The sequence below is a fragment of the Phaenicophaeus curvirostris genome, chromosome 23 (assembly GCF_032191515.1).
Source record: "Phaenicophaeus curvirostris isolate KB17595 chromosome 23, BPBGC_Pcur_1.0, whole genome shotgun sequence".
NCBI lineage: Eukaryota > Metazoa > Chordata > Aves > Cuculiformes > Cuculidae > Phaenicophaeus > Phaenicophaeus curvirostris.
Window position 1 is genome coordinate 2,654,018 of NC_091414.1, and position 138,367 is coordinate 2,792,384.

The 138,367-nt window shown below is 52.3% G+C and overlaps 7 protein-coding genes across 13 annotated transcripts; 2 read left to right on the forward strand and 5 right to left on the reverse strand.

Annotated features, from left to right (window-relative positions):
• The first annotated feature begins 16,882 nt into the window (after positions 1–16,882).
• Positions 16,883–27,362, forward strand: ZC3H12A (zinc finger CCCH-type containing 12A). Of its 2 annotated transcripts, none has more exons than XM_069875359.1 (6): positions 16,883–16,993; positions 18,454–18,948; positions 22,297–22,436; positions 23,215–23,449; positions 24,139–24,245; positions 24,352–27,362. In XM_069875359.1, the coding sequence occupies exons 2-6, from the start codon at positions 18,491–18,493 to the stop codon at positions 25,374–25,376; spliced, it is 1,965 nt and encodes a 654-aa protein (XP_069731460.1). In that variant the 5' UTR covers positions 16,883–16,993; positions 18,454–18,490; the 3' UTR covers positions 25,377–27,362. The 2 variants fall into 2 exon arrangements, with proteins under 2 accessions (XP_069731460.1, XP_069731459.1); XM_069875358.1 differs by having other exon boundaries at positions 16,906–16,993; positions 18,448–18,948.
• Positions 27,363–33,751: 6,389 nt separating this feature from the next.
• On the reverse strand, positions 33,752–35,733 carry LOC138730210 (uncharacterized). Its single transcript, XM_069875156.1, has 7 exons — positions 35,560–35,733; positions 35,094–35,150; positions 34,818–34,911; positions 34,550–34,724; positions 34,387–34,489; positions 33,915–34,008; positions 33,752–33,770 (listed from the first exon to the last, which is right to left on the reverse strand). Exons 1-6 carry the CDS (start codon positions 35,683–35,685, stop codon positions 33,919–33,921), a joined length of 645 nt encoding a protein of 214 aa, XP_069731257.1. The 5' UTR covers positions 35,686–35,733; the 3' UTR covers positions 33,752–33,770; positions 33,915–33,918.
• Positions 35,734–37,919: 2,186 nt separating this feature from the next.
• On the reverse strand, positions 37,920–45,419 carry MEAF6 (MYST/Esa1 associated factor 6). 3 transcript variants are annotated; one of them, XR_011339005.1, is made up of 8 exons: positions 45,284–45,419; positions 45,078–45,193; positions 44,250–44,337; positions 43,747–43,792; positions 42,890–43,082; positions 39,863–39,920; positions 39,192–39,225; positions 37,920–38,734 (listed from the first exon to the last, which is right to left on the reverse strand). XR_011339005.1 is itself a non-coding variant. In XM_069875400.1 (8 exons), the coding sequence occupies exons 1-8, from the start codon at positions 45,377–45,379 to the stop codon at positions 38,726–38,728; spliced, it is 612 nt and encodes a 203-aa protein (XP_069731501.1). In that variant the 5' UTR covers positions 45,380–45,419; the 3' UTR covers positions 37,920–38,725. The 3 variants fall into 3 exon arrangements, 2 of the variants coding, with proteins under 2 accessions (XP_069731501.1, XP_069731502.1); XM_069875400.1 differs by lacking the exon at positions 39,863–39,920 and adding an exon at positions 40,025–40,054; XM_069875401.1 differs by lacking the exon at positions 39,863–39,920.
• Positions 45,420–46,565: 1,146 nt separating this feature from the next.
• On the reverse strand, positions 46,566–50,985 carry SNIP1 (Smad nuclear interacting protein 1). The gene is given in 6 exon segments (XM_069875183.1): positions 46,566–46,924; positions 47,272–48,058; positions 48,866–48,962; positions 48,965–49,454; positions 49,940–50,036; positions 50,812–50,985. Coding segments are annotated over 5 exon segments (1,104 nt in total). The 5' UTR covers positions 50,967–50,985; the 3' UTR covers positions 46,566–46,924; positions 47,272–47,793.
• Positions 50,986–51,158: 173 nt separating this feature from the next.
• Positions 51,159–55,149, forward strand: DNALI1 (dynein axonemal light intermediate chain 1). Its single transcript, XM_069875396.1, has 5 exons — positions 51,159–51,364; positions 51,450–51,619; positions 52,883–53,061; positions 53,292–53,456; positions 54,662–55,149. The coding sequence occupies exons 1-5, from the start codon at positions 51,204–51,206 to the stop codon at positions 54,695–54,697; spliced, it is 711 nt and encodes a 236-aa protein (XP_069731497.1). The 5' UTR covers positions 51,159–51,203; the 3' UTR covers positions 54,698–55,149.
• A 466-nt stretch (positions 55,150–55,615) lies between these two features.
• On the reverse strand, positions 55,616–67,259 carry GNL2 (G protein nucleolar 2). The gene is made up of 16 exons (XM_069875352.1): positions 67,116–67,259; positions 66,409–66,493; positions 65,390–65,484; positions 64,757–64,896; positions 63,589–63,773; positions 62,790–62,856; positions 61,340–61,498; positions 60,661–60,774; positions 59,914–60,042; positions 59,349–59,453; positions 59,080–59,238; positions 58,829–58,936; positions 57,872–58,305; positions 57,387–57,466; positions 56,616–56,707; positions 55,616–55,796 (listed from the first exon to the last, which is right to left on the reverse strand). The coding sequence occupies exons 1-16, from the start codon at positions 67,177–67,179 to the stop codon at positions 55,647–55,649; spliced, it is 2,166 nt and encodes a 721-aa protein (XP_069731453.1). The 5' UTR covers positions 67,180–67,259; the 3' UTR covers positions 55,616–55,646.
• Positions 67,260–73,384: 6,125 nt separating this feature from the next.
• Positions 73,385–101,077, reverse strand: RSPO1 (R-spondin 1). Of its 4 annotated transcripts, none has more exons than XM_069875415.1 (6): positions 100,982–101,077; positions 79,034–79,427; positions 77,196–77,387; positions 76,119–76,268; positions 75,153–75,341; positions 73,385–74,383 (listed from the first exon to the last, which is right to left on the reverse strand). In XM_069875415.1, exons 2-6 carry the CDS (start codon positions 79,125–79,127, stop codon positions 74,226–74,228), a joined length of 783 nt encoding a protein of 260 aa, XP_069731516.1. In that variant the 5' UTR covers positions 79,128–79,427; positions 100,982–101,077; the 3' UTR covers positions 73,385–74,225. The 4 variants fall into 4 exon arrangements, with proteins under 4 accessions (XP_069731516.1, XP_069731514.1, XP_069731515.1 ...); XM_069875413.1 differs by lacking the exon at positions 100,982–101,077 and adding an exon at positions 100,695–100,882; XM_069875414.1 differs by lacking the exon at positions 100,982–101,077 and adding an exon at positions 88,652–88,890.
• Positions 101,078–138,367: the final 37,290 nt, after the last annotated feature.

Here is a 138,367-nt window from a genome sequence, read left to right on the forward strand (position 1 = left end):
GTCAGGATGCTGGGATGGCAGGGTACCGAGGGACCAGGATGCTGGAGGGCAGGTGCTGTCTGGCTCCCCACCACCAGGTCTGCAGAAGGATGCTTTGAGTGCATCGAGCCACCCCTTGCTGCTCTTCCACTCCCTTAGAGCAAATCCCTGAGTGACACCGAGGTGGTGTAGGGGACACCAGGCTGGTAGAAAAGCTACAGTAAAGAGGCAGGAGAGTTGTAAGTAGTTTTAAAAGATATTTAAGGCTTTGCATAACTTTCTTATTACAGGTGGGAACTAATATTGAAAATGTTCTTCCTGGGCTATTCTCACGTGGAAGGAATTGCTGCAGGTAAGAAACCAAACAGCATATTAAAACCAAAATCCATTCTCATCATCCTCTCTCACATCCCATCTCCCTTCCCAGGGCACCTCCTCTCCTTCCTTCACCTGGCAACGAGCAGTTTGGCTCTGGTTACATAGGACAAACATTGAAGTCAGGAGCTGTGAGACCAGTGAGACGGACGGGTGGGATGTCCCCCCTCACCCCGACGCTCCATCCTGCTGCGCGGGGCGGGGATCAGTCTGGGCTGATTTACTTTAGATTTGAGCTGGCAGTAAATTGCAAAACATGAATCATCTTGACGCAGACGCTCCTGAGATGGATTACCTGGCTTGGCAGCTTGTTCCTCTCATTCCACAGGCTTGCTTTCTTCTTTCAGAGAAACATTTCATTTCCCAGACACAGGAGGGTTCTCACTCCATGCCCTGGCACGTCTGGGAGCCCCATGCTGCTTTCCAGCTGCTCCCACGGCCGAGCTGGACCACGGCTGCCAGAGCCCTTGGACAATTCCAGACTGGATGGCTGGGAGCTGGCTTTCTCCTCCAAACTCAAGCCTGGGGCTCCCCCCTTTCCTCTGGCACCTCCAGACTGTCAGTCCTAAAGAGCTTTGGGCTGAAATAGTGGGTTCACCAAACAGCTCCTCAGCACAGCTCTTTCCCATCTCTTCCTTGTAGAAATCACCTCTTGTTTCAACACAAGCTGCAAGCTCCTGCTTGGGACAGGACTGCTGCTGCCTCTCACTAACAAGGTTCCTCCTCCATCAGTCGTTCTGAGGAACTCAGAGCTGGAAGCGCAGTAACGCTCCATATTTTATTGACCAGGCAGAGGGTTTCTCTCTCACAGCAATCTCTGCTGCTCCAGCAAAGGGCAGCGCGCCCGACATCAATGCTGGATCGCTCACTTGTGTGATGCTCACAGCCCCTGCTCTGGCCCAACATGGCTAAATCACTGGTTAAATACATCCAGACACCTTTCCATCTTAAAGAATTCAGCACTTCACCCCATAAATTACGTGTGAAACAGGCAAATAAGCCCCAGCACCTTTTGCAGTGATTGCAGCAATCAAGAGTCCAGCTCAGACATGCTCCCAGGGACTGTAAATCTTCAACTCTGCAGGCACAGCCCCCAGCTTGATGACGAGTCATTAGCCTTAATTCCACCTCTTCCTCTCTTTTAAGACAGTTCATTTGAAGCCCCCCATAGTGATACCAGCCGAGCCAGCAATCAGCACAGGGTGCCAGCAGCATCACTGCCCTTCTGCTCCTGCTCAGCCGCCTTCTTCCTCTCTGTCTCCTTTTTGTCTCCAGCTTAAATTCTGCTGGAACTCATTTTTTTTGTTGGTGGGAGGGGATTTAGAAGCAGAGGGATATCTGGGGAAGAAAGCAGCACCCTCCCGAAGGGTCTCCAGGGGGTTGCAGGTACATGGGAACCAACCTCTCTCACTCCTCACAGCATCCAAGCTTTGACTTAGGACTTTCCCAGCTCTCCCTTGAAGCTGGCATTCCCAGGCATTATCTTTTCCCTAACGTTTCCCCCTCATCCATGGGTCTCAGAAGCCCCACGTGAGGGACATGGGGTAGGATGCAGGTTTATTTGCATTGATTTTTTTAAGACGTGGTGAATTTTTGAGAGCCACATTGCTTCCTCTCCTCCTCCCCATCCCTTTCTCCAGCTCCCTTTGAACAAATCGTTCCTTTTGCAGAGTCCCGTTGTTTAATTTTGCCGAGTGCTGAGTTTCAACCTCTTGTTAATTGGTTTTGCCCGTCTTTGTGCATTCCGTTAAATGAGAAAGTGCCACACATAAAATTTTAATTTTGAAAGCCGCCTTGTTTGTTTTATATTGAAATTACCCACGCCACGCCGGCCTGCAGAAAGAGACGCTTTCTCGTTTCATTAAAAACTCTTTGTGATGATAAAAAGCAGCAGAAATGAGATAAAGAGTGGTGTTTCCTTAAAGACACATGAAAGTGAGAGAGATAAATCCTGTGTATTGCAGGGGATCAAATCCAAGGCTGCAAAGCAGCGATACCAGGGAGGAGGTTGGGCTGTGACCAGCAGTGTTGTGCACCGATAGCTCCTCTCCCAGGATGATGCAGGCTTTGCTTGGCATGGTGTCCACCATCCATCCGCTGCTTCGACCCACTGCAAAGCACCAAGGAGACCGTTGTCTCCAGCCATGCCTCTGGAAGCAGAAGTGCTGGTGAAGAGAGACTGATGTGAGGGCACCCAGTGAAGCCTGTGGAGGGATGGTGCCGTGAAACCATCACCACAGCCTCAGGTCAGCCCCAAATTTGAGCTGGTATTGCACGGGTGAGGGGGAAAGTTTGCTCCTTGTGAAGTTAAGGCCAGGTTGGATGGGGCTTTGAGCAACTTGATCCAGTGGGAGGCGTCCCTGCCCGTGGCAGGAGGTGGAACTGGGTGGGCTTTAAGGTCCCTTCCAACTGTTCCATGATTCTCTATTTCTACAAAGTGGGACCAGCACTGTCTTCTCCAAGCCTGACTTTTCAGACCTGGTCTGTGAGCACCCACAGATTATTTAACCACCTTTTCAGGAAGATCCTTCAGGAGGAACTAAGCCATCACCACCCCAGCCTGGTTGCTCTCTACCAGTGGCTGGTCATGCCACACTCTCCGTCCTCACCCTCATTGCTGTCCCTTGCCCTGGAGCAGACGTTCTGAGATTTGGGTGCAAGGGAACCAGACAAGGTTCCTGAGCCCTGGGAATCATTCACTGAGCTGGTAGGGTTTTAGTGCTCCCACGTTTATTCTGCTGAACAGGATCTAGAAACCAGTGCAAACAAAGGACAAATTTCCAGCTTCACTCTTGATTGCTTCCCTTCTTTTTTTTGCCTCATCCCGTAACATCAAAGCGAGTGTTTTTCTTCTTGATTTTCAATATTCTGTAGCGGTTGCTGAATTGCTATTCAGCTTTGCTGAATTTTTCCACCCACTGCTATTTTAAAGGTCATTTAATTATTATTACAAAGAATTACAGAAAGATAGAGAATTGTCTAAATGCCTTAAGCTGCAACAGGTTATTAGCATGGATTTTTTTTTTTTTATAGTCGTGTTAAATGGATTAGCGTTTGCCGCTTTGCATTGAGAAGCTCAGAAATCTTCACATCCAATTGTGTTGTTTTGGTGATGGTTCCATGGCAGCAGGAGCTGAAGCGATGATGTTCAGCCCTTCAGAAGAGATTTCTTTATGGATTTCAAGCTGGATATAGTAGGGAAAGAACAACCCCCTGCACCACAACAGGTGAGGGGTTGACCTGCTGGACAGCAGCTCTGAAGAGGAGGATGTAGGGGTTGTGGTGGACAGCAAGACAACCATGAGCCAGCTCCTCCCGCTCTGCTCTGCCCTAGGAAGGTCCCAGCTGGAGTCCTGGTTCCAGTTCTGGGCTCCCCAGCTCCAGAAAGACAAGGAAGGACAGCAGGGAGCCCAGCTGGGGCCACAGAGTTGAGGAGGGCACTGGAGCATCTCTCTCAGGAGGAGAGGCTGGGAGTCCTGGGTCTGTCCAGCCTGGAGAGGAGCAAACAGAGAGAGGATCCCATCAATGCTGATCAATATCTGATGAGTGGGAGGCAGGAGGAGGGGGCCAGACTCTGCTCAGTGGTGCCCAGGGACAGGATGAGGGGAACTGGGCACAAACTGGAGCCTGGAAAGAACCTGAGGAAAAACTTTCCTGCGTGGGTGATGAAGCCCTGGAACCAGGAGAGAGCGGAGTCTCCTTTCTCCATAGAGACGGAACTGGACAGGCTTTAAGGTCCCTTCCAACGCCAACTATTCTATGATTCTAGGATTCTAGGGTTCCGAGATTTTAGGATTCTGGGATTCTAGGATTCTAGGATTTCGAGGTTCTAGGATTCTGGGATTCCAGGATTCTGGAATTCTGGGATCCATGCCCTGTAGAAGCCCCAAGGATGCCCCATTCCCCACCCCTCCCAGCCGGCTTTGGCGAGCTCCGGGAAGGCTGCGGGGACTGGCAGAGGCTGCCCAGGGAGGGCGTTGAGTCCCCTTCCCTGGAGGGGTTTAAGGGACGGGTGGATGAGGTGCTGAGGGATATGGTTTAGTGTTTGATGGGAACGGTTGGACTCGATGATCCGGTGGGTCTCTTCCAACCTGGTTATTCTGTGATTCTGTGATTCTGTGACTGCAGAGCCCGGCGCATCCTCTAGGTGGGAGCCTGGGAGCAGGAACGGGCACCGAGCCTCGAGCAGCCCCGGGCTGGGTCCGTACCGATCTTCTCGCCCTCCTCTCCGCACCCCGGGCTCTCCCGAGCCACCATCCTCAAAGGACAGGGCTGTCCAGGTTGGGGATGACGCTCCAGCTTTGAAATCCTTCTTCATTCCTAGGAAGTGTGGGTTGAGAAGGCAGCGAGGTGGATTGAAAACCAGCTGGATGGCTGAGCTCCAAGAGGTGGGATCAGGGGTGTAGAGTCTGGTCAGCAGCCCATGGCCAGTGATGCTCTCCAGGGCCAGTACTGGGCACAGCCTTGTTCAATCACTAGGTTGAAAAAGACCTTTGAGATCATCAAACCCCGCCACACCTGTCCGCTACTATATTGAGCAGTTCATCTACCATATTTTCACACCTCCAGGGATGGTGACTCAACAACCTACCTCCCTGGGCAGACTCTGCCAGTGCCTGAGAACTCCTTTGGTGAAGAAATTTTTCCTAATGTCCAATCTGAACCACCCCTGGTGCAACTTCAGCCCATTCCCTCTCATCCTGTCCCCTGTCCCTTGGGAGAAGAGCCCAGCTCCCTCCTCTCCACAACCTCCTTTCAGGGAGTTGGAGAGAGCAATGAGGTCTCCCCTCAGCCTCCTCTTCTCCAGGCTAAACAACCCCAGGTCCCTGAGCTGCTCCTTGTAAGACTTGTTCTCCAGCCCCTTCACCAGCTTTGTTGCTCTTATCATCATCGACATCTTCATCAACGACCTGGATGAGAGGATGAAGTGTATTCTTAGCACATTTGCTGATGACACAAAGCTGGGAGGAGTGATGATCCACCATCCAACAAGACCTGGACAGACTGGAGAGCTGAGTAGAGCTCATCAAGCTCAAGACAGACAAGTGCAGATTTGTCTTCTGCTCTAAACAATGGGAAGTTGTTGATATTTACCATACAGAGAACTCAAGAAAAGAAAATATTTGCATTTCTATACATAGGAGAGGAGAGACAAGCCCAGAAATACAGCATACATTTGCATTAACTTCACCCTAGCCTCTCAATAACTAGTTCCTTGTATCATATCACCCTTTTCATCCAAAATGTTCATTCCACAAAGCTAAGGACGAGCAATCAGAAAGTCTGGACTGAATTGTAAAGCCTTGTTCAGTCCTCTAGGTGGAAGGCTGAGAGAACAAACCTAATTATTAGAAAGAGAGAGTTTGTCCCAAAGAGCAGAACTGAAAGTGCAATGACTTCTTGAATTCAGATGTGAATCAGGCGTGTGGGTCTGGTGGACATTGTCAAAGGCTTGTGAGCTCTTAACTGAAATAGCTTGGCCACCAGCCCTCAGAACCCACATGCTGATCCTGAGCCTCCTGAGACTTCTGCTCCAAATGCTGTTTTGCAATAAATGCATCATTCCTTTTGTACAGGGTTGTGTAAAAGTGGAAAGACAGGCTGGGGCTCGGCTGTGCGCGCCCACTGCAGGACTGAACAGACCAGGATCAGCGGAAAGAGTCGCTGCCCATGGCAGGGGGGTCGGAACTAGATGGGCTTTAAGGTCCCTTCCAAGCCAACCTATTCTATGAGTCTGATTCTATACTGAGGGCTGCACAGTGCAGGAGGCAACAGGGTCCAAACCACCTGCTGCAGCATCCTGAGCGCGATGCTGTGCCAGGAGGAGCCTGGATGCTACAAAACCCCGCAGCCCCCAGGAGCAGCCCAAATCCAGCGCAGCCAGAAGTTGCTCGAGCTCCACATCATCAAATCCAGTGCAGCCAGAAGTTGCTCTAGCTCCCCATCATCAAATCCAGTGCAGCCAGAAGTTGCTCCAGCTCCACATCATCGCGGCACTCCTCGCACTGGGGAAATCCCCAGGCAAAGGTAGTGAAAGCTCGGTCTTGCCCCATGGAGCTCCAAGAAGTGGAGGGCGAGGCCACCCGTGTTTGCACTTCTGCCTTGTGTGCGTTGCACAACTGCTGCCAGGTGTGCAAAACACGGAGCTGCCCTCCCAGAGCAGCTCAGCCCTTGCCTGCGCTCGTGGCCACCTGCCAAACACCGGGAATGAGTTTCCCACTGATCCGCGGGCCGGTTAACACCTTCTCTCCATTTAACCTGAGCAGGTAGGAAACCACCTCTGGGCCCCTGCCCGCTGGCTGTGCCGGTGGCCACGCTGACACAGGCTGAGTCACATCAGATTGGCAAACGGCGCGGCTCACGCTGCCACTGACATCATGGGAGCCACGAGGGGAGAGCTGTGCAGTCTGTTTGTCTTTCTGCCCCGGTGACACACATCCGTCTCGTGGGAGGGCTCTGGGGCAGCCAACGCTGTCCCACATTGCGCAGGCAGGCAGCGGGGCAGCGACACAGCCCCGATGGCAAAACCCCAGCCCCCCAGATCTGGGGGCTGCTCTGACCTCGCCGTCCTGGCCAGGAGAAGGAGGAAATGAGAGTTTCCTGACCGGCAAAGTGTGCTCAGCTCAGCGCCTGGCAGAGCTGGAGATCCCTTTCCATGCACTAACTGGAGTGTGGAGAGAGGCAGCTCATGTCCCCAGAGGCTCACTTAGCACAAGAGGTCCCAGAGCTGTTGTTGAGGAGATAACCCTTTGGGTTTGACTTCAGGGAGATTCCTTCCCTGACCTCCTGGGTGCCCAGAGCAGACACTCCTGCCTGGGAATATTTTGGAAGTGATTCCTAGATAGAATCATAGAATCACCAGCTTGGAAAAAACCCATCAGATCATCGAGCCAAACCATTCCCATCAATCATTAAACCATGTCCCTCAGCACCTCATCCACCCGTCCCTCAAACCCCTCCAGGGAAGTTGACTCAACCCCCTCCCTGGGCAGCCTCTGCCACTGCCCAATGACCCTTTCTGTGAATTTTTTTTCCTAATGTTCAGCCTGAACCTCCCCTGGTGGAGCTTGAGGCCATTCCCTCTCGTCCTGTCCCCTGTCCCTTGGGAGAAGAGCCCAGCTCCCTCCTCTCCACAACCTCCTTTCAGGGAGTTGCAGAGAGCAATGAGGTCTCCCCTCAGCCTCCTCTTCTCCAGGCTAAACACCCCCAGCTCTCTCAGACGCTCCTCTTGTTCTCCAGCCCCTTCCCCAGCTTCATTGCTCTTCTCTGGACTCGCTCCAGAGCCTCAACATCCTTCTTGTGGACAGGGGCCCAGAACTGAACACAGGATTCGAGCAGTGGTCTCTCCAGTGCCGAGTACAGAGAGGGAGAAGAACCTCCCTGGCCCTGCTGGATGGACAGTCTTCTTCCCAGTAACACTCTTGCTCCATGGTGGCACCACCAGTGTGTGAAGCCACTTGGGAGCTGGCACTGGTGCTCTGATTTGGGGTAGAGGAGAGCCCAGGCTCGCGTAGCAGCTGCTCCTCTGTTTCTCCATCCTGCTGCAAGAAGCCAGAGCTGCCAGGTGAGAGCACATCCCCGTGACTCAGGGAGATGTTCGTGCTCTCAGGGCTGGAAACGCGACAACAAACCACAGAGCAGACAGCACGAGGATGTGTGTCCTGGTGCTCAGGAAGCGTTTGACACTTCTGGCTTTTACTACGTGTCTCCATTCATTTCAGAGACGTGCCTGGAGATGACTGGAAGCTCTGAGCCATGACACTGCGCTGTCGCAGGGCTTCGCTGTGAAATCAGCCTCGCTGGGTGGCTCGTTCCCAGCCTGCGTGCTGAGCTGGGAACCTGCATGACAGAAGCCCCTGATGGACACGCCGCAGCAGGCACCAGGGCTCTCCCTCAAGACCTTGCTGAGATCTCAGTCCTGGGTGGTTTGGAAAGCTTTGTCCTCTTGCCCCAACATGTGCAGGGCACAGGGAAAGAGCAAACACATCTCCCTTCTCCCCGCAGGGTGAGGGGCATCCCTGGCTCCTGGGGGCTGGGGCTCCAGAGATGTAGCTGTGCCATCTCCGCTCTGCGTGCCCAGAACGTAGGCATGGTAAGATCTGCATCTTATCTTGGGGTGGTGGGGAGGTGGTGGAGTCCCCATCCCTGGAGGTGTTTTTAAAGCCAGGCAGACAAGGTGCTCAGGGATGGTTTAGCAGTGGACAGGTACAGTTGGACTCAGTGATCTCAAAGGTCTTTTCCAACCAAATGATTCTATGGTTCTACGATCTTCTGCTCTGAAGTCCACTCCCTAGGTTCCTCTGCCATCCCTGGAGGGGAAAAGCAGGAGAACTCCCAGCACTGCTTCCCTCAGCTCACTTGCTTTTAGCTCCTTAGAACAAAACCTGTCTGCATCCCAGATGGATGTGACTTCTCAAGAGGTATTTGCTCAGCAATAGGCATAAATCCACTGCTCTTCACATCGCTCCGGGTGGGATAAAATATTCTGTGTCTGTCTATTTAAACATCTTATGTTAATACCATGAAATGTTTGTTCAACTTATATTATTCTTTCAGCTCCGAAGCAGTAAACGCTCCCAGGCATGTCAGGGTACAGCAAATCCACGGCTACAGATGCTGCATCTAAATAAAACTCAGGCGGAGTGGGCAGGGATATTCCTGAAGGAGGGGACAGATGATATTTTCCAGCAGTGGGGCCATGGCTGGGAAGGGCTTATCAAAACAGTAAATAGCTGCTGTCACAGACACTTGCGTAACTGCTTGGGTTTCCCCATCGTTATTAGTTTAGGCTGTTGCTTCTCTCTGCTTTGGTAAAGAGAAGGTAACCAGTAAGGAGTGCTGGTTGGAGAAGGAGAGGGTGCTACCTGATTGCCAGTGCTCTGGGGGCTCTGTTAAATACAAGGGGCTCACAGCAGGTGGAATCATCCCAAGATTGAGTCTCTGATGCATCCCAGGCAGGAGAAGTAGGACCGATCCTCATTGGTTTTGTGGGGGAATCTCTTTCCCAGGCCCAGAAAGCCCCTTCCCTGCTGCCAGGATGGTCAGCGAGAGGGTTTCTTGGGAGGTGTCTGATGCCAGCCGTGGTTTGTGCCTTGCTGGGGTGCAGTTTTACCTCTCATGGAAGACCACAGCACTAGGGTGAGACAGGATTCATTTCACATCCCTCTTTGCAGGGTACCCACCTCCCCATCTGGGCTGCACAGCCCTTGGGTGTAGTCTCTGCACCTTCAACCCTCAACAATAACAGATTTATAGTCAAAAAGACCTTGGAAGGATGGCTCTTTTCCTTGAAGGAAGCGCAAGAGAAAAATAAAGTAGCCAGGGTGTGCCTGATCCATCTGTCACTGAGGAAATAAGTCCATCCTCCTATAACTTAATGCCATTATTCACTGGGACCAAAGGCAGAGATCAAGGCTGCTTACGTGGAGTGGTACCTAAGGCTGTGTTTTGTCAGACACACAGGCAGGCGCAGTGACAGCCAAATAAATCACTCTGTCGCGATCCCTCGGGAGCATGTGCTGTCCTCCAAGAGCAAGGGATTGTCTCCGAAACGTGTCTGCTCTGCAAGGAGCCCTCCAGCTACGTGGGGAGTAAGTTACTGGCAGAGGGCGTACAAGGATCTCCTTAAAAGCCAGGAAATAAGTTCAAGAGAGAATATTTCAGAGAAAAATCAGCCAGTTTGCCTGTAGCTGCAAAGGAATCCCATACTTGTGGATTAAGGTGGCACTGGGAAGAGAGCTAGTGCTGTGACAAGTGCTGTGGGGGCACAGGCTCAAACCGTGACTCTGAGTTCTGCTAATCCTTGTTTAGCTTCCCCTCTAGTTCTCCTTGGCCACATTTAACCTTTTTTTTTTTTTTTGAGAACACTTGAGCTGCTTTTTCTCCCTCTGAATCACCCTTTGAGTACTTCAAGGGGGCTACAAGTAAGCTGGGAAGGGGTTCTTTATCAAGGAGGTCAGCAACAGGATGAGGGGGGACAGTTTTCAATGGAAAGAGGGGAGATTGGGATGAGATTTTAGGAAGAAATATTTCACTGTGAGGGTGGTGAGGCCCTGGCCCAGGTTGTTCCATCCCTGGATGTGTTGGATGGGGCTTGAAGCCAGGTTGGATGGGGCTTGGAGCCCCTGATCCAGTGGGAGGTGTCCCTGACCATGGCAGGGGTGGAACTCGGTGGTCTTTGAGGTCCCTTCCAACCCAAACTGTTCTACGATTCTATCATTCTAGGGCACGAGGCACCAGGGCCAGGAGGCCAGGAACGCTGATCTGACACGTGTACCAAGAAGCAGAACTAGCCTGCAAGCAGGAGGGACCTTCCCACTGATGCTTCAGCTGGGCACGCTTCCAAACCAGAGCGATGCATCAGCTGACGGGTTCTCACTCTGGCAACCAGCTATGATGCTGCCATCAGAGATGTCTTTATTGAAGCGAGCAAGAGAAGCAGATGGTCTCGCAGTCAGCATCTCCATAAATGTGAGTGGTTGCAGCTATAAAAGCAAACTGCTATAAAGGGATGTTGCTAAGCTTTCCTTCCAGCATTATTGCTCCACTTTTCCTCATGAGGCACGGTGACCCTCTTCCAAAGAACAGGCATAAATCATCACTTATTTTTTCCTTTAATTCCTGGATGTGCTGAGTATTGTGTAATAAATTATGCCGCTTGCTGTAGAAGATAAGTCAGACATTGCTCTGCCAGCCTTTTGAATCCCAATGGTGCAGGTGATGGGAGAATTCAGTTAATCTTCCTGGCATTGTTCGCATCACCCAGGAACATGTTGGTAAATGCAGTGAGATGAGCTACTAGGCTACTCTGCAGATGAGCAGGGGATTTTATGATGCCAAAGCCGTCAGGAACACACAGATCCCAGCCAGTCCCAGTCTCAGCCCTTGTCAGGCAGCCAGTCCCAGCCTCTCCCAGAGAGTTCAAGCTCTGAGCAGGCACAGGTACCTGCCCCTCATTACTCGGGGCTTGTCTACACACCATGCTTCTGAAAGCTAAACTGGAGTAACTAAATCTGAACTGGATTAAAAAGCCCTAAAATTCTGCATAAAACTCTCATTCAGAACTGAAGTGGCCTTAATTCAGTTTAATTTACTCCCAAACGCTACTAAATAAGGCCATTTAAATTGTCCTTAATTAGCAGAAGTGGTCCCGTATAGGCATTTCTAGATGAGGTTTAATTAGCCCATTTTTAAAGGCAAGTTAGCTGCCTTCAGCTTCGCTAGGTTGACAAGCCAGGTCCCAGCCCGTTTGCTGACGAAGCTTCTGATGGAGACCGGCTAGTGATGGTTTTGTAGCCCTGGCAGCTCTTCCCAAGGAACCAGCGTGAGGCCAGCTCCCTCCTCATCAGCAGATAATCAGATCCTCGAACAGCACCTATTCCGACTCTGCTAAATGTATGAGATGAAAGGCTTAGCCAGAGGATGAGCTCTTCCTTTCAAATCTGGGACATGAAAGTGGTAATCCCTGGAAAAATCCCTAGGAAAAGGTCATGCCAGGATTTCAAAGAACATGTTCATGAGCAAGGAACCAGGCTGGAGGGAACGCTTGCGTTGAGTCAGCAGGGAACTGGAAGGAGATGGAGGATGGGTAAGGACAGAGCCCATCTCTGCGACACGGATGTTGCCCCTGAAGGCTTTTATCCCTCATTTTGCTTACTAGAAGCCTCAATTTGGGAAGAGAGCCCCTTCAGCAGCATGAGGGGTGCTGCTGGCTGCCGTCGATGTCTAGCCCCGCACAGCTGGATTCGCCCTGCGCTCTAGCATCTGGCCTTGCCTGCCCGCTGCCTCCCCCTCGTTTGCACAAGTTCCTCCCTAGGAAAGACCCGGCACATGCGTGCGCTGCAGGGGGATTTCCAACCCTTTCCTGTGGGTGCAGCCGTCTTACAGATGGACGGAGGCACGAGCATCGCTCAGCAGCCCAGAAGTACTAGAGCAGAGAAGGGACAAGGCGGCCACCCCGCTGCTGTCTTAGCGTTGCCTCCTGCCCAACCCACCTCTCCCCAGTCCCAAAAAAGCCCCACAGGCATCAGGACTGCGGTTCCCCAACACCATCCAACCCCACCAGCCCTGCAGAACAAACATCTGATGGCTATGAGGTGAGATCTTGACCTCTGGTGCACAACACAACATCTCAGCGGTGCAAGACGCCTTTCCCAAAACCAAGTGGTGTTTGCTGGCACCTGGACATGGAAGCAGGGTGGGCAAGGCATAAAGTGCTTCTGCAAAAACCCATGGAGGTTCTGAGGACCCTTAGGAAATCCATTACATGGTTCTTGGCATGTTTCGGATAGATTTGGTGCTATTTAGGCTCCTCTGGATATGGGTCCCTCCCTCCTTTCAGCCAGATTCTCTGTTGTGCAGCTCTTCCAGCATTCCCCGCTTCAGGACAACTCACTGCTCCAAACCAAATGATAATGGGCTGCTGCGGTCACAGTTTTCTGCAGAACGTTGTTCCCCAGGCAGCAGCTTTACTGAAATCCTGCTGAATGTGAGAGCCCTGGGTGAGCTGAGAGGGGCCAAGACCTCCGGATGCATTGGGAAGGAGCAGGAGGGCAGCTAGCTGCTGGAAACCACCACACAGGAGGTGCAGCACGAGCTCCAGGGCAGAGATGTCACTGTCCCTGTGTCCCTGAAGACACTCCAGGTTCGTTTGCACAAAGAATTGAGCCATGGTCCCTCCATGTCTGTGATGCAGAGAGGGGCAGATCAATACACTTTCAAATCACACCAGTTAATCATAGAATCATGGAATGGTTTGGGTTGGAAGGGACCTCAAAGCCCATCCAGTTCCATCCCTGCCATGGGCAGGGACACCTCCCACTGGATCAGGGGCTCCCAGCCCCATCCAACCTGGCCTTGAACCCCTCCAGGGATGGGGCAGCCACCATTGCTCTGGGCAACCTGGGCCAGGGTCTCCGCATCCTCACAGGAAAACATTTCTCCCTAAGATCTCATCTCAATCTTAAATGAGAGTTTCTTGCCTTGGAAGCCACAAGGAGTCTTTCCCAGGCTGTTGGCATTGGCACTGTGGGACAGCTCTGCTCTTCCAGCCCCTCGCCCCCTGCAAGGGATCCTTCCCGAGCCCTGGGGAAGAAACAGACTCCCACCTTGTGCTTTTGCATCAGTGATCCTAGCAGAAGCTTTGTTCTGGAAATCTTCGTATCCTCAGAAGCTGCAACCTCTGCAACAGCCCTCGCGATACCAAAAAACTGAAGCAAACTTTCTCTTCAAAGCAATTTGCCAATGCACATACAAGAAAAAGGTAACCCTTGGGCGTTTCGAGGTGTGGCCAGCATAGGACCCCTTTGACTTTCAGGGTGGAGAAGCCAACAGACCCTCACCCTTATCCTGGTTTCTCATTTTAGCAGATCAAAACAGGCAGCATGCGGTTGCTGTCGCTGCTCTCACTTTACATCCAGCTTTGTGGCTCTTACTAGAGGTATTTCCTATAAAAAGCACATCTGTGGCCATGCTTTTTGGTGCAATAGGCTTCAGCCTGGAAGCAAAAGCACACAAACAATGCTAAATTCATGCTGACTGGAGTAGATTCCAAGGGAAAGAAGAGTTGGGAAAGCACCTACTTAAGTACTGACTAAGGATATTATCACTGATCTGAATCTAGCCTCTGTGTGTGTGTTGCTGTTGAGTACACAGTGCGGTTTCAGACATGGCCAGAGACAAGAAAAAATGATTGTTTCAGGGTAACCACAAGGAAGATGAATGCAAATGTATTCCTGTAACCGGGAGATTTCCCTTGCTCTTAAGTTGGGCTCTGCTACATGGCCTCGGGGAAGCAAATTTGCAACTACCTTCATTAAATTGTTTAGGAATGATAAATCAGAAGCCAGAGACGTAAGATTTTTGCACATTGTGCAATGTTAATCCGATTCCTGCAGCTGCGCACAGTCTGCAAGGGTGGCTTGAGCGAACAGTCAGGGTACTGGTGGCCGATACATCCTTCTCGTCAGCTCTTATCTCCAGAAGCCCACATTGATAAGCTTCCACCAGATGAATTGCAGCCACCTGCATCACACGGGGACCAGAGAGGTGCGAGCCATGTGTCCGACTCCAGCCTGGGTGGGCTCTGCTGGCATAGAAAGAGCCACAACAGCAGGAGACCACACTCTACCATGTCCATCCACCTCGGATGCTGTGTCCAAGGTATAAGTGCAGCTTGTACAGGGCTTAAAATACAGAAAGCACCTTTGCTGGTGTGCCTGGAGCTTGTGGTTGTGCATTCACATGTCCCTAAAGCTTGCCTACAGCTTCTGCTCGGCTGAGACAGCCGCGGTGTGTTCTCAGTGGCTCCTTGGTGACCACAAGGCTGCTCTGCCCATAGGACAAGACACCAGCCTCTTCCCTCTGTCCCATTCCCCTCCCTTTCCAGTTTTTCTTGCAGGCCTCCTCTGCTTTCCAACTGGGTGCTGAGTGTGCTGGGGATGGAGTGATGATCCCTGATAGCTCTAGGGCCAAAGCCTGGTCTTTAACATGATGAGGGGCAGCAGGATGGTACCACCTTACCCCTCAGACCGGCTAGGGGACACATTCTCTGTCTCAGGAAGCATACATTTCGGAGCTCAGCAACTCTGCTACCCTTTAAAATCTACCTTTGATGGTGAGGGAAGGAAAAAAGAACCAGGGCTGGAGGTTGAGTGGCTGATCCAGCTGAAGACCACACTACCATGCTCTCATGAGGTTTTGCCACATCCCCACTCTGCTCGTATCCTGCATTTGTCCCCTGCCTCCCAACAGGGAGCAAGGTCTGTCCCAGGAGGAGATCAGGAAGCAGAAGGGAGCGTTTTTCTAAGGAGCATGGCTTGTCGGGGCAGATCTGCCCTTGTTGCAACACGACTGGCATGAACCTCGGGAGCTCGTGGCAGGGTCTGCTCCAGTGGTGGGGCTGGAACTGAGACCAAGGGGCTGGGGAACAGTGGGGCTGGAACAGGACGAAGGGGACCAAGGTGGTGGGGAAGGAACAGGACTGGGGAGCTGGAGATGTTGCAGGGGATGGCCATGGGGCAGGTGGTGGGCAATGGGGATGGAGCAGTCCATATTGCTCTCTCCAACTACCTGAAAGGAGCTTTTGGAGAGGAGGGAGCTGGGCTCTTCTCCCAAGTGACAGGGGACAGGACGAGAGGGAATGGCCTCAAGCTCCACCAGGGGAGGTTCATACTATATATCAGAAAGAAATTTTTCACAGAAAGGGTCATTGGGCACTGGCAGAGGCTGCCTGGGGAGGTGGTGGAGTCCTCATCCCTGTAGGTGTTTAAAAGACAGGTAGACGAGGTGCTGAGGGATATGGTTTAGTGATGATAGGAATGGTTGGGCTCGATGATCCGATGGGTCTTTTCCAAGCTGGTGATTCTACGAAAGGGGGTGACCAGTGGTCTGAAGTGGAGCAGAGGGACACCACGGGGTGGGGATGGAGCAGGAGGAGACCAGGGGGCTGGGATGAAAAAGGGGGAGACTGGAGGGCTGAGATGGAGCAGGGGGAGACAAGGAGGCTGGGGAGAAGCAGGAGGAGACCGGGGGAGGCTGAGATGGAACAGGGAGAGATGAGGAGGCTGGGATGGAGCAGGGGAGACTGGGAGTGGGGTTAGAGCATGGGGAGACAGGAAGGTTGGGATGAAAAAGGGGTAGACCAGGGGGGCTGGGGAGGACTGGGGGGGACCGGGGGGACTGGGGAGGAGCAGGGGGAGACCAGAGGGTGGGGATGGAGCATGGAGAGACTGGGGGGGGGGGGCTGGGATGAAAAAGAGGGAGACGAAGGGGCTGGGATGCAGCAGGGGGAGACCAGGGGGCTGGGGAGAAGCAGGGGGAGACCAGGGAACTGGGATAAAAAAGAGGGAGACTGGAGGACTGGGATGGAGCAGGGGGAGACCAGGGGGCTGGGATGGAGCATGGGGAGACCGGGGGGACTGGGGAGGAGCAGGGGGAGACTGGGGGGACTGGAAAGGAGCGGGGGGGGGGGGACCGGGGAGGAGCAGGGAGAGACTGAGGGGACTGGGGAGGAGCAGGGGGAGACTGGGGGGACTGGGATGGAGCAGGGGGAGACGGGGAGGAGTGGGGGGAGACTGGGGGGACTGGGGAGGAGCAGGGGGAGACTGGGGAGGAGCGGGGGGAGACTGGGGGGACTGGAGAGGAGCAGGGGGAGACTGGAGGGGGCTGGGAGGAACAGGGGGAGACTGGAGGGGGCTGGGGAGGAGCAGGGGGAGACTGGGGAGGAGGAGGGGGAGACTGGGGGGACTGGGGAGGAGCAGGGGGAGACTGGGGGGACTGGAGAAGAGGAGGGGGAGACTGGGGGGCTGGGATGGAGCAGGGGGGTGCTGGGGAGGCTGGGATGGAGCAGGGGGAGACTGGGGGGACTGGGGAGGAGCAGGGGGAGACCGGGGGGGCTGGGATGGAGCAGGGGGAGACCGGGGGCGCTGGGATGGAGCAGGGGGAGACTGGGGGGCTGGGCTGGAGCAGGGGGCGGCTCGGGGCGGGGCCGGGGCGGGGCGGGAAGCGGTGGCGGCTCCTCCCCGGCCTCCTGCCCTTCCGCCCTGCGCGGCCGCCCCGGCCCCGTATAAAGCGGCGGCGCCGCCCGCCCCGCTCCGGCCCCATGGAGGAGCAGCGGCGGCCCCGGGGAGGCGGCACCGCGGTACGAGAAAGGGGGACGCGGATGGGGGTCCCGTCCTGGGTGGCTTCGGGGCCCCGGGGGTGGGTTGAGGGGGTGTAAGTCTGAGTGGCTTCGGGTTAGAGGCGGGGGGGGGGGGGGGGGGTTGGGGACACGGGATGGGTGGCTTCAGGGCCCCAGGGTTGGGTTGTGGGGTGTAATTCGAGGTGGTTTCGGATTGGAGAGGGGGCGCTGAACAAGTGGCTTTGGATCCCGGGGTGGGGGGTCCTGTCCCGGGTGGTTTTGGGGTCGTGGGAGAGAGCCCGGGTGGCTTTGGATGAGGGGGGACACGTCAAAGGTGGCCTCGGGGCCTGGCGTGGGAGAGATGGGCCCTAGTGGCTTCAGGGCCCCAGGGTTGGGTTGAGGGGTGTAATTCGAGGTGGTTTTGGATTGGAGAGGGGACACTGGACAAGTGGCTTTGGATCCTGGTGTGGGGGATCCTGTTCCGCGTGGTTTTGGGGTCATGGGAGTGAGCCCAGATGGCTTTGGATGAGGGGGGACATGGGAAGGGTGGTATCGAGGCCCTGGGGTGGGGGAGATGGGCCCTAGCGGCTTTGGGGCCCCGGGGTTGGGTTGCGGGGCTGGGGGGGGGGGGGGGGGTGTGCAAGTCCAAGTGGCTTTGGGTTAGATGGGGGGACACGGGATGGGTGGCTTCAGGGCCCCAAGGTTGGGTTGAGGGGTGTAATTCGAGGTGGTTTTGGATTGGAGAGGGGGTGCTGGACAAGTGGCTTTGGATCCTGGGGTGGGGGGTGTCCTGTTCCACGTGGTTTTGGGGTCATGGGAGTGAGCCCAGGTGGCTTTGGACTTGGGGGGGACGTGGGAAGGGTGGTACCGAGGCCCTGGGGTGGGGGAGATGGGCCCTAGTGGCTTTGGGGTTGGGGGTCCCGGGTGGCTCCAGGGTGGACAGGACAGGTGGCTTCAGGAGGAGGGGGTGTCCTGATCCAGATGGCTCCGGGACAGGGGGGCTGTTCTGAAGTGGGTGGCTTCAGGGAAAACGGGGGGTGGAGGGGATTGGGGGGTCCCAGGTTGGGTGGCTTTGGGCCAGAGGGGACAGGATGGGGAGGGAGTCATAGCCTGGGTGGCTTTAGGGTGAGGGAGTAGAGGTACTGGGAATGGGGACAATGAGAGTCCTGCCTTGGATGGCTTTGGACCTGGGAAGGGGGGTGTGGGGGTCCCAGCCAGCATGGTTTTGGGGATGGGGAGGTCCCACCCTGGGTGGCTTCAGGGCCAGAGGGTGGTGGGGGTCCTGACTCGAGTGGCTTTGGGGTAAGAGTTGTCCTAGACTAGGGATTTTTGGGCTGGAAGAGGGAGTCCCAAATGATTTCAGGGCTGGGAAGGGGATAAGAGACCCAAGCCAGGTGTCTCTGGGTCAGAGGAACAAAAGAGGCCCCAGTTTGGGGGCCCGAAGCCACTGTTTAACGCCCCTTCTTGTCCCACAGGTCCAGGGTTTGAGCAGAGGCCGAGAGTCCTCCATGAGGAGCCATGAGTGTGGGCAGCGTCTTCTCTGTCCCGGCCTGGCCTGAGGTGCTGCCGGCCGCCCCGCTGGGAGAGAGGATGAGCAGCAGAGAACCCTGCGAGAGCAGTGGGCTCGGCAACCTGGCCAAAGAAGCGGGGAGCCCTGGGAGGGAGCCCCGCGGCAGTGCCGAGCTCCAGCTGAAGGTGGATTTCTTCCGCAAGCTGGGATACTCCTCAGCAGAGATCCACGTTGTCCTGCAGAAGCTGGGCTTGGATGCCGACACCAACACAGTGCTGGGAGAGCTGGTGAAACATGGCTCCACTGAGCGAGAGGAGACCTCGGCCCCGCTGGAGGCTCCGGAGGCTCCCCTGGTTCCACGTGGAGGGGTAGCCAACAAGACCCCTGCACCCATGCCAGCCCCGGAGGAGACGGAGAGTGACAACCTGAAGCCTATTGTCATCGATGGCAGCAACGTGGCCATGAGGTGTGTTTGGGGGGGCTGGTGGGGCTTGGTGAGGTGCTGGCTGGGCATCACCTCCAGGTATGCCCCACGCTGTGAGCTCCACATTGAAAACCTTGGGGGTTTCTCACCCCAAACAGCCACCGCTGGGTGCCCTGGTAATATTTTCCAAGGTGCTTCAGCAGCACATCTAGCTGTCACGAGGACAAGCATCGCACTTGCAATGCAGCCTCTCCTTCCCGTAGTCTCTGCCAGCCCATAACCAGCGGCCACGGGACTCTGGCGACAGCAGGGGTGCTCCCTGGGAAACAGATGTTTCCTTCTCTTTTCTGGCTTAGGAGAAGGATAACTGAAGATACGTTGTCCTCTTACCTAATGGTTTTATGTAAGTTTCTGTAGCAGGAAGTTGCTCAAGAAATAATTACAGAGTTAATTAGAAGAAGGCTCTGTAATACAGAGCTGTCTCCTGCGTTGGAGACCAGTCTCCAAATTGGATTTTGGTGGAATTTCCTGTGGAGAGGATGGGATGCCAGAGGGCCGCTCTGGTTCACGGTGTCACCAGGCAGGGCTGTGACTTGCCCTCACCACCTCAGGTATTGTGGTGCTGCAGCCTGTGATGCTGCTGAGGGTGGAAGAGTAACTTGGCAGTGTAGGAGCCTTAACATCCACAGAGCTCCAAGAATCTCTGGGTTTGTTGTCTTGATATCCCTGTTTTCACCTGGATTTTTGTTCCCCTGCCCCTGGTGCCACACTCTGAGGTCTGGGCTCCATCGATTGAATGCACTGAGTTTCTAAATTAGCTTTTTTCATTGCAGTTTTTTATCTGTGTTTTAGCTTAGGAGATCTTGCAATGTGTTTGTGTACACAGACCTTCTCCTAAAAGCCCCAGCGCATGGAGCTGCTGCATGCGGCGCCGTAGGCTCTGTCTCTGGTGAAAGTGCTGAGTGGATGTGTTTGCAGGTGTGGTTTTCTCTAAGCCATGGTTGACAGTTCTGAGAATAGGACTGAGAAAAGGTGGGGTTCAGTCTGCTGTGCGACCGATGAACGAAGCCTGCGGGTCCCAGGGCAAATCAGGAATTCTGATGGCAGTGAAACAGGGTTAGAGAGTGAAGGATGTGACCTGGGTGCCTGTGGGGAGCACAGTCCTGTGCCCGCAGCTCTGCGAGGAGGAAAATAGCCCATTGTGAGACCAGAGCTGATAAGTAGAACTCTTGTGGTGAAGTTTACCTTAGATAAGTGCTCGGGCTTAAACAGAATTGGTTGTGTTCTCTGAGTGAGGAGCCTCTTACCCATGAAAGTGATCCCAGAAGGCACAGGAGAGCTCACAGGAGATGTGAGTCAGGGCAGGCCAGGCAGTAACAGCGCTGCTGCTAGTTCCGAGTTTGACATGAGCAGTCTGGCTTTTTTAAGCAATTTGCTAGAAGGGGAATTCCGTTCTGAAACTTCCTGTATTGACGGTGAGATGTTCCCTGCTGATTCATTTGCAGTGTGTACAGCTGCCTCCCTGAACAGCTCTTGACAAACATATGCAAATCATAGTGGAAATTAGCTTTTACTTCCTTCTAAGGGAATTTTTCCTTGGCTGCTGCCAAATCAGATCAGCCCAATTTGCTGCCTTCTGTAGATTTGAGATGGGTAGCAGAGACTCAATCTCTGCTTTTTGCATTTATCTCAAACTGCAGTGACCTGTGGCTCTGCAGCAGAGCCGATCTGACACTAGAAGCAGTGCTTGGAGCATCTTTCTTTTGATTGTTAATGTCGACCTTTCTGTAATTTGAGATTCTTAATGGAGATGCGTTTGGTGTCCTTTTAGGTGTTAATTTTCTTGCTAAATACTTCTAGAATAAGTGGGTTGGGTACAACTGTACCATTTTCAGGGAAGGGTGAGGATGGGAAGAGAAGTTGAGCTTCTTTCTGGCCATACAGTTGTGCTACAGTGCTAGTGCTTCTACTATAGCATATGAAGTAAGGCTGAGAGAACTGAGTTTGTTCAACCTTGAGAAGAGAAGACTTAGGTGAGATCTTATCACCATATACCAGTCCATAAAGGGTGTCTGCCAGGAGGATGGAGACTCCCATTTTATGAGGAGTCACATGGAGAAGACAAGGGGTAATGGAGATAAGTTGCTCCTAGGGAGATTCCGGTTGGATTCCAGAAGATTTCACCATGAGGACAGTTAAACATGGGAATAATCTCCCTGGGGAAGTGGTGGATTCCTCTACACTGGACACTTCTAAAGCTCAGATTAACAGGCCATCCCGTTTAAACTATGGATCACCTAAAAGGTTGGACCGGATGATCGCTGAGGTCCCTTCCAACCTGGTGTTCTGTGATTCTTGGCAAAGTCTCTGCTGGGATACGAGCTCTTCATGGAGGAGTTCACTGGAATACACAGTGGTGGTGGGAGTTGAAATCTCATTCAAATGTAGAGGGGAAGAGTGAGACTTGAGGCAGGGATAGTGCATGGGTGGGGAGAATCTTACGGAACTGAGACCAGTTACCTTCAGTAGAGTGTGTCCTACCAGAGTGTCATCCTGAAATGCAGACCATTGGATCCCCAGAATGACAAACCAGGCTGGAATACAGAAATGGTGAAAGCTTCGCAGAACTCTTACCAAGAGGAGAGCTGATTGCACTGTAGATGCTGGCACTTGTAAAACTGGAGTGGTGGTTTCCGCTTAGAAGTTCTGGAAACTTATTTGTATGACCTTATTGCAGGAATAATTGAGAAGCAGCTTCTTGTGTTGATAATAGTTTCTGACACTGTTGTCAAACTTTGCTCTCAAACTGCCAAGTGCTGTTAAGAGCTTTTACCAGAGACGTTGCTATTTTGTGCAAAGTGCATCTGTAACTGAGTTTTGGGGCCATGATATAATGAAGAAGCATCTTTCCTCGGTGCTGATGTCCTTGAGATAAGAATGCATAAAATGTCTTGTTTTCCTTCACTTATCAGAAGAACTTTACAAGCAAAACACCTGAGAGGGTGCAGATAATGCTGGCAGAGGTCAGTGACCGGCATTAGCTGCCAGAACAGGGCAAAGGGTGTTCAAGTTCATATTGCACTCGGGGCTAGCAATAAATATCTGGAATCCAGAGTTGAAGCAAAAGCTGTTTCAGAGCAGCTGGAACAGTTAGAGCTGCTTTCTCCCTCCCAGTGTGGACTTACTGGTACACTGAGGTGCTAAAAGCAGTAATTTTGTGAAGACCTCTGTGCTGCTATTTGCACAAGATGAACAGTGAGTGCTGATTGTGCTGCTCCTAATGCTGCTTCACTGAAGGTTGTCTGAATTCCTATATTGCTTTGCTTAACAATTGCCTGACTGGTCTGTACATAACCTGAGTATAGAAATCCTTCATTTTCTTCTTTGCAGCCATGGAAACAAAGAGGTCTTCTCCTGCCGAGGCATCCTTCTGGCTGTCCAGTGGTTTTGGGACAGAGGACACAAGGATATTACAGTCTTTGTGCCATCTTGGAGGAAGGAACAGCCACGACCAGATGTACTTATAACAGGTGTGGGAATATGAAAACCAAAAGTAGCTTTTCAGGCTTTCTGCTTTGTCACTTAATGAGCTTGCAAAGTTCTGGCTAGTTAGTAATTAACTTATGAATGGGAGATCTGAGTAGCAGGAGAATCCGGTAAGCTGAGCTGACCAGTGAGAATTAGTCATTAACTTCTACCCCAAGCAAGTTCTTGCCTGGATCAGCTGGAATAATTCAGTGAACAAAGAATGTAATAGTTCTCTGCTTCCTACCTCTCTTTTTTTTATTGTTTGAATTGTTCTCCTCTTTCAGGGACACATCTTTAAAGGTCCCTTCCAACCCAAACCACTCTTCACACTGTGTATTTGCCTCTAATGTATTTGATGCTGGACAGAATTTCTACATGCAAAAAGTTAGTTTGCAGGGGGGTTAGTCAGAGTTATTGAAATCGAGGGGAGTTTGCCCTGAACTTGCAAACAGCTGAGATTAGCTACTCAGAAATCTCTGCGTGTAGCATGGCACTGAAAAAGATATTGGCTTACCAATCTTAAATGAAAGTCACTTTTTGATGTATGCAAGGGACTTGGTGCAGCCTTTCTGGGTGCCTCGAGCCTTCTCGGGTGCCGTGCAGGCTCCATGGCTGGGAATCGGGCTCCTCAGGCAGCCTGACAGGTGGTATTGGAAAAGTGAGAATACAAGCTGAGTTGTGAAGTGAAATGATTTTATATGAATCTTGTTGCTTTATTTATGTTATCTGCACAAAGGCCCTTGTGTTGTGTGAGTGTGTTCACAGTTGTGTTTGTTCTAGACCAGTACATTCTCCGTGACCTTGAAAAGAAGAAAATTCTGGTCTTCACTCCTTCCAGGCGGGTTGGAGGCAAGCGTGTGGTCTGTTATGATGATCGATTCATTGTGAAACTTGCACATGAGTCTGATGGCATCGTGGTTTCTAATGATACCTATCGGGACCTGCAGAATGAGCGTCCTGAGTGGAAGAAATTCATTGAGGAGCGCCTGCTGATGTATTCCTTCGTTAACGACAAGTAGGTTCCCATTCTTTCTCTGATTTTAAAGATCTCTGAGCATGCTGTCTTGTTTTAATGAAGCAAGCAATGCATGAAAAGAGCAGAAGGCTGATATAGAATGGGGAAAAAAAAAAATCCCATGGAGATTCTCTTTGGTAGAAGGAAGTGTGGTGGGAATTGCTGCCCAGCTCTCCTGAGGTACAAAGGCATAAAGAATTGGAGTCATCTTAGCTCATCATGGTTTGGGTCCAGTCCCATCGCTCTACAAGAAAGCTGGAGAAGGACTGTTCACAAAGGGCTTGGAGCGATAGGATGAGAGACAATGGGGATAAACTGGAGAGGGGCAGATTTAGACTAGACATAAGAAGGAATTGCTTCACCATGGGAGTGGGGAGGCCCTGGAACAGGTTGTCCAGGGAAGTTGTGGCTGCCCCATCCCTGGGGGTGTTCAAGGCCAGGCTGGATGGGGCTTGGGCAGCCTGGTCTAGTGGGAGGTGTCCCTGCCCATGGCAGGGGGGTTGGAACTGGATGATCTTTAAGGTCCCTTCCAACCTAAACTATTTTATGCCAATCTTTACTGGAGAGTTGTTGCTGTAATTAAATGAGAAAGCTATTTAGGGCTCAATTAAATGGGAAACTTGTAGGAAAAAATGAAACCCTGACCCAAGGGAGTGAACTGCTCTTGACTGAGATGTAACTTTCTTTAGGTTTATGCCCCCAGATGATCCCTTGGGGCGGCATGGCCCCAGCCTGGATAACTTCCTCAGAAAGAAGCCTATTGTGCCAGAACACAAGCAGCAGCAGTGCCCTTATGGTAAGGCCTGCATTCTGAACATGAAAACTGAGGTGTCTGTGCAAGTGTAATTCATGCACTTGGTAAAAATTTAACTGCTCATTCCATGCTCTGCCTTTCCTTGCAGGAAAGAAATGCACTTACGGAATTAAGTGCAAATTCTACCACCCCGAAAGGATCAATCAGCCTCAGCGCTCGTTAGCTGATGAACTCCGAGCCAATGCAAGGTTGTCTCCTACCAGAAGTACCAGTGCCAAGGAAGAGAAAAAGGGCAGAAGAGGCTCCCAGGCAGAGCTCCTGTGCTCTGTGCCCCCAGAGAGTGATAAAAGCTCTTTGCAGAAGGTCTCTTCAGAGAGGAAATGCTTGGCCCACAAACCAAAGCCCAGTGACATTCCACTTCAGGTCAAAGGCTGTGTGGCAGGCAGTGTCCCTCCTAGCAGTGGGAGCTTCAGGTCCTCTGACAGGTACCAGCAGCCCCACATGGACTCTCTGTCTTATATCTCTCAGGAGCACCTCGACTCAGGCATTGGCTCTCTGGAGAACCAACTGTCTGACATGTGGCCTTACAGAGCTACCAGTCACTGTGATCATTCCCATGCGGATCAGGTGGCGGTCTGCACCTGCGGCAGGCAGAGGCCTGTCTACCCTCATTCTCCCAGCTTAGAGCAAAACAGCCTGGTCTCTTACAAGCACGGTTCCCATAAATCCTCTTCCTCTGGTGCTAGCTTCTTGCAGTATGGCCCTGAGATCTCTCACTCGGGAGCACCTCACTCTTTCTCAGGCTATGGAGTACCCGTACACCCAGCTAACGCTGGGCAATACAGCCTGCCCAGTGAGTATAACCCCCCTCCACCCCATTCTCGCGAATACTGGTCTGAGCCGTACCAGATGGCCCCACCTCAAGTGAGATCTCCCAGCATGCGTGATCCTCGCTCCGTACAGAGAGCCCCGGGGCCAGCGTACGGGGACTCCAGCCAGTGGGCTGTGTCCGACCACTTTGCAGAGGAACGAGCCAACGTGCATGTCAAGCTGTGTGGCATATTCCATCCCCATTTAGTTGATGCTGTGATGAGCCGCTTCCCTCAGCTTCTAGATCCCCAAAGACTCGCTGCAGAGATACTAACGTACAAGTCTCAGAACCCGGGTATTTGAAGCAGGTGCTGAGGGCAGCCAGGCATGTGAAGAGCTTGCGGTGCTGTGTTGTGCTCTGTAGCTGCCGTAGATGCGTTCTGAGGGCACCTTCTTATTCCTTAGCAGTACCAGGCTCCAGTTGGAGCCTGGATACTAGATAGGATATGCTCACAGCAAATTCTGGTCCAGACCTGATGGTGTGCTTGTCTTGGAGAGGCAGCCGAGGGTCCTGGCTGCCCTAGAGAATATTGGAGATCCTCTGGGTGAGGAGCAGAAGAGGCTGCAGCTTCTGAGCAGTATTTATCTTTTAAAGATGCATGGTGTCAGGCACACCCTAAATTCCTGCAGTTCAGAACAGAACGTGACCTTACCCCTCCCATGAGCTTCAGTTTTGAGATGATTTTGTGTATCGTCAGGTGGAGGGATGGAAGATCTTGGGTGGCTGGTGGAAGGTGAGGGGGTGCCAGCTGTGCAGTGGTGTCAGCCTTGTTTGTGAAGGCTGAAAGGCATTGCCAAGGCTGTTCTTAACTCATACCTAAGCCTCTTTTAAGTCCTGACACGCAGATATGTGGAAAAAGTTGGATTATAAATCTAGTATGAAGCTAGGTTTAGCTGACTAATTTGGCTTTATTGGTGCACTCTTTAGTGATGCTTTCCGTACCCCTCCCACTTGCACTTACTTTCCTGAGCTGAGGTAATTCTCCAATATGTAGCACAAGTGCTTAGCCAGCAGCTCAGCTCCCAAAAAGGAGCTAGGAGTGCAATCCTTTCTCAGGATGAGAGGCCTGACGCCGCTCCAAAGCTACAGGCGAGTCGTTGTGTTCGGCATTTGCTGAAAACTGCAGTTGTGGGAACATGTGGCTGACCACACTCGTGATGCTGCTGCAAAGTCTTGACCTTGGCTGGTAACCTGTCTCAGGCTCTTTCTGCACAGCACCCGTGAGGAGGATTTATGATGCTTGTGCCTTTTATCTTCAGACAGCAATAGCTTTGAGCATTCAGTAAACCAGCTGTAGTCATGTCTGGACTGCTGCCAGTCCCCTTCCTGAGGATGCTTTAATATTTTTCTCTAAAGCTCTCACTTTGTCTTCCTTCTTACTAATATTTTCCTGTCCCCTTCAGCTTTGTCAAACTATAGCATCCAAAAAAAGCAGAGTAAGACTTATTTGGTAAGACTGTTCCCTTTCCATCCCCTTTTACTCTGTAGGATGTTTTTTACTGTAGATATTGTAATGGATTCTAAATATGCAAACCCAGTTGCTGTAGTAATTGGTTCTGGTCCTGGGATTTCAGTGTGCTTAGAATGCAAAGATGTTTCTTGCACCTGTGGGCCAGAAGCAGTTGATTCGTTGATACACATTGTATCTGTGGTTTTTGTTACGGTTTGTTTTTTTGTTTTAAATAAGTCCATCTTGTGGTTAAACCAAGGTCCTTGAGTGGCTGATGATGAAGGGCAGAGTGGAACACGGCTGTTTGAGAGCCCTGCTCAGGAATGGCTTTGTCCAACTGCTCTTCCCTCCGAGTGTCCAAGGCGTTGACCTACCCAGACTGGCACCATGTGCCGTAAAACCCACAGGGACACAGGAACCTGTATACCTGGTTAATGAGGATACATTACAAATTAGTAATGTTTCATGTTAGTAAGCAAAATGCTTCTTAAAATTAAGTAACCTGATACTTTGCATATTTGTAAATTACAGGAAAAAATGGTTTTTAATGTTATTGTCCAGCAACTTGCTGCTTGCTGCTGGTTTTAATTAGTAGTGTTCTTGACTCAGCCATTGTGTTACTTGGCACGGTGTGGTTTGGTTTTCTGGTGAAATCCTGATATACGCTGCTTCTCTTGCAATCAGAAAATTAACATTTTATACTCTCGAGCTGCCGTTTTGCTGAACTTTCTGTATTGTTATGCAGTATATGGGCTGTGGACGGATGGAGGCAGCTGTGTGAAAGCCATGGCAAAGGAAGAACTTGTGTTCTATAAATAAAAACTGCTGAGTTGAATTATTTGGTTTCTCTATTGTGGCTTTTTGGAAGACCATTCAACACTTTGGCCGCCTTTCCAGGACAGTCACAAATTCTCTTTCCTCCTTGGGTTTCCCCTGACCATCTGGTATCTCCACAAGCAGTACGATGGCAGCAAGTCTGAGCGCTGCGTGTTGAAGGGTTTAACTGATGCAGTGCAACAGGTCAGGGAAATCAAATAGCTTTGAAGCGCTGTGGTGGTTAAGAGAATATCCAGTGTTGGTTTGGTGTTACTGAAGTGAGTTTATGATGCAGGGGAGGCAGCAGCATGCTGTGTGGCTCTAACAGCAGAACCAGAACCATAGCAGGGTTGGGTGTCTCGGGCGCCGGAGGAGATTCCACAGTTAACACGAATTATTCCAGTTCAAATGGCCCCTTCCAGTCTGGAAATAGAGACATATTTTATCCAGTTATGTAGCACATCTGCACCAGATGATGTGCATGAGAACATATGTCAACTGTGACATCAAGACTCTGCTGAAAGCTTTGTTCTGGGAAGGAAATGCAGTAGAAATATCAATGCTAGCCTTGCTGTAGAAGGACCTTCCCCTCCCACTTGCAGGACTGCGTGTCCTTATCTGCCTGGTTAAATAACATTATGGTTTTATTCAGATTTGTGCTCTTACTTTAATACAGAGCAGTGGTTGTTTTAGTTAATCAAAACCAAGGACAGCGAGTGCTCCCGGAGATAGAGTTGTGCTTCAAAGAACAAAGCTGACAGCTGAGCCTCACAGCCTGAAAGGTCATTGATTGCTGTGGGAGAGGAACCCTCCCTGAAGGGACAGGGAGCTCGTGTGGCATCCTATGTATAGGATGGCTCAGCTTTGGCTGGGGTGTCAACCCATTAATTGAAGTCACAGACTGGATCACACCTAACCTGACTTTTGCTGTTTGTAGTGGTGTCTGTAGCTGAAAACTGCTGCAGGATTTCCAGTAAAACACCCTAATAGATAAATTTAGTTTTGCAGGATGTGTAGATGTTGAGGGGGGATGTTTCTTTTTGTTTCTGTCAAACTGGCCTGATAAAACTAAAGGAATCGGCACAGATTCCTTACCATAATCATTAAGGGAAGAGCTGGTGGTGCCTTAGGTTGGCCATGATAAGTTTTCTCTTGCAGTGACAGTCCTGGTGACATGCAGAGCCAGGAGGACCAGTCCCTAACATAGACCTGGTCTAACTTATTCCCTCAAACTACTGCTGTGAATGCTGCCCTGCCACCCAGGAAACCCTGTGGAAATCCAGCCGCTGCTGCTCCAAATTCTCATTCTCCAATCTGTGTGTGTGAACCTGCTAAGCCTGGACCGTCTGCATTCAAATGTAAGCACTGCTGCTTTCTTGTGAGCTCAGAGATCATGGGGAATGGCAACTGGAACTGTCACCGTTGCATATTTCCCCTTGTGCTGCTGCACAATCGTCTGCACTGAGTCAGAGGAGCTGCCTCCTTGTGCTGGGGCCATGGAATTTTCAAGACGCGTCCTGTGGCTCACCGCTTCCTTGGGGTGCAGCGGCGGGGAGGACCTTTGTGTTTGCACGGTGTTTCTTACCCTTCTAAAACATGTCAGAGCTGCGTGCCCGCTTGCTGAACTAAAGGAGGTCACACGCAGGCAGCCTGCTGAAGTTTCCTGTGTTCAGCAGGGTTGCCTGCATCCTGTAAGCCTCGTGCAGTTGGTAGAGCATCGTGCTGAGCTTCATGGCAGGCTGGATCCTCTCTGAGCACCCAACAGGGTGAGGAATTGCTGTGTTCTCCTTGACAAGGGCAGTGGAGCTGCCAGGCTGAGCTGGAGAATGAGATGCAAGAGGCTCCTGAGAAGTGTCAGGGTACAACCTTGGGGGAGAGGAGAATTGCTGAGAGAATCCAGAGCTGGTTTTGTTGGACAGTGGGGGCCAAAAGGAGCTGGTTGAATCGTAGAATGGTTTGAGTTGGAAGGGACCTCAAAGCCCACCCAGTTCAACCCCCCTGCGATGGGCAGGGACACCTCCCACAGGGTCAGGTTGCTGCAAGCCCCATCCAACCATCATCCATCCTGATCATGGTGGATGCGTCCTTCTTGAAAGCACAAGGTGGTGTAAAGAAAACTGAGGAGAAGGGGTCAGGGTGGGGAAAACTCTTGTGATGTGAAAGTGAGGAGGCTGAGTTGGGGGTGTCTGCAAAGAGGAATCCATCAGCATGGTCTAGGGGGTTGAGAAGTCTCTACCTTCTGATTTGTGCTAAAATAGATGGAAAAGGCAATAAATATCATTCGTTGCACAACAAAAGGGTGAGCAAGTGGAGAAGAGCCGTCCTTCAGAATCAGCACTGTAGGAGAGCTCGATTTTTGTTATTTTAAGCATCGATACTCAAAAAAGGGAAGGAAGAAATGGGAAACTGTGCTGTGGCAGAGGTCAGGGTAGGGGAGTGCTGGATTCTGCTCTCTCCATCCCCTGTGCAAGGCGCCCTGGGCGATGGATACAGCCACCAGCCCAGCGGGGAGCGAGCACTGGGTCCCCTCCAGCTCTCCAGACTCTCCTGCTGCCTCCTGCCCTTCGCTGAACTTCCCCTTGAACCCATCTGGTCCCCTCCCCGTGGGGGTTTTCCAGGATGTGGTGAGCTCAGCTCTAACATTTAGAGGCATTTCCAGAGGCTGGAATCTGATCCAAGGCTCCTGCATGAACCGTGGGAAAGGGGCAGCGATGCTATGGAAGGGGTGTCAGTGGGGGCTGTGACGATGCCACCAGGGCAGGAGCCTCACCAGGTTCAGCATCAAAGCGCTGGTTTTACCCAGCTCTGAGGCTGCAGGGCTGCTTCTCTCCCTGCAGAAAGGAAGAGGAAGCGGAGTCCTGAGCCCAGCAGCAGCTCTGGGTGCAGAGGCCATGGGGGTGCAGTCACACCAGGAGAGAAACGCAGGAAGCAAGTAACTGTATGGGGTAAATGTCTCACCAAAGGGAACAGAAAGGTGCCAGGGCTGGAGAGGGTCTAGGTCATAGACTCATAGAAGGGTTGGGGTGGAAGGGACGTCAAAGCCCATCCAGTCCCACCCCTGCCATGGGCAGGGACACCTCCCACTGGATCAGGGGCTCCAAGCCCCATCCAGCCTGGCCTTGAACCCCTCCAGGGATGGGGCAGCCACCCCTGCTCTGGGCAACCTGGGCCAGGGCCTCCCCACCCTCACAGCAAAACATTTCTTCCTAAGATCTCATCTCCATCTCCCCTCTTTCAGCTCAAAACTGTTCCCCTTTGTCCCATCCCTGCCCTCCCTGATCAAGAGCCCCTTCCCAGCTTCCCTGGAGCCCCTTTCAGCACTGAAGCTGCTCTAAGGTCTCCGTGGAGCCTTCTCCAGGCTGTGTAAGCTCAACTCTCTCAGCCTGTCCTCAACCAGGAGGTTCTCCAGCCCTCAGACCATCTCCGTGGCCTCCTCTGGACTTGCTCCTACAGCTCCATGTCCTCCCTGTGCTGAGGGCTCCAGAGCTGAACGCAGGGCTCCAGGTGAGGTGTCACCAGAGCGGAGCAGAGGGGCAGAATCCCCTCCCTTGCCCTGCTGGTCCCACTGCTTCGGATGAAGTCCAGGACACAACCCAGGACGCAACCGGCTTTCTGGGCTGCAAGAGTGAATTGCAGCTCACGTTAGAGCCAGCTCCTGCTGGAGGGAAGGAAAGCCAAGAGGCTGGGGTTGGCACAGCAATTCTGGGCTGCCACCACGACACCATCGCCGCTCACCCTCTGGCTGTGTATTTTTCAGTTCCCTGGTCAGCAGCCTTCCCTGATGCCATGGGGTTTAGACCCTGAATGCCCCCTGAGGGCTGAGGTTTCTCCCATGGCAATTTTCCCCTTCAGGGGTTGCAGGAGGGCAGCAGAAACGCTTTCTTGCTGTCTGGGTTTCTCCTGGAGCAGCCTGCCCCGAGCAAAGCCAGCTCAGCCCTCCCAGCAGAGCCAGGAGGGAGAAGCAGCCCTGAGCTTCCCCGCGGCCCTCAAGGCCCACATTGCACAAATGTTTTGGAGTTCATACAGCGTCGGGTTGAGCAATAGGTCAGGATTTGCATGGCGTGTTGGCCTGGGGGAAAGGTTTCCACAGCCTGCGAGGCAGCTCTTGCCTCACTCGGCGAGGTGGGAGTGCTGCAGCGGGGCTGCCCACCCGCAAGTTGTGCTGGGGAATGCAGCAATGCGGCTCCATTTCACCTTCCACCTCCTGAACCCTGGCAGATTGGGGCTGGCGGGGGGTTTCCAGCTCTCTGAAGAGCTGAGCTGGGGCTGCAGCCGGGCCAGGAGGTTGTCGCATCGCTGCGGAGTTGCCGTCCCACATCACTGATGCTGCTGCGATTCCTGCAGGAGAAGGGATGAGCAGGTTGGGGCTGGGGTTTTGCCCTGGCAGGAGCGTCTCATTGGCAGGATCTGATTTATTTTGGTAGTTCTAAGCGGCACGGGGCTGTTCCACAGTGCAGGGGCCAGGTCGGCGCAGAATGAGTCAGGCTGCTGTTATTTGCATTGCATCATTTCCCTGCCCGTGCGGGGTGTTGCATGGGCACGTTGGGAGGAACATTCCCTGCTTCGCTGTAGGAGCTTGAGCTCAGCCCCTGCACCCCCTCAACTCCTCAGAGTGGGTGTAAAGACCACATTTGGTTCTATAGGGATGGTTTCCATGCGCTCTCCAGGGCCCAGGGGACAGCAACAGTGCTGGGAGCACAGCAGCTGCTCTGCAGCGTCGTGGGGTTAATTCCCAAGCAGCATCACCCAAGTCTGCCTGGTGCTGGCAATAAAACCAGGACAAAAGTATTCCCACAAAAGCCTTAGGGCTGGATGCCACTTCTCAGGGCTGTGGGCAACGAGGAGCAGGGTCACTGACCCTCAGCTGTGGGTCAGGGGGGATCTCTGTGCTCAGCCCAAGTGAAAACTGCAGCCCAGAGTGAGCACCAGCTGGAGAGAATCATGGAATGGTTTGGGTTGAAAGGGACCCCAAATCCCATCCAGTTCCACCGGGCAGGGACACCTCCCTCTGGATCAGGTTGCTCAAAGCCCCATCCGACCTGGCCTTGAGCACCTCCAGGGATGGGGAATTACGGTTTCCCCTGGTCTGTCCCCAAGGAAGGTGCCTGCACAGGGGACCAAGACATCTGCTCTGCCTGGGGAGCAAGGAGCCAGCGATCAGAGTTTGTGCAGCAGTTTGTTCCCTACGTGGAACGTGGTGTGTGTCCGTGGTGGCATCACCGTGCAGATCCCCTGGATGAGCAGCTGCCTCCTCTCAGGCTCTGCGAGAGCGAGCTGCTTCGCTCCCCTTCTACCTGGCTCTTGCTGGCAACCATGAAGCATCAGACGCTTGCGGGGTCCCCCTGCCAAGGGTGTCGGCAGCCGAGGGTGGCAGAGAGCGCGGTGCCAGGACCTGCGGGGAAGGGCTGTGCGCCCGGGGCCAGCGAGACGTGCTCTGAGCGGTGGGAACGGCGACGGAAAAAGAGTTTGCCCATCGCTTGGCAAGGAGCGGCTGGTTTGCATAGCCTTTTCGCAAGGCAGGATTAGCTCCCGAGTGGGAAGCGCTGCTGCCCCGCTCCCCTTGGCAGCAGGGAACACTTCCCTGACTGAGTCACTTCTGCGGCCAAGCCCTCAGCTGCCACAGGCTGGGGACCGGTGCCCTCTCTTGGCTTTGCACCCCTTTCCCCAGCTGCAGCAAGGTCAGTGCAGCGTGGTGGTGGCTCAGCCCGTGCATGGAAAGACCAAGCAACGCATCCAAGTGGGAAGTGGGTGCCTGTATTTTGCAGCAGAAGAGCTGGAAGAGAGGAAACCAGGGCAGGGTGGGCTGGGGCACAGGGCAGCCAAGCCCCTCTGCACCTTGTGCAGGAGCTGGAGGCTGGTCCTGCTGCCCTCCTGGGTTGGGGAAGGCGCCGTGCCCTCTTCCAGCCCCCCTGGCCGCTTCTTCTCCCTTTGCTGGGCTCGGGGATGGCAGACCCAACGTGGCACAGGAGAGGAAGAGGTGGTGTTTCCTCAGGTGGCTTCGTGTGGTCGCTGCAGCTTGGTCCCTGCTGGCACTCGCATGGCACAGCATCCCTGGCTGAGCCCTTCTCTGAGGACACTCCAGGAGAGCTGATCCCCCTCTAAGTGCTCGCAGGGAGCCAGCTGAGAGTTGCAACACCTGCAGAGCAGTGGATGGAGGAGACTTATCTGGCCAACGAGGAAATAAAACAGGCCAGCAGTTGGGTTTTGCAATCTAGCCCTGGCCCCCTTGCCTCGTGTGTGCAGGGGGACCGGCAGCGACCTTTCTCCTCACCCTTGAAGCTCCCACCACGTTGCAACGGATCAGGAAGATGCTCCTTGCTGGTCTCCAGTGGAGGGAACCATCCCAGGGTACAGTCAGCCCCGGAGGGGGCCCTGGGCAGCACTGGAGGCAGAGGCTCGTCCAGAGCTGCTTCCCTGCTGGTTCCTACTTCTGGGAAACAGGCAGGGCTGGACAGGATGGGGCAAGACCCAGATAGAGGCACAGACAGGGACACAACTGCGACCGCACCATCCTGTCATGCCAGGGCAGGGAGGGACATGCTGCTCCCTCCCCTCTCCCCAACACCCTGCTTACTCCATCACTTTTTTTGTCTGTCATGGAACCACTGGTCCCCAACGGCTGCCTGGGCACGGGGCTGGCTGCTGGGGGGGCTCCATCCACTCGCATCCTTTAAGAGAGCAAAAGGGCGACAGGGGGAAAGCGACGGCCAGAGCTCTGCCAGGTGCTCCCAGTGGTAACTGGTGGAGGACTGGGAGCTGCAACCCAGCTCAGTGGCAAAAGCAGAGCCTGGGCAGCAGCTCCATGTGAGCCTGGGGCCGGGAGCTGCTACGGCAGAACCCCTGCACTGCTGTCGCTTCTTGGAGGAGCAGTTGCGCTCGGCTCCTTGCCCAGCATCCCTCGCCTGCCCCAGCTCCCTCTCCTCCCGTTACCTCCCCGGGAGATGGTGGGTTCCCCGTGCACAGCTCAGCACGTTGCCCCATCCCAGGTTTGGGTGTAGGCACCAGGTTCCCCCCTCCCTGACCCTCTCTACGTCCCCAGCTCCTACCTGCAGGGCTCTCTCCTTCGCTCCCACTGGCACTTTCATCCTCCTCTTCCCTTGGCAGCTCGGGGCTGTCGATGCTGTCCCAGCGCCACGGCCGTTCCTGCAACTGGGATGGGGATGAGGATCTGGGTACCAGAGGGGACCAGGGACCCCATGGGGGACTCACCCGCTGGCGCAAACTTTGCTGCTCCTGCAGAATCTCCAGGAACCGGCTGCTCCACAGCAGCTTCTCGGCACCCAGCTCGGTGCAGAGGAAGCGAACATCAGCCTCCAGTGCCTCCAGTCTTCCCAGCACGGCCTCGATGGTGTCACCTCGCTGCTGCTGCTGCTCCACCGCTGCCCTGGCACCACAGCTCTGCTCTTGCCAATGCCCCATGACACCCATCCTGCCCCGCTTCTGCTCTGGGGACACCCCCATCGCGCTGGGGACCCACCTGCCTGCCCTGAGTCCAGCGCAGAACTGGAGTCTCCGTCCTCCTCACTCCCCTCGCTGCTGTTTTCCAGCCTCAGCCGCAGCGCCCTGCCAAGCTGAAAGCCAGCGTGGGCTGACACATCCAGGGACAACCAAGCCTGGGGGGTCCCCAGCACCGACTGTGACCAGCAGAGCTGCTGTGCTGGACCCTGGGGACCTACAGCCTGGCTCAGCCATGTCCTGGGGCATCGGAGCTCTCCAGAGCCCCCACGGCACGGGGACGCAGTGGGAGAGTTACCTCCTCGGTGGCCTGGAAGGCGCCGTCCCAGCAGCTCTTGTAGCAGATCAGTAGGAACTGAGGGCGAGGATGGTGGCCACGGGGTGAGAGCAGTGGGTGCAACGGGACATGGTTTAGTGTTTGATGGGAATGGTTGGACACGATGATCCGGTGGGTCTCTTCCAACCTGGTGATTCTATGATAACCACCTTGGAGGATTCATAGCCTGGAGCGATGTCCCCATGGCTCTCGGTGGACAGAACCATCCAGTGCCTCCAGCCAAGAGCCAACCCCCAAGGACGACAGTCCCGATCCCTCCGTCCTGATGCTGGATGGGGTGGTGGCATCTCCCAAACCACAGCCCCCAGTGCCACCAGTCCAGAGCGCTGGCAGCATCCCTCCCCACGCCCTGAGCCCCAGTGTGGGACACACACTGCGTTTGGAGCCAACGCAAAGACCCCAGGGGAAGGGACTCAGCGGTACCAACCCACACCAGCTTCCAGAGCCACCGCAGCCCCCGGATCGCCATCCCGGAGAGTGACAGGAGCCACCAGCACCCAGCACGCAGGAGCTGCCTCCAGCTGGGCACCGGCTGGGCACGCTGCCTGCCCATGGTGACCCTGAGGAGCAGGAGGAGGAGCGGTGATGTACCCGCGCCCAGCTCACCCGCTGGTACTGCCGTACATCGGCATCCAGCCCTTTTTGCCAAGGGAGGGTGAGCATCTGAGGGGCCAGAGTCCAGCTGAGGGCAACGTCTGTGTCCTCTCCCCAGCTCTGCCCCCCCTTACCTGGCAATGCCCACGCACGGAGCCCTCCCCGGGGCAGCCGCAGCCCCTCCTGCCTGGTCTCAGCTCTCGGCCACTTGCTTGGGCTCAAACCTAATCCTCTTGGTGACGAAGCTGAGCAGGGGATTAGTGTTCCTCCTGCTCTACCTCTGCTGGCCATAAGGACCATTGCTGCTCTGCCAGCCCTCAGATCTGCTCAGGATTCATCTCCTGCAAGCAATTCTTGTCATTTACCTTCAACAGCTACTTTTAGTCTTCATTACGGGTAACAGCCTGTGCAGCTCCCGCACTCCTGAGTCCATGGCCAGGCACAGGCTATCCTGGGGATCTTTAGTCACTCAGGCTGGTTAGGAAGAAAAATAGAAGCGTTCAGAAATAAAATAGATATTAGAGGCAAAACTGTAAGAGCTGGACTCCAGCATCCACCTCACGACACTCTTGCAGCTGACAGAGCTAATGTTCCCCAAGTGAAGTCCTGCATCCAGCTCTGGAGTCCTCAGGACAGGAAGGATGTGGATATGTCAGAGTGAGTCCAGAGACCACGAAGATGATCCAAGGACAAGCTGAGAGAGTTGGGGTTGTTCAGCCTGGGGAGGAGAAGGCTGTGGGGAGACCTTAAAGCAGCTTCCAGTAGGGAAAGGGGCTCCAGGAAAGCTGGGGAGGGGCTCTGGATTAAGGAGTGCAGGGATAGGACAAGAGGGAATGGTTTTCAGCTGGAAGAGGGGAGATTGAGATGAGATCTTAGGAGAAACGTTTTACTGGTCTGCAGGCTCTGGGAGGGAAGAGCTGTGTATCAGCAGCACTGGGTTCCTTTAACTGCAAACCAAGCGTTTGCTGTTTAGCTTTCTGATCAATGCTGCTGCCATCAGGCACTGCCCTCAGCAGAACAGACTGTCCCCGTCCCTCAGCGACAGACGCTGCCGGAGGCTGGAGAGGTTGCATTTTCCCCTTGTCCCCACAGCACCCCTAACGTGTTATCGCAGGGAAAGCAGAGCTGGCTGACGCTTTGCCACAAAGACACGCCCGTACAACGCAGGACTCTGAGCTCCATGAGCCCTTTGCTGTGTCTCTGCAGGCAAATGTTCCAGCCGAAACGGTGCAGCAGCTTTCCTCGAGGTCGAAGAGCTGCAGCAAGGACTGTTACCTTCTGAAGTTCAGGCGCTCTTGCAATCCTTGCTTTGAAACGGCAGCAGTAGTGGTCGAAAAGCTGCTTTTGTACCAAAGCCAAGTCATCAAAAACCATCAGTGAGGGCTTCTCTTTTTGAGAACTTTGGAAAAGCAAGGCCTTTCAGGAGTTTATGCTGTTTCCTAGATCTTTCGCACACGCACACCCCTCGTATTTAACCTCTGCAACTTAAATCACAAAGAAGTAGGGCAGGTTTAGAGCTCTCCCACTAAGCCCTCACATCCCGACACCCCCTGTGGATAAGCAGCTGCCAGCCCCCGAGAGCACTCGCTCTGCTGCGGGATAAGCCAGCTCCCTCCCTGAACAAAGAAGGAACTGCCTTGATCCCTAAACCAGACACTAGAACAAGGGAGAACTTCACTCCTCCACTTTTGCCTTTGCTCTCAGGTATCATTCTGCACCGACTGGGTTGTCTAGAGGGAAAGCAGAGCACCCTCTCCATTGGTGACGTTTAAACAGACACAAATGTACCCCAGCACCAGTAACAAACACAACTGAGAAGAGCAAAGCCTATTTTAACATCAGCAGTTGATATTGTGACCTGGGTGCTGCGAAAAGCACCTAACACTCACCCCTCCGCATCCGCTTCCAGTGGCTCACCCTTTATCTGCAGGCATCGTGCCAGTATCAGCAAGAACCGACTTCCATCCAAGTCCTACCTTGAAGCGGGATTAGTTGAACACAGCTGGAGATTAGTGCCTGGCAACCCTTGCAAGTACTCAATGTTATGTCTACCAGAGGGAAGCAAGCACAAAGGAAACCTCCTGAGGGTCAGGAGAGAAGGAACAGTGGGATAATTCCAGCGAAGCCCTCATAAAGCAGAGAATCAAAAGCACCGAGAGTCAAATTTTGGACTGAACAAAACATGAGAAGAGAGACAAACATTGAACTTTTATTGTTTATGTACAAATGACAGAGGTTTTTATTAAAAAGAGAATCCACCTAACCTCAAAGACAGCAAAGAGCAAGGTGACTCTGAGCTCCAGCCTGCCCTGCATCTAAAAGCACTGTAGAAATCTTAGGGGATGGTGTTTAAAATTCAAGTTAGAGAAAAAAAGGTTAACCCCCTTCTTCTCTGCTTGAGTAAGAATCAAAATGAGCTGTTCCACAAAATGAAGAACCTTCCACTCTAATGGATTAAAACAAAGAAACCAAAAGTCAATTTGTTAACGATACACCTTGGTTTTAAAAAAAACCAACAAAACAACAACCAAGAACATAACCAACAACAAAAAAAAAACCCAAAACAAAGCTACAAAGCTAAGTATCAGCCACAAAAGTAATCTAAGCCTTACAACACGGCTGGGACACACTGAATCATAGCTCGGTTCCAGTGGAAAAAGAAACCCTTCTCCATGGGTTTGCAGATGACAGGGGCGGCGGCAGCGAAATCAGCCAATTTTAGGAAGTTCCCGACAGAGGTGGAAGCACAGAACAGTCAGGAATCGAGGACTATTACTACTACTACACCTTAAGTCTTCCTGTAACTCAGGCGATTTAAAAACGATGCAAAGTACATGGTCCAAGGTTTCTCCCCCCATTGAAGTTCTTTAGAGCGAGTCGCTCCCGCATCTGCAGACACTTTTCCAGGGAGCTGCCATCGCCCTCGTTCACTCGACTGGCTTTTTTCTCAGTGGGGATTCACGCAGACCTAAATCCCAGGAGCATCAGCACTGATGAGTCTAGTAGTCCTGCAGAGAAAGGAAAGGATGGGAATGTTAAGACCTTCCTACCTTCAATTCTGCTTGCAGAGCCGGGGTTCTCAGTCTCCTCTCATTTCTACACGCCATTAGTCGCAGGCAAAATACAAAAGAGATTTTTTTTCTTGTATCTAAACATTCAAAAGAAAGGATCCTTCATGAACGCATCCACCAAAACCCAGTGCTTTTCATGTTCCAGATGATGACAAGATAGTAGGACACACAACAGTTTTGTTCATATGAAATGCACAAGGTTTAAGTGTGACCAGGCTTCTGAACGAGCTCACCTGGGCTTGTTTACTGCTTATTTCATATTGTGATACTCCTCAACCACAAAAATAAGGTCTTAAATTACAGCAGAGAGAGGCTTTTTACGATTAGGAGTCAGTCAGCCACTCAAGTCTACAGAGGAGCAACGAAAATAGTGACAGAGCACTATGATACTTACGGCTCTTGGCTTTTTGTTTAACTTGAGATCAATCCTGTGGTTGGAAAGACAAGAGAAACGTCCATTTCAATATATTAAACCAACACTAGAGTTCAAAGCACCAGCTACTGCATATGGCACAGGCTACAACAAAGACTATTTGGTTAATTCAATCCACATTCTCAATTCGGCTGAGCCAAATCACTGTCCCAGTGTTACTGGGCAAGAGAGCAGCAAAGAGACGGAGAGTGGATTCTTTATTATTTGCCAAAATGCATATTCCGTCCACTCAAAACACGAGTTAATTAAGGTTTGTAATCAAAAACACAGGGAAGTTAGGCAGCATAAAGAAATCAGGTTAAATACGCATGCTCTATGTTAATTTGTTAGACGTGTAACTATGCCAGAGGTAATTATGCAGACATAGTGGTAATGGTTATTTACTCAAAATACAGACAGGAGTGCAAGATGACAGGGATTACATGAGTCAAAGGTACTGAGTTCATTACATTTTTTCCAGAAGGAAATATCCAAGTCTACACTAAATCTCCTTAAGAAGCAAAGCCGGAAGAATCAAGTTTTTACACTAAGTTTTTTAAGTTTAAAAGTTTATCTATTTAAAAAATGAAATAGAAAGGTAAAGGAGAGTGAAGTTAATTTAATTTTGCTGAAGTTATTAAATAAAATGTTACCTCCATCACGCTTTTCTGTTTTTAAAAAAAACTTCCCAGCCTAACCTAATATACATACCTACAATTAAACAGATAAACTATGGGTTAGAAAGGTCTCAAAAGGCACATTGGTGTCTACACACTAACAACACAGCACAAGTACTAATTCAAGTCAAAACTTACTCAAAGTCATAATCAAACATGCCAGACGGGCTGAGGGGCAGCATTTGAAAGGAAGAAAGCAATAGAAATTAATATACTAACGAATTAAATCAATTAGTTGATTAGCCACCCTAGCGAGATTACTGAAAAAAAATGAAGTAAAATAAAATAAAGAATAAAGCCAGCGTTCAAATGCCATAAAGTTTGTAAGATATCTTAACCAGAATTGGGCATGAAAAAAGCACTCCAGATTCAGCAATCCAGAGTCCCCCTCCCCAACTGGATTTCTGGGAAAAAGAGGTGTTAGAACAGAGGCAGAGTGCTTTTTACAGAGGGAATTTTAGGTGCTGAAGGAGGAAGCTATCAGATATTTGAGAGCGCACGCTAGCTCCCAGGCAGAGAGGAAAATGGATCTGCTTGCAAATTGACCGGAGCAGGGGCTCCGTCTGGATTGTTAAAGCAAAGCAGAGCTCGTTCAGGCAGAAGGGGAGACACGGAGCCAGGTGGGAAACTCTCACACGCACACACAGCCCTTCACGCTCACTCCCGCGTGCACTCAGCCACGGCTGAGGACAGCCTGGTGCCACCCCAGCCCTCGTCCCCAGAACAGTCCTGCCCCAAGCTAACACCAGGGCTTGTTTGAAAGGACTTGTCCTCACATCAGCTCCTTGCAGCATTGGATTTTTAAGAGGAAACAGCACTGCTTCCTCTTGAAGTATTTTTTTAGCCGTGAAAATCGCTGCGCACGAGAAAATCATCATCTTGACCTTCCTGTGGTCTCCAAGGGCACGGACGATGACTTCAACAAAGACAGTGGAACTTGCATCAACTCCTGGTTGGAACCGTTTGAGGCAAACTGCCTGCTCACACCAGTTCTGCCCAGTCTGAACTCAACCTCCCCGCTGCTCCCACTGGCAGGTGAAGCAGAGAACTGAGTGGAGTCAGAGCACCTCCAGGTTGCCTGGTCCCAGCACCTCCCAGCTCCTCAGGAACCCACAGGGATGCTGGCAAGTGGAAAAGCTTCTGGACGAAACCCAAACACTAGTATTGCTTTATATTTGTGTCTCTCTCTCGTTCCTTGACACCAGAGAGATAGACATGGAGCACTCAGGGCTGCTGGGCATTTCTGAGCACTCGGCTTTACTTCCAGCAGGCTGGGACTGGTTTGTCATTCAGGTTTTCTTTAACTTAGATACACTGGAAAATCGTTTGCTCTTTTCTGCTAAAACTTAGGGGGTGGCCAATAACAGCATTCACAGTTTTGACAGCATTTTTATTGCAGATGAACTTAATTCTCTTCTTTTTTATCTATCTGGCCATGCTAAACATTAAGAATTGCCATACCAGATCGGACCAGGGCTCCTCATGTCCAACATGCATCAACTGCATCAGCTGAAGGGAAGGAGAAGAAGCCCCAGAGCAAAACAACCTGGCAGTTTCTTCCTAACTCCCGTTGCTAAAACTGGGCTTGGGTAATGGAGCAAAAGGATTTATATTATTGACAGCAGTTTACTGCACTCACTGCCTCCGCATTGCATGGGTCTGCTGTCCAGGCAAAGGCTTTTTTTTTTGTTTGAAATAGCAATTTTTGAAGCTATACTTCAGCTTTACTGGTTGTTTCTCTGAACTCGGTCACAATGTAGTTTCTTGTGTTATTCCTGAACTTCTTTCCAATCATCTACAGGCAAAAAACAGGTCTGAATTGCTTTGGATTCCCAGCTCACGAGGAACCCAAGGGACATCCAGCACTTTAGGATGTTGGAGGAAAATTCTGAGCTAAGAATTAACACCACACTAATGTCTCAAAACCTAACGAAGGAGAAAAATCATTAAACATTTTTCAGGCACTGTACCTACCTCCACATCTCCCAAACCAACGTGCCCCAACCACCTTTGGGAATTTCGACCACTTGTCCTTTTAAACGTGTAGGATGGTCCCTAAAAAAGGAAAGCCCATCCCCACACAAAGCCAACAAGCTCCAAGTTAGCAAGAACACTTGATTTGTAAAAGCTCCTTTAGTTCTAACAATCTTTAGGTGCCAGTTCTGGCAACTATGTCCAGAGAGGTGCGGTTCTGCACTGTCTCCACTTTCCAAGAGCAGGGATTTCCAGGTTTATCTCCCTTATCAGGGCACTGTCACCCTCTGGAGAAACCCATGGGCCAGCTGTGCCAAGGGGCAGGTTCTGCTGGCCCAGAGGGAGCAGCGCTGCGAGGCAGAGAGTTCATTTCACGCTGCTCCACGCCAGAGGGGAGCCCCATAAGATGCAGAACAGGGCATCTAAAAATAACCACAAAAAGTTCAGGAAATCTTGGCTTCACATGTGTTTCAGGTCAGTTTAAAACAAACACTCTAAGGGTAACAGGACAAAGCAACTCTTCTACAGCATCATCAAAAAAGACCCAGTTTGGGACACGGCAGCTGCAAGGGCTTGGAGTAGAAATCTTAGTGATGATGCTGAGAGCGTCCACAACCCCAAAACATTCTGATCTGCTTTTTCTTCCTCCTCCTTCACAGAAAGTACAGAAGCACTGACATTTCTATCTTACTTGGTTCCACAGAAACCAAGAAGGAAGCACAGGAGGCCAGGACTGCAGTCCTGCTAGTGGGAAGGCAGACGGCTTCATCCTCCTGGACAGCCAGGAGAGCTGAAAAAGCCTGTGTTGACAACGTGTTTAAATTCCTCGGCGTGCTGTCCCCTCCATGATACAACAGGCCCTGGCAGACACTACAGGATGCACACAAGTGAAAACCAGAGAAATGACCCAAGCAAAGGACCTGAGCTGCCCATTCTTCTGACGAGTGACTCACGCCTTTCACATAACACAGTAAATCCAGCAACATGTAACAGTTCAGCAGGCACGAGAAGGCCGCTGGCACCACTAACCTGTGTCGATTTTTGTTCTTTCGTTTTTTGTGGCTGCTGTGGTGGCTCCCAGAAGAAGTGGAGGAAGCAGCTTTCTGGGGTTTCACCCCCTGCACAGACCCATCCAGCTCTTCAGCGTCCTCCTGGTTGGGCTCATTCTCCTGATTGTGAAAGTCTGGAGAAGTGTCACTCTCCGTGCCACTGCCTGGCTCCCCTAAATGGGACAAAGACAGATAAGGGGAGCAGTTACCTTCCCGCAGCCCAGGCAAAGCCCTGCCTGGTGGAAGCAACCCCAGCAGCAGCCAACGGGGCAGCAGAGTGGTGCCGAGCCACCCCGCACCAAGAGGGAAAGAAGAGAACCTGAAAAACACCCCAACGTTTGGACTGGATGATCTGAGAAGTCTTCTCCAACCTTAATGATTCTATGATTCAACCGAAGCACGCAAGAATCGCGTTTGATTTGGTACTGAATACAAAAACATGTTTAAAACTCCCAAACAGTGGCTGCCCCCAACTTGTATCTGACTGATGGACGCAAGCAGACATGAAGCTTCAGCTCCTTGGACCTCTAAAGAGCACTAAAAGCATTGAAATAAGTTTTATGCACAACAAACCCTTGCTGAGCATAAACGTTTACTCGAGAAAGGAAGCTCAGCGTTACCATCGTTTCTCCCAGTGCCACTTTGGTGACTTGTGCAGCCAAAGATCATGCTGGGAGCACTTGGGAGTCGGACAAGGAGAAGAAGCCAAAGGTCCCTGGATGGGGAGTGCTGCTGAGGAGCCACCAGCACGGATCCACACAGCTGGAGACAGAGCTGAACGGTGGGAAGAAGCATAGATCTTCCCAAATTCTGAGAGATGTAGAAGAAGTGACTTACGCTTCTCAATGAGCTGGTCCTGAACTCCAGCCAACGCACTGACCGCCTGGAAAACCAAAAGGGATGCTCGTTTGCTTACTGCTTATTAATTTCCTCAGCGCTTTCCAAATGCTCAAACCCCCAGGGATGACCACACAGAGACACAGCAGGTCTTTGCCTCACAGAGCCAACGACCCAGCACGAAACAGCAGAAGGGGGTTAGGAGCAACAGGAAAAAAACACGGATGGCAGTGACAAGCGTGTGGCACGAATGGCTCTTGGCTGCGGTTCCCCTTCACCGCTCTGAGCATGAGGAAAAGGGTTTCTGAGAGAGGCTGCAAGAGAGGAGTGATGATGTCCAGGTCAGGGGAGACAGGTAAGAAGTTTAAATGGAAAACGGGTCCTGCAGGAGCCCTGGAAACCGCCACGGTAGCAAGGAGCACCAAGGGACAAGGCCAGGGATGTGGATGGGATGGGGACACAGATGGAGCTGGAATGAGGATGGGGATCAGTCTAGCACTCACCGCTGCCGAGGTGACCGAGGACTTGCTGAAGAGCCGCTCTGCCTCCTTGAACTTGCGGTTCCTCCGGTCGTTTTTGCTGTTGGAGTTCCTGAAACAGAGAGAAACAACGTGACGGGGGCCTGGCAGGCTGGGCAGGGGCAGGGCCGAGGGGCATGAGCAGAGCGGGTAGGGCAGGAGCAAAACCGGAGCAGGGGCAGGAGCAGAAGCAGGAGCAGGCAGGACAGGGACAGGAGCAGGCAGGACAGGGACAGGAGCAGAAAGCAGGGACAGGCAAAGGCTGGCAGGGGCAAAACAGGAGCAAAGCAGAGCAGGAGTGAGGGACAGGAGCAGGGACAGAGGCAGGCAGATGCAGGCTGGGGCAGGGGCAAAATAGGATGGGGCAGGGAGGGCAGGGGCAGGCAAAGGGGCAGGCAAAGATGAACAGGGATAGGGGCAGGGGCAAAAGAGGAATGGACAGGGATGGGGGCAGGGGTAAAAGAGGAATGGACAGGGATGGGGGCAGGGGCAAAAGAGGAATCGACAGGGATGGGGGCAGGGGTAAAAGAGGAATGGACAGGGATAGGGGCAGGGGCAAAAGAGGAATGGACAGGGATGGGGGCAGGGGTAAAAGAGGAGCAGGCAGGGCAGGGGCAAAATAGGAGAGAGCAGGGCATGGGCACGGGTAGGGGCAAAACAGGAGTGGGAATGGATGGGACAGAGGCAAAATAGGAGGGGGAACGGGCAGAAACAGAGGCAGGGGGAGGAAGAGGGACAGGGACAGCGGCAAAATAGAAGGGAGAAGGGGCAGGGAAAGGCAGGCCGGGGCGGGAGGGGCAGGGCAGGTCTCACTTCTGGTTGGTGAGGTAGCGGTCCCAGCCGCGGATGATGTTGCCGTACATCTGCGTGTCCTCCAGGTAGCTGCCCTCGAAGGCGTAGATCTGCCGCTCCAGGTTGGCCAGCGTCTCCTGCGGCACAGGCAGCGCATGGAGGGCCCGGCCCGCCCCCCCCGGCCGCCGCCGCCCCCGCCCGCTCCCCCCGCCGCCCCCGCCGCTCACCGCCAGCTCCTGCTTGCGCTTCACCAGCTCCGCCAGCTCCCGCCGCGTGTCCGGGATCTGCGGGGGGCCCCCGGCCTTGGCGTGCAGCGCGGCCATGGCGGAGCGGCCCGGGGCTCGGCGGCGACCGCGGGGGCAGCGCCGAGCGCGCTTCCGGCTCCGAGCTCCGCCCCCGCCCCCCGAGCTTCCGGTTCCGCCCGCGCCCGGCGGCTTCGAGGGTTCCGGGGCTCCGCGGGTTCCGCGACTCCGAGACCTCCGCAAGCCCCAGCTCCGCCTGCGCTCCGAGCTCCGAACCCCCAGCTCCGAGGGCCCCCAGCCCTGGGCCCCCAGCTCCGGGCCCTCAACTCCGAGCTCCGAACGCCCCCAGCTCTGAACCCCCAGCTCCGAGTGCCCCCAGCTCTGTGTGCCCCCAGGCCTGCGACCCCAGCTCCAAACCTCCAGCTCCAAGCACCCCCAGCTCCAAGTGCCCCCAGCTCCAAAGCCCCAGCTCTTAGTGTCCCCAGCTCCATGTGCCTCCAGCTCCAAGCACCCCCAGCTCCATGTGCCCCCAGCTCCGAGTGTTGCCAGCTCCATGTGGCCCCAGCTCTGAACCTCCAGCTCCAAGCACCCCCAGCTCCAAACCTCGAGCTCCAAACCCCCAGCTCCAAGCATTCCCAGCTCCAAACCTCCAGCTCCAAGCACCCCCAGCTCCGAGTGCCCCCAGCTCCAAGCACCCCTAGCCTCACATCCCTAGCTCTGCACCCCCGACTCTGAAACCTCCCCAACCCTCAGCTCTGAGCTCCGCGCACCCCTAGCTCCATCTGCAACCCCAGCTCCACGCTCCAGCTCCGAGCTCTGCGTGCCCCCGGCTCCAAACCCCCGGCTCCAAGCACCCCTAGCCCTGTGCCCCCAGCTCCGAGCTTCACGCCCCAGCCCTGTCTGCACCCCCAACCCCGCAATCTCAGCTCTCTGCACCATGCTCTCCAGCCCCACGCTCCCCTCTGTGGGAAACGCCCTCCTCGGGAGTCACTCATTCCAGCGATGGGTACATTTGTCCAGCTCCATCAAACGCCCTTTAGCCAGGGCTCAGCTTCCACTGAACTGTGTTAAGTCTGAACGCTCTGGCGTAAGAGAGACAGATGGGCTGAGGCTGCCCCTTCCCAGGACAGTGTGGAGCCCGTTAAGCTCCATAGCGATGTCACGTTTCCAAGCATGAACCCCTCTGCGTGCGGCCAAAGCCCAGACCCTGACCAGGCCCCAGAGCCGCTCTGGCGAGAACATTTCGAGCGGAACTCAGTAACCGGGGCTGAACGTATAAAGTCTTTATTTAAAAACCCTTCCAGTACATATAAATGCGATCCTCCCACCAAACCCCACTCCCTGCTGCCCGAAAACCTTCCCCAGTGTCCCATATTTACACCAGAAATGTTCCCGTGGGCGCAGAGTCCATGTGCAGCAGGCACCAACCCGCCTGCGACCACAGAACCAAGACCACAGCTCAGTCCGTGGTGCAGAGAATCCACAGCTCTGATACCGCAGCACAGCGGGGAGGAGAGAGTCAAAAATAGCCAGGTACTTCCGTGAGTGGAACTGGTTTTCCTCTTCCTAAAGCACTGCTTCCATTCACAGGGGAGAAGACTGCTTCCAACAAGCGACTGGAGAACTCTATAATAAAGAAAACTTAAATAGTGCAAGCTGTGGTGAAAAGGTGTCACCACAGAGAGGGGATTTATGGAAACACAAACCAAGGATTCACGGGGCAGCATCAGAATTCCAGCCCCAGCTTTGGAGCCTCAGCATCGCCTGCTGGGACACGAACCCAGCAAGCACTGAGCGGGATGGCAGCCTCGTATCACTTCATCCTTCCCAGAAAGTGTTCAACCTCCATTTCAAATCACCCTGTAACGCTCAGGCAGGCTATTCCATCGGAATGCCCATCCCTAAAAGTCATCCCAAGGGAGCCAGACTCCCCAGAACACACAACATCATGAGAGGCTTCGCGATGATTTCACCTTCTTAGTGCCGAGCTTGGTGAATTCTCTCCGACTCCTGACAAGTGAAGGAATCTGGGGAAGCTCTGCCTCACAAGTGTCCCCAAATGCATCCGTTACTCCCTAACCAGCATTTCCATACAGAGCAGTTGCAAAGGGTTGTGACAAAACAGTTAACACCACTACTTTTAAACACACCAGCTGTGCTTTATGTCATTCCCTGGAAAAGGACAGTCTCCCAACATTGCCCAGGCATTTCCAGCACCGGAGCTTTCATGCCCTGGTGCTCTGCTGCTTCCTGGGGTGGGGGGTGGAAAAAAGTGGGAAAGGAAAAAAAAAAGCTGCATTTCCTGATATGCAGAACTATCAAAGATGAATAATCAGTGAAATTCCCCAAAATAAACCATGAGAACTGGTCGGCAACGAAAAAGGGCGTTAAGGCAATAAGAGGCATCAGTGCTGCCACGCTCCTGTATTCAGATCCCAACACGTGTTCCACTGCAAAAGGTTCCTTTCCCTGTCCCCCCATCTCTTCCTCATCTGTTAACTGTCAGACTCTTCCTCCTTCTCATCCTCCTCATCATCATCCTTCGCGTTGGCCTCTGATTTATCCGAGGATTCATGGAGGAGAACATACTCCCTACTGCTGAACCCAAACTTCAGGACGTCCTTTTCCTTCAGTTCATAGTAGCGCTGCGGCTCGATCCGCTGGTTGTTGAGGAAGGTGCCGTTCCCAGAGCCCAGGTCGATGATGTACGGCCTGACCCTGCGGCCAACGGTGCCATCAGCACGAGTGTATTCCACGAGCCTGCAAAGCAAACAACATCATTTCAGTCAGAGCAGCGAGGATCTCTCCAGAGGAGACTCCACTCCCTCCCTGGGAAGCCAGTTCCAGGGCTCCGTCACCAGCACAGGAAAGAAGTTTTGCCTCATGTTCAGGCAGCTCCAGAGCTTCAATTTGTGCCCAGTGCCCCCTGTGCTGTCGCTGGGCACCACTGAGAAGAGTTTGGCCCCCTCCTCCTGCTTCCCGCCAATCAGATATTGATTAGCACTGACAGGATCCCCTCTCCATCTGCTCTTCTCCAGAGGAACAGACCCAGCGCTCCCAGCTTCTCCTCCTGAGAGATCATAGAATCATCAGGTTGGGAGAGACCCACTGGATCATCGAGTCCAACCATTCCCATCAATCACTAAACCATGTCCCTCAGCACCTCGTCCACCCGTCCCTTAAACCCCTCCAGGGAAGGGGACTCAACCCCCTCCCTGGGCAGCCTCGGACAGGGACCAATGACCCTTTCCATGAAAGATTTCTTTTCCTGATGTTCAGCCTGACCCTCCCCTGGTGGAGCTTGAGGCCATTCCCTCTCGTCCTGTCCCCTGTCCCTTGGGAGAAGAGCCCAGCTCCCTCCTCTCCACAACCGCCTCTCAGGGAGTTGGAGAGAGCAATGAGGTCTCCCCTCAGCCTCCTCTTCTCCAGGCTAAACACCCCCAGCTCTCTCAGCCGCTCCTCTTGTTCTCCAGCCCCTTCCCCAGCTTCGTTGCTCTTCTCTGGACTCACTCCAGAGCCTCAACATCCTTCCTGGATGGTTTTCTCCGGGAGCAGAGCAATACTCACCGGTACTGGAACACGGCGTGCTGCTTGGAGCAGGAGGGGTGGTCAATGGGAATGTCTGCGATGCGGCGGTGCCGGCCCAGCAGGTAAGCGCTCTGCGGTGGATGTACATGACCGGTAGAAACTCATCGTTTTTGAAAGGGTAGAGGCGCCATCGCTTCTTCGGAATGCGCGCTTCGGGGGGCTCGCTGTATTTGATCACAACGCCTCGGAAAGTGTTGGTGTCCTCCAGCAGCGCACCAGACAACTCAAAGCTCGGCTTCTCTTTGTTTACAGGGTGTTTTTCTTTAGGTTTGTTATCCAATTGCTGGAGTTCTGGATTCTGGTCAGCGCCGCCTCCCTCTTGAGTCTGTCGATGCTCTCGTCTTCTCTCATTATAAAACTCCCTCTCTGCCTGCTGCTCACGGATGTTCTGGACCTCCCTCTCCCGCTCATGGCCTCGAGCTCCAGGTCTTTCACTCGGATTCTTCTTTTTATCCGAGTGGTCTCTGTGCCTGTCTCTGTCCCCACTCCTCTCTCTCCTGTGTTCCTGCTCCGAGGAGTGTCGCTGCTTCCGCTCCTCAGTTCCTCGACGCCAGTAATCGTCTCGCTCCTGTAACGAGGAATCGCTTACACTGACGGGTACGAAATTAGAATGGAAAGCAGCGAATCCACCTCAGTGTTTAAGGAAACCACAATCCCACACATGGGAACCACGTGCTCAGTCATATCACCTGCAGATCTGACACAAAGCGAGAAACCAGGCACACAAGGGAACCTGCAGTGTCAGCCTGTGCAGAGGCACAGGAGCTGTGGCACTACAAGAGGCCCTTTCCCTTGTCAGGACCTTCTTTCTCCTGCCAGGACCTTCTTTCTCCTGCCAGGATCCCCTCCACCCTCTGCTAGATCCCCCTCTCTCCCACCAGGACCCAATCCTCTCCCGTCAAGCCGTGCCACAAGACCTAGGAGAGAGCCACTGCCAGATAGGAAGCATTTTTCTGTACCTTACGTGGCTAAATCCCACAGGAGCAGCCGTGGCAGCGGAGCACGGCAGCACAAAACCTGGAATCCCCTGCAAGCAGCCCCAGCCCCACTTACCTGCTTCACCTTCACAGTGTCACGGCGTGGGCTGCGGCTCCTCCTGCCACGCGGGGACCGACTCCTCCACTCAGGCTTGCTCCTCTTCTTGGGTGACCTGGGGGACAGAGAGAGGATGGGGGGGGACGAGAGGAAAGGGGAGAGGATGGGGGACGAGGTGAGGGGTGTGAGGAGGAAGTGAGAGCAACAGGGAAGAGAAGGGGGTAGAAGAGAAAAGGAGGCAGACAGGAGACAGATGAGCAGAGAGATAGGATGGGGAAGAGAAGAGAAGAGAAGAGAAGAGAAGAGAAGAGAAGAGAAGAGAAGAGAAGAGAAGAGAAGAGAAGAGAAGAGAAGAGAAGAGAAGAGAAGGATGAGGGAGGAGAGGAGAAGAGGGGGACGAGGGAGAAGAGGAGAGGGAGGAGAGGGGAGAATAGGGGAGAGAGGGGAGAAGAGGGGAGAAGAGGGGAGGAGAGGGGAGAAGAGGGGAGGAGAGGGGAGAAGAGGGGAGAAGAGGGGAGGAGAGGGGAGGAGAGGGGAGGGACGAGGGAGGAGAGGAGAGAAGAGGGACGAGGGAGGAGAGGAGAGAAGAGGGACGAGGGAGGAGAGAAAAGGGACGAGGGAGGAGAGAAAAGGGACGAGGGAGGAGAGAAAAGGGACGAGGGAGGAGAGGGGAGGAGAGGAACGAGGGAGGAGAGAAGAGGAGAGAAGAGGGACGAGGGAGGAGAGAAGAGGACAAGAAGAGGGAGGAGGAAGAGAAGAGGAGCGGGGAGAGAGGATTGGGATGAGGGGAGAGAGGATTGGGATTAGGGGAGGGGGAAAAAAGAAGCACGGTGAACGCTGGGCGGCGGGCGGGGCGCGGGCCCCGGGCCCCGGTGACCGGGCCGCCGTACCTGCTGCTGCCGCCGCGGCTGCCCCTCCGCTCCTCGGCGGGCGGCGATTGGCTGCCCCGAGCCGAGCGGGAGGCGGCGCGCCGGGGGCTGCGCTTCTCGGCCTTGACCTCCCCGCGCCGCCGCTCCCGCCGCCGCCCGCCCGCCGCCTCCTCCATGGCGCCGCCGCTCCCGGAAGTGCGCGCGCCACTTCCGTTCCGAGAGCACTTCTGCCGCGAGACGGTTGCTGCGCGCAGCGAGCGGCGCCGTTGCCATAGCAACAACGCCCGCCAGAGCCTCACTTCCGGTGTGGGCGCCAGCGGGCTCTCCCCGTCCATCGCTCTACCGGAAGTTTGCACCGCTTCCGGTCTGGGAGCACTTCCGCCGCGGAGAGAGGCACGAGCGTCGCGGTCGCCATGGCGACCAGCGCGGCCGCCATGGCCCCCGCGGACTCGCTGCTGCGCTACAAGCCGCCCGTGCTCGACACCCGCTCCCCGCGGGCCCAGCCGCCCAAGGGGGCCCCCTCGGCGCCCGGGGAGCCGCCGCAGGAGCTCCTCAACGTCATCCTGCCGCCGCGGTGAGCGGGACGGCCTCCCCCCCGCCCCGTTAACCCCGCCGCCCCGGGCCCGGCCTGGCCGCTGACCCCGCGCTCTGCCCGGCAGGGAGTGGGAGGAGGAGAACCGGCGCTGGGTGCAGGAGGTATCCAGCGCGCCCAGCACACGCATGGATGTCATCCACTTGCAGGAGCAGCTGGACCGGCGGCTGCAGGAGCGGCAGGCGCGGGAGACCGGCATCTGCCCCGTGCGCAGGGAGCTCTACCGGCAGTGCTTCGGTACCCGCCGCCGCATGCCGCTCCTCGCCTTCGTCCCGGACCCCCAGCACCCCGGTTTATCTCCCTCCTCCCCCGGTGTCCCCCTTTTCCCCCTACCCAGCACCCTGGTTCCACCCCCAGCATCTCCATTTCCCCCTACCCAGCACCCTGGTTTCCCTCCCAGCATCTCCATTTTCCCCCAGTATCCCCATTTCCCCCTACCCAGCACCCTGGCTTCCCTCCCAGCATCTCCATTTCCCCCTACCCAGCACCCTGGTTTCCCTCCCAGCATCTCCATTTCCCCCTCAGTATGTCCATTTCCCCGTACTCAGCATTGTCATTCCACCTCCGGCCCCCATTTAAGTCTCCCCAACAGCCCAGTTTCTCTTCCCTGGGGCATCCCTGTTTCCCCGTACCCAGCACCCTTGTTCCCTCCCGGTCTCCCCCCTCAGCATCCTTTCTCCCAGCCCAAGGCAAGGCTTGGGGCACTGATGGGGGATTCATAGAATCACCAGGTTGGAAAAGACCCACCGGATCATCGAGTCCAACCATTCTGGAGGACCCTGGCCCTCCCGGCCACCCACAGCCCCTGCCCAGGTCTCCGCAGAGCACATCCCATCCTCCCGGTACCCCCAAAACTGACAGCAACACCGGCTGGGAGGGTTCCCCTACACACACACACATCCTAATGAAAGATGCGAAGCAGCACAAAGCCCTCTCAGTTGTACTTAAAAAATCATTTAAAATAACTTAAATCCCTGTGTAACTGCTAAGCGCTCTTACAGGCTCTGCTGATGTGGAGCAAGGGATTTCATTTGGGTTGAGCAGGATTCTTCCAGAGGCTCCCAGCTCTTCTGGAGGCTTCCCCGTAACTGCAAGAAAGGATGAGGATACACTTAATTCATTGTATACCTTGAATGTAGGGATCCCCTCCCACCTTTGTTTCCCTGGAATAGGCACCACATTGTAGAGCTTAGACCATAGAATGGTTTGGGTTGGAAGGGACCTTAAAGATCATCCAGTTCCATCCTCATGCCATGGAGCTTTTGCTGTTGCTTAGTGGATCATTGTCACGGCTGTGACTGTCAGTGCTGCCCCAGCCACAAAGAACCTAACAAAACATCTAACCTAACAAAACAAAACCTGTGACTCTTTCTGTTAAACCCCTGCCTTTGTGGCCCAAAGAACAGGTAAAGACATCACCTCCAGCCCCTGCGCATCCAGCCTTCCCAGGTAAACGTACAGCAGCCGCTCTCGCTCCATTGTTGTCCCCTTTCTTTAAAGATGAATTGATCCGTGTGACCACAATCAACTGCGCGGAGCAAGGGCTGCTGCTGCTGCGGGTCAGGGATGAAATCCAGATGACAATCACAGCTTACCAGGCACTGTACGAGAGCAGCATGGCATTCGGCATGCGGAAGGCGCTCCAGGCTGAGCAAGGCAAATCAGACCTGCAAAAGAGAGTAAGTTGGGTGGTTACCTAAACAATATTGTTTTCAGCACGTGAAAATAATGATTTCCATTTCCACTGGATGGCAGCACAGGCCATCAAACGCTCCTCTCGTTGTTCTCCACATAACTGTGCTTCATAAATTATGTGCCTGAGCGCAGTACAGACTGTGCAAATTTGTCCATCTTAATAATCCATTTTCAATTAACAAACAAAACTCGAGAGATCAGTTATCTTTCCAAGATTGCAGAGCTAGAAGAGGAAAAGCGGGAGCTGGAAAGACAAGTGAGTGAAGAGAAAGCTAGATGTGAGGCGATTGAAAAACGTGGAAATGAAAAGCAGCAGCTGGAAGAGAAGAAACACATCGAAGAGGTTCAGTCCCTGAAACGATTGAATCAACAGCTGAAGGTTAGAAAAAACAAAGAAACTCAATTCCAAACAGAAATGGTAAAAATACTTATTTTGTAATTAGAAAAAATATAATTTGAGTGAAAAAGCCCCACATCTATTGAGTAAAGACATTACCAGAAATGTTAAATGCTTCTTTCTAGCTGGAAACGTATCATAGAGACACAGAATGGGTTTAGGTTGGAAGGGACCTTTAAGCCCATCCAGTCCCACCCCTGCCATGGGCAGGGACACCTCCCACTGGATCAGGGGCTCCAAGCCCCATCCAACCTGGCCTTGAACCCCTCCAGGGATGGGGCAGCCACCCCTGCTCTGGGCAACCTGGGCCAGGGCCTCCCCACCCTCTTTCAGCAAAACATTTCTTCCCAAGATCTCATCTCAATCACCCCTCTTTCAGCTGAAAACCATTCCCCTTCACCCTATCCCTGCCCTCCCCGAGTAGGAGCTCAGTACGGAGCTGCTTGCCTCATCTTTTCTGTTCTGGAAGTCTCTCCTTTCTAATCCACTGACACCTTCAGGCCATCTGGAAATGGTTCAGGGCACAAAATGGAAGAACTGTTCAATCAAGTGTTGTGCCACTGGATCTTTGTTCCTTTCTTGAAGCACAAGCCCCCTAACAGCTCTGTACACACCCCTGTTGTTGTCTATTCCAGTGGCAGCTCTAGGAAAAGGAGAATCCAGGAGTCCTGGAAGCTCCATGCGCTGCTGGCTCCCCAAGCACAGGTCACTCTCTGATCAGTCTCCTAACTGAGCATCGAGTTGTCTCACTAACTAACAAATTTGCTGTTCCCAGCTACTTTGTCCCAGAGTTTCTGTTCCAAATGCCAGAGCGCCAAGTGTTTAATTTAGCAAAAGGTCCAGCCCGAAATCAGAGCATTCAGACCACTGTTTCAACAGCTTTTATTTAATTTCCTCTTCAATGCTTTACATTATGAAACGAGTCTCATTGTATGGAGCCTGGGCCAGCTCTTTTCTTCTCAGAATGCAACACGCCTGTATGCCAAGAATGAAAAGCTAATTTATAAAACATGTAGTCAGGAATGTCATAGCGAGGGAAAAACACCCTCGCCTGCTCCTCTGAAGCGTTGCAGTGTCCCTCCACTCCTCCCTTTGAGGATCTAACAGACAATTTATCACTTCTCAGCAACACGGGTTTGTTTTTTAGGTTCAATCGAATTTGACTTACTCTCTCCTTTGTTTTTCAGGCCCAACTTGAAAAAATCATTGCAGTAAATAAGTAGATTTGTTTGTTGCCCCTCCTGGCAGCGAAGTCAAAGCAAGAAGTTTGCAATTAGTGACAAGGATTTGTCTTCATAAAACAGTCTTGAATGTTTACCGGTAACGGAAGGCAGTGTGATTGTATTCCTTCTCTCTTTTCCTCTCTCTGAGTTGAAATGCCACAGCTTTATTAATTCCTCTTTGATGCTGTCTCAACCTTCAGCTCCTCAAGTAGTCTGGGATGTCCCTGTTGGTAACACATTAGAAAACCTCCAACGCAATGAATTAATAAACATATTTACAGGCAATCATCTCTGTAACATTATTACTTTGAAAAGGTAGAGAAGTCAGAAGCAACATACAAGGTGTCTCCATTCATAGAATCATAATCATTAAGGTTGGAAAAGGCCTCTAAGATCAAGTCCAACCAAGAACTAAACTGCAGGGAATTCCCAGACAGGTGCCAAGAGGGCATTTCCTTTCCGTACCCCTCGTGGTAACCTGGGAGGAGCAGCTCCAGAGCTCTCCATGGGGTTATTTCTCCTGAAATAAAGGGGTCCGGTACCATCCCACCATCACATCTGGGTGAAAGGAACTGGAACCTCTACCAGAGGTACCTGTGTCACCCACTGACAACACATCACAAGCACAGGGAAAAAGAGAATACGCTGTGGTCAAGAGAAAAGCTCTACAGAGCCAGATTCCAGACAAACACCGAACCACCGCCCAGCAACGCTTCAGGAGATGTTTTTCCAGCGCAGTGTTTCCTGGCCAGAGATGGTGATGTGGAAATGCCACCATCTCCAACTGCATAAAGAACTTTCAGATGATGCAGAAACAAAAGGCGAGCCGCTGCTCCCGGGAACAAGACGGAGCAATCCCACCAGGCTGGGAATGGGAACAGCAAGTTTTATATTAAAAAAGCCACTGCACACTAGAGCTGGTTTATGTAAAATTTAATAGAATAAGCAATTATTGCTTATGTTTGAACTTTTTGTGCTTTGATCTTTGTTCCTCTAAGCCAGTTTTTTTCTTGTTCTTATTCTTATTTTTCACGTTGTGAGTTTCATAATACCGGACTCCCACTTTCTTGGAGCGCTGCTGCCTCTCGGCTCGTCTTCTCTGCAAATACACACACAACACATTAGCCAATCTGCAGTATCCATACCCCAAATTCAGCTGCATTCTTTCCAACCTTGTTCATTTTGCATTCTACACGTCTTAAGTAAAGTAAATCATTTCAAGCCAAACATTTCTGATGCAAATATACGGACATTGACATGGAATCCACCCACCCTCTTGAAATGTGACACTGGAAGAGATGCTTTAGCCTTGACAAAAGCAAAGAACAAGGGACAAGCAGAGCCTGATGCCCTACGAGGTCTTGAGAAGATGTGTCAGAACATTTACAAACACAAACCAGTCTCCCATTCCTTCTCAGAGTCCTAACTGCTCACAGCAATGCTCCAAAAAGCCCTTGCAGTGCACATTCGTTTACAAATCCCTTTCAAAGTCCTACACACTCTTTCCCTTGGTATTTAAGTTATTCTAGAACCGTTGAGACTTGACCAACATAGACAGAAAACAGCAGTGGCTCTGTTGTACTCCAGTACTGCCCATCGACTTTCAAATTCTCCCATCTCCTAGCACGTGGGCCCTTGTTCTCCCAACAGCAGCAGCAGGCAACGCTCACACTTTTCCCACGCAGGGCTTGCCCTCAGCACCCTTTGCCCCTGCTGGGCCCTCCTACAGGTGCACACCCAGCTGGAACACGCCGCTGTGACATCTCACGTCACCCTGTCTTCACACCTGCCCTGCCTCACCCGCAGCCCCTGCACTCCTGCCCCTCTGAAAGATCCGAGTGATAACAGGTCATCTGTGTAAAAAAATCCCAGCTCTGATAGCCTGTTCATTTGCTGTACCAGAAGAACCCACACTTACTTCTTTGGATGTAAGCTTCTTGCCAGGCTGTTTACCCAAATCATCTTCATCTTCCTCTTCTGCTTTCCGCTTTCTTTTATTTTCTGTGCTGCCTGTAAACAGCAGAGATCAAACACTCTAGCATCTTCCAGAACACCCATCTGTTTGCAGAATTCAAGACTGGCGTCACCATCCCATCCATCTACTCCAGCAAAGCATTCCTCTGGCCGTATTTTAATGGCTTCTGCCAGAACAACACGTGTGTTCCTTACCAGAATCGCTCCCTAGCACGATGAAAACTCTCCTTCAGATGGAGATTGCTTAAAGCTCCATGCAACTCCAGAAGACCTTCATGGTCCTGTCAGAGCAGGGTTCTTCCACACAATTGTGCCTTTAATCAAGTTTACTACGGAAACCGAAGCCACAGCCTCTTGAAGTCACCCCAGTAAAACATATAGCCTGAAGTAGCTCTGTGCTTTTATAACATCGTAAACCCCTTCCACTCCCTCCTGTGTAATATTACACCATGTGGGATGGAAGCTGCTCAGACTGCAATATGCCTGTAGCATCATTCTTTAGGAAATACATTTGTCTTTGCTTGCTGGCTGAGAAACGCATCTGGCTACAAAGACAGGTGTCCACAGCAAGGCAGCAGGATAGCTACGGATTCAAACAGCTCCAGAGGAAAAAGAACTTGCCATCAGCACCTACCAATGCTTCTCCCCCCGGCTGCCTCTCTTGCCTATAGGATTTACAACTGTAGATTAAGAACAACTACTGATCTTGTTTTACCTCTGTCTTCAGCTTCCTTCGGCTCTTCAGAATTCTGCACAGATTTTGCAAGCACTTTTTCAGTCAGCTGCTTCGGGATTCTACAAAAGATAAAACAAGCAATGAAAGAATGACATAACCTAAAACGTAACCGTCTCTGAGAAGTGATAGGTCTCCAACAGATCCCAGTTGCCCATCAGCATGAAAGCCACAGCCTTTGCACCTCTGCATAGTACAATCTTGTCTCTGGAGTTACTGGGCTTGTGTGCTGCACAAAGGGATAAAATAGAGCACTTGGCCTTGAAGTCTCAGTCCTCACAAAGCTGGTGGATGAGCCTTGCTAAAACTAGACCTGCTGTCTGTCACCTTTCTGTGATTCCATGAGTTGTGTGAGTCAACACAGAGGAACCAGTCATGCAGTTCACGTATGGACTGAAAATACGGCACAACAGCATCAACCCCTTTTCCCCTGTGAAATGTTTAGGTGATGGAACAGATCCCAGTACCTGATTGCTGAGAATCTCTTGGCTTTGGCTTTATCCAGAAATTTTTTGTATTTCGCAATCTTCTCCTCCAAAGCCTGGAGAACAGCCTTAGAGCCCTCCCGGGCACAGGGCAGATCCGGCTGCAAGTCCTCCTCCACTGAATCCTGATGTTGCTCATTTTCCTCCTTCTCCTCTTCCTGCTCCTCCTCTCCAGCAGAGTCACTGTCTGTTTCATCAAAGCCTGGGACATCCACAGGAACCAGGTCTTCTTCTGAGAACTGAGGCGCCACATTAATCCTCCCAAAGTTCTGCCGAACCTGTGACATCAGTTGCTTCATTTCACTGTCTGCATTATTATTCTCTTCCACTGGCTCCACACTTGGTGCTACCGATTCAGAGATTTTCTCTTCATTATTATCTTGGCTCGATGTCATAGCTGCTTCCAACGCAGGAGGCTACAAGAAAGAAAGCAATGGATATATTATCAACGAAGTCTGTCCCACCGTTTTGGAAGGGACCTGAAAACCCACCCAGTTCCACCCCCTGCCATGATCCAGTGGGAGGTGTCCCTGCACAAAGCTCCATCCAAGCTGGCCTTGAACGCCTCCAGGGATGGGGCAGCCACCACTGCTCTGGGCAACCTGGGCCAGGGCCTCACAACCCTCATCATGAAGAATTTCTTCCTAATATCTAAACTAAATCTCCCCGCTTCCAGTTTAAAGCCATTCCCCCTTGTCCTATCACCACATGCCCTTGTAAAAAGTTCCTCCTCAGCTTTCTTGTAGGACCCCTTCAGGTACTGGACTGCTGTCTGGTCCTCACCAAATGCAAGTGTGTGTCACCTGAATCACCAGACTCGCGCAGAGCCCAGGACGTGCACTGCCCAAGGACACAGCACTCTGGGACAAGCCACTGCGAACACCATTAGGAAAACTAAACTACATGTGAGAAGAAGAGGCAGGAGCATCACATTCTCACCTGAGGACCTGTTTCTGCATTTGGTGGCTTCACAAAGTATGGAATTCTGCCTCTCTGCCAGTCGTTGAGAACCATCTTGCTCACGGTCTGCGTGTCAGGCTCACCACCCTGAAAGAACCCATTATTAATGAATTTCCATGTCTGCAAGGCACAGCACTTTCCTTTCCCGTAAGCCACAGGCACAGTCCTGCTTGCCACGTTCATTAACAGGCCATGGGCAATTCCAGCCTGCAAACACAAAGTTGTCACACCTTCAGCAGTTTTCCCGTCCTACAGGCGAGTTTCTCAAGGAAGTCCTCTGTATCCTCCCAGGAATCAATTTTATAAGTCTTTCTGATGTACTCGGGTTTGGCTCTTTCCAGCACAGCACTGATATGATCTTCGGGGCTCTTAATCTTTTCAACTTGAACCTGAAAACAAATAGTAGCATATCAACCCTTTGGAAAGCGTGCATTCACTTCTTTGAACCCAACGTATCAAAGAGAGCAATTATTTTCCAGCATTTCAAGCAGACACATACTACTCCCTTCAGCACAATGTCCGTTTCTGAGTCTCCAGATGGATAAACCACACCCGGGCAGTCGATGAGGAAAATCCGCCGCATCAAGGTAATGTATTGCCACACCTGAAAGAGATTGGTATTTCCCCATGTTACTTCCTTCTACACAGCGTTTGAAATGCAGTTTTTCTCTTCCATGATCCTTAACTTTAGGGATATTTAGGAATAAAATGAACAGGCTAGCAAAAAGGATTCCTGTAACTTTCTTGTCTTGATTACTGTCACATTGTTGTAGAACAGAGTTAAGAATCCAGCGCTAACAGAGAGTGACAGCACAAAGGTACCAAATCCATTGACTTGGGGAAGTGCAGGCAGGGGTCAGGCAGCTCAGCATTCGCATCCCAGCACAACCGTACAGAGCAGACAACTAAGAATGCTCCCACTGTTTCCAAGTCAGGGTCTCACCACCCATTCAGTTCAAGTGTTGGACTTGAAAATGTCACTCAGCTCATTTCACATGGATTCTGCCTTTGATGATGCACTTACATAATTAATTGTTGTCTGGAACATAGGGATCTCCTCCTACCTTTGTTTCCCCTGCAATCGGTGCCACGTTGCAGACCTTCTTAGACCGTAGGGTATTGATCACCGAGCTTTTTCCAACGTTGGGATAACCAATGAAACCCACACTGATCTGTTTCTTGTCTGAGTGTAACTGTTAAGAAATAACACACATTTTTCACCTCACCTTGCAGAGAAGGACGGAATTACTACCACGACTCAACATCTGAGCAGCCACTGTTCTTGCTATATTGGAAAGCAAAAGGGAGTCCAAAGTATTGGATCAAAACCTGAGACCAGCTCTTTTCTATCAGGAGAAACGTGTAAAGGTCCTACCAGCTCGCCACTCAAGAACTCCAAGCATTGAAAGAAATATTTGCTACTTCAAAAGGAAGGTGTGAACCTCTTATCTTCCTTATTGCTCTAAAATTATTTGTCAACACTTTATTTGGGAACCATTTAGGCTGAGGAACCAAGTACAAACAGTGGCTGGAGACAATATAGACGTGGTTTGCAGAGACAGGAACTGATCTAAATGCAACACAAGGTGCCATTCTTGGAAGAAAGAAGATACCTGAAAGGAGAACACCTTCATAGAACAAGCATGCATGTAGGATATAAACAGGAGTGGAGGATGTTCCTTTCTTCTACACATTCGTTTGTTGACAGAATGGCCACAGGGAAGTTTGCTGAGCCCCAAATGCCAACAAAAAGACTCCACGATAGACACCCCACCCAAACAACCACAAAAAAACCCAGAATTGCTCCATACCTTTCCAAACTGCCTCAAAAGCTGTATGAAAGCACCTTTGCCAAAAGGGTTTGTGAGGCTGGCATGGAAAGCAAGCGTTGGATACTCCTGGGAAAGGACAGCAACCCAGCGCTTCTAGAGAGGAAAATATTACTCAGTCAGGGATCCTGCATTGTGGAGGTGGCAAAACAATCTGCTTACAAGGAGAAGTAACAATGTCTTTGCTTGGGTCACAGATGCAACTGTGCAAAACTCACTGTTTAAGAACCTTTGAAGCGTTTCACCAACCTAACAGCTAAAAGCACTAAGTATTGTTTTAATGAAAGACAAAAAATCTCCCCAAAACGCCTTCACTGCTAGCTAAAACTAATTAGTTTAACAACATAAAGAAAACCAGCTGTGGTGGATATAGATCTTAAGCAGACTAACACTTAGCGTACTCTGGAGACATCAGCTGAACTGTTAAATCCAGACAGAGGAAGCAGAGAATTTGTGGCTGATGAGCGTTGCTCAACTCAGTCAAACTGGGACAGATTTACATCGTTAATTGTTACTCGTACAGCAGCAAGCAAAGAGCTCCCATCGACCCAGTTATGTTCCACCCTGGGGGGTCAGCGTGAGGACTGGCCACAGAACTAACGCAGAGGCTGCCAACACGAACAAAGAAGGCCTGAAGAATAGCAAGCAGAATGGTGCTTACAGTAGCCCAGGTAGGAATGAGATCACATTTATTCAGGACAAAAATGAGGTGTTTCCAGTGTTTCTCCTTCTTAAGATACGACTCCACGTGAGGGGAGCGAGTGCCCATGGGATCCCTGGCATCGAGAACTTGAACAACAACGTCTGAGGAGTCAATCACCTGGAAAACAATCACGCAGGGAAAGGATTTTACAGATAGTAAGATATCAACACCTCCAAAATGAAAACCGGTCATTTTCTAAACATCATAATTGATTTAAAACTCATGTGTCCTTCAGGAACAAATGCTGCTTCCCCACAGTGTAGTGCAGCTCCATCGATCCTCCACATTCTCTTCCACCAGCTCCTCTCCACACTCTGCCTGGTCAGCTGAACAGCTTTTACCTGTTCTTACCCACCGCGAAGACGCTTGTAGCACTCAAAGAAAACACCGCAGCCAAATGGGGAAATTAATTGCTTCAGCAGACAAAAAACAATGCTCCCCATCCACTCTGAAGCAATTAAATTCTGCCATTTCATAAAGGATCAGGATATAAAGTATGTTTTCTGGATCAATATGAAACACACCACCAAGCAGGAACCTGCTGTTAGTCCACTAAGTATCTACAGCAGGGAGCTGTCATTTTATGACTCGCTTCAAGCCAAGCGAATTTGTTTCACAGCTATTTCCTGCATTTTTGGCAGCGCTTTACTGAAATCTGTTTTGCTCTATCACTCCCAGCACTTTCAGATCTAGATGAAAAGCTTTTAAGCCATATACAGAAATTTAGAGCAAAAAGTCAAGCAATTTCACACCTACCGGTCACTGAAAGGACACAAACTACTTTGACAACCCAAATTCTGTTTCCATTTCCCTAATAATCAAGGGGACTCACAGCCAGACCCTTCCGAACACAACCCTATTGACATGCCAGATGTTTTCAGCCTGAAGAAACTTCAGGGCCTCTGCCCGGTTGATTTGTAGTGAAGCCCCAGGAATCTAAGTGAAGCCAATGCCTCCCCTCTGCCAGTCTGCCTCTGGATCATGTATTTCAAGGATGTGTGTTCCAGTGGGACAAGAGCTCAAGACTCAAGCTCAGTCAAGCAGAGATTTGAAAGCGAATCTCTGTTTTCCCCTCCTATACACCAGCTGTTTCTGTTCCCGTTTATGTTCTGTATCAGTACCAGAAACAGGGAGCGTGGTTTCAATCAGTTCCACTGGGCTGACAGGAAAGCAGGGAAGGGAACAGCAAACTCAGGACATCTCTGTGTGAAGAAAGTCAGAGTCTCAACGTCTCTAAGAAACCTCCCAGCAAGTTCAATTGGTTCAAACCTCCCCAACACAGCAATAAATAGTTTCAGAGCTCTTCTGATTGTTGCCATACAGGATTTCTAACAATGTGCTGAAGCACCTGACTGTGTAAAGGCTGATAGGTAGACATGACTCTGCTGTGATTGCAAACGCTGCTTACCTTGTAGAGCTCGCCCCAGATCCTTTTGGACTGTCCTTTCTTAAAGATTTCCTCTTGTGCTTCATCTCTGCAAGAAGGTCACCAGAGAAATCAGCACCACAGTAACCAGTCACAGCCATTTACAGACAGAAGAGAAGATGAGGCTGACATAACCCACAGCTGGGATTCAGCCTCCTTCCTACCCTCCACCTTCAACCGACCCATATGCAGGAAGATTCTGCAAACACTCGCTGACTCAGAGATTTCTGTCTCCCCATCCAACCCAAAACGTGAGTGTGGAGATGCTGACATGCAAAGGAAAGCGAATTATGAATAGAGACTGAAGGGTCCCATGGAAGCAACGGTTTGGTTAAATACACCAGGAGAAAACAGGATTAAAAAAATCCCAGATTTAGCTGATTGAATAGAATCATTGAATGGTTTGGGTTGGAAGGGACCTCAAAGCCCATCCAGTTCCACTCCTGACATGGGCAGGGACACCTCCCACTGGATCAGGGGCTCCAAGCCCCATCCAACCTGGCCCTGAACCCCTCCAGGGATGGGGCAGCCACCACTACCCCAGGGCAACCTGGGCCAGGGCCTCCCCAGTCTCACAAGAAAACATTTCTTCTTAAGACCTCATCTCAATCTCCCCTCTTTCAGCTTAAAACCATTCCCCCTCGTCCTACCCTTGCACTCTCCAATTTCACTTTCCTTACTCCTTGTACAGGAACAGCATCAACATTAAATGATACCTCTTTAAAAATAAAGCTGGCCTCTCAGAAACGTACACGACAAATGAGTTCTCCTTTCTATTCACCTCACACCGGTGTCTTCTGTCACCAGGTCTCGGTCCTTGCCCTGATCATAAGATCCCGAGGATGCTTCAGCATTCTCCACCAGAGACTGCACATCACTGGCAGAAAGATTTGGTCTTTTCCTCTGTGCTTTGGGGCCAAACGTCGTTTCAAATGTTTCCGTGTCAAGAATGTGAACTCTGGAGGTCTAGGGATAAAACAGGTACGTGAAAACTCTTTTTTCCCCACTCTCAGGGCAGGTAGCGTCCAAGACCTTGGCTCACCACACCTCTGCAGCCGGTGACAAGAGCCACAGGCCCTTCCTTAACAATGTTTGAGTTCTCCGGCTTAATCTTTAGGAAACATGAGTAGGTGTTTAATAAGCAACAAAATGCTTTGCGTTTGCCAAAGAACTGTGAACCATAATGATGTCAAATGTAATTAAAGCGACAATGATGAAAAATCTAGCTGCTATCTTTGATCAGTTCTCATTTTTCTAACGAGTGCACGAACCTCGCCAAATTCGCAGGTTTTTGTCAGGGATAATTACAATCAAAATTGTAGATTTTAAAGCCTGTAACAAATGCCAGAGTTTCTTGGAACAAGACACAATCTGCTGCTGAAAGGAGTTATTTGTTTTTGGAATGCAGAGTTTTGTTTCCCATAACTTTTTCTTTCATTTAGGTAACATTTTTATGACATAAACCTGGAAAGTTTCCACATGAACAGAGTCCAAAGCAACAGCTCAGACGTCGTGAAAGAAACGTGGTAATAACTGAGATTGGACGTACTGCAAAGGAAGGCTGCATGCACAAGGACTTCTGATTCATGTTAAAAAGCAGATTTGAGTTCAAGCTCTCCCACAGGAGTGTTTGCAGCAGGAAGAACCTAAACCACAGCCCCTCTGCCACACAGCACCAAGTTATCCCACACAAATACACGAGCCCAGGGTGCTTTAGGGCAAGTTTCCTGTTCGAAAATGAGAATTTCTAATACAAAATTGATCTCACAAACTACAGGGAGGTAAAACACTGTTTCTTTGCCTTCACATTGGACAAGCACAGTGACAGCTCTTCAAAATGTCCTTGCCCAAGCATCCACTCCCAATGTTCCCAGAGCACAGACAAACAACGTTCCCAACACCTCTGTGCACAAACCTAGCCTTGCCTGGCATGGATGAGCAATACTCACGTGTGGTTTGATCCGATCGTAGAACAGGGACATTGGCAACTTCTTCTGTTTCATAATCACCCTGTAAGGATCCTTCATGACCGTTTCCATCTCTTCCTGAAACTTCTGTAGGGAAGACTGCCTGATCACACGAGTGTTTCCTGCATGTAAAAATAAACACTGTATGCAACTGCTTCTCCCTTTCACTGCCTTGGACAGAACTCAGAATTTTCCTTGAGACAAACCCCAAATTGGCATACGTGAGCCCATTCCTTTCTTCCCACTGCTAAATAAAATGTTAAAGGTCTCCTTAGGACATTTAATACATCCAAGCTACAACACACACGGGCAAAACCCAAGAAATGATGGACAGAGAGAGGATAACACCACTGGAGGAGCATGTAGGATGTCCCTATCCATGGCCAGGGGGTTGGAACCAGATGATCTTTAAGGTCCCTTCCAACCCAACCTATTCTATGATTCGATGAGCAAAGCAAACTCCAAACAAAGAGCCTATAACCACACTGAGGTTCCTTCCCCTTCTCCGTCCATCTGTTCCACAGCACTGGGATCACCATTCCAAAATAACCATTCCCTACACGCAAAGGTCAATGGTTTTTATGCTGCCATGTCTGAAAATTGAAACACACTCACCAAACCATTTAATATTTGGCTCCACTCTTGCAACCGTGCCTGGTGCCACTGTTGATTGATACTGCAGAGGCCGGATCACTTTTCCATACTTATTTCTATGTGGAAGAGAAAGGAAAACACATGTAACACAAGTGGGCAGCACGCACCCCTCCAGCAGGTTTGATCACACACAACAGCCAGACAGAATCTTCACCTAGGACTGAGTTGCTGGAGAGGGGACAGAGGACAGTTAACTCCAACCTTGAAATGGGAAAGGTGATATCATTCAGCTCAGATCCCAAGCCCCACTCCAGCTTGGGTGACTCCAGTGGGTGACTGGGGTGCAGAAGGCACCAAAGCACCCTTTCCCACTAAACACCACTCCCTTCTCTAACAGGGAAATCTTTAATCCGCTCTAAACAGCCACTGGTGCAAGCATCATGGAATGGATTTGGGTTGGAGGGGACCTCAAAGCCCATCCAGTCCCACCCCTGCCATGGGCAGGGACACCTCCCACTGGATCAGGGGCTCCAAGCCCCATCCAGCCTGGCCTTGAACCCCTCCAGGGATGGGGCAGCCACCCCTGCTCTGGGCAACCTGTGCCAGGGCCTCCCCACCCTCTCAGCAAAACACTTCTGCCCAAGATTTCATATCAATCTCCCTTCTTTCGGCTTAAAGTTGTTCCCACTTGCCCTATCCCTGCACTCCCTAATAAGGAACCCCTCCCCAGCTTTCCTGCAAGCAAACACCTACGGTAAGACAGCTTCCAAGTTAAGACCTGACTTAAATTTAGCATTTTTTAAAATGCACATTAACCAGTCTGTTCTCAAAACAAATCAAAACCTGGCAAAGCAAAACACAACAGCTGATGCGACCCCAGGCTCTCAGACCCCTGGGGAACCCACAGTTCTGCCGAGTTGCTTATGCGGAGGCTGTTCCACAGCCTCTGCGTCTCCAGCAGAGCAGAGCAGTTTCCACACAAAGGAACCTTGTGGAAGCTCAGCCTCTTGGAGATTTTGAGCACTAGGCACGGTGCTCACCTCCGCTCCTTCTGCCGGTACATGTTGAGGCGACGGATGGTGGCTCGGTCCCGCATGTTGTTTCCTCCCGCGCCCCCCACACGATCTGCAGAGACAAAAAAAAAAAAAAGCATCAGGCCTGGCTCGGTGCAGCACGGCAGAGCCCACTACAGCCCAGTACAGATCTCAGTGTGGCGCAGTCCACCAGGCCCCGGTGCAACCCGGTGAGGCCCTGAATGGTCCGGTAGAGACCAGAGAGGCCCGGCAGAGTCCGGTAAGGCCTGGAATGAGCCGGCAGAGCCCAGAATAGCTCCGTATGACCCAGCAGAGCCCGGTGAGGCCCGGAATGGCCCGGCAGAGCCCGGTGAGGCCCGCGGAATGGCCCGGCAGAGCCCGGTGAGGCCCGCGGAATGGCCCGGCAGAGCCCGGTGAGGCCCGCGGAATGGCCCGGCAGAGCCCGGTGAGGCCCGCGGAATGGCCCGGCAGAGCCCGGTGAGGCCCGCGGAATGGCCCGGCAGAGCCCGGTGAGGCCCGCGGAATGGCCCGGCAGAGCCCGGTGAGGCCCGCGGAATGGCCCGGCAGAGCCCGGTGAGGCCCGCGGAATGGCCCGGCAGAGCCCGGTGAGGCCCGCGGAATGGCCCGGCAGAGCCCGGTGAGGCCCGCGGAATGGCCCGGCAGAGCCTGGTGAGGCCCGGAATGGCCCCGCAGAGGCCCGGAGAAGCCCGTACCGGGGTTGGTGCTGGCGCGGGAGGGGTTGATGGTGCAGCGGCCCTTGTAGCGCGGTTTCACCATGGTGCCGGCGCTGGTGGTGGGGGTGGGTCTCTCCGGACACGGGAGAAGGCGGAGGCCGCTCCGCCACACGCGCCGCGCAGAGCAGGAAGCGGCGGGACGAGCACTTCCGGCGCGGGGTGAGTGGTGGCGGCGGCGAGGGAGGTGACGCACTTCCGGTGAACTTCCGGGTGCGGGGGTCCTAGTGCCTCCCTCCTCCCGTTATGGCCCCGGGTCCTAAAAGGCCATCAGCATCCTGGCTTGGATCAACCGTGGTGTGGCCAGCAGAGCAGGGAAGGGATTGATCCCTACGCTGCACCTTGAATCCTGGGTTCAGTTTTGCTACGTGAAGGATATTGAGGGGCTGGAGCGCATCTGGAGAAGGAGAATGGAGCTGGGAAGGGGATGGAGAACAAGGGGTTTGGGAGTGGCTGAGGGATCTGGGGCTGCTTAGCCTGGAGGAGGTTGAGGGGAGAGCTCATGGCTCTCCACAGCTCCTGAAAGGAGGTTGTGTTAAAGGTGGGTTGCTTCTCCCAAGTAATGAGGGATAGGATGAGAGGAAATGGCTCAAAGATGATAGAGGGCTGGAGCACCTCCCATCCGAGGACAGGCTGAGAGAGTTGGGGTTGTTCAGCCTGGAGAAGAGAAGGCTCCAGGGAGACTTAAGAGTGACCTTCTAGTACCTGAAGGGGCTACAAGAAAGCTGGGGAGGGACTGTTCACAAAGGCTTGGGGTGATAGGATGAGGGGCAATGGGGATAAACTGGAGAGGGGCAGATTTAGACTAGACATAGGGAAGAATTTCTTCACTATGAGAGTGGTGAAGCCCTAAAACGGGTTTCCCAGGAAGGTTGTGGCTGCCCCATCCCTGGAGATGTTCAAGGCCAGGTTGGATGGGGCTTGGAGCCCTTGATCCAGTGGGAGGTGTCTCTGCCCATGGCAGGGGGGTTGGAACTGGATGATCTTTAAGGTCCTTTCCAACCCAAACTATTCTATGATTCCATGAAGTTGCTCCAGAGGAGGTTTAGATTGGATATTGGGAAATATTCCTTCATGGAAAGGGTTCTCAAGCACTGGCAGAGGCTGCCCCGGGCAGTGGTGGAGTCGTCATCGCTGGAGGGATTTAAAAGCCAGATGGATGTTGTGCTTAGGGACATGGTTTAGTGGTGGAGTTGGCAGTGTTGGGTTTAGGGCTGGACTCGTTGCTATTAAAGGTCTTTTCCAACCTAAATGAGTCTGTGATTCTGCGGGTGCTGGCACAGGAGCGCTCATTGTCTGTTGAAAGTTGTTCATGAAGCACGATGGGAATCATCTGGTTCCTCCACGCCGGTGCCAGTTCCCATGTGCAGATTAGTGGCTGTGGCAGCAGGCGGGCACGGGGCGATGTCGTTGGGACCCAGCAGGGCCCCCTCGGACACCAGGAGGGGCTTTTAAATCAGAAATAATGGCACCATTGGGTGAAGAACCACACGAACAGGGCAGGAACCTTAGTTTAGGTGCATTCCATGCCTAAAGACTCAGCCTACATTCATAGATATCAATAGAAACAGGGAAGATCCTCACCTAGGAGGAGTTAATAGAGCTCCACTGATAACGATGTGAATTTATCCCAGTGACTGTGCTGAGGCCAGGCGGCTTGGCAGCCAGGGATCAGCCCTCACCAAGGGCATGTTCAATAACAGCGGTGTGTTAATTCCCTTCATCCCATTCCCTTCTCCTTCTGCTGATGCTCTTCCAAAGCCAGAACAACCCCCGAGTTGCTGAGTTGTGTTCCTTGCATGGTTTTCAGTCCCTGCTGTCCAGCGCAACCCCGACAAGCTGAGACCGGGATGTGTTTTGTAAGATAGCGGTCTTGAATTTTCAGTCCATTCTGGTTAAGCCTGCAATTTCTGGTTTTTCTCTTAATGGAATTATCTACGCCTTGGGCATTTAAAAAACACACACATTGTTGTGGGCATGAAAAATTAATTCCAAATTCTAGATAATTGCTGAAGCCATCGGACTCGAGGCTGGTGTAGCAGAGCTTTCCCAGGACAAGTGTGTTTCCCATTAGAGCTGATATCAATCTGTCAGAAGATCCTTTTGATTTTCGGATTTTTAGACTAAATAGTTGAGTAATCCTCGCTCTGTTCTCCCCCACCCTTTCGTCCTTTTCCTTAAGAAAACACTTCTTATTGTTAGCAAGATACCTTGGAGCGTGTCCAGAAACTGCTGCCTCTCTGTGAGAGAGCAGAACCGGCTGGATTGGGGCTGGGGTTGTGTCCGGGAGGGCTCCCACTGGTGATGTCGCTGTGTTCGCTGCAAGTTCCCACGTTGAAAAGCTCCAGCCTGGCTCATGGTGTGCCCCACTGTTCCTGTTGGGAGTGAGCTACAACCTGGTACTTTCTGCCATAAGAAAACATGATGCTGATAACGTACTGGAATAAAACCATCCTCGTGGCTGTGCTTTCTGCTCTCTTCCCTATTTTCCTGACCACAGTTACGTTCCCGGGGTTGGCAGATGGTGTTTTGCTGCGGTGTGGCTGGAGCTGTGGCCTTTACTGATACCGTGCGGGTCAGATACTTCCCTGAACCAATTCCTTGTTGCTGTGTGACTCACCAGCTTTCCATTTGCGAACGATGCATCCTCTCCATTTCAGCTTTTTACCTTTTTTCCTCCTCCATTGCCTCCAGGGGCTGTTCATGTTGCATCTTGAGCAGGCGGCGGTGGCCAGACCCATCGAATCTGCCCTACATCCTCAGCTCCATTGACGCGACCGCCCTGACCGCTACTGAGCTGAAATCATTTGGAATTTGATGTGGCCTCTTCCCTGTCGGAACCCCAGCGAGCGTGGTTATGTGATGCCATCGAATGACTCATGCCCATAATTACATACGTTCCAAGGGGTTATTCCCATTGTATTATTAAAACCCAGTGATGTTAGGGGTTTGGCAGGGACTCTCTCGCTTGCGTGATCTACAGATTTTGTCAGTTAAATGAAGGAAAAATAGATTTCCAAGACATCAGAACAAGACAGGACTTGTACATCAAGCACTTTTTCAGTGTGGTAATGAGCTACTTTGCTTTATTTAATGGGATAAAACCAGCACTAGCCACCTTACTCTCCTTGTTGCAATGATTCCTTGCAGAGGAATAAGAAGTGGGTTGCATAGCTGACCTTCAAAACCATCCCAAGCACTTCCAGAAGATGCCATAAGTGGTATATCATCACAATTTGGTTCCTCAGGAATAGGTTTTCAGGGATAGAGCTGACAAGAGTGGGAGGCAGGGCTCCTCGGCCAAAAGGCTCCAGGTTTGACGGCTTACTAAAAACTAGAAGCGACCCCAGATGTCATCACTTTGGACCTTGAGTTCCCCAAATGGGGAACATCATGTACACTGTATACCTGGCTGCCTCTTTTTTTTTTTTTTCCACTTAAGATCCTGCTGCTCTTCAGAAGTCGGGGAGATTCTGGCAAACAGCTCCATCTCAGCGATGGTTTGGCCTTCAGTGGGGTACGATATATAGTCATGGATATAGATGCCATTGATGCAATTTAGAGTGACTGTTACACATAGCTGGCGTGTCTGTAATTTTAAGAGAGGGCGTTTTAGGATGTTGCACCCAACAACTCTTTCTATGAAGACTATTGACTTAATAATATATATATATGTGTATAAAATACCCCTTTCAATGTTCCCAGACAATGTTTTCCCAAATAACTAGGGAGAACCTGTTTCACTCTGCTACTCTATTTCCTTTAATCAAAGCCAAGCTTTCTTCTGAGTGAGAAATGGCTTTAAAATAAACACGCGCTGCGCACTGTATCCATCACCTCCATCCCCACGGGGAGAGAGCTGGTAAAGCGCCCTGTGAGCAGCCTGTGCAGACATTCCACTTGGCCACGGCTGATGAAAGAAATACAGATTTATATTACACAGCGAGGATAAGAACGTAGCATGACTGCTCCGTGCTTGGTGAAATTCGTTTGCTTCAGCTCCTAAATCTCAGCAAATGAGACAGAGATTAAAGGACGCCAAGCCCACCGTTGTGAGCTCTTACTGACTTGTTCCTCGTTGCATGAGATGAATTCCCAAGAGCGAGGTGACCTGCATGCCCCCCACAGGCTGTGCAGCCCAGATGAGGATGTTCTCTCTGCAGCGTCGTTCCTGCTGAGGGTTGGTCTGTCTGTCTGTCTGTCTGCACCTCCAGCAACTGCTCCTCCAGCTCAAATGTCTTAGGTGGTCGAAGTACACGGTGTGAACATGAATCAAAGCCAGAGGAGCAACGTTTCCATGCCACGATCTGTATAAGTTTGGCACCTGGACAGCAGCAAGTTGATGGAAGGTACTCAGGAGAGACTCCCTCTTTCCAGCTATTTCTGCTCAGTTGGGATTTGACTTCAGTTTGGGTGAATAAAGCAAACAAAGCTTGTTCAGCAAACCCATTTATTTGTTTAAAGAAGCATATTTTACAGGGATGCCATGGAGAGAACTGGGTTTGGTGGGCTGGGAGAGAGCATTCCCGTGTGTGCGAGCTGAGGTGACTTCAACCTATCTCAGGAAAGCTCTGGACTGGTGAGCTCAGTGTGCAAATCACATTGGTCAAAGGCAAATGTTTCTAATTTCATACATGAATCAGCTCTCTGGTGGTGGGAATAACACAATTCTCAAGCTGATTAAATAAAGAAAGGAAATCGGATTTATTTTTTTATGTTTTCCTTCTAATTTTTCTAACCCAATTTAATTTTAAAATCACCCATACCAAAACATCTTGGATTTTCTTAGTATGTATTTTAAACTTTCCATTGCCTTTCTCCCTTTCTCTTCCCATTTTTTGATGAAAAGGGAAGAAAGAAGGGAAAAGGCTGCAAGAAAAAGAAGTTCCTCGGTTTCTCTCTATAGAGAGTTCTATAAAATGGTCTGTGTTGGTTTACTAAATGCAGTTTAGTTTTGGAACAGGAGTTAGTGTGGAGAATCCAGTCAGTGAACGGAGCCTTCTAATGCACTCTGACTTCTCTGTAATCCTCGTGGAGAACCGGATTGCGAGGCTGCAGCGGGAGGGAGGGAGGAGTTGCTGATGGATTGGCAAGCTGAGGTTCACGAAAGGGTTACTGGTTATTGCTGCTAAAAAACAGAAGGGAAAAATGGTTCTGCTTACATGCAACGCTGTGGCACAAACAAAATACTGATCTCACAGGCTGGAAAACAAAGTGAGATCGGATCTTTCAGCTGGGAGGCTTTCAGGAATCGTCTGAACATGATCCATAAACAACTCAAAGGGTGACTTTTAAGTACCTCTTTCTCCATCTGCTTGGTATGCTGATCATTTATCATTGTGTTGAAATGGAATCCCCTTTAAAAGATATAACGGCTTCTTGTTTACTTAAACACAAAGTGGATGATGGGCTGAAAGGTTTTGCTGCCAGCGGAGCAGTCACGGGGAGCTTGGTGCAGCTCCCACCTTCTGTGCTGAGCCAAAGCAGACGGGGCGAGGGGAGCGTCGGAGTGTCCTCTGCTGGAGTTGAGTCCTTGGTGGGTGCCACAACCTGCTGGTTCTTCGCAGGAGAGGACCAGGACTGCTGGGCGCAGGCAGACGGCTGTTAGAGTGAGCAGGAACTCTCCTGCATGCAGCCCCACGTTCTCGCTCTGCCCTCCAACACCGCAGAGCGGAGAAGGGGCACGACAGCGAGCACGGCAGAGGTTGTGTTTGCCAGGCTGAGCTCTGGGTGAGCTTTTCCCTGCCCGTCGCCTTACCAGGGGAGGTAGGAGCTTCAGCAACAGATTTCTGATCCACCTGGGTACACCTCTGGGAGCCACGGCTCCATCCCTCGGGACCAGAGGGCTTTTCCTGAACTCTAGAGGAATCAAATGTCTGCAGGTATTTACAGAGAGGAAGCACATTCTAAGCTATGAAGGAAACAGAGCCATGTGCCACCTTGTGCCACTGCCAAAGGCGAAGCTCTTTTTTCAGGTGTGCCCTGTGTGGGTCTCACGAGATCCCTGTCCCACATGGTCCTGGTTCCTCTGCAGAAGCAGAGCAGAAGCGCTTGTGCTGGATCCAGGGAATTCTAGTTGGTGGCATGAAGAGTGGTAGTTTCTACCAAACTTGAGAGTTTGCTTCTCTTCTCTAGAGCCCGAACGGTGCCTTCCCCCTCCTGCCTGCTTCCCACCTGCCACGTGCCTGGATGGTGTCCGAGTGGATGGACCAGCCCGTCCCCATCCCAGGATGGAGTCCTGCAGCTGTGACTATCCAAGTTGGTTGTAACCTCTCATTTTCTCAATCTGCTGCTGCCCGTGAACTGGATCCTTCAGTGGGGAATTCCACGGGGGCTCTGCCGCTGGGTCCTGCGAGCGCAGGGCGAAGGATTTGTGGCTGCAGAGCAGCTGGCAACGCTTTATGGGGTTTTCTTAAAGCTTTGGTGAGCTTCCCTTCCACAAGCGAGTCTCTGTCCTGTGGGACACCAGCCTCCATAGGGGCCAAGGATGAACCACACACTCAGGAAGCTGGTTGTCATTTTGGTTTTTTTGTTATTTTAATTTGAAATAACTCTTTTTGAAGCAGATTCAGGGCAGATACCACTGACCTCTTACCACAAATGTTTAACATGTATTCGCAGTGATAAAGTCATACAGCTTAAAACACAAAATAAAGGGTAGGGGGTAGAGAAAGAGGCCACTGCATTCATGTGAGTCCAGTCCTGGGTCGGGGAGAGCGGCTGCAGCCGTGCTGCGCTGGGGCCACGTGCCCCGGGTTCCAGCTGAGGCCTCTGAAACTCTCACATCTGGGTCCTCCCGTAACTCACACTTGGCCTCTCCTCCCCGCAGCATCCCCCGTGGACCCCGGGGGAGATGGATTTCCCTCCCTGTGCGCTCCAGCTCCTCAGCAGCGTCCGTCCTGGGTGGTGGGGGTGCGTGCAGCCTCCTTAATTATTGTGTATGTGGTTTCTGTCGGGTCTGTGGGTCAGTTTGGAGTATATGTCTGTCTGTCTGGACACGCAGACGTGTGGTGTAGCAGTGCTCTGGTTCAATAAAGCTTTCATATACATAGCAGCAATGAAGTCTTGCCATCAGGTGACGGAAAGGGGCAGCTATTGGGGAGGGCTGGCGGACGTCACAGCAGCCGCGGCCCCTCTCTGTCTGCCTTTCTTCTTCTTGGTGCCAGACTTAGCGTCTTTGGTGTCTTTCCGATTTCTATTCCCATTCGCGTTATCTTGCTTTCCTTGCTCTTCTTTTTTCTTCCGTTTCCCTGCGGGAAAGCAAAGGTGCAGCGTAAGGCAAGCTCGCCCACGGCCACCAGGCACCCTCCCTGCACACCGAGGTGCCCGAGAGCTGCCAGGCTGTGCTTGGCATCGCCAGCTTTTGCCTAAATATAAACAGGGAAGAAGGATCAAATCTGGATTTAGCTTTGTAATAGCTGTCTTCAGCAGAAGTGTTAACACTTGCGTTTCTCGGCGGCTGCATACCAAGCCCCTGAGCTAACGCACGCTGCTGCCTGCATCAGAGGAGCAGATCGGCTGCGTCTGCCTCCCCCAGCCCAGCTGGTTAATCCCGGTGGTGTTAGTCACTGCTCAGAACCAGTTTCCCTCAAAACTCTCAGCCCATCTGCAATCCCTGTCCATCCCATAAGAGGATGACCAAACCACTATTCATCCTGAAGACACTCTCATTCCCAGGAAAAACACAGAGCTAAGCGTTCTAGCAAAGGAGGAGACAACTCCCATCACCGCAGTGCACAGGCTGCACCTTCAGCTGCTCGGCTGCCGTGCTGTTCTCCAGCCAGGAAAGAAGCTAAAGTGTCTGAAATCCTATGGGACATGCAGGGAGCTGTGCTGAGCACCACCCAGGGGCCGTTCCCATTCCACCCAGCGCCCAGCTGCCACCACATCACAATCCCTGCACCGTAGAGGGGTGGTGATGCCCAGCACATTTGGGATACTGGACAACGGGCTGCGTGCTTGTGCCTGAGAGATAAAAGGGTGCAGGGAGGGATGGTGAAATATTCCATGTCTGCTCACCATCAGGACACTGGTTCTTCTGCACGGTGCATCGCCGCACCTCCGTGGTGGGAGGACACAGGGACACGTCTCCGGAGGGAGCCTGCAGAATCCGCCGCGTTCGCTCTTCGTTGCCCTTCTTGAAGCCACAGAGCTTCCTCTTCTTGGAGCAGGGGCCCCAGGGCCCCCACTCACTCATTTCACATTGTGCTGCCAGATAACAAGAGAGGCCAGTCCTAACTCTCATTTCTCTGCTGCTGCCTCAGGACTTCCCGTAGCCCTCACACCATCGCACTCCACACGCCATCGCACCTCTCCCCCACTTTAGGCTCGAAGGGTACGTGTGTTTCCCAGCAGCTTCCTAAGTTTTCAGTGCACCCCTTCCTTGCCAAATGGCACAAGTGCTGAGCCACGCTTCCCAAACACGCAGCAGGGCTGCTTATAGGATCATAGAATCACCAGGTTGGAAGACACCCATCAGATCATCGAGTCCAACCATTCCCATCAATCACTAAACTATGTCCCTCAGCGCCTCGTCCACCCGTCCCTTAAACCCCTCCAGGGAAGGTGACTCAACCCCCTCCCTGGGCAGCCTCTGACAGTGCCCAATGACCCTTTCTCTGAAAAATTTTTTCCTAATGTCCAGCCTGACTCTCCCCTGGTGGAGTTTGAGGCCATTCCCTCTCGTCCTGTCCCCTGTCACTGGGGAGAAGAGCCCAGCTCCCTCCTCTCCACAACCTCCTTTTAGGTAATTGTGGAGAGCAATGAGGTCTCCCCTCAGCCTCCTCTTCTGCCTCTCCAGGCTGGTTCCTAGTGCCTCTGCTCTCCAAAGGGCTAGGGCTGCCCTGTACCCTCACCCTCTGGACACGGGTACGATGAGCCATCTCCTCGGAGGGGTTCATTTAATCATCTAACTCAAACCGTAACAAGACACGTGGCTGGACCCGACACAAAAAGCTCAGCGAACGGTGCCTGAGCGTCGCTTACCAGGGCTGCTGCACTCCATGGTGCCGTTGGCAGCAGAGTAGCCTTCGGGGCACGTGACGTAACATCTTCCTTTGTGCAAATACAAACCTTCCTTACATTTTGTGCAAAAGTTTCGACTGAAACAGGACTCACAGTTCTCAATTTTGCATTCTGGGGGAAAGAGAAGCACAAAGGTGTCGTTGGGCGTGAGCAAAAGACTCGGGAAGCACTGGGCTGACACCTGGAATTTGCTGCTGGCTCCAAGGGAGACCCAACAGCCACAGCAAGTGTCTGAACATCCTGGTTGTGCCACTCAGATAGAAGTCAGTGTTGTTTGCACCCTTCCCTGACACAGGACAGAGTCCCTGTCTCATAGCCAGCAGCAGCCATTGCCAGGTCAAAAATCAGGCAAGGTGAAAAGGTTTGGGCTGGTGTCCAGCTCGAGAATCCGTCAGCTAAACTGGGACAGTGTAAAGTCCCCTGTCAGCTGCTCCAGCTGCAGCTACGGGATGGATTGCAAACAAACGGAGTTAGATGGAAATCTGGCCATGAGGGTGGTTTGCATGGGACTGCCAGGGAAGTGATCGCATATTTCCATGCCCAGCTTCTTTCTGGCTCTCTGGCTGCTCATAGCAAAATGTTTCTTCCTCAGATCTCATCTCAATCTCCCCTTTTTCAGCTGGAAGCTGTTCCCCTTCATCCTATCCCTGCACTCTCTGATAAAGAGCCCCTCCCCAGCCATCTTACTGGATCTGTGGTTCCATACACCACCTGACTGCAGCGTGGAGAGACTCACAGAGGCTCTGAAAGACCAGGAGGGCTAAACCTCAAGTTAAAACCCACCTGGAGAGGCTGATGTGGGGTCAGTGGGTGCTTATCCCCATTATAAGGGCACTTTTTGGATGCTGCCTAGCGACTGTGCCAAAGTGAGGAAGCTCCTGGGTGCATCCCCCATCATCACCATCACTCATGGGGTTGTTCCCTGGGTAGATTAATGCTCAGCACCACCTCCTCCCCTTCGGCACAGCCACAGCATCTCCTCTCACCAAGCTGGACACCCTCCCACCTTCCTCCCTTCCCTCTCCCCCCTGTACTCACTGATGCACTTGTTCATGTCTGTATTGCGAAGGCCAAAATATCCCAGTGGACAAGAGGGTAAGCAAATCCCAATTTGCCGGATATCATTCCTCTCCAGAAGGATGAAGAGTTTGGGGGAACATCTCAGGCACCCATTGAACTCGGAGCACAGGTCGCAGCCTCTGGCACAGCCCTGGCTCAGCTCGGTGCTAACTGGAAGGGCAAGAGAGAGGCAGTTGTAGGACACTGTAGGACCTCATCACACTGCAGGACAAACAGGGATCGGAGCTGCACGGTGCTGGAGCAAAACCACCTGACTGATTCCACACTGCGCGTCGAGTCAGGCTGCATCCCAAGCTACATCTCACTCTGACCCCGCTCATGTTCACTGTAACTGGCAGTGCAGGAGATTTCACTGCCTCCAAAACAGAGATGTGTTCTCGGCTCCTAAGTTCAGTCCAAGAAAAATACTGAGTCCCATGTCTTGAGAGTTTTCTGCTTTTAATTATCATCTAAAATGCTGCTTGTTTTGAAACCAATAGCATTCTTTGCAGGCTAGAATGCAGGTTATTTTTATTAGTTTATTATGCAAGCAGTGTCCTTGTTTATAGGAAAGCTGTGTATTTAAAACACGTATGCTTTTAAATACCGTGTTTACTACACTTCAAAAGCAACCACAGAGCACCACAGTGTCTGTGTGCCAAAGGAGAGGTAAGAAAGCTTTCCTCTCCCCTGCAGTGATCTGAGACCCTGGCAGCTACTCTGCTGGTTGTCCCATTGCGGGGTCCACAGAGGCTGCTGCAGCCTTGGGAAATAAAACAGAAGCCTGCAGCCCCTTACTCTGCTAGGAGGGTTTGTTGGGTTAGGAATGGGATCTCCCCACAGCATTTTGGGCCCTGCCTCCCCACCTCACAGGCATTTACAGAGGATCTTGGCCCCATCCCTCCTGCAGCGAGGTTTTGCCTCTATGGCAAAGGTATAAACCTCACTGGAAATTGCACTTTGTAACATTAGCCATGACAGCAAGTTCTCCTTGTTCTCACAGAGCTCAGCAGACCCAGCATTAATATAAAATCATTTTCATAGAACTTAATTTAAAAGAGTTTTAATGTAAAACAGCTCAAAAACTAGCTTATATAAAAAAGAAGGCAAAGCCATGTGGCTGCTTGTGTGCCGATTCTGCCTGGTTGCCCTGTGGAAGCCCTGAGCTGGGACTGTTCAGGCTGGAGGGATAATTCCAACCCCTTATACCAAGGACCAAGAGCAGCTGGTACCCACGTGTGGCCACTGGGGCAGAGCCTGCTGGGTGCTCTGGGTGGGATGGGGTGGCCGTGGGGTAAAGGATGCAGAGCAGCAGCAGGGAGGTGAGTGGGGAGTGATGCACGACTCGTGCTCATATGCACCGTTTGGTTTTACTGCTCACTTCTCCTGGGAAGGCATCTCCTGATGGGGGATGGCACAGGGTGGGATGCCACTGCTCTCTGCTCAGTGCCTGCAGGCACAAGGGCTGGCAGGGGTGGTGGCAGCCGAGGCTGATCCCATCCTTCAAGCACTGAAGTTTACTCTGCAAGCACTACTTTGGGTCCTGGTTCAACCAAGGGTTGCAGCCCCAAGCCACAAACTGTGGGGCAGCAACTCCCTGACCCTCCCTGCAGCATTAGTGGGGGCAGCGATTGCCTGCGACAGGTCCAGCGGGACAGGGTAGCACGCAATTCTGCATAGGAGTGTGATCTGGGGAGCTCTGAGAGCTCATGGGCAATCAGGCTCTGCCCGTTCTCTGTCACTAAACACATTCACCACCTGCACGAACCATACAGCATCATGAAAAGAAGTAGAGAAGAAAAGCGTTTCATACATACTTCGTCTTTGCCTCTTGCCCTTCACCACTTTGCTGCTGCCTGTCAGATCCATCGAGCTTAGAAAAACCACCACCACAAGCAGTCCAAGCTGCATAGTAACTCTCCAGCGCTGCAGCCCCTCCGTCGCCGGGTGGTCGGAGGAGCCCGCTCCACAGCTGGGGATCTCTCTGCCGCCGCTAAAACGTCTCGGGGTGGATCAGAGCCGAGAGTCCGTGCATGAAGCCTGGTACGGGACCATATCCACAAGCTGCATCAGCGACAGTGAGCTTAGGTAGCAGGTAACATGGCTCTACCTTCATCCCCGCGAGGAGCACAAGAGCTTGGCTCTAGTCCCATCTAGGGGCTCCGGCAGCGAGCGTTAGCTCCTTGCAGTCTCCAAGTGCACTCCCAGGAACTGCAAAGGAAGAGGAGAACACGTTAACTCGACGCTTGACATCATTCCCATAACGACTGGGCTCCATGTTGTGGTGGGTGAACACGGAAGCTGTGGGTTGAAGTTGGGGAGCAGCATGCAGGGGGTGCAGGCAGATGGCAGCATCCATGGTGCCGTGGAGTGAATAACCATCCAATCTCATCCACAAGTCCCTGTGTTGCTTAATAACTGTCAACACAAGTAGAAACAGGTGTTCGAGGCCAGGTTGGATGAGGCTTTGAGCATCCTAATGCAGGGAGAGGTGTCCCTGCCCATGGCAGGGGGTTGGAACTGGACGGCTTTAAGGTCCATTCCAACCCAAACCATTCGATCATTCTGCGAAATGCCTGTGGCAGCTTTGCAAGCTGTCGGGGCGGCAGACGGTTACAGCCGAGACTCGTTTCAAACAGTGCCAGCCCCCCTCGGCCACCCCTCCGCGAGCAGCAGATGGCTCTGCCGGGCTGCCAAGCCTTCAAGATGTTTCCCATCAAGAGGGCACCTCTGGGGCTGGTAGTCAAGCTGAGCAGAAAGCCAGCTTGCCATCCTAAGCTGGAGACAGGGCTGTCTGGGGACAGGGTGGGATTGTCCTGTGAGCTGCCCAAAATGCCACAGTTCTGCTTGGAGGGAATTTCTAAACCTCCCAGCTCCCATTCCCCGGCACAGCAGGGAAGGGTCAGCGCTGCTGGGCGGGCAGAGGCCGTGCCGAGCGTGGCCGAGCGCAGAAGCTGCTCTGCCCAGGGCTCACCGGCTCCGCGGCAGAGGAAGCCAGGCATCCGACACGGCTGTCAGTGCCACACTGCCCTCGCCGAGAGGTGGCCAGGGGTTGCCCAACGTGCATGGCAGGACAGGGCGATGAGACCACAGTGCTGGGAGGCCAGACTGGGCAAGAAACCAATTCATAGAATCATAGAATCACCAGGTTGGAAAAGACCCACCAGATCATCGACTCCAACCATTCCCATCAATCACTAACCCATGTCCCTCAGCACCTCGTCCACCCGTCCCTTAAACCCCTCCAGGGAAGGTGACTCAACCCCCTCCCTGGGCAGCCTCTGCCAGGGCCCAATCACCCTTTCTCTGAAAAATGTTTCCTAACGTTCAGCCTGAACCTCGCCTGGTGGAGCTTGAGGCCATTCTCTCTTGTCCTGTCCCCTGTCCCTTGGGAGAAGAGCCCAGCTCCCTCCTCTCCACAACCTCCTTTCAGGTACTTGGAGAGAGCAATGAGGTCTCCCCTCAGCCTCCTCTTCTCCAGGCTGAACACCCCCAGCTCTCTCAGCCGCTCCTCTTGTTCTCCAACCCCTTCCCCAGCTTCGTTGCTCTTCTCTGGACTCGCTCCAGAGCCTCAACATCCTTCTTGTGGTGAGGGGCCCAGAACTGACCCCAGGATTTGAGGAGCGGTCTCACCAGTGCCGAGTCCAGAGGGAGAAGAACCTCCCTGGCCCTGCTGGCCACGCCGTGTCTGATCCAAGCCAAGATGCCATTGGCCTTCTTGGCCACCTGGGCCCCTGCTGGCTCATGTTCAGTCGCTGTCAACCAACACCCCCAGGTCCTTCTCCTCCAGGCAGCTTTCCAGCCAGACTTCTCCCAGTCTCTAGCACTGCTTAGGGTTGTTGTGCCCCAAGTGCAGGGCAGGGAGATGGTTTTCCATGTGCCCTGTGGCTGGCATGTAGGAAGGGTGTACCTTCCTACTGCAGGCTGCAGCAAGAGCTCAGGCACTGCCTGACCGTGCTCTTCTCTCTACAGCCGGCCGAGCAATGCCCCACCAACGGCTGCCGTTGTGTGGGAAGGAAAGTGACAACATTCACTCTGTGAAGTCAAATGAAACAGAAAATAGTTTTAATCCTTTTCTAATAACTGCGCAATCACCAATGCCTCGAGTGGGGACGGTGCTGGAGCTCAGCCTGGCTGCACCCCATGTGCTGCCTGCAGGATGGACGTGGGCACCAGGGTGGTACCCACCTCCCGTGTCCTCTGTGGTGCAGGGGACCCTCCCAGGGGCCATCAGCTGGAGCTGCATCCCTACTCCAGCCCAGTGAAACACCTGAACGGGGAGGGTTGCCCCCAGGTGTGGCGATGGGCCAGCAGCACCCTGAGTCAGCCGCTGCAGGGCAACGAGCCCCAGGTACCGCTGAGCAATGCAGCAGCACATCTTGGTGCCAAGGTGTGTCTCAGAGCGAGCATCTCGCAGCAGCTTTGGCTCAGGTGTGCCGGCAAAACCTGGAGGCCATCGGGCACTGCCTGGCACTGCCGTCATCCTCCCACCCCAGTGGCTTTCAACTTTTCCCTGTTCCCCTGCCGAGGCTGTGCCGAGCGCCACAGGGGCAGGAGCCCTGCGCTCCCCATGTGCTTGGAGTTACAGCTCATCCACGGGATTTTCAAATAAATAATTAGTCACTTGTGTAAACACCAACTTGTTCTGCACTTCCAAGCCTGTTTGCTGCAAGCTGCTCTATAAACACTGTCAAGTGCTTAAGCTGGGCTGTTGGAGTGTTTACCGTGAGTGGAGAGAGACCCCCTGCCAGCTCCACACCATGCTCGCTGCAGGGATGTGGGCACAGAGTGAAGCTCCCCTGAATGGGGGTGAGATAGAACGAGCACTCGGGCCAGGAGGGACCCTCTGGACAGACAACATGGCACAGCAGGACAACACACGGCATGGCACAGCCAGAGGACCCCAGGGATGCTGCTGCCGTGACCGGAGCAGCATCAGTACAGCACGACCCAAACTCTCCCCCAAATCAGCGGTGAGTGCCAGGAGCACCGGAGAGGGTTTTAATCACGGCGGGTTTGCAGGTGAAATGCATTCGCAGGAAGCACACGCTGAACCCGCGCTGTGTCCTACAGTGTTTACACAACACTCGCACTTTAGGCAAAGTCCCCTCAGTGCTGGGACAGCAGCAGGGATGCTCTTAGGGAGCAAACACAGCCCCAGCGTGCCAAGAGCCAGCGTGAAGCTTATGCCACCGCCACAGCCCCCATCTCAGGGCTTGCTCAGTGCAAGGGCAGGGAGGAGTGTTGGGGAGACTTGAAGCTCCTACACGAACCACACAAACATGCCTTTTTCCTCCTTGTTTCCTCACTTTCCAGCTCAAAGAGAGCCTGAGCCTCCGGCCACAGCTGCCCACTGGGTGCAGAAAAGCTACGGGCGCCCTGGATGCTGAAAAGCCAGCGCCAAGGCGGGTCACTCGCATGATCCCCGTGTTTTGAAACCTCCCTGCAAACACAGTGTCTGCGGCGTGCCCACCGGCAGAGGCTGCGGCAGAAGGGCTGGGCTTCCAGTTCTTCCCACCCTCACCTCAGGACACAAATTATGATTGTTTCTGCTATTGCAGCCATCAGTCAAGCTCAGGTTGCTGCAAACAATTTCCAGTCTAAACATTGGCAGGATTTATGCCATTATCCCATCAACAGGAAGAATTCAGGGTAACCTGAATTGCTCTGAATTCATTTATGGAGAGACCTGGCCCCTGCCTCTGAGATGACAGTAAGCCTTGTTTGCAATTCAATCAGGATTAATTGGTCCTGGGGAGCTGCAATACAAACCAGAAAATGTAAACCAACCAGATAATTTACCATTAGTCCTCCTACACACAAGGTGAGAAAGACCAACATTATATCCCCGAGATATTCAAGACCTAATCCACAATAACTAAATTGCTGATATATTGCCTCTTGCTGAATGTATCCGGCTATCCCTAATGTAAACGGGCTCTCCAAAGGTTTACTGAGTCGGGGAGAGAAGGACCAGATGCTAGAGGCAGGACAAAGTCTGATTAAAACAGCAGCAATAACGAACCCCCAGCAACTGCCAGGTTGGCTGTCAACAGCTGAGAGTTCAGGGGAATTTGGGTTTCCAGGTCCTGGAGCTGGATAGAGAATTTGAATTTCACCTCAGTAGTTTAGGGGGTGCGAGAGAACAGGTTTCAGAAATGTCTTTGCTGCAGGAAGAGTCATGGTTTTGCAAGGTTTCACCCAGGTTGGTTTGGTCCCAGTAGCCTCCCAGTTCCACACCAGTTCAGCGCAGGAAATGGTATCTGGGACCAACTGCCCCAAAGCCTCCCCAGACCCAGGGCAGACAGAGTCTGGCTTTGAGGACGTTGTGTACGCAGCATCCAGCTCCGCACTGCGAGTGGATTCTCCAACCTGCCTTGGTGTGAACTTCCAACAAGCCCATCAAATCCCAGTAATGGCACCCAGATCTCAGAGGTGCTGGGAGGAGGAGGAGGAAGAAGAAACAAGAGCAGGCTGCTAAGCAGTGCAGAGCCACATGTAAGGATGGGGTCTGTGGGGCAAGCAGCATCCTCACTGCCAGCACGATGAGCCACTGAGCCAGCCAGAGCAGAGCTCCAGGAGGACAAATCCCATGGTACCAGAGGGGAGAAAAAGGAGGCTACACAGGGGCAGGAGGAGTTGTGCTCCTGCAGACCAGCCCTGGGACCAGCCATCCCATCCGAGGGTAGCACAGCTTCCAGGCACCCACCAAAGCCCTTGGCCAGCGTCATGCAGCAGTAGGATGGGGCGATGCTGGTGGAGCATCTTGATCCTGCACCCCACACCCTGCCTTGGGAGGCACTACTGCTGCCATAAACCCTCCCCACTCCAGCCCTGCCTGGACAGGGGCCGAGCTGCTCTTTCCAGGCAGCTGAGCTTCCCCAGGTGGGTTATCACCAGCCGGAGAGGAGGCATCTTTCAAACAAGCAGAAGCCCACACACGCATTTATCTCACTGCATGCCTTGCCCTCCTTTGGCAAAAGGCTCCAGCAGGCAAAACCTCCCCAAGACATTCAAAGCTCACAGCCTCAGGTGTGGCTGTGCGACTCCCCAGCCCAGGGAGGGAGCAGAGCCAGTGGACTGCAAAGCACACATCTTCCCTCGCTGCCTCGGCACCTGCCAGGAGACGTGGGTGTCAGGAACCAGCGCTGGGATGGCACGCGGAGCAGGAGCCTCCCCCGGTTGCAGTCAGAGGCTGTCACCAGAGCCAACCTCGGTGGGTAGTAGAGAGGGAGAGGGGCAAAGGGGTGAGCACTGAAAAGCAGCTCGGTGCCAGCTGCACAGCTGCCGTGGCTCAAAATCCCTCCTGGCAGTGGCAGCGGGCTGCTGCAGGACCAGCAACATCGAAAACCCCATCTCCTGGGAGCCCCAGGCAGCTCCTTCAGCCCCACAGCACCATCATTCCTATTTCAGAAGCACACAGAGCTGTGCCCAGGCTGCTGATGTTCCCGAACCTACTGTCTCTGCTCCTGCCACACCAACACTCCTGCACTGGGTGACCCCATGGCCAGAGCTCCCTGCCTGCTCCATCAGCCAAAATTGGAGGCCCTCTTTCTCTTTGAAAAAGTTGCTCATTCCAAGGGAAATTTCCCTGTCAGCAAGGCAAAGGCAGAGCTAACAGTGACACCGTCCGTGGCACAAAGTCCCACGCAGGCAGGACTCAGTCACGGCAGCTGCCCCAGCCTGTCCCACGCACCTCCAGCCAGCAAACATCTCCGCACATGCACATGCAGAGCCACTTTGTTCTGCTTAATCCTTGAAGTAATAAAAGAAAGCCACATTAAGTCAAATTTCCGAACCAGAAGGTCTTCATTTGATATTGTATCTGAGTGCCAAGTTCTGCAAAATCCCTACCCCATAAACTTCGCTGAAAAAAATAAAATCATAAAAGCCAATCTGGCAGCAGAGTTCTCCGCAGCATTGTTGAGGTCTGACTCCTTCCACCAGCTTCTGCGCTGCATTCCCTGGATCTGCAGAGCCGTGCAGTGACCCGCTAACAGGGAATACGCCAAGGAGCAGCTCCTGTCCGCGGCTGCCCCTCTGCCCAGCCTGGAGATGGGTTTTTCTGGAGGAGCAACCCAACCTCCCTGCCAGCTCCTGCTCTGCTCAGCACCAGCTCCTCGCCTGCCTCGTGCAGTGCCCAGCGCAGCGGCCGCTCCGAGTAATGCTGCGATTAACAGTGCCGTGGGCCGCTCTCTGGGAGCACTTGTGCTTCAGCATTGTAAAACAACAGGATATTTTTTTTTACTGGGGGATTTCCATTCCCCTCTTGTTAGCATGGAGAGGCGGAATCCTGGTCTGGAGGAGAGGGAAGCAGCGAAGCCCTGAAGCGGGCTGCAGGCTCAGGGTGTGCTGCTTCTCCACGAAAAAGAGAGCAGCAGCTGAAAATGCACTGGGATCCTCCCAGCTTCGGTACCACGGACTTGAGGATTTAGCTATGGTCACTGAAAAAGCGACCCTTTTTCTACCAGGTACAGCTTCAGATAGGTTTAAGCTTCCTACGCTTTGATAACTCATTTACCAAATGCCAACAAGCAACAAACTGTACTAGAACAGCAGCAATCAAAGCAAATTTGAGGCCAGGAATTGCAAAAAGAGCCCATTTCAGAGCGACGCAGACTAGGGTGATAAAACCCTCCCTCTTCCATCCAAAAGGGCTCCTCAACAACCCCTAATGGCCTGGGGCTGTGCAGGGATGTGCTCTGCAGATTCCACAGGAGGCACAGAGTGGATGCATCCTGTGTTAGGCTACAGCCCTGTCTCCCAGGGACCCTGAGTGTGCAGGGAGCAGGGGGGTCTGATGCCAAATGCGAAGCACATCCAGGGCTGCCGAGGCTCTTGTTTTATACATTCAGCTCAATACCCAATTCCCCTCTTATTTCAGTGTAAATGTGCCCAAACAAGGGCTTACAGCAACCTTCCACAACTGACTCCAACCGCTGGCGCTTTAAAAGCATTTCCAGGGCTTGCAGGAGCCCAGTGAGTCACAAACCACCGAGCTGATCAGCTTCTCCTGGCAAAAGCAGGGACAAAAGCTGGGGCAAAGACCCTAAGCAGCAACCTGGGGCTTTCTGCTTGGCTCTGTGCAAAGGAAGCATCTGCCAAAGTCTGAGCTTCCTGCAGGGATTCCCATTGCACTGAAATGTCACTGCCTGGGAAACCTGAGCTCTGCGGAGCCAGGAGCAGCACTGATTTCAGCAGCAGAGAAAACACAACTGGGAAAAACAACCAGCAGCCTCAGTATTGGGTATCTTGCAAGACTGGGGTTTTGGCTGGATTGGGAAATGAGCAGGGCAGCCTGAGCTTTCTCCAGTCCAGCCTTTGCCACAAGCCCTGGGGCAAACGCATCTGAGTTCTGCCTTTTTGAGAGATGACAGCAACCTGCACCTCTGGGACAGGGGGGACCCAGCTTTGTGCTCTGCAGAGCCTGGCATTGCTCAGGGTGCTTTGCAACAAAGGACCAAATGATACTAGAGGTTTTTTTCCAGCCTCAGTAATTCGATGACACTGTTCTACGATTCTATGACATCCTGCAGCTGGCCCACACCACTCAGCTGCACATGAGCGTGTGGGGAAGCTGCAGTCCCAGAGGATCATCCTTGGAGCAGGTTGTAGGTGGGTATGGCTGGAAAGCTCTGTTTGCCTGGGTCTCAGGCAAAGACAGGCACTTCTGTCCTTCAGGACCTGACAAGTTTCCCTTGTGCAGCTGCAGGAAAGGTATCTCTAGCAGCCAGTCCTTGCCTCTCTCAGCTGCAAGGTCCCAACTTTCCCACCCCAGAGCGAACCTGGCCCCCAGTTCTGATGTTCGCTCTGGTTTCGCAGCCCTGTAGCACAGGCAGAGCTGCTCTACAAGCTCAAATCTAGCTCTGGAGATGGAAACAAGGGGTTTATGCTGCGTTCTGCCGCTGCCTGCACACACCAGCATGGATGGCTTAGTTTAGCTGTGCTCAGGGGATCTCACCTGTGCCCCTGCAGCCCTGGGTGCTCCTGCACCCCTGCCTCGCTCCTTGCTGTGTCCCTCAGGGTGGTGCTGCTGCTCTCACAGCGTCTGTGCTGGGGTTGGGAAGCTGATCCAGCTGAAGCGAGCTTTTTTTTTCCAGGGTGGTTTCCAGGCATGTCACAACGCCAGCGTTCCCAGGCCCATGGTGCTGTCCTCCCACTGCACCTCCACGGCCCCAAACCCGCAGCAGAGGTGAGGTGAGTGGGCACCCAGGAGCTCACCTGCTCCAGGGTTGTGAGTGGTCTTTGAACAAAAGCATTCAAAGTGGAGACTGCTCCAGGCAGATGTTTCACTGGGAGTGCTGGGTCCTCGCGGGATCTCAGCACGAACCCACCCATCACAACCAGGACTGTAAGCTCTGCCCTTCAGGTTAACAGGATTTTTTGCACTGGTACCCACCAACCCCTCTGCAGGAGAGTGAAGGCTCCATGCCTGCCATGCCACGCAATGTTTTCTTGTGCCGGTATTACCCTATTTTAATGCCTTTTACTGCAAGACATCCCTTCAAACCCAAGCCACATCACCCGAACAAGCTCTCATCCATCTCCAGGGCCATTTAAGGGCAAGCACACGCCTGAGCCTACAAGACACCCCAATAATTGCAGTCACCCACACGCTCATCTCGCAGCCTCCTGGCTCAGTCAGTGTGGAGGACCAGGAGGATGGAGGCTGAACCCTCACCTTGACCTGAGCGCTTTCTGAGAAGCCCCATCCCTGCCTGGCTGTGAGATCATGCTGCGAGCCCCGAGCCCTCCCTAACCCACAGCCCCGTGCCAAGATCCAGCAGCACTTCCCCTGCACATCAGCGTGGGGTGTTAACACTGATGTCTTAATTATTACCATGATCGCTGTTAACCGTTTCCCCACTGATCCCCCATCCCAAACCCCAGGGAGCGCGTACTTACCCCACACTCTCTGGGTGCCTGCTGTGCCCCCATGGGTGCCGTCCTCTGTGGGAGGCTGAATTAGGTGAAACCACCACAATATTGAGACAACAACCTCTTAATTGCCTCGTCCCCCCAGTGCTCCCATCTCTGGAAGCCAGTGGAAAGCAGGCAGTACACTGCACCCCACTCAGCCTCCACGCTGCAGCCAGCGGGACCCTGGGGCTGGTCCAGTTTCAGCAATGAGCTCCAGCGAACCGAGCAACAGTGCCACTAGCTCTCTGTGTCCCCTTCCCAGCTCTGGGAAGGTAAAAGTGTGGCAGGCGACAGCGCGCAGCAGCCCTGCAAAGCCCCACACACCTTGGGGGTGGGGGAGACGGGGATCCCAACAGCTCGTGCTGTGATTTCTCACAGCTTTCATTGTCTGAGCTCATTATCCACATTGCACAAGGCAAACCCGCAAGTCGGATGCTGACAAGGCTTGCGTTCCTCATTAGCAGCCCACATTGCAAAAGCTTCATCTAAACAAACATGCATTCTGAAACCCTTACCTCTGACTTGTCACTCCCTCATCACTGCTGAAAAGACTCTACTGGTTTCTCAGATTTAAAATACTACAAGACCAACTACAAAAATCCTCGGTTCCTCCAGAGAAAAGTTACATGCACGGTTTCTGTCAAAAAAAATGAAGAATATATTCATGGCGAGTTCATGGAGAAGTCTGGTGCGTTTGGGTCTGAGTATTTGGTTCACTTGGTGTTTTTTTTAAAGCAGGTTTCTAACAGCTTCCCAGGTTTTACGCAGAGAAACAAACCCTTCTGCGATGTGCAGGATTTCAGCTCGTAAAGATCGCCCAGGCTAGTTCGTACTCCATCAGCCCACGCTGCTCCCTGTGTATGCAAAGCAGAAAGTATGTGATCATATCAGAGCGATTTGCACGTTAATAAATCCGGGTCCCAGTGCCGTAGACTCCATCCCCATCCACTGGGTAGGGGCTTTTTATTATTATTATTACCAGAGTATCCAGCTTTGTAAAGGCATTTAGTGCAAACTCCTGCATGAGGGAATTCCACCCCACTAGTACCACCTCCTAAGACAATATCCAGCCAAAATATTGTGGCTGTTGCAAAACCCGGACTGGAGCTCCACAAAGGACCTTCCAGCGTCGCATCCAGAGCCAACGGGGTCTCAGTAAATTGCTGCAGAGCGACACACCATCGACTTGTCTTTGTAGTCTTCTTTATTTACGACAGTTCATTTCGAGTTATTACTAACAGTGCAGTGGTAACTTGGCATATGAAGTCATAAGCTGTCACAACTGCATCTGTTAATAAACATGTCAAATATTAAAAGCAGCTTATTATCCTCTGGAGGGGGAAGGCACTAAGGCAAAGAGCTGGAAAGCCTGGTTATTTTTCGATCTCTGGCTATGCAGCCAGACTCAGACTCAGGGAATGGTGTGACTGGGGCACAGCTGCCTTGGGATACCTGCCCTCCAGCCCACCTGGGCAGCCCAGGAGCTCTGCTCCCTGCGCCATCACCAGCTCCCCATCCCTTCTCCACCACAACCGGGGTGGCCAGGAGGGATGCAGGATGGACCCCAGCTTCGTGCGGGCACACAAGGGAGTCTGAGATCCCTGAGATCCAACGCGCCTGGTGGACTGAGCAGCATCCATCCAGGGCACCATCTGACAGCTGGTCCTCACCAACCTTCTGGCACATGAGGCTGTCAATGAGCAGCCCCAGCAGAGGAGGCAAAAGTTCCCCATTCCCAGGAGAGTGTGGGGGAGGCACAAGTCTCTCTCACATCCCCTGCATCAGGGTATTAAGGAGGAGTAGCTGCTCTTGGGGCACATGGCCATGAAGTCCCTGCATGGAAAGCCTAGTGGAGCACGGGCAGGCTGTACATCCTGCTTTGCAATGGAAATGCTTGTCCATCCTCCCTTCCTTCCCATTTCAGACCATCCTTAGTACAGGAGGATGAAGTACGTCTCCTCCCTGCTTTTCTGAGACACCCGCACTCCCAGCCCCTGCAGCTGGGGAGGAGGCTGCTTCTTCTTCTCATTCACCTTCCCTCTCTTGGGAATCTCAGACAGAAAGCTTGCCCCTCTCTAGTGCTTTCCTTGTCCGATTCCCTCCAGCTTTCTCTGACTGAAGGTTGTGCTTTTTGAGGGGCGCTGTGAAAAACCAATGGCAGTATCTTCTAAACTGCCTTCCTGAAGGTTATTTGGTCATAACACAAGACAGTCTCCTCAAAACCCAAACCAGTGACCTGCAATGGGCAGTCGCGGAGCTGCAGAAGGACACACACTGAACGCTCCATCTTTACCTTCCTCCTTTTGTAGGTCAGATTCTCCAAACATGTGAACACCTTTCAGTATTTATTTTAGGTGTAAGATCCACCCGAGCAGATGCCATAATTCTCCTGTAATGAGCGCAATTCTGGCTTAGCTTCCAAGTGTTCCTAGGGACATCACAGGACAACGTGCTGATGGATGAGCCACCCGTGCCAAGCAAGGTGACTCACCGTGCAGAGCATAGCAAAAGTCTTGAAGCAACGAAGAGCAGCACTACCTTCATTTGACCCTCCCCAGCAGCTCTTCCTATGCATTGCCTTTGTGTTAATTCACCGCTATGTGGAAGTTTTATTCATCCTGAATTTTCTTTGGCATCTTGTTAAATGTCTTTAGTTTCCTACTTATAAACATTAACTTCTGAGATCATTGCAATCTCACAGGAGCGTCAGTGAATGTGTTTTCAACATCAGGCACATGCAAAGGTATAACTGTTGTGAGTCTCTACATTAAAGACCATTTTTATATATATTTGAAGGTTTTTTTCCTATTCTAAGAAATTCTGAAGTCCCATCAAATGTCGCTCTGGGAAAAAAACCTCTTAGTTTACTGTAAGAGTGAAAAATCTCATAAACCAAAGATCTTGCATTGAACACCCAACCCTTTTTCTTTCTAATCTCTCTCAGAGCCCTGCAACTCCAACTGACAGTTGCAGATCAAGTCTAAGTTTGGAGCAAATGTTTATAACTGAGCAATAAACACCAAAGATGGAGCTCTAGAATGGAAATGCTGACAAACGCAGCTACTAGAACTGGGCTACTGGACAAGTCAATGCTTAGCGATCAGAGCTGTGTCTCTGATTGAGGGTAAAGGAGATGTGCTTGCCAGTGCCCTGGCGTTAGCAGGTATCATTGCAGAGGGCAGTAAATCACACCAAATCCTGCCTTTAACACCCTCCATAATAATTTCAGCATCAAGTCGTGCATTTCTTCTCCTTCTGACAGGCAGCTAATTTACTGCTTTCTTTTTCTTTAGTTAATGGCTCTTGAGCCTGATCCTAGATTAATCCTGATGAGGCTGCTTCTCAAAAGGACATGAAATTCCACATTTTAGCAGAGTAAAAATCCCAAGTGGCTCCAGATGGAACGCAGAGCTGCTGACTTGGGAGATTTTTCCCTGCAGGTGCCCGGCAGCCTGAACTCCTCCGGCTCGGTGATGCAGGCACAGCGGCAGCACAGGCGCTAGCAGCAATCCCAGCTCTCAGTGCTGGGGAAGCATCATCCACGGCCACAACTCACCCTCGGGAACGCACTGTATGGGGAAAGGAGCATCGGGATGTTCCCAGGGCAGGCAGAGGCTGCCTGAATTCACTGGCTATGTCACACATTGAGTGGAAAAGTGAATGGCAGGTCTAATCCTGCGCTACAGGTATCATCCAGCCTGAGAGACCCTGTTCGTTCAGCTCCAGCCTTTCCACAGCCATGCTCTGTGTCCTCCTCTGCATGAAGCTGAGGGGAAAGCCTCACTGATTTCTCAGAGGAAGTGCTGACTCCCCTACATCTCTCAGCCCACTCTTTGAGTGCATGGTTCCCCTCTCCATTAAAACTCTGTCATTTTTCCATCTGAGTTCATCCCTCTCCGATTCGTGCCCTGCATCCCCCTCTGCTCTGCTGGCCAGGGAAAACAGCTCTTCTCCATGGAAATCCTGCCCTACCCACAGACCACAGGGTCTTCCAGGCTGGAGCTGAGCTGCTTCCAGACAGGATCCGTGTCCCTCAAGCTCTGGGTGCAGCTGAGAGCAGGGGGACCCCGGGGCTGAGGTGATGGGTCTGCACCCAGCAGCTCCAGCAATGAGCACCACAGCTTCTGTCAGACCCAGGGCTCTGCACCCTTGACATCAACCCTGTGTGCAGAGGCAGGTACCAGCATCTACAAGTTCTCGGCTGGCACAGAGGGTGCATTACTCATCCCTGGTGCCTCATCAGCCTCTGATAATATCTCAGCATAAGCAAAAAAGACACTCGCCGAGAAAGCAGAAGGAAAGCAAGAACATCCTGAAGTTGTCTCTGACCCTCCCAGCCTCAAGCTGTGCCGTGCTGCTGCTCTGCACCCTGCTCTGACACACAGGTCTGATTCTCACAAGGCTTATCTCCTGCAGAATGATTGATAGCCCAGGCAATTGTTTTTAATAATATCTGAACACCTGCAGTCCTCCATCCCCGGTAATACAGTTATCCCAAGCACCGAATTCATTGCATAAACAACTGCTCTGGTTGCAAAGACAACTATCAAGTTCCTGACACAGGCGGCACAAGCCGCGCTGGGCGGTCAGGCACGGGGGTGAGCAGGATCATGCCTTCCGTTGGGAGCAAGAGGAAGGGGAGCTGAATTTCTGCTTGGAACACCCAGGCATAGTTCTTCCTGGGCAGAGCAAGAAAACCTGGGCTTTTGGCTGGGCAGTGCTGCTCATCGACCTTGCTTGGAGGAGCAACACTGTGTCCCCATCCTAGATCCCCAAGGAGGTCACCCTGGCTTGGTGCTGAGCAGCCACAAGCTGCAAAGGCGTGGAAATGATTTCTATGCAAAACTCTCTGTGGGTGAAGGAAGAGCAAGGTCTGCATGGCCCGTCTCACTCCGGTCGTGGTGCCAGCAGCCTGCTGGTTGCTTGCCTGTGCCCCCTGCACCATCCCAGGCAGGTCGAGAGGGGTCCAGCAGGACCGACTGGATTTGGGTTTGCCAGGCGTGGGGCAGGGACGCAGACATGTGTGCCCCAGCCAGCTGCCCTGCTTTTCAGGGTCTCTCTTTCATGCCTGCTGGGCTTTCTGACACCGCGCCCCATGCAGGCTGGACGTTTCTCCTCTTTCCAAGGAGCAACGTTATGCGCATGTTGGGAAACGCTCCTTTCTCATTTGCTTCGAAGGCCCTTTTCCCCTGTTGTTTGAGGAATGCTGTTTGAATTAGCTCCACGGATTGCAAACAGACCCCGTTGTTTTCCTTTCCCAATGCAGGGAGGCTTCTGTTCTCTCTGGCCTGCTGGATTAACCGGGGGGCCTCACACGCTGACCCCTCTGCAGCTCAGGGAAGCTAATTTAATCCCAATATTGTTACAGATCACAGCAGGACGGATCTCACAGATTCCTTGAGGCAAACCAGCACTGAGCTCTGGCAGGGACAGCCGCGCGCTGTGTTTGGAGAAGCAGGAGCTGCTACAATTTTTTCTATAACATTTCCTCTACAGATCTCCTGCAGCTGGGGAGGAGGGCAGCTCTGCTGGGACAGCGGGGGCACCCTGGGCACGGGAGTCCCACTGAGTACTGGCTCCACCTGCATCCCCCAGCATCTTCTTGCATCCCCAGGCACGGAGGAGCATGGACGGCCACCCTGGATCCTCATAGAAGAGAAGGAGATGCAGACCGGCATCTCCTCACTATTTCCTTCTCCTCATTATTGTTTTTTTTCCCTTGGTACCTTCTCCTGGGACTGGATTTTTGAGGTGTCTTGTCATCAGACCATATCTGACAGTCACAGACAAGCTGTGGCTGCTCCCATCAGCCGCCACTTGCCCCGTCCCTGTGTCAGTGACCTAGACAGGTCACCTCACCTCACATCTGCAAGGTGGAATGATGCATCCAGCATCTTCACAGTGGGCCAATCAAAATAAATCTCACTTGTATTTTCATGGGGAAGTTCTGCTTTCGCATCCTGGGTGCAATGGCTCAGCATTTCCTCCCCATGCCTCACAACCCTACCTGAGATACATCACTGTCCCCTAAAACAAAGTCCAGCTGCTCAACAAACCCAGCCAAAGCCCCAGTTCATCATAGAGAGCTGATCCATTCCCAAAGAACATCGCATTTCTCTGAAGCAGGGTCTGCTCTATGGGCCAGCATGAGAGGGGACAACCAGGGGTAGCCGAGGAAGGTGTCCAAGCCCCCATGAGAGGGGCAGGGCAGGAAGGTGTGGGAGACATCGGGAACCATGGGGGGAGCCCAGCCTCTCCCAGTATCACTCACTCTGGGGGCTTTGATGTTCGAGAAAAATGAATTGCTTTGGGACTCTATTAAAGACAAGTTTAAATGATGACACACCACAGGGCTGGGAGTTCCAGCATTTCTTGTAACTCCGTCCAGAGCTGGAAGTGGAAGAGGCCATTGGCAGAGCCTCTGCAGCAGGAGTGGCTCCGTGAAGTGCTTGTCCCTCTCCAGGCTTTTGCCTCCTCCTTTCTCCCTCTGCTCCATCATGCCCAGCAGCAGCAGAGCAGGCGCTGGAGCTGCCGTGAACTTCCCTGGGAGCTAGAGGCAGAGTTTGGGGAGTAGCAATGGGATGCCCAGAGGAGCCACAGCCCAAAGAGTTGGTCCCAGCAGTCTGGGTACAGGAATGGGAGCTGGGTCCTTCTCGAGCCCATCCTCCTCTCAGCCACGAGCAACTTTTGGGAACATTCCTGCTGGATGACATTTCCCAGGGCATTGAGAAAAGAAAAAAAAAAAAGGCACTTTTTCCCAATATAAATTCTTGCAACATTAAAAAGAAAAAAAAAAACACACAATAGCTGTAAGCCCTGAAACGGCTGGGGGTAAAGAAGCTACAGCTTGGCGTGGAAATAGCACTACCATCCCCATCAACTGATTGAATCCCAGATGTGAGGCATCATGTGTGACAAAACCCCAGAGGAAAGACACGCAGGAAGCTGGTAATTGTTGTGGGCTTCCCTCACTGCGTGGGGACGCAGGCTGGGAAGTCCTGAGTGCCCTTCTCAGCAACCTGCAGCAGCAAGAGCAGAAAGCCATGGCCACTGGGACACAGAGTGGACACAGAGCTCAGGAGTGGCTGGGGATGGGGTGGGCACCAGCATGACACTTCACTGTCCCATCTGTGTTCTCACAGAGAGCAGGATGCTGGCAGCAGGGATGCTGGGGTGGTTTGGGGACCCTCAGATGGTTTTGGAACCCTGGAGAGGTTTGGGGACCCTCAAATGGGTTTGGAACCCTGGAATGGTTTGGGGACCCTCAGATGGTTTTGGAACCCTGGAGTGGTTTGGGGACCCGTCAGATTGTTTTGGAACTCTCAGATGGTTTTGAAACTCTGGAGTGGTTTGGGGATCCTCAGATGGCTTTGAGACCCTGGGGCAGTTTGGGAACCCTTGGATGATTTGGGGATCCTGGGGTCGGTTGGAGACCATCAGATGGTTTTGGGACCCTGGGATGAGTTGGAGATGCTCAGATGATTTGGAAATCCAACAGGCATGAGCCAGAGGTTTCCACTGCCCCTCAAAAAGCTGCAGCACTGACGCTGGTCTGGGATGTGCCAGGTGAACAGTGCTTGTCTCTGTGTCCCCACTAAGAGCAGACACACGATCCCTGGGCAATAGCTGCAGAGTTTACTCCAGGCCTGTGCAAGCAGACAGGAATATCACTGTCTGGAAACCAGCCTAAATAAATCAGCTACAAACATACACGGCGTGAATGCTGGCGTTGTCCTGTGCAGGGACAGGAGCTGGACCTGATGATCCTTGTGGGTCATTCTATGATGTATTGAGGGGATCACTGTGCAGCAAAAGCTTTATAAATGTTCTTGTTCCACTGCGTTCTCTAAGACACTTGCAGTGCACCTCTAATTATTTTAATTACAGTGAAAGCCTCTCCTGTGATGGCTGAAGGAGCCTGCGCACACAGTCGGCCTTGTGCTGCGCTGCGGCTCCTCAGGGATTTCCAGCAGAGGCAAAAGCTTTGCTGGCGTGGATGGGATACGTCTACGTATTGTGTTTTAAACTCTATAATTAATTGAATGCAGCGCTCGGCAAGGAGCTAATTTTGCCGAGGGATTCTGGTAATTGTACAGACACGGCGAGGAGCAAGGCTCGACCTCGCGCTCCGCGGGAGCTGCCGCTCGGAGGAGGCCGGACCGCGAGGGGGGCCCCGCTTTGCTTTCGGGGATCGGAGAGCAGGGCTCCAAGCTGTCGAGCGAGAGGAAGGGGGAATCGGAGGGGAAGACGAGGAAGGGGGAATCGGAGGGGAAGACGAGGAAGGGGGAATTGGAGGGGAAGACGAGGAAGTGAAAGGCGGGTTGGCTGCCATGCCAGGGCAGGAGCCGTCCCAGCCGCTGGGCCCACAGCTCAGCGGGAGGGATGAGCAGAAGAGCTGCAGTAGCTCTTCCCTCTCTCTCTTCATGCCTTTTTCACCCGCTTTCTTTCAGTTTTTGCAAGCGTTCATCACACAGGACCTCGAGGCCTGCACCCTGCACTGTGGATCTTAGAGCACACACCGTCCGCTTTGAAGATCGGTGTCTGCATGGGAAGCCTTTACACGTCTTTTAAATATCTTCAAGATAAAAGAGAATGGATTAAGACTGGCTTTAAAAGGTGGCAGGGCAGAAACCAGTGATCCCAGGTGAAAGCAGGAAGGATCCAGCCAGGCCTCCAGGTTGGGCAGCTGCCCAGATCCCGATGTGGGACTCGGAAAGGCACAAAGCGTGTGGGGAAAGCACAGAACTTCCTTCTTGCTTTGCATCTTTGCTCCCTGAGGAAAAGCTTAGGTTATGGGGGACAAAACTCCAACCAGCCTCTTCCAGATGCAGCTCCAGCAAAGGCATGTTAGATACTCTTTCTTGGAGATGCCTTTTCAGTTACAAGGGAGGAGGATAATAATGCTCCAGTGAGCTTAATGTCAGCAAGAGAGCTACCACAGCCCTGACAGCCTCTCCTAGTGCCTCTGCCCTGGGAGTTTTGGGGCTTTATTTCCAATTAAGTTTTTCATATGGTAACGCTCAGAATTTTGATGGGAGATGAGGCTACTTTTGTCTGAAAGAGAACAGACTTTCACTGTTGCCCAGCCCAGGAATGAGTTCTCCACTATTAAAATGTAATTTAATTTATCTCCATGGATTTTGTGATGACTAAGATTTGTTCTAAGGAGACCTTTAAAGGAGAACTTTCGCGTTATTAAATGTATGTGCTAGGAAGCTGAGTTCTGGCATCCTTCGATAACCAAATTTCTTTTCTATCCTCCACTATATCCATCATGATAAAAGCCCTTGCCAAAGCCCTAACTCAAGCCATGCTTCTGGCATATTGTGAAACAAATCAGGAAAAAAACAAAAAACCAACCCACAAGATGCTCTAGTCCAGTGGTTTTTTTAATCAAAGTTTTAAGGATATTGATGGTTTACCTCATAAGGTAAACATTTGTAGCCCAGTTGCTTTCCCAGGGTTAAACCAGAAACAAGTGGCTAGCTGAAACTGCAGCTAATTTGCTCTGACAGACTCCAGTCAGCTTCAAAATGAGTTTTCTTGAAAATCACAGACCCTTTACGTGCAGAGTGATGGGAACAAGCCCGATGGATGCTCAGCTCCTGCAGTTCCCTAGGGCACCCTCTGCCCACGGGAGACCCTGCTGTGCTGCAGGGACAGCTCTGTGCCACGGGGGCAAAGGATGAGTGACCCTTGTCCCTTTGCCCCAGCCTCACCCTCCCATCATGAGGAGATGCTGCCTGTCTTTGTGAAGGGTCAACTCCAGCCACGTGCTCGTCCCATCCAGTGGTGGGTGTTCCATCCCGGTGTGTGGCCCTGTAGCACATACTTGGGAGCAAGGGGACAAGTGGGACAAGCCACTGGCATCTGGCATGACCGGGGGCAGATCCCCTTGTGCCACAGTGCTGGCCTCTCATCTGTGTGACCCCCAGGTCCCCGTCATTCCCACCTACAGCCCAAGATACAATGGGGAGGGCAGATCTTGTGCCAGCCACACCTTGGTGTCACGGCATAGCCCCAGAACCTCAGTCCCAAACCTGGGGTGAGGGCACTCCAGCTACAACTCTCTGGGCTGTATTTGTTCTCCACTGGCTCACTGAGGATGTCACTGGGCAGCCTTTCTCCTCGGCAGGGCCAGGATTAGAGCACATTTGCTCCAGCTCCATGTTCACTACCTTCTATGATGGGAAAGACCCAGACTTTGATGCCAGCCAGCACCTATCTACGCACTAATTCCTAGCCCCAGTGAAATCTCAGCATCTCAGAGATCCGAGACCTCCCTGTTTTCCTAAACCTCCTTCCAGCAAGGCAGCGTGTGTGTCTCCCCATCCCTAATGATCTCCCAGGTGCTTATCCAGCACAACTGGCACGCTGAGGAGGTGGCACAAGTGATCTTTACCTCGCTTCAAGACTGTGCTTCCTTTCAAAAGCTCCGTGCAGAGCATCAAATTCCCTCCACACAGAGGAAGGCACCTTTTTTAGAGTCTAACTTTAGTGCTTCCTGGATGCACTCGCTTGTGGACCAGAGCCACAGCAAACCATCCCGTGGAAAGAGCTCCCTTCCCTTAGAAGCGTCTTCAGGGCATAACAACAGCTCCAGAGCCAAGAGAGAGACAAGATGATTTCACCGCCAAGGCTGGCATCACCCGCAGGACTCGGTGCGGCACGCAGCACCTTGTTGGCACAGCTGGCACGCTCGCCCTGCAGGTCACCACGCTGGCGCAGGAGGACGACTTGCCTGTGCAGTTCTGGCTGCCGACTGCCGAAAGCTGCTGCTCTGCTTTGCGTATAAGTCAAAACCTGTAAGCTACTGGTTACAGAGACGCTCGCTGTTTTAGCAGACTGAAGTGGGAGAAGGGAGAGAGCTGCCAGATCCCAGATGGTCTCTGCTCCAGGAGCTGATGGAGGATTAGCCCAGCAGCGTGTCTTTACAAATTGTCGGTTCCCAGAGTACACAAAACAAAGCTCTGAGGACTGAGTGTCTCAGCACAGAGGCAAAGGCGAATACTTTGGGAATGTGACAGTGCTTTCCAGCCAGACACAGATAGAGGGAATCTGGCTTCCTGTGGTGCCGGCTGAGCACTGCCTGTTCCACAGCAGCTCAGTCTCTGTGGATGATGGTAGCTCTGAGCAGATCCCTCCTGCCTGCAGCCCCGTGGCTTCCACCTGAGCCTCTCTCACCCAAGGTGGGTGCCCTACAAACCAGAAAGGGTTTGCAAAGTGACCACAGGCACAGCCTGGTGCAAGGAAGCCATCTACCTTGGAGTGTGTGGAGGCTGCTGGAGCCACTTCTCTACCCCAGGGACTTGGGAAAGACGGACCCCTCTGCAGAGAGTTTGCAGGCAGGCCCAGAACCACACAGACCGAGAACAGCATGAAGGAAGCTGCCACAACCCAACTTCTACAGCACTCTCAGCCCAATGTCATGTCCTGCCCCAGCTGCGGAGGGAGAGGCAGGGCTGTGCCTGCTGCACGGGCTCGTGATGGAGCTACCTGACCCCATCACCCTCGGCTGGCACCACAGCACATCCTGCTCCCCGTCCCATCTCCTGTATCATGTACTAGGTCCAAGCTGACCCCATCCTTGTGCCCATGGGCACAAGGACATGCCAGGCACTCTCCCTATGCCCTTCCTTCAATCCTCCCTCCCATTAAACCCCCAACTTAAACGCACGGCTGCAGTTGCGCTGCTGGAAAGCAAACAGATGCCAGGCTGGGGCAGGCATGGGGAGGGACACGCTGCCCATTCCCTGCTGCCACCCTCCTGCGCGGGGCCAGGACCTTCCCGCTGGCCACCCTGTCACTTGCAGCGACGAAACTGGAAGCATTCACTACTTGTTGCACGGGAACTTCCGACATTTCCATAATAGTTTTCATTCTGGCTTGGAATGAGGACAAATACTTCAGAAATTTCCTGGATAACATAAAGTTTTAAATATCCTCCAAACTAAAACAGAAGAAGGAGGCTATCTCAGCTCTTGCATTATGTCATATCATGCCAGCTCATGGAACACTGTGCAGAACTGCAGATGACTTGTCATGAGGAGATGTAAATAAAAATACAAATCACGTCAACAAGAGACTAGAAATGAAATGTTGAAATGAGAAATTCTCAAAAATTACTTCCTCCCTCCCCGCGACGCTTATTAATTTTCCATGGGAAATTGCTTAGATTTTATAAAAGAGCACGGTCTGGCCAAAGCAGCTCTTCTGTTCTCTGGAGAAGGAGGAACACCCTGCCAGCACTCCCCACCAGCCCCATCCAGCCACGCAGCCCAACAGCGATGCAGCCACAGCCAGGCTGTCCCCATGCCCCTTGCCCAGCTGCCCCCTGCCCGCGCTCGCCCCCTTATCTCATTTCTGACAAGCCAAGGGCAGGCGTGTTGCACGCTCAGCCCCGCTGTCTTGCGGCAGAGATAACACCAAGATGGATAAAGGCAGGCGCTGGGGTTAATGGTGCAAAGCGACGTCTCCGTCGGGAGCGGAGGAGGTCGCGTGGTCCCACTTCTACCCCGTGCCGACCTCCGAGGGGCCATGTCTGGGGACGGCACTTACCTTGGCTCAGCTCTACCCGGCCGGGGCTGGATCCTTCCCTCCCTTCGCCCAACGCATCAACCCGCTCGGGCGACCGCTCAGCGCCAGCCTGGCTGCCCCACGCCAGGGCTCTGTGCCGGGCGGACCTCCGGGCGCCGGCTGGCACCCATCCCCCTGTCTGCCCCGTGCCTCTCCAGAAAGGCACTGCTGGGAAGGAGCGCCGAAGCTCATGTCTCCAGCGCTGTATCCACCCCTTCCCACCCTCTTGGGGTTCGGTCCTGCCAGTTCCACTTGTGGGCTGTCCTCACCACTTTGGGCCTTTCTACCGCTCCCCTTCTTGTGGCTCCGGATGTCACCACAGACACGCTTTTATGAGAGTGGGCTTGTGCAAGGCTTGTATAAAGTGTTCTCAGAAATACGAGGTCCTGTCGTTTGTAAAACTAATAAAAATGTCCAATAATTTTTACAAGGGAAAAATGAGTCATTGGATGGCACATTTCTCATTACTGGCATTTTACAATTAAAATGAGCATCTATTGAATCAATCCAAAGCTCTTATTGTTAGCAGACACTAATAACTTCCTGAGCTATTGAAGATACTTCTTTTCTGAAGAAACATGACCCCTGACCACGGCATTTCTCGTCGAGAGCGGTATCCAGCTGAGACCAGCTCTGCTCAGCTCCTGCTGGAGTAGTTTCAAACAACACATCCTGATGGGACTGGTGGCTAGAACTGGGTGGGAAATTGTTTTTAAGCCCTCAAAAATGTTCAAGATTTCAAAATTTTTCCCGCTCTGCATGGGGATGAATCCAGAATTGTTCAACATTTTATACCAAAAAAACAAGAGGTCCTCATGGAAACCAGCTCCGGAATAGCCATCGGTCACACCGAGCTGGGCAGAGCGGGGACTCCCACCCGCCCCAGCCCCCCGACATCCCAGACCGTCATGCTGGTGGCTGTGTTGGCATGAGTTGCCTTCTCCTTCCAGTGTGGGACACCCACCCTGGACCTCGTGACATTCTCCAGTGAAAAATGAATGCAGTGAAACTTCCCTGGTTTCACTGGAATGGTTGCGAGTGCATGGGGTCATTGCTACTTTCTGCCTTGGGAAGACAGAGATTTTTGCAGCTGCTTGTGTTTTCAAAACCCACTAGAAAGTTCAGGAGGATATAGAAAGGGCCCAGTTTTCAAAAGGCACCAAGCCCATCAGCCTCCCTCCAGATGTCTCAGGATGGATCCTAGTAACCAGAATCACCACCTGCTTTTGAAAATGAACACCCTGATAGAAAAGTAGGGTTGGGCTGAGAAGAAACAGTCCTGCAGCAGCACAGGGTGCTCTGAGTGTGACCAACAAGTCTTCTCTGCCTATGAGGGCTCATTTCAGCCTCATGAGATTTCTCCAAGAGCCAGCTTGACTGTGGGATTCATTTCTCAAAGCTTCTCCAGATGAAGCAGAATGGATTAAAATGCAAAGCCCATGGATCATCTACAGCAGAGGTGTCCACGGAAAGGTCCCGATGCAAGGTTTAGCAGGGGGATCTCCCGGTCGCTCTATGGCCAAGCACCAGTCAAACCTTCAGCGTGTGCCCAAGGTGCAGCACCTGGGAGATGGTGCTGAGGCCCTAGGAGTCCCACAGCCACCTACACCATTTCTCAGAACACTTGCTCCCACCTGCCACTGAAATCCAATGAAAAGAAGATTGCCTTGGGCTTTGGGTGATCTTCTTCTATGTTCTGTGCTGGCATCACATTTGTTCTGCGCTTCCTTGTGGAAGGTGTTTTTTAGGAGTGCTCTTTCCCCACATGGCCACCTGCACATCGCCGAGGCAGAGGGAGAAGCCATTTCCCTGCCATCATGCCAGAAAAGAGAAGCTAAATTCTCCCCATGTGCGTGGAGAATGCAGTGAGTTTCTGGATGAGAGCGGGCATCTTTCCTCCAAAACCCCAACAGACCCCGGGCAGCCAGGCTGCTGTCACTTGTGGGTCAATTCAGTCCCTATTCATAGGATCAAACACGTGCAAAGCTGATGAAAAACTACCATGAAATCCCACTTCACAGCAGTAACAATGAGCGAGTGCTGGCTTCCAGCTACTGAGTGCCCTGCCAAAGAGCAGGCGAGTACATTTCCTGCTGGGCTGCGGGGGTCCCCAGATGCTGCTTTTGCCACTGCAGCTCCTCTTCCTGCAGATCTGCAAGAGACAAGACCTGACCCAACCATCTCTCCAAGAGCCTGCTCAAGCCCTTTGCCAGAAATGAATGCCCCAAATCTAACACCCATCCGTGATGGAGGCTTCGCTCTGTCTGTAGAAGAGTCCTTATCCCTGCTAAGCAGAGGGCTGGGGCTGGGGTTTGGTGTTTGCTGGTTGAGCAGTCCAAACTGGGCGCACCAGAAGGATGCTGGGCTCTGCTCTCTATGCACCACACTCTCTCTGGACTCTCCTGTCTCTCAATCCTCCTCATTGATCTTTGGAGGGGAGGGTTCTTTCTCTTGGGAGAGTGCCTGGGAGTGGGGATGCTGATACTGGGGGTGAACAGATGAGGTTGTTTTCCAGTCTCTATTATTGTGCAATGGCCCCAGAGCTGGAGACACTTCCCACTCCTTTTCCTTTGCTACCGAACACGGGGATTGGGATGACAATATGTATTGTCATTTATAACCACTGTAACACCCTCCTGGGACCTACGTGCATAAATCATGTGTTTGCTTTAGCGTTTTTGTTCTCTCTTGCATCCTTGCAACACAGCTTCCATCTGTGCCGTATGTCTGAGAGACTGAGCTGTGCAGAAACCAAAGTCCTTCTCCTGAGAGCATCACTTTGTTCTGCTGCTCCTCCTGCTCCAAAGAGAGGGCTGTGGGAACCAGTTGCAGATCGAACGTGTCCCAGCCAAGGTCCCACTGTGGCTGCCAGGTGCCTGAGCACAGCATGGGCTGTGGGCACTGCTGACAGCTGGCAAGAAAAGCCAAGAGCTTCCCTTTACAGCTCCGTATTTCCTGTTAAGATTTTATGGGATTTCCTCAGCATTCAGATTTATGAACATGCTTGCCTGGCATCGGAGGCTGGCGTGGGCAGCGGCTCAGTGCTGGCAGAGCTGAGTAGGGAGACCTGCAGCCTGAAGGGGATGGGACAGAGTCCTGCCTGGCTCCTTGGTGCCCAAAGGTGGTGGTTGCACATGCTGGGAAGGCACCTCGGAGGGTGGACACCACTAGCCCAGCCATGTTCCCAGCCACCCACCTGCTGCAGAGACAAATCCCAAGTGCCACCACAGGCATTGAGCCGCCGGTTCCTGCGGGGCTGCCTTGCGCCTGGCCCTGCAGTGAATTTGGCGTCCCCGCCGCAGGGACTTATCGGCTGATGTCGCAGGATTTCCTCACCCTGCCGGGAGCACACAATAGCGAGGACAGGCTGCTCCGCAGACACCCTAATCCCTTGGCGATTGTGCTGCGTTTCAAGGGGTGACAATAGTTCAATGACGGTTTGCAAGGTTAGCAGGAACGTTAATCCTTACAGGAGAAAAAATGTGACAATTATTTAATGCCATGGCCGGGAGCTTTTGTGCTGCCCTCAGTGTGATGTGTTTGTACCGGGCAATGTCTCAGCTAAAGCTGAGGACAAACGCCGCACAGGCTACCTGGGGGGCTGGCTATGTGGACTGTGGGATTGGGGGGTACAGGCACCTGCAGCCTGTGCTGCCACATGTCTGTGCAGCCTGGTCCCGCTTCTGCTCCATCCCTTTGATTTTTCCTACTAGCAAGGGTGTTTCTGCCATCATCCAATAGAAGCACAAACAAGTACACAGCCAGAGCACAGAGGGACGTCTCTTGGGAGCAGCTGAGTCTTTTATTGTCTGAATTCGGTTTCCAGAAAATTGGGTGTCTCTTACAACTCAGAGATACTGTGGAAGAAACGCAGCTGATGAGCTCCTGCTCTCTGGATGTATGGAGGGCACGTGTCTGCTGAGCTGCTCCAGGGAGCACAGCGGGGAACAAGCTCCAAAGAGGGCTTGGAGACCTGCAGAGGAGGGACCGGGAAGAGGGAGACAGAGGTCCCTTTGTCACTGGATGGTGACACCCAGGCCAGGCAGTGAGACTGAGCATAGGGTGGAGAGGCTGCAGAGCAGAGCAGACCTGGGCTCACGTCCCGAGGGCGGCTCAGAAGGGTGGGAAGAACCCTCCGTGAGAGCCTTCAACAGCTGCTGGGGATGGAGGAGACGTGCGAACGCAGTGGTGTCAGTGCAAAGGCTGGGCCGCTTCCCACAAGACAGCTCCTCTGGCATCAGCGAGGCGCTGGGAGGTGGGAGAACGAAACACCCTCGGCGCTGCCAGACAGCTTGTGTGCAGAGAGCCGTGACAGCCATCCGGGAATTTCTCTGGCTGCGGGGATTGAGGGAAGGGAAGGAAGGGATAAAGCGCTGAGATCACAGGCAGGATCCCGCCTGCTTCACCCGGAGGCAGACGCAGCACCACAGTGCATCCCACCAACCTGCTCCTGGCAGCAGCACTGGGGAAAGTGCCTCTGTGCTGTCCCCGCCTGACCCCCCCACCCCATCCCTATGGCAAATCCAGAGCCAAAAGGAGCAGGACCAGCAAGGTCTGGTGGTGTTGTGACAGCCTGGGCACGGCCAGCGAGACAATCATAGAATTCTATGATTCTGTGATTCTATGATTCTAAGGGAATCCCACAGGCTCCCAAGAGGCTTGGGGTTGGACTCAGTGATCCAATGGGTCTTTTCCAACCTGGTGATTCTATGATTCTATGATTCCCTCCCACCTGCCCCTTCCCTCCTCGCAGCTCCTGGCCATGACCATTCCCTGGGCACGCAGGGCAGGGCGTGAGGCCACCGAGCAGGGGACAGGCGGTGCCGCGGTGCCACCGATGGGCACCATCCTTGGTGGGCAAGCAGCCACAGCCTGGATTAGCCGTCCAGCCCCATTCCCCTGGTGGAGCGCATGTGTGCTCTCTCCTCTGTGCGTGTCTCCATCCTTGCGTCTCAGTGGATTTTAGGCACTGCAGGCAGAAAGTCCAAATCTGTGTCTGATTAAAATGGCCCTTTGTAATATAACCTATATGAGCCTGCACTTAACACCCATCATCCTGAGGAAAGCCCAGGCCCTCTTCCAGCCAGTTGGGCTGCGTGCCTCCAGGGCAGATCTCCCAGGGACATGAGACTGCCGGGGCAGGAACTTGGATGCATTTCTGTGTGGATTCTTCCCCCTTCTAAAGAGGCACAATGGGGCTTTGCATGAGTGATACAAACATGCCAGTTGTACTTAAGGTTGACAAATAATGTAAACCACACAATCTGGTTTGAGGGAAACGACTTCACCACAATTTATTTTAGTGCTTTAAACATCACGCCAAACTCTGTAGTGAATTGCTAAATTAATGCCGGGCTGCCATCTAAATAGACATCTTCAGATCACAAGCATGTTATAGGGGGAATGGTTTCCTTTGAAATGGTTCCCACAGCTTAAAGGCTGTGCAGAGAAAAAATGTGCCCAGGATTCAATTGCTGCCAACATGTGGTGGCCACATTTCTCCGCTGTTATTGGCCAAGATGCACAGTAAAGCTGAGGAAGCATCATTTGAGGTGGATAGATAAACCGGTGATTGCAGAGACACAGGGAATGCCATAAGCGGTTCACTCAGAGGAAGGGGATAAAGCAAAATAGCCTCATTTCCAAGCTCTTAGCCTGGAAAAATGTGCCCTGCCCAGGAAGGCATCTGGTTGTCCCCATCATGCACTTACTCAGCTACTTGTGATGCAGCAGTGAAGCCCAGCGAAAGCACAATGGATGTTTCTTCCACTCTTGGTTTTCCATCAGCATCTTGGCTGATGTAATCAGCATTGCTGCTCTCCTCTGCTCCCCTGGCTGCAGGCGACAATTCCCACCCGCTTGCAGCAGTGTCCTGGATCTCTCAAGAGAAAAGGCTGTCAGATCCACTTGGCAGGGGTAGCCTGGGGGACACAGAGCTCCCTCGCTGGCGCTGGGAGACAAGAAGCTGCTTTCACACCTTCCTCATCCACAAGGCCACTTACGGCATATTTCGGAGAGCTGCAAAGTGAATGCAGGTGGGTTTGAGCAGGGGCTGCAGAGAATGAGCTGCTGCAGCGTGGGGAGGAAGAAATCAGAGGTGACTCTCTGTGGGCAGAGGAGAGGAGAGAGCTGGGTGTGGGACAAGGGCTGTGCCGAGGGAGGTACATGCAGTGCAATTCCTGCCTGTGTCCTCACCATCTGTTCTTTTGGGTGGCTCCAGCTGCTGGGTGCCTGGAGCTCATGGGACTAAACCCTCAAGCCCAAGCCCAGCCCAGCACCATGCTCTGTGCTGCTGGCAGCAGGGCGCTGGGACCACACCATCTGCCCCCTCTTGCCCCAGGGAGCCAGGGAGGATCGTGGTGGGCACTCACACCACAAGCGTGCTTCACATATGCAGTTCAAACACTGGAGATACCCTGGCATCCAGTGGCCAGGCTCTAGCAAGCACCCTGTAGACAAAGGACAAGAAGACAAAGAAGAGGGAAGGGAGCTGTCGCTTGGCCACCATTCCCACCCAGGCAAGTTGGGGTTTGTTTCCTCATCACCAGCTCGAAATCCATCTTCTATGCTTTCGTGGCTCAGTTGTTCTTTCCCCTTATGGTTTCCTTCAGCTGAGCTGGAGGAAGAATAAAGAAATGTCTCTCCGGGCCCCAGCCTCTTACAAGGCTCATAAATATGTCTCTGCTTAAAAACTCAAGGATTAATTAACTCATGAGTATCTCCTAACCAAAGTTCTGGGAAAGAGCATCCTCCTGCACGGGAGGCAGCACATCTGCAGGGGGTTTCCCTTGGGTCTCTTCTATGCTCACAGATGCCTGACTGGGATGGATGTGGGGCTGGGCAGCACCCCACAAATGGGACCTCACTGTCACTGCTCACCAGCTGCACCGTGCTTGGGCTCTGGTGCCACGGGGCACCCGGGTGGCCATCAACATCAGGCTCCCAAGCCACGTTGCTGTGTTGCCTTTACAGTGTTTTCAATTAGGCGCTTGACAATGCCCAGGCTCGGTGGTCCCTCATAAATCTTGAGGGCTGATGATGCCACGGGAAAGTTTGGACCAAGGGGGCTGGTGCCTCGGGGCACGTCACAGGGACCGGCTTTCAGGATGCACCAGCTGCCTTCCCTTCATCACAACCCAACCCAACCCTACCCCACCCCACGCCACTGTCAAGTCCCTCCCCAGAGCTGCCCCAGTGCAGCAGGGATGCTCCACACCAGGTGTCCACACACTGTCAGCCCCTGCACTGCCAGCTGGGCTGGACCAGTGGCTCCCCCTTCATCCACATGCCCTGTTCTGCCTTGAGAGGTGCAGGCTGGGTTGATAGGTGCCCCTTCTTGGGGGTACTCCCTGCATCGCCCCTTCCCCATTCTGCATCCAGAGGGGCAACAAGCCTTACATGGGGCAAAATGGACCAAGGGTGTTGCTGGAGGGCATGTAGGAGCACACGCTTTGCTTACAGCTCCCATCTCCTGATGCTTGGGTCCTCTCCACAGCACCTACACCTCTGCAGATCTGCAGCCTGGCTGGTCCTGGGAGCCCCCACGGGTGCAGGAACCCTTGCTAGGGAGATGACCCTCTTTGAGGCTTGGCTGTGCCCGACGCAGCCCCTGGGGAGCGAGGGTGTCTCCAGCAGCCGTCTGGTCCTTGGCACAGCAGGACAGCTCAGTAATTGCCGGTCTCCGAAGAGCGGGAGCTGCCAGGAGCCACTCCTTCCTCAGTGGGTCTGTGCAGAGCTCGTACGAAACAAACAACTTTTGCAACATGTTTTGTTTCCCATCATTATATTTTAAAAGTAAATCAATTAAATCCATTTCGCTGCCATTTCGTTATGTCAAGTGCAACCTGAGCGCTGCTCGCAGGTGAGGCAGCACGCGCTGCGAGGACTCCCCTACCTTGTGGCACATCAACTGGACTCCACCAGCACACGGGAGCAGCGTGAGGCAGGCTCAGACAAGACCTGTGCCCATCACCTACACTGCCCTGCTCATTCCTAGGAGGGATGTCCCCATCCTGCTCATCACCCGGGGCATGCAGGGCTCAAAGGGCTGATGCTGGAGCAGAGAGAGGTGCTGGAAGCTGAAGTGCCAGGGCTGAGGAGGACTTCAGTGTCCCCCAGGGCTCACACCGGGTCTCTCCTCCCTCTGCTCCTGTGCTGCTCCCCACCTTTTCACCGCATCCATATGGATGGTGCTGAGCAGCTCAGTGCAGGAAGGAGCTGCATGCACCCATCCCCAGGTGCTGCACACACAGAGCATCACCCAGCAAAGCACCCACAGGAGATGCCCCTGAAAAGCTGTTTACTGAAATGAAACAGTCTCCATCAGCGAGGTCTTTGTCCTGTCTTTCCATCTGGGTGGAGGACAAGCCCCAGGGACAGCTGCCAGTCCCAGTCCCCAGACCACAGCACTGAAATCATCTCTTGTGGCCGTTCTCCCAAAGGCAAAGGGACTCTGCACACTCTGCCCGCTGCCTTGGGCGGCCCCCACCACTGTCCCCAGACCCTTGGGGCTGTCCCCACCCCAGCCAGCATGCAGCCTCCTACCCCAAAATTTGCTCCTCCTCACCGGAGCTCTCCGGGCAATGGGGCTGCAAAGGCAGCTCCGCAGTCCCGGCGAGCAGCTCGAGGACACCGCACGCTTGCCAAGGGTAGAGCCATCCTGAACTGCAGAGCAGGGTGTTGCACTCTAAATCCCCTCTCAAATCCAGAGCAGGGAGGAGACCGTTTGCGCTGGAAGCAGCATCCAGAGACCTGGATTTTCTCCTCTCTGTGAAGGCAGCTGTCTGCACCCGGGACAGACCCTGATTACATTGGCATCGCAGTCAAAGCGCCCACTGATGTCATGTGAAGTGGAACTTGGCCCTTGGTGTGAAAGGACTCAGCGTTGCTTCCAGCTGGCCTGCTTCTCACACTGTCTTTGGAACATAATTAATTTGGTCTGTTGAAGGGGTAGTTTCCAGCTGAGAAGCAGGAATCCTCTGGGTTTACCAGTTGGTGAAAGTGGTTTCCAAAGCGCAGGCCACCCTTTCTTCTGAAGAACTGGCTTGGAGAGGCAGCGGCAGCACCCCAGGGTTTCTGCTCATCACAACCCCATGCTGCTTTTTTTGCACAAGCCCAAGTGTTTTGCTTTATCTGATGCCTCTGTATACAACAGGGTTTCCCTGCAGCACTACAACAGCTTCACTGTCTTACAAATCCGATGTTCCCCATGCAGGTGGGCTGGCATCCCCATGGATTGGCTGCTGCAGGAACCCAGCTGCCCTGGGGCTTTGAGATGAGCTCTCAAGGTCATCTTTGGCCACAGCACCCGCCGTGAACATCCCAGGGTCACCCAGGCCTGACAGTGCCATGGTGCCAGGGATGCTCAGAGGGCTGAAGCACCTCTCATATGAGGACAGGCTGAGACAGTTGGGGTTGTTCAGCCTGGAGAAGAGAAGGCTCCCAGGAGACCTTATAGTGACCTTCCAGTACCTGAAGGAGCTACAAGAAAGCTGGGGAGGGACTGTTTATAAAGGCTTGGAGTGTTAGGATGAGGGGTAATGGGTATAAATGGGAGAGGGGCAGATTTAGAGTAGACATAAGAAGGAATGTCTTCACTATGAGAGTGGAGAGGCCCTGGAACACGTTGCCCAGGGAAGTTGTGGCTGCCCCATCCCTGGAGGTGTCCAAGGCCAGGTTGGATGGGGCTTGGGCAGCCTGATCCAGTGGGAGGTGTCCCTGCCCGTGGGAGGTGTCCCTGCCCATGGCAGGATGGTTGGAACTGGATGATTTTTAAGGTCCCTTCCAACCCAAACTATTCCATGATTCCATGATTCCATGATTCTATGATTCTCTGCTCGGGTGGCTGCCAGCCCTCTTCCACCACTGCCCTGGTCACATGCAGAGGTCTTTGTGGATCCAACTGTGCCTCCATCCCATCTCACCCCTTATCTATGTGCAATCTCCTTGGGTGCTTCCGTCACTTTCTGTCTGAGCCAGAGGAGAAGAGGCAACATTTCAGCAAACTGTTTTACCAGCAAATACCCAAGTGGATTTTTTAATAACAACATCCAAATGAGAACAATGTGGGCTTCAAAGTCCATCCTCAGGATGCTTTGTGGTTCATGGGTTTTCCAACACCACCGCTCTCCTTTCCACCCTGGGGAACGCACCCAGGACCAGCAGTGCCCGGGGTGCCCTCGCAGCTTGGCCACCCTGCAGAGCCAAGGGTCAGTGAGCAGGCGCGACGCTTGGATGCCTGGAATTCTGTCACTGCACAAATTGACCATTCAGTGGTTTCCTCTCTCCTGCGTTTTGCCAGTAATGCAGGCAAGAGCCCCGAGGATCAGCGTGGCCACGGCTGGGGCTGCTCCAAAGGCGTTCTCCTGTTACCGAAACGTAAATGTTGATGTTTGAGGAGGGGAGATGCTGATGGAAATGGAGCTGGCGCTGTTTGTTTATTAAAGCAGCTATTTTAAACAAGTTCTGTTCACACAGCTTGCAGTTCGGAAGGAAGTTTTCCCAGCCATAATATCCTAGCTCAGCGCTGGGCAGACAATGGTTCAGCAGTTGCCCGGGATTAGCGTGGTGAAATCACCCCGTGCAGCCTGGGAAGGGTGTCTGGGAAAGGGCAGCAGTGGATTTTGTGCCGGGGAGGCCGGGCTGGGGGTCAGAAGCTGCTTGGAGAGCTGGGATGTGGGCACAGCAGAGGCAGCCCAGCTCGGAGCAGGGCATTGTGCCACCACCCTGGATCATAAGAATCATAGAATCATAGAATCACCAGGTTGGAAGAGACCCACCGGATCATCGAGTCCAACTGTTCCTATCAAACACTAAACCATGTCCCTCAGAGCCTCAAGGATGGCAAGGTCATGGCTAAGCACTTCAGAACAACCCTCCCTGGGCAATCAGCACCTCTGCACCTTGATTTTTTCTCCCAAGAAATATTGTTAAATGAGAAAAAAAATGTTAAAATACTTTGCAAAGCTGTAAGCCTGAAAATGGGGCATCTTGGCACCAGCATCGGTGCTGCGGCTGCAACCGGAGTCAAGCTGCAATGGGGATGAGGTGTCCCCAGCCTCGGTCCCTGAGTCCGGAGGGTCCCATCCTCCCAGAGCCACCTCTGGCTGTGCATCGAGCCCCACGCTGCAGCCACCCGGGTGCCGAGGACCTGGCGTCACGGCCGCTGCTTCCCGGTGCGTTTACTCCAGGAAAGCAGACAGGGCTCTTGGAGGGTGGTGGAGGCGGCAATGCCAATTCCTTTATTCATTACAGCCTCATATACAAATAAAATCTTTACAAGCTTGCCTTGAGCTTTTAAAAATGCCGTTTAGGACGTGTCATTTGTATTGTCTGACTTCAGCTGCCTTGCGCCACGGCCGATCCGAGAGGCAGTAAAACGGTGCTTCCATGTGAAAGCCAAATGAGTTTATTTAATTTGCTGGGGCAGGGCGAGGGAAGCACTTACCAAGCAGCGTCCTTGGCTCAGATGTGACATCCCACTGCCCTGGGCAGTGTCACCCTGACCACTGGGGACGTCTCACCCCAAGTCCTCCTGTGAGGAACTACCCAAAAGGAGCTTGCGGTGAGGTGGGTGCTGGTCTCTTCCCCCAAGTAACAAGTGGTTGGATGAGAGGAAATGGCCTCAAGCTGCACCAGGGGAGGTTTAGGTTGGATATCAGGAAAAATGTCTTTACTGAAAGAATGGTGAAGCATCAGAAGAGGCTGCCCAGAGCAGCACTGGAGTCTCCATCCCTGGAGGGGTTCAAAAAGAGTGTATCCATGGCACTTGGGGACGTTGTTTAGCAGATGTGTTGGTATTGCATTGATGGTTGGACTGGATGATCTTAGAGGTCTTTTCCAACCTTAACAATGCTATGATTCTGTGACCCAGGCGCCCAGCCAGCACTCCATTTCTAGGGGTCCCAGCCCCCTGAGGCGTCCCCATCTCTCCCAGCCCCATGCCCAGAGCCTCGCAGGGCGTTTTTGCAGAAGGCCGTGGAACACAGCCTCCCGCCACCTCATGTTTCCACTCAGGACATCCCAGGAGGGGCCATGGCAATGTCTGCGGTGCCTCAAACATCAGAAGAAGATGCTGAAGATTAAAGGGAATAAATCCCTGTCATCCTTTCGGTCGCTCCACGAGTGCCAAGGCGTGAAAGCTCTTACTCCGGAGGTGCACATGGAAACGCTCCACCAAGGGAATTAATTGCAGGAGCACTGGCCTCCAGCACGAAAATTTTTTGTTAGGGGCTCAGATGAAGCTTTCTGTTTCCTCCTCCTCTTGGTGAATCTTATTGTGATTAAATTAAAGGAATTCTCGTTAAAATGTTAATATCCTTCTAAGACTGTTTGCTGTTTTTCTCAGCTGCCCCTTGTCTCTTTAGAGCCTTTGCTGCCTTTTCCTAACGTTTTCCAGCTCTTCCTCCCTCTTCATGCTGCCCTCCCCTGTTTTTCCGAGGCGAACTGGAAAGTTACAGTTGTGGTTGACTTGTGGCTGCAGGCGGTGAGTCACGCCGAGGATCCCCACTCGCAGCTCGTAAACAGGAGGGATAAACATGCGCTCCCGCCTGGGGCCCCCGGATGCACCCGGGGTGCTCACAGTGAGATGGGATGGGATGAGATGGGATGGGGACAGAGATACGGATAGAGATGGGGACAGGGACAGGGTTGGGGATGGAGATGGGATGAGGATGGAGTTAGGGTTGGGCACGGGGATGGAGGTTGGGAATGGAGACAGGGATGGAGATATATGGAGATGGAGATGGAGATGGAGACGGAGACGGAGATGGAGACAGAGACGGAGATGGAGACAGAGACGGAGATGGAGGTGGAGGTGGAGATGGAGGTGGAGATGGAGGTGGAGATACGATAATGGGGATAGAAATGGAGATGGAGGTGGAGATGGAGACGGAGATGGAGGTGGAGGTGGAGATGGGTATGGAGATATGATAATGGGGATGGAGATGGAGATGGAGATATGATAATGGGGATGGAGATGGAGATGGAGATGGAGATGGAGATGGAGATATGATAATGGGGGTGGAAATGGAGATGGAGATATGATAATGGGAATGGGGATGGAGACAGCGACAGAGATGGGGATGGGCCATGCCTCCCCACCACCATCCATGCCTCTCCCCAACCCACAGGACCAACCCAAGGCAAAGCCTGTTTCCTCGTGGCTGTCACCAAGCCATGGGGCACAGGGGAGCCCAGGCGAGAAGCTGGTGACCCTGTCTGCCCCAGCCCCTCCCAGTGCCCCTCCAGTAGGCACCACAGGCTTGGGGGCAGCAGCATCCATGTGTGTAGCTCCCGCTGCTGGGCAGTTGGCCAGCCCTGACGTGTCCCCTGCTCCTGCATCCCTGGGCCAGCAGCCACCGTGCAGGGTGAATGCACAGGCGGCTTCCAGTGACTCGGCAGCAGCACCTAAAAACTTACTGAAAAGTTAATGAAAAGAGGAGGAATCATAGTTTTTTTTATCCACAGCTAAGCTAAAAAACACTTATTTGTGGGCATTTTCCATTAAGGAACATTCGACGCAAATACATTGTTCCTCTTTGAATTCCTGAGCATATGGTATTTTGTGCTGTTAGAGTTTAATATTCTTTTCGTTACTGATATCAAATACAGACAAGTCTTGAGGGTTACACAAAACATATGTGAACCTAATTTGTTTTTACTGTGCCACATGTTTTTACTCCCTGCATCATTCAATTAGCTTTTTTTTTTTTTTGGTTGATCATGTGATCAGCAAAAATTTAAAGCTATTTTTGACATGGTAAGAAAGTGAAAAACACATTTATTGTGACTGCAGAGTGAGAGGAGGGCAGAGCCCCCTCTGCAAAATGAAGTGTTACAGCGTGATAGCAAAATGTGATGCTCCTGCTGTGAAAATGGCATTTCTTCAGTGGTGGAACTTGTCAAAATATTGTTGTGCTTTTAAGGCATCTTCCTAAGAATTCGGGGTTTGGGGTAATTTATCTGATTGACAGAGATGAGTGTGGGCTTTGTAAACACATCAGTTGATGGCCATCACCTTCCTGCTTGCCATGGGGAACTCAGCATCTTCCTGCCCTTTATCCTGCTCAGCAGCTTTCTCCACTTTTTTGGAGCTGTTTAGCCTGGAGAAGAGGAGGCTGAGGAGAGACCTCATTACTCTCTGCAGCTCCTGAAAGGAGGTGGTGAGGTGGGTGCTGGTCTCTTCTCCCAAGTAACAAGTGATGGGAAGAGAGGAAATAGCCTCAAGTTGTGCCAGGGGAGGTTTAGACTGGATACCAGGAAAAATGTCTTCACTGCAAGGGTTCTCAGGCACTGGAACAGGTTTCCTAGGGCAGTGGTGGAGTCACCATCCCTGGAGGTGTTTGAAAGACAGACAAGGTGTTCAGGGATGGTTTAGTAGTGGAAAAGGTATGGTTGGACTCAATGATCTTAAAGGTCTTTTCTATCCAAATGATTCTACAATTCTTCCTCTGCCATCTCTCTGGAGAGGTGGACGTTTATTGATTACATCATCTTCAATACTCCTTTCCCCCCCCTTACATTAGCCAGATGTTCACATGGGATCCATATTCCTACAAGGGGTACAGAAGGATCGCATAGTTGTGGTCACCACACCAGTGCTAATGAGTTGATGCTTTATTCTCTGCTCTGCTGTGGCTGCTCAAGTTGAGGTTGAGCTTATATGGGACAACTCCCTGAAAGGAGGTTGTGGAGAGGAGGGTGCTGGCCTCTTCTCCCAAGTGACAGGGGACAGGACAAGAGGGAATGGCCTCAAGCTCCACCAGGGGAGGTTTAGATCTCTTCCAACCTGGTGATTCTATGATTCTATGATTCTATGTTGGTGTGGGCAGGCTCAGGAGATGCTCAGTGTCACACAAGACAGGTTCCTGGACACGAATCTCTGAAATGTGAATAACTAGCATTAAATCACAACCAGCCTCTGGTGTAGATGGATCTTTAGTCAAAACCTGAGCCCTCTGACCCTTGGTTGTTGGAGACCAGCAGGGAAAGGGAGGATATTTGCCAACCCATGGGGCAGAGGGAGGGAAGCGTTGCCCACCTGTGTGATTCCCTCTTGGATGCTCATGGCCGTGCAAGCCTCCTCCCCAGTGGAATGGGTTCCTGTTGCCCAGCTCCTTGCTGGTGGCAGAGAAAAAGCACAACATTCAGCTGGGATGGCAGCTCCATGTGCTGGGAGCCTGTCCCAGCATGTTGAGGAAACCTGAGCCCTGATGGTTGTCCTGCCAGAGAGCTTCAGACAACCCCGAACACAGGAAATCCTGGTGCTGCCACATGCTGTATTCTCTGTTCACACACATGTGCCTTATTAGCAGTGTCAGAAGCCTCCAGCTTGTGGGTGACTGCTAACCACAACCACCAGCATTAACCTCGTGCTTGGGGGTCATTTGCAACAACCCAGAGAAACGCCTCAGAACTGGGCCATGTTGAAAGAAGCTGGTGGGTTCCTTTATTATTTATTTATTTGGGCCTTTGAGAATTCTGGAGTACAGTAATAAAAACACTGTGGACATCTGGAGCCTTCCAGGCCAGGAATCCCAGGGTGGCCACCGTGTAGGACAACTCCATTCATGGACTGGGATCATGGTCACTGAGCTCTGCCTGCTTTGTCACAGATGTATGTGGCTCCCTGCCTACCCTCTGGCGAGCAAGTGATCTGGTGTCAAAACCAGCCGAACATCCCAGGATGAGCCTGTCCACACGCCATGGTGAACCCAGTGACTACTCAGCATGGTTATCATAGAATCGTAGAATGGTTGGAGTTGGAAGGGACCTCAAAGATCATCTAATTGCATCCTCCTGGTTGGAATTCTAACCCCCCTGGTTGGAATTGGTTCCAACATCTCCCACTGGATCAGGCTGCTCCATCCAACCTGGCCTTGAGCACTTCTAGATGTGGGGCAGCCACCACTTTCCTGGGCAACAGCCTCACCGAGGTGTTCAAGGGAGCACCATCTATCTATGTTTGCAGTGGGAAGGTGGAGCCAGGAGGAGACCTCAGCTGCATAGACCAGAGAGGGACCATGGAGAGACCAGGAGACAGCACTTGGTGGGTCCGTGCAGGCTGCTAAACCAGAACTCCAGATGAAGAAGACAATTGCTCCTTGGACAGTGTTGCTTGCATACGAGACAGCAGTGCTGACCTCACCTCAGCGAAGAACCTGCTCACTTTCCTGTGAGCCTGCAGACGTTCTTTGGGACAGCAGGATGGCCAGCAGCCCCATGGGACAGAGCCAAATGCTGCAGGGCAGGGAATCACAGCACTCGGACACTGCTGGCTCCTGGATAACTCCACTGCTCATCACTGGTGGCTCCTACCTAACTCCACTGCTCATCTCTTCCTGGGCTGTGGGTTCACATGCTGCTCTTGAGAACATTAGCAAAGCTCCACCTGCTCATCCAGCAGGACCTCTGCTGCCTGTGAGAGCTAATGCCATGAGAGATACTCAGGAGAGTGATCTCCCTGCTCAGGCACTGGAGCAACATCACAGGAGCATCTTCTCAAAGCCAAGGAGAAATTAAATCCTGCATTACATAACATTGCATTGCACGATGGAAGGAGAAAACAGGACAACCCAGAGGCTTTCCCAAAGCAGTCGTACCTTGTCCATGCAGCAGGAACACTCTAGAAACTGAAGTCAGGTGTCAGTGTGAGGCTCCCAGGTTGGACAGCAAAGCTAAAGCCAAGTTTGCTGCACGCAGAGTCAAGAGGTTGGATGCCATGTGAACCACGGGGTGCTGCACCACACATCTGTGTCAGATACTCGCAACATAAATAATCCATTGTGCTCGGGAGCCTGAGTCAGCCGTGCAGCTGGGTTCTCCTGCAGGTCATGACTCATTTGGCCGAGATGTTGGATCTGTGTCATGAAGTACATTGAACCTGAGCCTCTTTGTTATGGGCAGGACCTGGGTCTTCAAAGGGTTAAGGGTAATTTGAATGATTCCTTTTGTTTAGATTCATTTCAGGTTTCGTGATTTCTGTTATTACTGCATCAAATCACTTGCAGGCGCTCGAGGTGGGGGCTGGAGGGAAGGAGAGCTGTAACAGATGTGAGCTAATTGGAAGCACAGCAGCAGCAACAGCAAGTGCTGCGCGGCTCTTTGGGGGCTGTGGTGCCACCACAACGGCTTTGTCACACCCTGTCTATGGGCTGCACTGACTGGGAATGGGAGGATGTGCCTGGATGAGGTGGAAGATGCTCAGCTGCAAGGCTCCGCACTTCAGTGCACGTTGAAGCTCTGCTCATCCAGGGCTACCCTTGGCCAGGTGGTGCCCAGCTCCCAGTGGTTCGGCTCAGCTTTGAAGCTGGATCATCCTGGTTTCCGTTTGGTTTACAAATAAAACTGGCTGAGCCAAGTCAAATATGATAATTACTGCAAAGAGCAGACTGTTCTGATGGCAGCAGCTGCCTGGGATGAGGATAAGAAATGGACCTGGAGACCTCCTCACCTGTGCTTCTGTGGCTGGGCTGCATGTGCTGGACACCCAGCGCAGACACCTCGGCATGGGATGGGATGGGATGGGATGGGATGAGACGGGATCATAGAATCATAGAATCATAGAATCACCAGGTTGGAAGAGACCCACTGGATCATCGAGTCCAACCATTCCCATCAATCACTAATCCATGCCCCTCAGCACCTCATCCACTCGTCCCTTAAACCCCTCCAGGGAAGGGGACTCAGCCCCCTCCCTGGGCAGCCTCTGACAGTGCCCAATGACCCTTTCCGTGAAAATTTTTTTCCTAATTTTCAGCCTAAACCTCCCCTGGTGGAGCTTGAGGACATTCCCTCTCGTCCTGTCCCCTGTCACTTCGGAGAAGAGCCCAGCTCCCTCCTCTCCACAACTTTATTGCAGGTAGTTGTAGAGAGCAATAAGGTCTCCCCTCAGCCTCCTTTTCTCCAGGCTAAACACCCCCAGCTCTCTCAGCTGCTCCTCTTGTTCTCCAGCCCCTTCCCCAGCTTCGTTGCTCTTCTCTGGACTCGCTCCAGAGCCTCAACATCCTTCTTGTGGTGAGGGGCCAAGAACATAAATGACATAAAGGTATCTGTGCCAGGCAGGAGCTCACTAGAACCTGCAAATTATCACAGCAGAAGCTGTTGTTTCTCCAATGCCAGCAGAAAGGGTCCCATCACACTGGGACACCAGTGCTGGTCAGAGCCTGTGACCTGCCACCAACCTGTGTCTCGCACCGCCAGAGGGGTGAGAACCTACGGAAGCCGTACAATAGAAACCCGAAGCATCCCAATCCAATAATCAGATGGAGCCGCAGGTGCTAATGAGATTGTGCGTTGTCTGTTGTTCCCCAGCTTGCATCTGTCAAGAGCTTTCTATGCCCCACCATGGCAACATTTGATTTAATTAAAGAATCTCCCCGTGGCACCAGAGGGCAGATTCACCCAGCCGGGATTTGCTGCATTCAGCGAGTCGCTAGACAGTCTGTCTCTTGCTGGGGATTAGACTCCGGGAAACTCTCAGGCTTCTTGGCATAGAAAAACAGGAGATCTGTGTGACTTTGAAGAACGGAGTTCAATTAACTTTTCTCACTCTCCCTTTGGGCCGGACTCAGAGTGCATCTGGGGGTTCACACCCCCGGCAGGTGACAAGGCTCGGGATTAATTAAGGAACTGACATTCCCGGAGCTCCCAGTGAAGCATCCTGGCACTGGGAAGTGGTGGTTCCCAGAGCTGCCAGCAGAGCCTGCAGGGTCCCCGTCTCCTACCCACCTCAAGGAGGGTCAGCAGGGAGCACCTCGCTCCTCACTTTCCACAGCTGTACTGGAAAATCACATCTCTCACCAAACCCATTGGTGTGGCTGGAGAAATAGGATGCACTCCAGGCTGAGTGGAGCCTGCTTGCCTCAGGCTTCCATCACCAGATGGGTGCAATGACCTGCAAGCCACAAGAGGAGCAGGTCCTGGCATAGGAACTTGGGTAGAGATCATCCAGCTCCCCCAGAACCTACTGCTTACCCATTACAGAGGCACCCAAAGCTGTCACACGCTCACAGCTGAGTCACTGCCCTGCCAGGAGTCTGTCCTTTTCATCCAGACCTGGCAACTCCAAGGACTGTCAGAACCTCATTAAATGCCAAGGGAAGGGCTGAAGCCCAGGGAGAGCCTGGGTTCGGGGTCTGAGCCACCCTGCTCGCTCCAGCTCAGCTTTCCCATGTGAGCATCATCTGGTTGCAATTGGCTGCAGGGCTACGGATGATGGATCCATCCTCAGGTACCTTCAGAGCATCTCACCTTCTCTTTGGCTGGAGCATGAAAAGCTTTCTCTGCATCACAGGGGCAAAATTCCTACAGCTCACCATTTTCAGTTGTTCCTGCACTAACTGACCTTGTACCAACAGGACACAGCTTTTATACAGGGGGTTGGATAGCCTCCAGCTCATCCATCGCACCTCCTCTGTAGGTGTGCTTGATGAGCGTGTCTGCAGGGAAAAGTCATCTGCAGCGCTGACTGAGCAACCCATGAGGACTTGGAATGATGCTCTTGGGGTATCCCCAGCTCCACTCAGCAGCATCCAACGTGGGGCTGGGGGCTCTGCTCACCCCCTGGCATCGCAGCAAGAGGGCAGAAAGGCTGGGAGATACCAGGGGTGAAGCACAAGCATTAATTACCCAGGAGATGCTGGCATCGGGGTGGGATGCATGTGTCCTGCTTGGGTTTGGGGAGTTATTTTTGTACGGCACAAATGGTGTTTGCCTTCAACTTGACCTCCTAACTCAGATTTTAGGATGGGAGCTGTTGGGATTCGTTAGAGCCAGAGCCCTCCTGGCAGCCAGGATTAATGAGGGCTGGAAGACGATGCTGGCCCAGCGATAGGAGAAGGAGATGTGCCTGCCTGGCAGAGCATGTGGTTCTTCTTCCGAAATCACAACCTGGTCGATTTAACCAAAATATCTTTGGAAAAAAATCTGGAAATAGACTGCTGACACTATCAAAACATCCTGTTTTGACATTTTCTGAATGAATCATTTCGATTTTTTCATTGGAATGACCTCACTGCCTTTTTTTTTTTTTTTTTTTTTCTGGTAGACTGAAACGGATGAGATTTATTGCAAAGTTCTAACCAAAACAAAATGATTTATTTTTACCTCGATGAAACGTTGCAGTCCCCGTCCCTCAAAATTTGCTTGGAGGTTTGCTGAGCCTTTCCAAATATTGTAGTTTTGTTCCCACTTCAAGCCAGATTTTGCAATCCCAAGGAGAAGCCGTTGATCCCGCCTGGAGCAACCCCTCGCAGGGTGGTATCGGGGGGTCTCTCTCCTCCACCCTGCACCCAGGGTTGCAACTGGAGCCCTGGGGTCGAGCAGCCACCGCAGGCTCCTACCTGGCAGCCAGGGGATGACGGGGGCCGTGGGTGACCTGGCTATTAGCGCTGTTTGACAACTTGTTAGGATTAGAAAGCTCATCATAAAAATCTCCAAAATGAGGGATTTTTTTGTGTGTGTGTGCGAGTTAAGCTTTTCTGTCCCAACCAGGAACAGATGTCTGAACTGGTTGATGAATTGGAAACATCTGAAACAACTTTCCAAGCTGAAGTACAATAAATATACCTTTCATCACGATCCCTGCAAGAGGGTTTTAGAGGCAAAAATCACTGAAGTGTTTAATATGGCCCGCGGTGAAGAATCATTATAACAAATGAAGCAAATTAAATGAGAATTTCTCCCCATTTCGGTGACTTTGCTGGGACTCCAGGTGCCACCCTCTGAGCTCACAGCGGGACTTTGTCCTGCCAGCCTTCCCACATCACTCTTCCTTGGCTGAAGATGGTACCTCCCGTGGTGAAATTGGGAGCACGGAGCCCCAAGGGGCACCCAGGCTCTACCCTGGTTCTTCTGCATCAGAATGAGTGGCTGTCGTCTCCCTGTGTGTTGGGATCCACAGCCACAAACAGCACAAAGGGATGTGGATGCACAGTCCCTTGGTGCCTCTGGAGGTCTTCGTGATGCTTCAGCACCTTCAGAGGCTGCAGGTGAAGCCTGAGTTCTTGGCTCACCACTTCCACGCTGGGATGGGAGGCAGGTGGAGGCTGTGGGGTTGCTCAAACATCCAACCCCCAGGTGACGCCCAGCACTGGGCTCTTCATGAGGGCATTGCCTGCCAAAGAAAGAAGCGCTCCCAGGGCTGTGCCTGCTCAGCATGGTCCACGGCAGCTCTGCAGCTGCCCAGGAGCCAGCCAGGTCTGCACCAGAAGCAATCAGCAAAGCATCCTCAGGCTTTAGTGCCAGGAGCATCTGTCAGAGACACAGAGGGCTGCCTGCCAGAGTTCAAGTGGCTGCCACACTCGCTGTTGATCCTGTGACCTGGAGAGATGAGAATCTTTCAGCAGGAGTTGTCAGAAAGCGTTTATTTTTCCATGTCTCCGCTTGGCTTATTCCACTGAGCAAAGTCATCTTCTATTCGTTTATTCTGAAATCACATTTATTTTCCTTTACACAATAGACCCCAATATCTTTTTCTTCAAAATTCATGTGCATTGCATAGGATTTGATGGTCATTTATCCATAAAAAGCTCCTGCACTGGCAGGCAGCATCATTTCCTCTTGGAAACCTGAGTCTAGAACACGTGATGGCGTTCAGAAAGCAAAGTAGATTGCAGCCTTGCAGCAGGTCTGCTGCTTGGGTGGAAATTTGCTCCCATTCCCATTCAGCAGCACCTCAGGGCTCCTCACTGGTGTCCTCCCTGAGAAACAAGTATTGCAATCTAGCAGGGATGAAGGACTTCAAATTCTGCACTGGGGAGAGCTGTAAATCATAGAGTCGTTAATCATTAAGGTTGGAAAAAACCACTAAGCTCATCCATTCCAGCCCCACCATGCCTACTAAACCATGTCCTGAAGTGCTACATCTACATGTGTTTTGAACACCTCCAGGGATGGAGACTCCGCTACTGCCCTGGGAAGATGATTCCAATGCTTCACCACTCTTTCAGTAAAGATTTTTTTTCTAATATCCAATCTAAACCTCCCCTGGCACAACTTGAGGCCATAAAATAATGTGAATAGATGAAGACAGAAGAGAGGTTGACTCCATGGGTTGGTTTAGTTGGATCTGGGCTGGCTACATTTAGGGACCCACAGTGACCCTCTTGTTTGGTGGAGCTACCCAAGTCCTCATGCCCTGCCACCACCCTGCTGGGACGAGCCGGCAATGCTTTCATGGGATTCACTGGTGATTGATGGGAATGGTTGGACTCGATGATCCGGTGGGTCTTTTCCAACCTGTTGATTCTGTGATTCTATGATTCTAAGTGACAGGCACACATCGAGACCTTCCTGCCCTGGAGAGTGTGGTGGCTGTGGCCTCCCGATGGTGACACCATCCCCATGAGACCAGAAAACGTACCATGTTATTAAACAACTCAACATTGGTTTTATGCATTTAGATTATCAGACAGCTAGAACAGCCCCCAACACATGCTTTGACCAAGATTACTAGAACATGACTCATAAATAAAGCAGACACCTTTGATGTCTCCATTTTCAAACGCTCGGCGAGCCGGCCGGCGTGGCGAGGGCTGGGGAGCACTGGGGCTATCGCACAGATGTCTGTAATGGGATACTTATGCTCGCACATCGCTTCCACGCCATAAACTGATGGTGCCACTTTGGAAAAGGAACCACGTGCAGGGATTCATTTCCTCCAGCTCGCCTGGCTAAAAAAAAATTCCCTGGGGCCTATTCGGTAATCCCTGCTTGTGTTCGTGGAGCAGCGTTTAATAATGGTGTGGATTAGAGAGCACGGCCCCGCTGGTGGACAGGGATGTGAGAACAGCGTGTGCATCCGCGTTGGCAGGTGCTGCCTCTGGCTTCACTCCCTGCATCGTTTCCGTGCTGCCCCATCACATCCCGGCAGCGCATCCCGAACAGATCCCTCAGAGCTCAGAAGAAGGGGCCAGCAGCTTGCAGGGTCTGTCCTGGGGAGAAGGATGCTACTGTTCTGGAGCATCCCATCCTCCCTGAGAGTCATGAGCTTGGACAAAGCTTCAGCAGGCAAAGACGCTGCTCCCACCCTCCATGTGGTTCCTGTGCTGTAAGATTCCCTACGTGGGTTCCTTCACAGCTGACTGCACTGGAAAAGGCAGTGAGGAGAACCACTGCCTCCTCTATGGTTAAATGCAGATCCTGCAGTCACAGGGGAAATAAACTGGTTTGCTGTAGTCTTCATCTCCAGAGGTACCAGGCAGGGATGGGTTCATAGAATTGTGTAATTGGAAAAGACTTCTGAAATCATTGAGTCCAACTGTACCTGTCCACCACTAAACCATCCCTGAGTACCTCATCTGTCCGGCTTTTAAATCCCTCCAGGGATGGACACTCAACCACTGCCCTGGGCAGCCTCTGCCAGTGCCTGAGAACCCTTTCAGTGAAGAATTGTTTTGTAATACCCAATATAAACCTCCCCTGGTGCAACTTCAGGCCATTTCCTCTTGTCCTATCCCTTATTTCTTGGGAGAAGAAACCAACACGCACCTTTCTACAACCTCCTTTGAGGAGCTGCAGAGAGCGATGAGGTGTCCTCTCAGCCTCCTTTTCTCCAGGCTAAACAGCCCCAGCTTCCTGAGCTGCTCCTCATAAGAGGGTTCTGGCCACAGAACCTGTCCCCAGACCCCTGCATCCCACACCTTGCACCCTGCACCTTGCACTCAGCACCCAGAATCCCACACCCTGATTCATCCTCCCTCGCTGCCGTGGAGGCTGCAGCCCCGCGGAGGGCAGCGAGGCCTCTGTGGTGCCAATAATTGGATCAAGGTGCAGCCAGGGTTTGTTTTCCGGTGGCTGCTCGGGTTCAGGCGCAGGGGCTTGGCCTCATCCAAGCGCCCGCATGGGAACCAGCGCGATCTGAAACAACTTTCTCATTTAAGAAAAAAATATTTTGGAAGCCGCCACCTCCTTCCCCTCGCCAGCAAGTTTAGGGTTTCATAAAGCCCGCCTGGTAATGGGTTACAAATGTACCTATCAGTTTTACATTTGTTTTCATTCAGGCTCAGTGAACTCTCCACCGAACCTGGCGGTGGGCAGGGAAAAGCCCCCCGGCCCCTGGCCAGCGCCTGCTCCCCTCCCAGCACTCCCACAAGTGAATTGTTCTTCCATAATCTAAACCAACACTCCTCTCCGGCAAATTGGATTTCGGTTAAACCCTGTGACTTATGTGCAAATCCTCACAGCGGATCGACTTGCGCAAAGCTCCCTGCAGGGAGCGGAGCCACCACGGACACGCGGAGCTGGAGCCTTTGCAGCTGGTGACAATTGGCTCAGCCTGGTGGTTTTGCACGCCCAGGTCCTGCACATTGCACCCCCACATCCTGGGTTTTGCACCCCCAGGTCCTGGGCTTTGCATCCTTACGTCTTGGGCTTTGCATTCGCATGTCTTGGACGTTGCACCCTCTGGTTCTGGGCATTGCATCCCTGTATCCTAGGCTTTGCACCCCCAGACCCTGCGCACTGCACCCCCATATCCTGGGCTTTGCACCCCCAGACTCTGGGTTTTATACCCCATATCCTGGGCTTTGCACCCCCACACCCTGGGTATTACACCCCCTTACCCTGGGCTTTGCACCCCAAGGTCATGGCCATTGCACCCCCAGACTCTGCGTTTTCCACCCCAAGATCATGGACATTGCACCCTGAGTTCATGGGCATTTCACCCCCAATTAAGCAGCAGAAAAAATAATCCCAACAATGAGAAAAGTATCAAAGTCTGAGTTCAAAGAGCCTCGTTTTGATGAAATTCCGAATACAAAACTTATCGTGGTGAAGCAGGCATGGCAGGCACTCGTGAGATATCATAAAAGATATCTTTTTTCTGAACATTATTGAACTTTTGAAGATGTAATGAAGTACAATTCCCAGATGAGCCAACCCAACAGGTCTCGTCTGGATCATGTGAGACTGAAACTAAGCAAAGTCACCCATTTCTAATTTAGTTACATGGTGATTACATGGCTTCTCAGCTGAAAAGCAAGAAGGTTTTTTATTTTCTATGATGAATGAGCATTTTTAGTGTCTGGAGTAGCAGCTGTCACACAGCTTGTGCTTTTGCCAAGAAAGTAACTCGGTGGGGAAAGCCAAATTTCAGTTGAATTTCTTTCTGATTTTGAGGTTTAGGACCAAAACACAACTCCCGTGTCCGTGGGAGCTCGCTGGGTGTGGGTGCAGAGCTGGCAGCAGGTGCTGTCACTGCAGGAAATCTCCAACATCGGACACGCCACAGCTCTGAGGGAAGGGGATGTGTTTGCTGGAGCTCCCCGATGCCTCAGCAAAGGCTGTAACCATTAGCGAGATCTTCCTGCATCATTATTATTATTCCTGGGTCCTTCATGATCGACTCCGCTGCCGAGAGTTCTCAGATGGAAAAAATCTTATTTAATTTTGTAGTCTGTTAGCAATTTAAGTCAAAGCAGTGGTGTTCGTTTCTATTGTTCTCAGACCGTGATGTTCATGTGAAAGATCTCTTTGATTCAGGATGCTGCAATGTAGGAAGGAGCTGCAGACGCTAGACAAGAACAGCGCACTTGTGAAAACATAGATAATTGATCAGGAGCTGATTGCTAGCGAGATACTGGTGGTGCTGTTTATTTAAAGAGATGTCATCAACCGAAAATTCATATATAATTTATAAGTTAATTTGCATGCTAAGATTGGAGAGATTTTGCACCGGCTCCCAAGGACTGAGATCAGGACTGGGTGTTTGTCCCTGTTTCCTCGTCTTCTTTACTCTGTGTTTTCGCTGCCCCTTGGCCACCTCCTGCACTCCCTTCATGCACAGATCCCAGTGCAAACGCTTCCTGCAGTTACACCACACACATTTCTGTCCTTGCCAGCCAAGGGTCTGGGTGCACGGCTGGTGTTCATGGTTTTCTTGGTGCTGGCATTGCCCTCACCATGTGCCCCATCCAGCACTCAAGCAGGGACACTCAGCGGGAGGAGGACGTGGTTGCATGGCTCCCGGACTTCATGATGTTCATCCTCCCCTCCTCCTCTTTCTGGATTTCATATCTGGTTTGCATTAATCAGCTCCATTGTTCTAATCAGAATATCTAGAAGACAAGCAGCAGCAATGCTGTTTGTTTCTCCCTGGGTGTGGGAGAGTGTGCGGGGCTGCAGATCCCATCCCCAGCATCCAGCTGTGCCCCCATCCCACCACGCAGGAGCAGTGACCCACACAGCTGCAGAGGGGCTGGCTCTGGGCTGATGGGTTGGGACAACCTGCACCGAGCTGGTCTGGCCAGGAGCATTGGCAAGGTGGCACCTTGTTGCCATGAACATTGGTGATTCTTGGTATGTCTGTGCAGAAAGGTCTGTGCTGGAGCGCTGGGGCCTCCAGGAGCTTAGGAAAGAAGAAAAGAAAACAGGTTTGGAGAGCTGGGAAGGTGGGTAGACCCCATCCTGGCTTGCTCAGGGACTGTCCCCAGCCCTGCTCCATGTTCCTGTGAAAAAGCACTGACCACCCCACGCAGAACCTCACCTACTGTCACCCACTGAGGGGTCTTGGTCTTTCATCCCTCAGGTCCAGATCCAGCAATAAGCTTAAGCCTCTAGGCTTTTCTTTAAGCCCTGTGAGACTTCTCACATTGTACAGCAAACGCAAGATGTTTGTGTGGCTTCTTCTCAAAGCCCTGTGGCTGCCCCAGGGCTGGAGCTGCAGCGATGTTGTCCAGTCAAGTCCCGATCATCGTGCTGCAGCCTTTGCCACCACTGCCTGACCTGGCCCCAGGGGACCCACAGGACAGATTAATTCCATATTCTTTGCAACAACCTTTGCATATTTGAGGGCTACAATCACATCTCCCTCGGTCCTCACACACCGAGACTAAACAAATCCAGTCCCTTGTTTCTAAACCTCAGACCATCCTCTCTCTCCTCCAGAGCCCCCCACCTTGGTCTGCACCCTGGGAGGCCCCAGCAGCGAAGGGGATGATGTGACCAGGAGCCCAGAGCTGGGATTGTGCAAGGGAGTCGCCTGCGAGGCAGGGCTGGCAGCGCTAAGGGCACAGCACTCGGCACGGCGCTCTCCTTGGGTGATTTCAGTTAAGCAGAGAAAGATCTCACTTCATCCAGCCCTGGATGAATTGCTAGCAGCCGTCCTGGGGCTCTACTTTCAGAAATGAAATACACGCTGTGACGACTGCTCCATTTGCCAGGGGATCATTAATGGGTGACCCAGTGCAGCGCTTATAATCCAGTTTTTCCTGCTCTCACCGACCTCCTCCAGTAGTTTCTTGATACCAAGCAGCACCCAAGCAGCCGTAGAGGGGGGATAACCTTGTTGCTGTTGCACAACGAACACAATGACGGGGCTTTGCATGCAGGCAAGATCAGCTTTCACGTTGCACATTGCCTGGTTTGACTGAATCACAGAATCACAGAACAACCAGGTTGGAAGAGACCCACCGGATCATCGAGTCCAACCGTTCCCATCAAACACTAAACCATATCCCTCAGCACCTCATCCACCCGTCCCTCAAACCCCTCCAGGGAAGGGGACTCAACCCCCTCCCCGGGCAGCCTCTGCCACTGCCCAATGACCCTTTCCATGAAAAATTTTTTCCTGATGTCCAGCCTGAACCTCCCCTGGCGGAGCTTGAGGCCATTCCCTCTCGTCCTGTCCCCCGTCCCTTGGGAGAAGAGCCCAGCTCCCTCCTCTCCACAACCTCCTTTCAGGTAGCTGGAGAGAGCAATGAGGTCTCCCCTCAGCCTCCTCTTCCCCAGGCTCCTCAGATACAGAGAACATCCACGCCCATAGCAGGAGAAACGGGGTCCTGCATTACCTGGGTTGAAGACCTCAGGGGGGAAGCATCCTCCAACAGCATCGTGCCAACCACGTGCAGGGTCTATCGTTAATTACCGTGCTTTAACTATTAGTGTAGGCATTGATATAGCGCTTAAGTCAAACTGAACTGGAGCACAAGCCTTATGAGCAGCAGCTGAGGGCCCTGGGGCTGTTTAGTCTGGAGAAGAGGAAGCCAAGGGGAGACCTCATTGCTCTCTGCAGCTCCTGAAAGGAGCTTGTGGTGAGGTGGGTGCTGGTGTCTTCTTTCAAGTAACAGGGGATAGGATGAGAGGTAATAACCTTAAGTTGTGCCAGGGCAGGTTTAGATTGGATATTAGGAAAAATGCCTTCACTGAAAGAGTCGTGAAGCCCTAGCAGAGGCTGCCCAGGGCAGTGGTGGAGTCTCCATCCCCGTACTTGTTCAAAAAATATGTAGACGTGGCACTTGGGGACATGGTTTAGTAGGCACGGTGGGATTGGGCTGCTGACTGGACTTGATGATCTTAGAGGTCTTTTCCAACCTCAACGATTCTATGATTCTATGAACTCGGCCCAGTAACTCCAACAGTGACATTAAGCAAATCTGCTTTTTATTATCATTTATTTTATCTGTTTAATGAAGCAGCAGGAACAGCTCCATAATTAAGGTCAAGCTGAGTTTTGCGCACAAAGCAAAACTCTCGTTGCAAACTCTCCCTGAAATGCCATCATTTTCAAAAGAATGCTTCTTCTGAAATTTTACAAGAAAACCTCTGATTTAGGTTAGTATTTTCAGTGGGAATTTCCCTAAAGGGGAAGATTTTATATCCCAGGATCAAACAAAAGAAATCCTCTCAAGTTATGAAAAATAATGGCCAAAAATGTCTATTAATCCTCAATAAAAAATGCTGGGTTGCTTTTAACTGTCCTGCTAGTTCTGGGAAAGCAGAGCAGGGGGGCAGAGGCGAGGGGCATGGGGAAGCAGAAAGGAGATGGTGGTGAGGGCAGAGGTGAGGTGTGGGGGGACTCAGAGCGGAGCAGGTTGGATGCTGAAGGTGTCCTGGCACGGGTGATGATGATGGTACCATGGGCTGCTGCCCAGCTCCACCCCAGCCCAGCTGCTGGCTTCCTTTCATCTCCTACACCTCCACAAACGCTCCTTTTCACAACTTCATTTTTTGAACCAGCTGCAGGAGGAAATAAAACCAAGACAGCCTCTGGCCAGGCTGGCACTGGCTGGGGTTTGGAGGCATTGCCAGCTCTTGGAAACTGGAGGAACACGGCTCTTCAGGTGCAGCCCAGTGCCAGGATGAGCCAGTGCCACCCTGGGGAGCCGAGCCAGGCTGCCAGCCACCCCTGCCTATGGAAAGGTGGGTGCAGACTGTCCATCAAGCTTTCTCAGGGCTAGAGCTTCACCTGGTCTCATCTGGGGAGCTCCAGCATCATCTCAGCTCTCAAAAAAGGTCAAAGAGTGCAGAAGGATGGTGGCTCACCAAGTCCTGCTGTCCATCACCCACTCATCCCAGAGTCTGGGGCAGCTCTTGCGCTGAGCTGGGGTCTCCAGCAAGACCCCCCGCAAGCAGTGGTGAAGCAGCAGTAGGGAGCAGTGGCACAAAGACTCATCTATATGTCTTGAAATGATTCCTAGCCCGGAGGCAGCAGCGCAGGCAGCAGCGCGGCGGCCACGTGATGGTGCTCCCTCTCGCCGAGCAACGCGAGTGTCCCATGCACCAGGGACTGTGGGGTTTCCCTGGCTGGGAGTGACATGATTAATCGTCTCATTACTGCAGCTTTCACTGCGCTGCCTGACACACGCTCTCTTGCTTGTACACAACTGTCGAGTCCTCGCGCTGGGTTCCAGCTCTGATTCATACGTCAATAAACAGAGTGAAAAAAAAGTGGATTTCCTTGCCAAACTAAGCAAACAGTATCATTTGGGTTAGGGCTGCAGCATCCCTGTGAAATCGGTGCCAAGGGGCACCGTGCTGCCATCACTCCCACTCGGCCAGCGCTCCCCGTGCCGCACCCATGGGCCACCAGCTTTGGGTGGGTACTGGCCAGCTTGGACTAAAAAGTCCCAGCTCTTTAAAAGAGCAGCGCGCTCCTCTGCCCATCCTCTGCCAGGCACCTTCAAAAGAAAAGGGATGGGAAAATGCAACATTTAATGGAACTTTTCCTGATATAAAGAGTTGTATTAGCCTGTATCCCTCCTGAAACTTTAATAAAAGTCGAATGACAGTTTTTTTCGTCTCTCCTTTTTCATTTATTTCTAATACAGACCTGCGCTGGGGCCGGATCAAGAATGCTTTTCACCTTTCAAAGAGCCCAGACTCCCTGAGATGCAGCAACCGGCACGGGCACAGTGTGCAGCAGCCTTGCTGTGAGCTGCTTTTGCCACCCCACAGCTTCCCCTTGTGCAGGGACATCCCCAGGGCCATCGTGGGGACGCGTTCCCCGTTTCAGCACACAGGGATGTAGCAAGCAGGGTGCCCCTGTGAAAACCAGGGTTTTTTCTTCCTGGAATTTAGAGGAGCTGTACTCAGTAAAGATGATGAGATTTAACACAGCATACTTTTGTAACTTTAATGAAGTATAAATATCATAGAAGCATAGAATCATGAAATCATAGAATAATTGGAGTTGGAAGGGACCTTAAAGATCATCCAGTCCCAACCCCCCTGCCCTGGGCAGGGACATCCCACTAGATCAGGCTGCCCAAGGTCTACGAGAACTCTGGAAATAGATATCCAGAAACCATCTGAGAGTCTTCCAAGGAGCTGGAAGAGCAGGATGTACCCCCTGACCCTCACCCAGCTCTGCCTGAGGTCCAGTGCTCATCTCCCAAGGCAGGTCCTCCACCTTCCCTTCCCCAGGCAGCAACTTGTTCCCCTGCAAGACCTTGCACCCCACAAGAGCTGCCCAGGGATGCACTGTGAAGCCTTCCAGGTGGAATGCAGCTAGGGAGGGAGATATTTCTCATTTTAGCAAATGAGAAAAGGGAAAAATAAGGTGAGCGAATGTTCTATTTAATGGACAATTTAATTGCTGACATCTGCGATAAAAGCTGTTTTTTCCAAACTCGAATTTGTTTCTATCTCAGGATGAAATAGGGATGTGGGGGAAAATTCTTTGGAGAGTCCCCTTGAGTCCCATCCAAAGAGGATGGGGAATGAAATGTGGCACATGTTAAACACGTAAATGAGGGACTGATTTACTGATTTATCTGTTTCTCGCATGAGATCTTCTTTGGCTGCATTGAAATTGCTGTATTATTTATAAGCCTTAAACATTTAAAATTAGATGTGTGGCTTTAAAACAAAACATCAAAACCTTTATGCAAACCACATTGTTTCAATAAGAAATTAGATTTAAAAAAGCAAATTCAAAATGTTTCTGCGCTGGATCAAACCTGCACCTCATGTGGTTCGCATCCACATTGGATCCATTCTGTAGGACTGGGTTCTCTTTGCAGTGATTTGCAACAGTGAACTCAAAATAAACAGATCTGGTTTCATTCAGGGAATGTTTCCTTGTTATTGAAAAGCATCGTTTTCTACACTGTCCCTTGACATTTCTTGGGGAAATCCTGGAGACTCGCAGCTCCTCTGTGGCACCAGGACATCCTGCTGGAACCAGCAACGCGTGATGCACAGAGGCAGCTGCTCGCCCCAACGTGCTGCCGAGTGCTCAGGAGCTGCCACTTCGCTCCCTGCTCTCCCTTGCTGTGAGACCCTGGCCCCGGTTGCCCAGAGAAGTCGTGTCTGCCCCATCCCTGGAGAGGTTCAAGGCCTGGTTGGATGGGGCTTGGAGCCCCTGATCCAGTGGGAGGTGTCCCTGCCCATGGCAGGGGTGGGACTGGATGGGTTTGGAGGTCCCTTCCAACCCAACCCACTCCATGATTCTATGATTTGATTTCATTCCACAGAGACAGTGTCAACCAAAAGCAACGTGGCAGAGCTCTTCCCCCTCTCCAAAGACTCTGCTCTGGGCTGATGTGCGAGGGGTGTGTGCTGAAGCAGGGATCCTGGTCACCCTCAGTGTCGTGCAAGCAGCTGCTCTGACACCTACTACGGCTGAAATTGTTCACAAGAAATGCCATAAATCTGTCTTGGAAGGGGAAGTCACCAAATCACACACTGCAACTTGAACACTGGCAACCTCTCAGCCCCATCACAAGCCTCTGTCTCCAGAGGCCTTATGAGGAGCAGCTGAGAGAGCTGGGGGTGTTTAGCCTGGAGAAGAGGAGGCTGAGGGGAGACCTCATTGCTCTCTCCAACTCCCTGAAAGGAGGTTGTGGAGAGGAGGGAGCTGGGCTCTTCTCCCAAGGGACAGGGGACAGGACAAGAGGGAATGGCCTCAAGCTCCACCAGGGGAGGTTCAGGCTGAACATTAGGAAAAAAATTTTCACAGAAAGGGTCATTGGTCCCTGTCCGAGGCTGCCCAGGGAGGGGGTTGAGTCCCCTTCCCTGGAGGGGTTTAAGGGACGGGTGGACGAGGTGCTGAGGGACATGGGTTAGTGATTGATGGGAATGGTTGGACTCAATGATCCAGTGGGTCTCTTCCAACCTGGTGATTCTATGATTCTATGATTCAGGGAAGACACCCAACAGAAAACAGAGAAGACATCTGGACGCTTGCAGTCTGTAGACCCCATGATCGCCCTCTGCCTTTCCAAAATCAAGGTGAGATATTAAGCATGACTACAAGCAATGCCCTGATATTTGTTTGCTTGCAGGGACTTGGCCTGGCTAGAGCTGCACTTTGCTGATGTGAAGAGAAGGTCTGAGGTTGCTGCAGCCGCTGTTTTTATGAGGCAGCACGCATCGTGCCTCAGAGCATCACGGAGCCCCGGATTTCGGTGTACCACAACTTCCAGCTTCTGGCTGTTTGGGTAACTTGTGCATTCTTCAACCGGGAAGAAAAATGCTGATGTCTCCCACTTACCCACAGGGGCTGTTGCCCCAGCATCATCACTCCATAAAGTTGTCAACAGTGAAATGCGAACCAAGCTGCAGCAGCGAAGTGCAACTGTAGTCAGAATCGCATCAGCCCGTTTGATGCTTAGTCTGTGGTTGCGCTTGCGACAAAAAATTGAGAGAGGATCATAGAATCATGGAATGTCCAGAGTTGGAAGGAACCCACAAGGATCACTGAGTCCCACTCCCGTCTCTGCACAGGACAACCCCAACATTTGCACAGTGGGGCTGAGGATGCTGGCCAAATATTTTTGGAATATTAAGGTTGGTGCTGCACCTGCTTCCCTGGGGAGTTGTACCAGTGCTCCACGACCCTCTGGGGGAAGAATTTGTTCCTAACATCGAACCTAACCCTCCCTTGGCACATCTTCCTGCCGTTCCCTTGGGTCCTATCATTAGTCACCAGAGAGAAGAGACGGGTGCCTGCTCCTTCTCCTCTTTTTGTGAGGAAGCTATAGAGCATGATGAGGTCTCCAGGGCTCTGCATCATGGGACAAGGCTCAGCTCAACAAGATGTGCTGGGAGCATGTTCTGGGTCACATTGCAGTGGTTAATCTTCCCCACATCCATTCCTATCTCCCCATGAGGTTGGGAAGGACCAACACCCCATCTGACACGGAGGTCAAGGGATGTCACTGTGCGTTCCGTGCATGATGCCAATGCCACGCCTCGCATTGGCCACATCCCTTGGCCGCTGCTCCCCAAGCCACTGGGCTGCCCTCAGTGTCAGGCCACAGATGTCATTGCCTCTTGTAGCCTGGGGTCTCATGGAAACCTCTTCCCACTGATCCTGATGGGTTTTTTTCACCACTAGCGTTGTGGTGTTCGTTGGTATGAGTCAGTATTACCCTCTACAGCTCTTTCTTCTCAGCACCCATTCCACACTTGGAAAGCCAGGAATCTTACTGGAGGACAGGCAGCATTTGCTAACATCCCACTTAATGCACATTTTCCTAAGAGCAATGGAAGAGTTGAGGGGAAAAAAAACAATAATTGCAGGAATTGCTCACTTCACTTCCTGTGGTTTCATAATTCTGTTGCTTACCAATTTTGAATTTCATGAAGCCTGTGGTTTCCCAACAGCCCTCGTCTGTGGGGAGGTGACATTTCAGTAGCATTCTGAACTGACATGAAATCCCAAACAAAAATAATATGACAGCAATTGGCATTCTAAGCTATGTGAGAAAGAAATACAAACACTCCGCTGGCTGCCTTCGGCCCAGAAAGGAAGCAAAGCAAAACAGCCCCAGTGTCACAGAATCATAGTCATTTGATTGTAAAAGATGTTTGAGATCATTGGGTCTGACCATACCTGTTCACTACTAAACTATCCCTGAGCACCTTGTCTGTCTTTCCAGGGATGGGGACTCCACCTAGGAATCCTCAGCCAGTGCCTGAGAGCCCTTTCAGTGAAGAAATTTTTCCTAATATCCAATCTAAACCTCCTTTGGAGCAACTTGAGGCCATTTCCTCTCATCCCATCACTGTTTTATTGAGAGGAGACCAGCACCCTCATCACCACAACCTCCTTTCAGAGAGGTGCAGGGAGCGACAAGGTCTCCCCTCAGCCTCCTTTTCTCCAGGCTAAACAACCCCAGGTCCCTCAGCCGCTCCTCATAAGACTAGTTCTCCAGCCCCTTCCCCAGCTCCGTTCTCTTCTCTGGACACACTTCAGCCCCTCAATGCCTTTCTGGGAGTGAGGGGCCCAAAACTGAACCCAGGATTCGAGGTGCAGCCTCACCAATGCTGAGTACAGGGGAAGGATGACTTCCCTGCTCCTGCTGGCCACACCATTTCTGATCCAAGCCAGGATGCTGCTGGCTTTCTTGGCATCAACCCGCTGCCCCAGCAGCACCTGGTACATGAGCTCCCAGGGCTGTCCCCTCGCTCTGCACATCCCTGGTGATCGTGGGGATAAGGAGCAGGAGAAACAGAGACTAGAAAAGAGGAAAAGAGGAAAAGATCTTCCTAAATAAACAGATGAGCAGCACGCCTCTGATCTCAGCCTCACTCAGGTGATGTTTTGCATCCATGTAAGCACAGACAGTCATGTCCAGACAAGGAGAAGGCTCCTGGAAGGGTTCAAGTGCATTTCTTAATCACGCGAGGGAGGAACAATCAGGCAAGCATCACACCTCTGCTGACGGCCGAGCATGGGAGGGGAAGGGGGTGCCTCTGCCTTTCTTCTTTGAGCAAATCCCTCTCTGGCGTGGCCAGCCCAGCCGAGGAGCTCAGGGTGAGCACGGGCTCTGCCTGCAGCCCAGGCTGGACCATCCCCATGGACATCGAGCTTGACCTCTGTCAGAGGAGTTAAGTGGGTGCACCAAAGAGATATTTCTCCTGCTGCAGCTTAATGGAAAGCTCAGGGATGTCAGCAGAACAAGTCCTACTGCCTCCGGTGGCCTTGGAACTGGTCTGTGATGGATGAGCCGGCAGCGCTGCTCCCCGCTGACCTCGGCAGCTGGAGGTGAGCCTTGTGCAATAAGCGCAGTGCTGGGATGGAAACACGTCTCCGAGTGTCTCGCTGGACCGACGCACGCATGGCGGTTGATTAGATACAGTAATAGCCGCTAACATCCTCCTCTGGAAACTGTTGGAGGGTTAGCTTGTGTTTATTGAAAATAAACTTTCAGAGGTGAAGAGAAGTCGATTGGTGCAGAAAATACGTGTTTGAGCTCAGAATTTATAGCCTGCCTCCATAAAGCTGTCCAGAATCCGCAGATCTTCGCTTCAGATACTCATGTTAGAATAATTTTCATTCTGTTAAATGAAAAGTGCTTTAAGTTTGGCAGGGCTGCACTGCTCATGCTCTCACCACTTCATAAATAACACTTTATAATAACAGCTAGGAATAAAACAAGGAAAAAAAAAGGGGGGGGGAGGGACGGGGAGGGGGGCCAAGGTCTGCACCAAGAGCTCCTTGTCGGCTGTAAATACCTCTCGCCATGACGTCAGCTGCTCTGACAGAGGATCTGCACAAATCACTTCCACATGTGCAGCCAGAGGATGGGCTTTACCTGGACTTTCCACTGATGTGGCTCACAGTCTTGGCAGTGCTCTCAAACGGCTCAGGGATGCAGCCTCCTTTCTGTTTTCCTGTTAATCAGTTGCTAATATCGGACAGGGCAATCTCGTCAAAGTCATCTTATATTTATTTCCCTTCACACTTTTTCATCCTCTAAATAAAACTTACTTCACACTTTCCTAAGTGTCTCCAATACGATTTAATTCAAAACACGCTGTCACGGGAATGGGAAGAGGATGAACTCTTCATTCAGACAGAAACCAGAGCCCACGTAAGGACAGAGTGAGATGGCCCCATCTCCACGAGGGCAGTGAAGTAAGTGTCAAGGAATAAAATTCTTGCTGCAGAAGATACACCCAGTCATTTGAGGCTTTACTGCAAAATCCAAGGGCTGGAGGGCTTTGAGGGCTGGAACACCTCACCTACGAGGACAGGCTGAGAGAGTTGGACTTGTTCAGCTTGGAGAAGAAAAGGCTCCAGGGAGACCTTATAGCAGATTCCAGTACCTGAAGGGGCTCCAGGAAAGCTGAGGAGGGGCTCTTGATCAGGGAGGGCAGGGACAGGATGAGCGGGAACGGTTTTGAGCTGAAAGAGGGGAGATAGAGAGGAGATCTTAGGCAGAAATGTTTTGCTGTGAGGATGCCCAGGTTGCCCAGAGCAGGGGTGGCTGCCCCATCCCTGGAGGGGTTCAAGCCAAGGTTGGATGGGATTTGGAGCCCCTGATCCCGTGGGAGGTGTCCCTGTCCCTGGCAGGGGGTTGAAACTGGATGGTCTTTAAGGTTCCTCCAAGCCAAACCATTCTATGAAAACCAAGGGGCAGCCCCAGCCTCCTGCTGTCCCCACCGTGGTTCTCCCACTCAGCAGGAATTCCCTAGCCCTACTAACAACACGGGGCTTTAAGGACCAATAATACTTCTAAGGACACTTAAAAGTTGTTTACCAGCCCTTGATGGGGCTGAATTAATGCAATGAACCCAGCTGTGGCCTGGGTGTGCCCCAGCCAGGGAGGGATCTGCCCCTCACCCTGCAGAGCAGCCTTGGGGCTGAACGTGACCCCCCTGCACTCTCTGGATGGTTTGAAGAGGGTTTTTTTTTTTTCTCCCCGCGCGGCTTTGTACCCATGATTTTCATTAGCCCGCTCTGTGAAGTGGTTTGGGGATGCAGCTCGTATGAAAAGCACAGTAAAAAAAAAAAGAGCACAGTCAAGTACTAAATAGCAGGAGGACGTGGCCACATGTGGCAGATGTTAGTCCCATTGCTGAGCCCTTTGCCTGGGAGCACTCGGCCACATAGGAGGAAAGTGCAAGAAATGGCTCAGGACCTGAGCAGACACTCAAACCCGGGGTATCTTAGCCAAAACCTTGAGAAATATGTGTATAATAACCCTTCGCTAACATCTAACTGCAGCGAAATGTTTCCAGCATGTATTAGACTTGAGGCATGAGTTTTAACCCCTACGACCGAGCCTCATCACGGAGCTGATGCTCGTCAGCTCCCAGGGTGGGTGCTCAAAGTTAATAACACTCAGATGGGGGTTTCCCAAGTAAGAACAAGGAGACCTCCAGCTCGTGGAAGGGTGGCAGCTCATCACCCAGCTACAAGCTTCATTATCCAACTGAAAAAAGAACCCGGCTTTTGTGTAAGATCTCTGCAGATTTGGCTCAGCGCGGACAATGATGCCATGAGCGCAGAGTTTTTCTCCATGCCAACAAGTCTAACCTAATAAAAGGGGGAAATTTCCACTGACCGCAGGGGAGCGGGATGGTTGAGACAGAAAAAAGAGGTGGAAAATTATTTATGACAGTGTAATTGCATTTGAGACAACTCGTATCCAGCCAAGATTCCACAAGAAATTTAGGAAAGAACAACTTTAGGTCAATCTGAT

Excerpts from the sequence above, each read along its gene's own strand:
- ZC3H12A (XM_069875359.1), top strand. The coding sequence starts at position 18,491 with ATGAGTGTGGGCAGCGTCTTCTCTGTCCCGGCCTGGCCTGAGGTGCTG. Across the intron at positions 22,437-23,214 it reads ACCAGATGTACTTATAACAG|ACCAGTACATTCTCCGTGAC; the intron begins GTGTGGGAATAT and ends TGTTTGTTCTAG. Across the intron at positions 24,246-24,351 it reads GCAGCAGCAGTGCCCTTATG|GAAAGAAATGCACTTACGGA; the intron begins GTAAGGCCTGCA and ends CTTTCCTTGCAG.
- LOC138730210 (XM_069875156.1), bottom strand. The coding sequence starts at position 35,685 with ATGGGCAGGCAGCGTGCCCAGCCGGTGCCCAGCTGGAGGCAGCTCCTG. Across the intron at positions 35,151-35,559 it reads GGCTCTGGAAGCTGGTGTGG|TTCCTACTGATCTGCTACAA; the intron begins GTTGGTACCGCT and ends CCTCGCCCTCAG. Across the intron at positions 34,009-34,386 it reads CGAAGGAGAGAGCCCTGCAG|GATGCGAGTGGATGGAGCCC; the intron begins GTAGGAGCTGGG and ends GCTCTCTTAAAG.
- MEAF6 (XM_069875400.1), bottom strand. The coding sequence starts at position 45,379 with ATGGCCGCGCTGCACGCCAAGGCCGGGGGCCCCCCGCAGATCCCGGAC. Across the intron at positions 44,338-45,077 it reads CGCTACCTCACCAACCAGAA|GAACTCCAACAGCAAAAACG; the intron begins GTGAGACCTGCC and ends TCTCTGTTTCAG. Across the intron at positions 39,226-40,024 it reads ATGTTTGATTATGACTTTGA|GATTGATCTCAAGTTAAACA; the intron begins GTAAGTTTTGAC and ends TTCCAACCACAG.
- DNALI1 (XM_069875396.1), top strand. The coding sequence starts at position 51,204 with ATGGCGACCAGCGCGGCCGCCATGGCCCCCGCGGACTCGCTGCTGCGC. Across the intron at positions 51,365-51,449 it reads AACGTCATCCTGCCGCCGCG|GGAGTGGGAGGAGGAGAACC; the intron begins GTGAGCGGGACG and ends TCTGCCCGGCAG. Across the intron at positions 53,062-53,291 it reads AATCAGACCTGCAAAAGAGA|ATTGCAGAGCTAGAAGAGGA; the intron begins GTAAGTTGGGTG and ends TATCTTTCCAAG.
- GNL2 (XM_069875352.1), bottom strand. The coding sequence starts at position 67,179 with ATGGTGAAACCGCGCTACAAGGGCCGCTGCACCATCAACCCCTCCCGC. Across the intron at positions 60,043-60,660 it reads TTTTGAGGCAGTTTGGAAAG|TTACACTCAGACAAGAAACA; the intron begins GTATGGAGCAAT and ends ATTTCTTAACAG. Across the intron at positions 56,708-57,386 it reads GAAGGAAGCTGAAGACAGAG|GCAGCACAGAAAATAAAAGA; the intron begins GTAAAACAAGAT and ends TGCTGTTTACAG.
- RSPO1 (XM_069875415.1), bottom strand. The coding sequence starts at position 79,127 with ATGCAGCTTGGACTGCTTGTGGTGGTGGTTTTTCTAAGCTCGATGGAT. Across the intron at positions 77,388-79,033 it reads GGGCAAGAGGCAAAGACGAA|TTAGCACCGAGCTGAGCCAG; the intron begins GTATGTATGAAA and ends TTGCCCTTCCAG. Across the intron at positions 76,269-77,195 it reads AGACATGAACAAGTGCATCA|AATGCAAAATTGAGAACTGT; the intron begins GTGAGTACAGGG and ends TCTTTCCCCCAG.